At 39.3% G+C, this 144179-nt stretch overlaps 1 protein-coding gene across 1 annotated transcript; it reads right to left on the reverse strand.

Moving 5' to 3' along the window:
* Window positions 1–305: 305 nt before the first annotated feature.
* On the reverse strand, window positions 306–109696 carry CALCR (calcitonin receptor). Its single transcript, XM_052638566.1, has 13 exons — window positions 109615–109696; window positions 43301–43381; window positions 37587–37743; window positions 36712–36822; window positions 32243–32355; window positions 29937–30028; window positions 21714–21840; window positions 12239–12392; window positions 10295–10355; window positions 10152–10218; window positions 7592–7807; window positions 6450–6491; window positions 306–647 (listed from the first exon to the last, which is right to left on the reverse strand). The coding sequence occupies exons 1-13, from the start codon at window positions 109642–109644 to the stop codon at window positions 306–308; spliced, it is 1593 nt and encodes a 530-aa protein (XP_052494526.1). The 5' UTR covers window positions 109645–109696.
* Window positions 109697–144179: the final 34483 nt, after the last annotated feature.

Raw genomic sequence — 144179 nt, forward strand, 5'->3', positions numbered from 1 at the left:
TTTGCTTACCTTACTCTGACATTTGTACATCTCAGTCCTGGATGAAAGATGGTAGTCACAGGAGTTCACAGGCGTTGCAGAGTTCACAGGTGGTGGAGAGGGAGACTCCATTCCTCGACTGTCTCCCAGTAGCAATAGTACCAAGTAAAACTGTCTTCGGATTCACTATGGACAAATGCACTTGATACTTCTCACAAATGAGATGTGTGCTCCCGGGAGGATGGAGATCACTTGCGATGCAGGGTCGGTCTTGCTCCCAGGAAATGAGGGCACAGGGATCACAAGGTGGTTGTTGGCGTCACATTTCAAGCGGATGACTCTTGCTCAATGATCTCCATAGCGACGACCTCAGCACCCCCCACGGCGATGACCTCAGCAGCAGCCTCCACGGCGATGACCTCAGCACCCTTCATGGAGATGACCTCCCCTCCCTCCATAGGGATGACCTCAGCACCCTCCTCGCCCAGGTTGTCGGCGGGCTCGTTCTGCGGCTCCTGGTGGCAGATGTAGATGGGCGGAGCGTCAGCCAGGGCGGCCGCGGCGGCGGCAGTGGCGGCGGCGGCGTTGGCCGCACGGTGGGCCCGGCGGCGGCCATTCCAGCGCTGAGCTTGGTACTGGTTCCACTGACGCTTCAGGGCGGCCTGGACCTGGAAGACGAAAGGGAACCTTCTGTTCATATCACTTCCGGGAATGCCCTGAGCATAATTCTCGGCGCTCATCAGAGGCTGTGTGTGTGTGTGTGTGTGTGTGTGTGTGTGTGTGTGTGTGTGTGTGTGTGTGTGTTGCTCAGTCGTGTCCAACTCTGTGAACCACGAACTGGAGCCCACCAGGCTCCTCTGTCCATGGGATTCTCCAGGCAAGAATACTGGAATGGGTAGCCATTCCCTTCTCCAGGGCATTTTCCCCACCCAGGGATGGAATCCAGGTCTCTCCCACATTGCAGGCAGATTCTTTACCCTTTGAGCCGCTAGGAAAGCCCCCATCAGAGGTTTGGGGAGGTTGAATTTTTAATTCTCATCTAACAGGGCTGTCTGGGAAAGGCTCTGGCTGTGAAATACCATCTTGGCGGAAGAATCTGCAGACCGGAGGACTGAGTAATTTGCCTCAGGTGCCCCTGGCAAGGTTATTTGCTCTTTTGAGCAAAAGTTTCTTCATTAGAGCTTTTATACCATGAATGAAATTTGATTTGGTTTCATATTCAATATGGCATATACATCATATTAGGAAGGGAGAGTCTGAAAACTTTTTATCTACTACAACTTCTGATACAGCAGAAGCTTTTATCTAAATCTACACATTATTGGTCATGAAAAAATATCTGGAAGCCATTTCACAGCTCTGGATTTTATGATAATGGCCTTATACTGTTGATTTTCCTTTATCCAGCATGGCTTGAAATGAGGTGTGCCCAATAAAACTCTGGTTAGTGGTTAACAAACCATGTCTTATTCGTTTTTTGTAATGCTAGATGTCATGGTGTTTGGGAAGGAGCAGTTATTCAATAAATGTTTTCTGAATGGTTGTCAACATCCATTCTAGAGTGAGTTTCTAACGCCAAGAAAATGACCATCCATGACTGTACTGTAATTAGTGTATTGACATCCAGTGGTATTAGGGTGAGGGTGCTAAAAATGTCTAGACTGAATCTGAGGAAGAAATGGAAGTTTCATTTCATGCAAATATGAAAGCTTGAGTTTTGATATAAGACTTAGAAACACAGGTTTTGGAGAACTTTAATTCCTCCCTGAGGTGAGTTACAAAGCACCGGGTCATCTACGTTTATTGTTAGGTATTCTCTCTCATGCCACGGTGTATGATTTGGAGAACTGTTCGGGAGCCGCAGTGGGTTGCTGATTTTGGAATTACCAGAAGCAAACACTCGTAATAGTAACATCACATCATCTTTCAATGCCTGTTCCACTGACAAGGCCATTTCACTGTGTCTCATTTGATGCCATGAACAAGTATTGAACTTTGGGTCAAGAAACCAGCTCTGCCCACATTAGCCATGAAATCTTGGGCAGGATAGTTAACCCCTCTGAGATTACTTTCTTCAATACAACTTTTCTATCTCACCTAGCTGCCTGATGGATTACATGGCTACAGTATGAATCGAGTGGCTTCTAAGATGTAAGTATAATACCAAACAAGGAGGCTACAGGTATTCCTACTGTTATACCCTTATTATGGCAGGATGGTGGTCTTTAGACTGAAGGAAACTCTTCTGTTATGTGTGTGCATGTATATCTTTGGAGGGTGGTGTTGCCAAGGATATAAAAAGAGGTCTTAATGACATAGTTTCTGATCTCAGGTTCAGTTATTTCTCATATTCTAAGCTAGGTCTCCACGGAGAGTCCTCAACAGCCTGGAAAATATTGGATGTTAATGTGAATGAAAGTTTTCTTCACATTGTGATTTGTGCTGGGAAAAGTGTGTTCAATTTTTGGGGGAAAAGGAAAGGTAATACTCTTGGTGGGAAGATTACCCTAGGAATGTATTTTCAAATACGAATGCACTTATTAAAGGTGTTGATGAATGAATAGTTCAGACTCTTCTCTTGAATCACCCACTTTGTCTTCTACTTCACTTCTGAAAAAGCTACCATGTTTCCCTGTCAGTTTGTGAGCTTTTGCTTTGCAGTCTATGCAGTACGGAGAGTTACAGAATTGAAGAGACTTGATTGATTATATAAGAAAGGGCTGATATGAAACCATAGCTGAATACATTTGGGAAAGAACATCCCTCCTGAGTTATACTTTCAGCTAAATACCTGTGGCCATGGCATTTTTCCTTTAGCACCTCTTCAAGAACCTAGTAAATATTTCAATTGCTTTCCAGTTTTTGGGCTGTACTGTCTATTAAACATAGGTCCTTAAATGCCGAGTTTATTATCTAGGAACTGTCAAATGCCCTGTTGAATTAGGAAATATACAGCTCAGAGAAGCACTGTCCCCAAAGGGAACTGATAGTTTCTGTGGATTCAAAATCTCCTAAATACCAACGTTGTCTTTATAGCTAAAACGTAACACAGATATTTAAAGGTGTCTGAGGCAGACAGTGCCCAGCAGGGAAAAAGAAAAGGAAGTCCTTTGTTTTGCCTCATCTGTCTTTTTAAAATAATTGCCACTGGAGTATCCATGCATACTAATGAAGTACCCAGCATGAGGCCAAAGGGTTTGAAGTCTATTTTAATTTTTAAAAATTATGACAGAAATGTTTATCGCCTCCTGTAATTGTATTCCAGAATTATAAGCTATCCTTTTGTGTGGAGATGGCAATCTGCTTCCATTTGTAAACCACACATGTAAGAATAGGCCCTTAGCAGCATGTGAAAGACACTTCAATAATTTCAGTTTAATAAGGGCAATTATCTCCTACAATACCTCAGGTTGAGCCTAACAGTGCTTTGATCACAAGAATATGGGCATTGAATCTATTTGAAAAAAACAGAGGAGACTTTGGTTGCTTCTGAAAGGCATCAGAAATATAAGGAGTTGCCCATGGGGAAAGTAGAATACACAAAGTTTTGAATTATATAAATTCATTGCTAGTTATAAAAGCAATTAACACAGATCATGTCACATTTTCCCGATTATGCCAATTTATTTATTGTCAACTGTAAAAAAATATGAGTCCTGATGGCTTGAAGGAATAATGATTATACCTGGTTCTATTAGTAACTAACAGTATAGGGTGGGTAACATTTTGAGGTCTCTATTTCTATATTTGTAAAAAAGAAAATCAGGTTGGAATCTTTGTGGTTGTTTGGATGTTTTTGTCTTTGGCCTTTGTTTTCCTGTTAAGTTCATTGTAAGAACTTGCAGTAATGTGCTGTTGAATTGAGCTTTATCTCAGGAGTTCTGATCATTTTTTGTCTAGGACAAAGAAATCATAGCTTAGCTTTTGGTCCTGAAGCTGACTTTCTTGAGTTTTCTAGAAAGGCAGTATTTTTGAAAACCACGTTTTATTGAAAGAATTTTTAAATAGAAAAATTTATCTTTGCATATGAAGTGATAACATTACTGATCTGGAAATAGCACATAGGGACATAAGGAGAATCCCTTACAAACAGGAAAGGGAAGTGGTGAGTACAGAGCTAGGAAAAATTGGGCATCTTGATAGCTGTAATCTGGAGAAGGAAATGGCTACCCACTCCCGTATTCTTGCCTGGAGAATCCCATGGACAAAAGAGCTTGGCAGGCCCCAGTCCATGGAGTCTCAAAGAGTTGGATGCAACTAAGCACATAGCTGTAGTCATCTTTTTAAGGTCTCTTAGTTCCTTAGTAACTGACTGAAATGATTGGATGGTCAATGTCCACTGTCTTGGAAGAGGTGTGGGAAATGTTTTTTACATAAGCGTGCTCTCACAGTCACCTCCTGACACCTAGTACTGGAATTCTCAAAAATCCTTTCCTCCACTGACTATCTTATCCATTTCCATGGCAGGAATCACTGACCACAAATGGATAATAAAGAAAAATTAAAACCTTTATCTTCATTGTAGAACTGACGTATCAGCCCCCTAGATTTCTGCTAAAATGTAACATTCAGTCAGGCAAAGCCTGATCACAGCCCTATCTCAGATGTGGCTGGAAATCACTTCCTGCATGAGTAACTGCCCTGCCCGTGTTCAGTGTTGTAAGACAATATGTTCACAGAAGGCCCAGCTGAGGCCCAGATGCCTACAATTCATGGGACTGTGATATTACATTTGGCACAGTACATGATTTCTATATTATTAGAAATGTCACACTTGTACATTCCCCCAGTAACATGATACTAATTAAAATGGAGATGTTTCTTTACTTCTAAAAGGAGAGATAACACACTTGAACTAGAGACTTTCAACTGTCAGGCGCACCTCTGGGCCCACTTTCTATGCCTGCCACTTCAGAGACAGCATCATGGTTAAGACACAATCAATATTGAGGTATTTTTATAAATGTATGCAGTTCTCTCGTGTTTTCAAAGTATACTCTGCCTGAACCTGATTTTTATATTAGCCCTATACTGATATTATTTTAGATGAAAATATTTATTTTGTATGCCACCTGAGCCAATTCAAGAGGCAGGGATATACATTCACAGGAACTGATATAAAGATGGGGTGACCTAAGTCCTATTTATTTATTAGTTTTTACTATTCTTAAAGAGATACTTTGCTGCTAACAGAAAGATGCTTTACATTTCTATTTCAGGCTTTCAGGATAGTCCTTAGCAATAATGAATGTACAGTATATTTTTGTTGGATTAAGGAAGGAGTTGATGGATGAATGAAGGAATAAAATGTATCAGTTAAAACAGAACAGAAGGAACAATCTTGCAATTTGAGGGTTGGAGATGAGCAAGAGGTTGCAGAGCTGCAAAATATCATAGGTGCCCACTGAATGTTGTTTAACTGAAGAAATAAAGACTAGAAAATTCATTAAATATCAATTGATAATGGTTAGACAATGGTTCTCATTACCAACTTGGAAATAATATGTAGATCTCTTAACAAAATGTGATATGCTTTGGTATAAAATTATTAATTAAGATTGATTTAAAATGATACTTTAACATTAAAAGTTATGAGGTGTATAACTCGAGGAAGTATACTAATGAAGCTTTAGGAAGGAGACATATATATAATGCTGTGCAGTGGAGGATTTAGTCCATTTAGCTAGGAATCAGGAAATCTGGGTTCTAGTCCTGGATATAAGCTATGATTGTGACATTGTGCAAGTCATGTGATCTTTCTGGAGTTTCGATTTCTCACCTGACAAATGAGGGAGCTTTCAAATCATGTTCATTGTAGCCCTGGAAGTTCTTTGGTACAAATTTAAGCAGCTCCACTTATGTTTTACAAATTGGGCTTCCATGTAGAATATCATTGGAAGAGAGGGAACTCTGGCTAAAAAAAACCCCCTTAAAACCCTGGCCATGTGGATCTCTAGGTTTTCCTGATCTAAATATTCAGGTAACAAATTACTTACTCCCTTTTGAATCTTAACTCCAGGGTGATTTCCCAAGAGTTGAATAGGTGTTGTGACACTGGCACCAAACAAATGGAAAAGAAGGCAGTGACTCAAGATAGACTGGCTAGATACTGGCTCTGCCCTAGTGATGGGTTGGTCCTTCCCAAGGGAGTGGGGATGTGACTTGGATTCTATGGGAACCCAGAATAGCTTTCACTGTTGCTACTCAGGGTTCCAACCAGCTTAAGGTACAATGCCAGGAAATGTGAATTTAGCTACCTGTCTGGATAATATCTGCAATTGTACCACACAAAAACATAGATAAGATTCAACTTGTAGTAGTGGAAAAAATAAGATTGGGCTAGTCAGGAAATCCTGTAAGGTCAACTGTAGAAGTGAGAGATAGCGCAAAGTGCACAGAGGCCCTTGGGAGGTGGTAAAGTGCTGGCTTCATATAAAGAGGTGACACTATTACATGAAATGCACACTTACCTCGTGGTTGCAGAAGCAGTAGATGACGGCCACGAAGAATCCCTAAAAAGAGGAGGAAAAATGGAGCTGAAGTTATTTTTGTGTGCGTTGTGTTGTTTAGTAATCAATACAAATAGACAACCTGGAGAGGAATATTTCACTACAGCAATAGCAAGTCAAAGTTCGATGGAAAAACAGTTACTACCACTCATGTCCAGGGCTTAGCTCCAAGAATATTCCATCAGGAATGACTTTTTCTCATAAGGATTCTATTGTTTGGCTACAAGGACTGTTCTCATTAATCTGGTTAATATATTGCTTCCCTTAACATGGAGATTTATAGCAGAATATGCTGATTATAGGGGATATGAAAAGAATTTTTGTACCCAAAAATCTTAAAAGCGAGGATCTTGTAGAGTTTAGTAGAGAGAACTTTTGCAAGCACATGTTACAATGCATGGCTGTAGGCCTGACTCTGACCTGTGTCCTTGTGGTGAACTAGCGCAGTACTGTACCCACAGCTAAGTCCACCTCGCCAAACAGGACATGGATTTAGTAACTACTCTGAAGTTCCTGTCACCACTCAAGATTCCTGTGTCCCCAAGCTTGTGTCGATAGAAATGGTCAAAATTGTTGATGATGATCCAGTTTGCAAAGCCAACTGACATCAATTACATTGATCTTCAACACTCTCCTCAATAAAGCAAAACCCACTGTGGCCCTCAGATATGGAGGAGGAGAAGGAGAGGTCAACGACTGTGGGAGTAACTCTGTCCTCAGCACTAGGCAAGTGGGTCAATTTCTGGACAAATATTTCAGTTGTTTGTTGTTAGTCACTCAGTCACATCTGAGCTTGTGTGACCCCATGGATGATTGCCCGCCCCGCTCCTCTGTCCATGGGATTTCCAGATGTATTCTCAAAGTTCAGCCCTCCCATTTCCTGTTTCCTTGCTCAGTTTTAAGAGTCAAAACGTGGGGAAGCAGGCAGTGAGGAAGACAGAGAGGTCCACCTCCCTTCCAGGTAATGTGAGTTCAAAAGGCTCATTCTCATCACAGAGAAGCCTCAGACAACTGTGGCCCCTGCTCCAAGTAGCTGGGAGAGTGGCTGCATCCATGGTTCCCCCCTCACCCGGAAGTGAATCTGAGAGCACATCACCCCTCACCTGGAAGTGAATCAGAGAGTGCATCACAAAGTCGTAGATCTTGCCAAGCACGGGGTGGGAAGGTCGCCAGGGAAGGATGACGAACTGGACCCCGAGAAGGGGCACCAGGATCAGAGTGGCCCTCACCGCCTTCAGGTACATGTACGAGTCCTCCTGCGATTCCTTTATTTTCTTCACAAGCACCCGGATGATGTTCAGCAGGAAGAAGAAGTTCAACTGCAAAGACAGACGGTGTTCTGAGCACATTCTCCCGGTGAACGCCCCTGAAGGACACCCCCTTGGCCCAGTTCTTAGCTACCCAGTGTGTGTCGGGGGGTGGGAAGGAGGGCTGGCACACACACTGGATGGAACACAAGAGACTGCCTGAGAATTGAGACCATCTGCTCCTTGTTATGACAACATGGAGCATCAGGGGAGCCAAATACTCTTTTGGAGCATGAATTAACATCCCTCCCCTTTTTTTCTAAATGAGAAAATAATATCCTGAATATGTAACTACATTAGGTTCAAATCTAAGGAAGATGTTTTATTCTTTATTTAGGTTTTTATAGTTTTTCCAAAGGGAAGTAAAAAATGATATTTTTAGATATCACCATCTTATCTTTTCATTAAGATTTCCCCCCTTATCTAGGACTAGTTAACTAAAAGTAAAATTGGATCTGAGAAATTTATCTGTAAAGCTTATGCAGTGGAGAAGGCTAAACCAGACTACTTCTTGTTTTCTAATAACACTGTTTAAAGGAAATCACTTCACAGATTCTAAGTTTACAATTGGGAAGTTCAGAGAAATGTATGTACGAGGGTAACAACCACTCCAAACAAGAAAAGAGCACTTCCACCACCCCAGAAAGCCCCCTCTTGCCCCTTCGCAGTCAACAACTCCATCCCCCCATCTCTAGTAGCCACTGATTTCTAGCATCACAGAAATGGGAGTGTGTGTATACATATACACACACATACTCTGTATTCTTTTGTGTTTGGTTACTTTGGTTTAACATACTGTCTGTGAGATTCATTTGTGTTGTGTATATTGGCATTTCATTCATTTTTAGTGCTGAGTAGTACTGCATTATATAAATAATACACACACATAATTTGTTTATTCATTCTCCTGTTTATGGAAATTGCGATGGTTTTCAAAATTTGATTGTTATGAATAAGCATGCAGTGAATACCTGTGTACAAGTCTTTGTGGGGGCATGTTTTCATTTGAAAAAGTTACCTAAGAGTGGAAGGAAAGGCCTGTTCATATGGTGAATGTATGTTTAACTTTATGAGAAGCTGTCAAACTGCTTTCCAAAGAGGTGGCTTCATGTTACACTCCCTCCAGCATTATGTGAGAATTCCAGTTGTTCTTCACGCTTGCCAGCACTTGGTATGGTCACTCTTTAATATCTGCCATTCTTGTAGATCACAAAAAACTACTTTTGGCTGTGAAAGTTAGTTTTGAAACCAAGCTTGTTTTAAAATTTTAATTGATCATTTATTTAAAAATAATCAGAGTGGTTTTTCTACCTGGAGTAGAAATAAATGTTGTTACCCCCAAAATTCAAGAAGGAAAGAGATCTTTAATAAAGATAAAATTCTTATGCAGTGGTGATAAATATTCAAGACCTACCGTTAGTAGGTCCTCGTGAGCACAGTTGAACTAGTAAGTACATCACTACTCTGAAAAATGGCAAAAGAACTTGAATCTGCATTGGAAAGGCCAGGAAAGTTAGGAGACAGTCTGGGTGTGACCCAGTTTGATCAGTTCCTAATGGATGATTCTTCAGTACAGGAGAGGAGTATGGTCTATGACTACAACTGTTTTTATTTTTCTAATTCTTACCTGAAGAAAACAGTATTTGAGATTAATGGGGGAAATAATGTCTAAATATTAAATTTGATGGCTCTGATGATGGCCAACATATTGCAAACTGTGGGTAGAAATAAAGAACTTGAATATAGATTCAGATAACCATATTCTCTCCCTGCCCAGCTTCTTACTTGTCATGGGATTCTAAATGACTTTCCTTGAGCCTTTGAGTCTAGTTTTCCTAATGGGTGAACCATCTTGATGTGTCCACTCTGAAGGACTGCTGTTAGCAAATAGCATGGCAATGTATGTGAAGTGCCGGATACACTTCAAGTCCATGTTCAGTGGTGGTCATGATGATGGCCCATGGACCAACGCTGAAATGGAAGATGGTTTAGTTTGGCAGAGCCCAGTGGAAAATGCTGCAAGGGGACTTTGTGGTCTCTCTCATTCTTATCAGCAACATCTTCACCTTTGGTCTTTATCTTTAATTAGGAGAATTTATCGAATTGTCTAAAAAAAAAGAAACCCACTGTATTGTTGCTGTGGCTTGTATAGAAATGAGCTTATTGCCCCTCCACTCAATTGTATTAAATAAAAATCATTTTTTAAGAAAAGATTCTTGGATCAAATTATTATTACAGATTATCATTAAATTAACTTCATTTTGGAGTTGTAATACACATACTACATAAAACCATCTTGACAGAACACCCCACAGAGATAACACTGTTAATAATGGATTTAAAAAGCAATTCTCACCACCAGGGCCCCCATGACTGGACCGTGGATGATGTACAGCAGGTTGGTGTCCACACTCAGCCAGCAGCTGAATAACAGAAGGGGGAATACATTAATATCACCTTTTATTTACAAGTAAGTTGACTAAAAACCACAATACTTACTTGTCGTTGTATAACAGAGCCCGAGCAATAGCATGAGCAGTGCTTGGCAGCAGCGGGAGTCCTAAAACGGAAAAAAAAAGAAAAAAAGTGCAAAAGCTACAACTACAGCTGGATGGAAAGAACAGTGACAAATTCAACACCTTGTCAAGATGTTGTCCTGATGTTCTTGTGCAAATTACCTTTGGTCAAAGCAGATAAAACACTCTTAGAACGTCACAAATTGTAAGAGAGTTTGGTTAGCAGCATCCAGTTACTTAAAAGCCTTTCACAAATTATCCAGTGAGGTAGGTTCGACGATGAGCAGTAATAGACCAGAATGCTTTTCATTGTGTGTGAACTGGGCTCTCTCACACAGGGGAGCAGGGCTGTCCTGAAGGGATGTGGCCTTCAGGGCATACGCTGACCTGCCCTCAGGATTTCTTCTAGGCTTTTTGTTCTTCTGTTTACAACATGTGTGTTGATCCTATTTTCGTTCAATAAGAACACTTCAGAGTAGCTACCCTCTGTAAGTTCTGGCTGCAGGACCTTCAGTAAAGTAGCTCAGAATCTACTTCCCTGTGTAAACCTTGAAGTAGCTGTCAAAAACAACTTTGAATTTACAAATGGAATGAAGGACGTAGCTGCTGGCAGTGCACCCTGTCGTATCTTTTACAAATTAACCTTCATTCTATAAAAGTAATCTAGAGTAAAGTAATTTTTGTAAAACAACAACAACAACAACAAAACATTCTCTGTTTCTCAGGTGTACCCATGCCCAATAAAATATTGTTTCATGTGGTTGAGATTTGTAGACAGTTTTAAAAACTATCCTCAGATTAAGAAATGTGTCTCAGGTGAATTAGACTGCCACACTTTTATTTTCTGTGAATTATGTGCAAAAGGATATTCAGAATATTGAGTTTTCATCTAAGAACCACCTCAGCTTCTTAACCCACGAAGCATATAATTCAAAATGGGACCATCGATTAAATGTTTGACTTGAAAGAATTCTGAGTTGACTATTTACACAAGACGTAACTGTGTTTTATTCACAGAAGTTCTAACATCCACTCAGGTTTAGAATCAGAAGTTCATTCTCTGGATTGATTTTGAAATGCACATTTTAGTGTTAGAGAGGCAACATGGAGATTTCACTTCTACCTTGTCATTTTGTAGAAAGGAAATATGTTTCATTCTTTAGAGAAGAGTGTAGACTCTGTATCTGCTAATTCCTAGGACTCTTCACCTTCCCCTAATCATGATGTCACTTTTTACACAGTTTAGTTTTTCTTTCCTTTTCCTCTTCTCCCTCTAGGCTTCCAGAGCCATAACAACCTTTCCCTTCCACTAAAGATGGTGAGAGAAAGAATAATCCTTCTCTCCCTAGGATTCATCTCCTGGAGCACTAGAAATGTTTTATTTGTTCACTATAAAAGTTCATGGAGGGTAGGGAATTTCATTCTTTGGATTACAACAACAGGAGGGCCAGCAAGGCAAAGAATTAATCTGAAGAGGTAAAATAAATGATTTTTCTGAGAACTAAACTCCAGCAGTTGAAGTTGCTTCGATTTGGGAGAAAATGACCAGTAAGTGGTCCCATGCAGACTTGTAAGGAAGTAACTACTGAAAGAAGCATTCTTTCGTTTTCTTTGGGGAGAATGGGGTCCTCTCTCCATCAGGGCATGCTTTCTGCCCATCTGTCAGCTGGGTTTGTTTCCTGAAGACATTCTCATCACCACAGCCCTCTTCTGTGGCACTCATCCCCATGCCTATCACAGTCTGTCTGAACTTGTTAAGAGCGTCTATCAAGTTCTCTTGGAGACTAGACTGTGGCCAGGACCTGTGTTCCATCTCTCCTCACAGAACCTGAGCCCTTGACTCTCTTCTGATCAAGACTAGCAGAAGACTGCAAACAATCAGGCAGAGGCAACAGCGGATCAAAACCCAGCAGCAGAAGATACCTACCCCAGCCCAGTAGGTAGTACCACCACATGCGCTGTCCCTCAGCAAACACAGACACCACGATGAGAGTGTGCAGGTAGAGGCCTTCACAGAGCATCCAGAAATAGTTGCACGACATCATGTACTGGTGGAAAAAGTGCAGAATCTTGCACATCGGCTGTCGGAAAGAAATGAAGATACTCAGAGGATGACATCTGCGACAATTTGGCCGTGAACAGAGGATGAACGTGGAAATGAGCCAAAGTATCTGCATTCAGCCAGAGAGACAGTTTCCCTGAGCATCTCTTAATACGTGCCACCTACTAGATGCGGAGATCAGGGTACTAGCTCATAGGTGATTAGTATCACATGTACACAGCCAACTAGGGCAATGGAATTCCAGTGCCCTAAGTGTTCTTTTCTTATTACCTTCTGGTGGGTTGAGTTGTATAGAGTTGTTGTTGTTTAGTCCACGATAAGGCGTGTCTGACTCTTTGTGACCCCACGCACTGTAGCCCGCCAGGCTCGTCTGTTTATGGAATTCTCCAGGCAAGAATACTGGAGTGAGTTGCCATTTCCTTCTGCAGGGGATCTTCCCGACCCAGGGATGGAAGCCACATCTCGTGCATTGGCAGGTGGATTCTTTACCACTGAGCCGCCAGGGACTTGCAGACCAGACACGTTTATTTTCCTATAATGTGTCTAGGAACCATAATTTCTGACAGCATCCAAGGATTCATCACATGACTTTTATGGCCCCTTTTCTACGGCCAACGAGAATAACACAGAAATTGTTAATGCTCTCCTGAAGTTTACTGATCTGTTAGTGATACCTACTTAACATTAAAAAAAAAAAGTAAAAAGGAGAGAACTGGACGATCCATTTCTCATACATGAGCCAAGAGCTATGTTGAGCCCATCTGACCCTAGGGATTTTGTTTTTATAAGGGAGCCTTAGTTTCCACACTGGGGTCCAAATGTTTGGGACACAGAGATAAGGATGGCATCCTTACTTGGTACTGAATAATCCCTCCAAAAATATCCAATTCAAATATAAATAATAAAAGAGTTCATAGTGGTGCTTTTCAAATGTTAGCATGCATCAGAATCACTGGGAGAGCCTGTTAAAACACAGATTTTGGGGGGCCCCAGTAGTAGAGATTCTGATTCAGAAGATCTAGGGTGGGCCATGAGATTTTCATTTCTGGTAAGTATCCAAGTGATGCTTAAGCTATTGGTCTAAGGGCCACACTTGGGATAGATTTCGGGTATATAAGGAGTTTCCCTGGCACCTGACTCCTGTTTTTGTTACTTGCTAGCCTTCTAGTAATAATAACCCTAACCATTGAAGAGCACAGGCTTGTTCTTCCAGCAGATTCACAATGCAACGGGGCAACACCCTGGCTTTGAGTCACGTGCAAAATAAAGCCACCTGAGGAGGAGTTAGAGAACTTTTTGTCAAGCTGCCAGAACAGTTGACGAACTGGAAGGCAAAATGTGCGCCTGTCAACTTGAAAACTGTCAATGGGTCCAGTATTTAGTGCTAGCTGAATGAAGGGGAAGATCCCCCAGTCAGAAAGTCAGCATTAACTTTGAAGGAAACCACTGCAGCCTTTCTCTCTAGAGAAATTTAGAAGATCCAGTGTTTTCACTTAAATGTGAATCTGTCATGCAGTGTTGGACTGATTTTTGATAATACCTCAGAGAAAATGAGCTTGAATCTGTGTGACTGTATCACAACTGGGCGTGTTTAGCAAAAAGAAAAAACAAAACAAAACAAAAAACACTGGAGAAAAAGTCCCATATGAGATAAATACGTTGGAAAATGATCCAGAAATTGGCAAAGGTAACACTCTGGAAGTGATTGGGAAACAAAGCCAGAGCAAACAGGAACATCCTTTGAAGGGGGGCGCCTGTTAGACATGTGGCAGGGGAATAAAAATTAACAGCTTGCTACACTCAAGGGTCTTTGCTCTCTACAGTGTAATGAGGGTATTAGCACTTTTCACTGGGGATTTTCAAAGCCATGACTGAATGAGTTTTATATTCTCTTGCCACAGCCCTTTTGGTTATTTGAGATTTAAAAAACTCTGATTATGTGCATTCTGCTTTCACACTTAGTCCTTTAAGATTTGAGCAGTTAAGGAAATAGCAACCCACTCCAATATTCTTGCCTGGAGAATCCCATGGACAGAGGAGCCTGACAGGCTACAGTCCATGGGGTCGCAAAGAGTCGGACACGACTGAGCGACTTTCACTTACACATGCTCTGAGTTTCCGTATCTCCCATGCTGTGTAACACAGAAATGAAACTTGGTACCAGGGTTAGAAGATGATGAGTGCTTAAGGCCAGGACAATGGTAACAACTATAATATAAATAATAATAGCTAACATTTGAGAGTTCCTGCATGGCAGACTCAATTTTACGGATTTTAGATGTATTGGTTCATTTCATCCTCACAAGCAACACTTTGAGAACGGCACTACTGTTATCATTATCAGGAAAGTGAAGCACAGTGAGATTAAGTAACTGGCTCAAGAGTAATCTGTAAGTAGATGAGTTGGGATTTGCGATCCTGGGCTTTAGCAAGAACAATGCTATGGTATTTGAAGCAAGCCACCTAAACACAGCAAATATCAAATTGACTATTGCTCCACAGCTTTCTGACAGTTAACCAACATATCCCAAGGGAGTGCACAAAGCTTCTAGTATTTACATGTGGTACATATTATAATGAAATATTACTGAGCCGTTAAAAAGAATGAAATAATGCTATTTGCAGCGGCATGGATGGACCTAGAGAGTGTCATGCTGAGGGAAGTAAGTCAGACAGAGAAGGCAAATATCATATGACATCCCTTATATTCAGGATCTAAAAAGAAACGATACAAAAGAACCTATCTGCAAAGCAGAGACAGACTCACAGACTTGGAGAGCTAACTTAGGGTAGCAGATGTAGGGAGGAGGAAGGATGGGAGGAAAGGATAGCTAGGAAGTTTGGGATGGACGTGTAAAAACTGCTGTGTTTAAAATGGATAACCAACAAGGTCCTACTGTACAGTACAGGGAACTCTGCTCAATGTCATGTGGCAGCCTGGATGGGAGGGGAGTTTGGGGGAGAATGGTTACATGTATATGCATGGGTGAGTCCCTTCGCTGTTCATCTGAAACTATCATAACATTGTTAATCAGCTATACTCCAATAAAAAATTAAAAGTTTTAAAAAATAGATCAAGAGGGGAAAGAAAACTTCTGGTATCTCAGCTGAAAGCTTCTTTTGAAGAATGAAAACCATCTAGAAGAAGTGCTGCTCTAAATTCATAACAGCCTTCTCAAAGCAGGGAAAACAAGGGCAAACACTGAGATGAAGACTCACTACCAAAACCATGCCGCAAGATACCGTTTGTAGGTCACTAATTTCTTGTGCAGAGGTATCACCCAGAGGGGTCAGATGAGAGAAACTGGGTTGATGTTTATAGCCATCTTAAGAATAAATTCTTTACAGCCATATGGGAATGTGGTTGATTATAATTAATACATTTTAAAAAGAATAAGGATATCCTCTATACTTTTCTGTACCATATGGTCTTGGTTAAAAGACCATTTATTGGTGTTTTTATATAAGTCAAGTGAAATCTCATAAGTAACCAGGGTAAGATACCTCACTTCATTACTACGTCTTGGCATCATTCTCTCTGCACTGTTCCTCAAATCCATAATACTTATTCTTTCTCAATCAAATATCTTTCATAGGCACCAAAATGGATAATTCCAACACAGTTTTATTGGCCATTGATCTCTCATCCCCCAAGCTTTGCCGTCACTTCCCTCGTGTAGAAGCTCACCCTCCCACCAGGCTCCTCTAGGTTGGGCAGGAGAAGTCAGTTTGCACCCTTGGTTTCACTTCTGAGCATCCATTCCAAGCTGAGCTTCCTGGGACTAGGATGAAATTCTGACCTAGTCCATTGTCCCAACTGTCCTGAACAAGTGAGACTTAGAAGAAATCCACTTTGTTTTTCAGAACTTGGGGCTCATTTAACTTTGATTATATAAGAGGCTATAGAAAGTGTGACCCAATTGTTTCGGCATTTGAGGTACAAAATGCTCAGGTTCCTAGCAAAAACTAATCTTGCTGTATTGTCCCCTTTCAGACTCAGACAAAAAGTTCAGAGAGACATTTCTTTCCAGAAAATGATGAGGGTGCTGCCAGCTTCCTTTAGATGCAGCAAGAACAATGCTTTTAATTCTGCCTCCTGACTCCCTACATGAAGATCACTGAACAAGCAGATAGAACAAGAAAATGAAATTTTAGATATTATGGAAATGAAATGTTCAAATGACACAAGTGACAATGGGCAATTTTCATATCACTCAATAAACTGAGGATCTATTCAGCCCTTATTTATTCCATGAGTAATTTTGTTAACTTAAAAAAAAAGAAAGTTGTGTGAAGGAAGAAGATTCTCACTCTTGGTTTTACTGGAAAGAATCTGCCCAACCAAAAAACTTCCACAGGAATAGACTGACTACTTTGATGCAAAAGAGACCAGAAGCCCACTGGGATTCCCTGCTGAGGACTGAGAACACAGTTTCTTTGGCCCCCAACTAAATACACCCTCACAGAAGTAGTATAAAAGCATTTGGGGTGATTTAGCCTCCTTTCACAAGATATAACTTTCTTTTTAATATGTCCCCATGGGCACTGGGAAGGAAAATATTTTTGCCTCTTAACTGCTGATTCTGTGACCTGAGAATTGGGTCAAAATTAAGAAAAAAAAAAAACAAATCCATAATTCTGCCTTTAGTTTGCTTAAAAAAGAAAGTCTTTAAAAAGTATATATTCTTTTCTATATAGAAAATTATATATTTTTTTATAGGAAAGAGACATATGTTTGAATCACAGACAGATGGAGTCTAATGGATGTGCTTTTCTCTAGTTTATGACTTTGGTTGTGTTTTTCATGTTAATTTCAATTTTTAATAAATATTTATAGATTGACAATATCTAATAACATCCCTTTTTCAAAAGTTTCTTCTGTTAGTTTCTTTGTTTGTCTCTCCTTTCTTGGGTTTTTGTTTATTATCTCCACTTTTCTCAGCTAGGGAGGACCTGGGTCTAACGTTTTCTGGAATGTCAGTTTTTCAAGAAAAATGCAATGTTTCACATAATTTAGAGTAATTTAAAATTACACATGACTTAATAATATGCTGATGATACGATGCTCAGTGTTTGGATATTATTTTCTCTGTCTTTTTAGAGGTGGGGAATTTACTGCTGGGAGAGATGGGGATTTTCTAGTTAAATCGAATTAAACCTTTCCTTGTTCTGGTTTATGATCTGTATGTTCAAATATGTTACAACAGCAAAATCTTCTTTATTCCTAATGCCTGCATGTGCAGTTTCAACTGCAATTTACTTTAATAGTCTTTTGGATGGGAAAAGATCCCCAAGAAATTGAACTTCTGTGATAGCATTTATGATAGAATATGCATTTTCAAGGTGAGATTCAACACAAAGTTTCAGACCTGTGTCTCTCTTGGAACTAGTAAATAAGCAGTTTCGAGGATGAATAACATCCAAGCTATATCCACTGGAGAGTTCTTTCCTGCCCTTTCTTGAACTAATTATGCCAGCCTGAGAGAGCAGTCTTGTGTTGTTTGTTAGATAAGAGATGGATCAAAATCTCACTGGAAAACAAAAGCTGTGTTCAAATAGAGAAAGTACTGAAAACAAATGTCCTTGGGTTTTTTTCCCCACTTTGGGCCAAGTGTATGCTTCACAATTTACAAACATAGGTTGACTTTTGTCTTTGTGGTCATTTGTTTTTAGCCTATGCTATTTATTTGGTGAAAGACACATGCTTTCAGAGTTTGTCCCTTGGAAAGACCAGACACTTGGACACGTGAAAGAGGGCAGCGTGTGCTCACACACGATAATATGCCCCATCTACCACTGTAAGCGGGCTGTGATTGGTGGCTCTGCTTCTCTGGTGGCTCAGAGGGTAAAGAATCTGCCTGCAGTGCAGGAGACCTGGATTCGATCCCTGGGTTGGGAAGATTCCCCTGGAAAAGGGAATGGCTATCCACTCCAGCATTTTTGCCTGGAGAATTCCATGGACAGGGGAGCCTGGTGGGCTACAGCTCGTGGGGTCGTGGAGTTGGACATGACTGAGCAACTAACTCTTTCACTTGTTCTCATTTGAACCTCAGAGGAAAGGAGATTTCTCATTCAGGCATACCAAGTAAAATAGTCAGATGTTTTGCTCCTTTGTTTTCTACCAAAAAAGACACATATGCACACACACACTGAAACAGGTAAATAAATGGCAGAGCCTCACACCCGCAGCTCTAAGACACAGAACGCTGTTTCCCTGTGAGGCTGGGTGTATTTCCAGGGATTGTGAAGAGAATGTCCTCAGTAGGTATTTCCCCCAAATGATATAAATGTAGTTCAACCTGAAGACTAAAATTTGAGTTTGGGGCACTCAATCAATATTTGACTAATTGGATGAAATTCTACCTTTCAAGAATTTTACAGCTTTTTCCTAGGAAGTTTGCTCTTGCATAGCTACAAAAAGACAACAAAAACCAAGCCTGTTAGGTTAAAAATGTATTGATTAGGAGAACTAGGTCCTACTATAAAGATGAACTTCTTTCCTGTTTTTCAAACTCACATCACTTTGAGAATGCCTACTGTGTGTGAAAGGACCACCCCTCACTCCTCCACACGCAGAAGAAGGCTTTCTATTAATTTTCCACTCCTCTATGCTCACATTCACACTCTCCCAGGGAATCAGCTGTGTCGTGGCTAAGCCAGGTCCCTAGGTACCTGCTTCCAGGCATTATTAAAAGGTTCTAGGCAATAGTGGAGTTGCAAGGCAGGGCTGAGCTGGCTTGGTGGTGGTTAGGCGGCAGCTGTGCATGTCGACTGGCAGAGTATCTAGGCTTGTCTGTCCCTAAAGTATACTATGAAAGTGAAAACATCCACCAATGATAACTTAGGATACTGAGACAATGAATAGAGTAACAGATTGGTCGAGAAAGCCGTGTGCAGAGACTTAAGGCACTAGCCACAGGGACGGGGTTAGCAGTTACCTTGGGAGCAATTGCTTGCAATAGCACACCTGGAGAATTTTTAAAAGCGTTATGGGTCTTTGGGACTCTGGAACAACCCCTTAGAAGTGAACAGCGCAGTTTTTATTGTTCTCATTTGAAGGGTAAGGTGAAATGGCTTCTACAATTTATTAGGGAACTCAGAAAAGTTCTGAATTTATACTATTTCAGGAAGATAACAGGTTAAGTATCATCTCATCATGGATGAGAGGCCCCATTTATTCTAACATCCAGAGAGTGGGGTGGAGGCATGACAAGTGGGTGTGAGACCCCCACAGGAGAGGTGGGAGAGAGTCTACTTAAAAATCGGCACTATCTCATCATTTGACTGAGCACTGCTCCCAGGTTGATGTGCTGATTATTCAATAACCAAAGTGCCATGCCCTGGCCTACTTTGAACAGATGGTAACTTTCTCAGCTTTTTGTTTTCCCCCAATTGTAAACATTTTACTTTGTATTAGGGAATTGCCAATCAACAGGGATTTCATCCTTCATAGAGAATTCCAAATTTGAGTCTTCTTTGCTGAGATAGTCTTAGTTAATGGCTTCTACACCTATTTTTCTATTTTGTAAACATTTATTTATTATGTATTTATTAGCTGCATCAGATCTTAGTTGCAGCACGTGGGATCTTTCATTACAGCATGCAGGCTCTCTAGTTGTGGGCTTGCTCAGCTGCCCTGTGGCATGTGAGATCTTAGTTCTCCGACTAGGGATGGAACCTGCATCACCTACATTGGAAGGCACTAGGGAATTTCCTCTACACCTGTTTTAATCTTAGTGGGGGTGAGCTTCCTTAATGAAATACAGTGTGCATCTTTAATTACAGACAGCCGTCCCTTTGAAATGGCTGAGTCTGTATCTTTAAGAACAATCTTCCTAAGGAAAGAAATCAAGATAAACAAGAGCTCCATGCGGCACAGAGGATACAGGCTGGGCTTCAGTGTGAGACAGGTCTGGGTTCAAACCCCACCTCTAATGATCCATAGTGTGGAGGACACGTGCTTTCACTGAACCTCCATTTATTCAGTTAATAATGGGGATAATATCCACTCTTCACTGGGGTCTTGTGAGGATTAAGTGACATGAGATTACTGTTATTAAAATCAGTTGACATGAAAAAAAGGAAACTCATTAAGATAAAACCCATTCTGCACCTAAGTCAGGACTCTGTCCCAATCACAGATGCCATGGTTTGAAAAGATAGATCATAATGCCTTCCTGGATGTATTCACACTGCAAAGGTTATGAACACTGTGATCCATCAGAAGCCAGATTAAGCTGCTTTCCCATGCCGCACCACTGTCACACAGGATGCACGCTCTGGGCAGATTTCACGCATTTTTGTCATTGGGTTGGCAAAGCCATCAAGTGCCAGTTCTGAAAGATGAGGCTATCTACAGATGCTTGCATAACACAGTTAGGCAGGGAAACAAAAACAGAAAAAGAAAGAAAGAAGGAAAATATCCCATGGCCATTCATTGTGTGCTGGATAACTTCGGTTTGTGCTTTCAGATGCACTCTCTACTCTGCCCCAGGACCCAGAGAAACCGCTGGGTGCATATCCTTCGGGGCTTCCTCATCCTCTGGTTTCTGGCTAGGCTCAGTTCAAAGCGGCCACCAGCAGAGACTGGGAGGTGAGAGCGTGTGAACTAGGGACATGCAAACCTGTTTTAAAGTCATGTAGACATAAGCCATGATAAAATTTCTAAGAACCACTAGAGTAAATGCATTACAGCTGAAGTGACTGGCCCAAGGCCATTCAGGCCCCAGAATGATGAGCAATTAATAGCTACACACACCTGTAACCCATGAGTGACACACTGGGGCCACCGCAAAGCACTACTTTATAACACCTAGTGTGTGTGCTCAGCGAACTTCCCTGAGATGTTAGTAAATTCTTGATTAGTCATGACAACTCATGGTTGATGGTATAAATCTTATTTGGCTTTAACTTAATTATTTCCAGCCCTTTACTACAGCATGTAACTGATACCTCCAAAAATGACACAGGGATGATATGCCTTAATGCAAAACTCAACTGTAAAAGTAAATATTATTATATATGTAAACAGCTGCATATATAAGACAATCACACCATGTTCACTAGTTACAGAGGTTGTTGTTTAGTTGCCAAGTCATGTCCGAATCAAGCAACTCCATGGCCTGTAGCCCGCCCGGTTCCTCTGTTAGTGGACTTCTCCAGGCAAGAATACTGAAGTGAGTTGCCATTTCCTTCTCCAGGGGATCTTCCCAACCCAGGGATTGAACCTGTGTCTCCTGCATTGGCAGACGGATTCTTTACCACTGAACCACCTGAGAAGCCCAGTTACAGATACTGTGTCTTTAAAAATAAAATTAAAAACAAGTCATGCGGCGCCTACCGGATCCCTTTTCACGAGCTCTCCGTTGGGCACAACCTCAACCAGGTGGATAATAATGATGATAGAGTTCAGAATGTAGGTCAGAAACATGTTCTTATGCAGAGTCACCCGCTGGCAGCTAAGGCTCCTGGAAGGAAAAAGGAAGAGAAAGCATTGACCAGTGCCAAAATATCGATGCTCCTGGAAAATAAACCTTATATAGTAATATTTTAAATCTTCTCTTTAGCAATAGATGAAAGAACATATAAATGAGGCTGGTCCCATCTTTTAAGGTTCATTAGTACCTTTCTGCCTGATTTTTAGACAGTCTCCTGGTCATAGTAACACGGTTTTCAGTTTTCAGGGTGACTTCCTACAGTAACTAAAAGAGTGAGGGATAAAAATCAATTTTAATTGTAACAAAAGTCATAAAATTAATTGAGAAGAACTTTTCTAAGAGAAACTGTTAGGGTTTAGGGTGGTGCTTCAGAGGGAAAACCAACTCTCCACTGATGTAGTGTGCCAGAAGTTGAGTGGCAAATGGGGAAGAAGAGCTGAAAGTCAGCACCAAGGCGGCCTGCCAGCCTGACTGAATCCATGTCCTTGGCCCCTCACACAGGCTAATTTTCTCGTCTCCCGTCATCCTTCTCTTTCACCATTTCTTTTTTCTCTTCTGGATGTGGGCCATTTTAAAAATCTTTACTGAGTTTGTTACAACATGGCTTCTGTTTATGTTCTGGTGTCCTGGTAATGAGACAAGCGGAATCTTAGTTCCTTGACCAGGGATTGAACCTGCAACTCCCTGCATTGGAAAGTGCAGTCCAAATCCCTAGATTGCCAGGGAAGTCCCCTCACCATTTGTTTTGATACCTTCTAATTTCTCATATTCCAACTGGAATCAACTCTACGGCTCCTCTTTCCCATGTCCTCCTGACGGTGGAGCTCAGACACAGACAGAGAATTGTAACTAGGCTCAAATTTGATGTCGTGCTGGGGCACAGTGTGGTTTGGACCTGGGCCTGCTCCAAGCGCTCTGCTCATTGGCACAGTTCTGCCCCACCTCTGGGGTACTAAACATTTGCTCTATTTTCTATTCTCCTCTCCTCCACTTCCTAAATTTGTACATATGTATTTGTGTGAATGTTCACATAAAGGAACATTAGTTTAAATATCCTATTTCACTTTTTGAAGCAAATGGAGAGAGCCTGCAGGAGGGCTGTACAAAATTGGAGTGATTATCCTAGATGAATTAAAATCTCGTGTTTACCATATTTGATCCAGTCAAAGAACATTTAACATAATGTGAGGACTTTAACATTAATGTTCGGTTAATGATGCCAATGATTGATCATAGTAACTACTCCTAAAAATTCTTCACAGAATAAAGCTAGAATTCCAGGCATTTGACAAGAAAATTCTGGGGAAAAATGACAATGGAAATGCTTTCCTATATTTTCAAATCAAGGGAAAATGAGTTGTCAATTATCTGTAATGAAAAGTAAGTTTAATCCATGAGGGATCTGTGAGAAGAGCATATTTTGATTATTGTGGCTACACTTTTCCTATAGGAAGTACTGCTGCTGCTGCTGCTAAGTCGCTTCAGTCGTGTCCGACTCTGTGCGACCCCAGAGACAGCAGCCCACCAGGCTCCCCGTCCCTGGGATACTCCAGGCAAGAACACTGGAGTGGGTTGCCATTGCCTACTCCAATGCATGAAAGTGAAGTCGCTCAGTTGTGTCCGACTCCTAGCGACCCCATGGACTGCAGCCCACCAGGCTCCTCCGTCCATGGGATTTGCCAGGCAAGAGTACTGGAGTGGGTTGCCATTGCCTTCTCCGATAGGAAGTACAGGCATCAGTAAACAGTTAACACAGAATATTCTTAAATTCTCAACTTTTTGAGCACGGGTAAAATGCAGGAGGTAGCCAATGGTAAAGATGGGGTTTAGAGAAGAACTTTCTTTCGCTCACACACACACATACTACCATGAGCTATTTTATGGAGCAGCAGAAAATTTTGTTAAATAAACTGAACCTAATTGGTTTTATAATAGTACTTTAAAAGTAGGCTGCAAATTTTAGATTAAATAGAAATTTATCATGCCCATTTATACTGCATAAGCTCTTCCATAAAGCAAGTGTTAAATCTGTGACCTGCCATTTTTCATGTAGTCATAATAGCACTTTCTAATTCTTCTCCCTGGGAGGCAAATGTCTGTGGTCTCATTATTGGATTCAGTCTGGCTTAAACCAACGACAGTCAACATTATGCAGAACTAAGGAGTAGGGATGAATGAATCCTTCGGCGCTGTTACTCTCATGCCTAATTTTCTTTGGACTGAGCAGAGTTCAATAATCTGTCGATGGACATTAGCTTACAGAACTGGTTAATGTTCAATCTCCTGTGTAAACTAGAACTTCCCTGAACAAAATATGCTTCCTCTACTTCCAGCTTATGGGGCCACCTGTACCCCCATTTTATTTTTCTTCTTAACACTTACTATCCTCTGCCATATATTTGCTTAAGTGAAAGTCACTCAGTAGTGTCTGACTCTTTGCAACCCCAGGGACTACACAGCCCATGGAATTCTCCAGGCCAGAATACTGGAGTGGGTAGCCTTTCCCTTCTCCAGGGGATCTTCCCAACCCAGGGACTGAACCCAGGTCTCCCAGATTGCAGGCGGATTCTTTACCAGCTGAGCCACCAGGGAAGCCCAAGAATCCTGGAGCTGTAGCCTATCCCTTCCCAGGGCACCTACTGATAAAGATATTTGTTTTGTATACCTAGGAGGAGAGGGTCTGGCATGTGGTAGGGCTTACTACTCTTTTTTTTTTGCACTAAAAATCTTTACAAAATGGCACTTTTCTTCTGTGAGCCATGACCACTGAACAGGTTCCCAGTACTTCAAAGAATTAACATCAAATGTCAGATGATTTCATATTTCACACTTTGTATCATACTGAACATTTGCTAGATTCTTAAATTGACTAATATTGGACATTATCCTGTTGTTCACATTATGTAAATGTATTATTTACACTAGGCACACAATGAGAAAATGATGGCTTAAAGCTGGATAAACTGTTAGGTTCCAAAGTAAGAATATGACTTACTTTGAAACAAGTTCTTCAAGAAACAAGTCTCTGTTTCTTGAAGATTTCAATATAATTTCTGCTCATTGAGTCTTAAAAATTTTATTACACTTATTTGACATTTACGATCTGCTTTCTGAAGTGAGTTGAAGGTGCTTTAAATTTACTAAAATTCTTTTAATAATCTAACATGTATTACTATGCATCCACTCTGCTTCAAACCTTCTTGAAGATGCCTGGGATATATGGGTGGAGAAAACAGCTGCTGCCTTCAGGGACCTTATATATTACGTAATTATTTACTATTATAATAAATGTTCTGAAAGAGAGGTATAGGATATTCAAGAGGATTACTTGAACTTAAGGAATGATGTGTTTAATTGTTCTCAATACAAATATCCTGTTGCCTGAACGAACACGAGAGAAGTGGTCATTTTCCTGTCCGACCTGTAATGGCTTTAGTGGAAATAGCATGAACCAGATGTTAGCTCTATTTTATTCCTCTTGATAAAAAAAAAAATAAGTATTCAGATGGACAGGACATTGCTTACTCTTGAGTGACAGGGAACCGTAAGTACTATAACTTCTCCAAGAGCGAGAGGACAAGACAACATCATCTACTCCTGTCTTGTCCCAGCCAAGGTGTCATTCACATCTGATGATGAGATACTGATTTAGTTTCATACGAATCTCAAGATGCCACACTTTAAAGCTGAAGCCACAGGTCACTTTCATACTTTTGATTTACCTGGTATAACTCTTTCACATTAGAAGCTGTTCCAAGTTACTGGTATCTTGTGTATGTGTTTGTGTGCTTGGGGGGATCTTGAAGCTGTATGAGAAGGTATTTAATATTTGCCTTGAGTCTTACAGATTGTATAAATCAGTTTGATATCACAGGGACAAGGGTCAATTTTAAAAGTTTTCATTTACTTAGGTATCATACCTTGTTAATGATGAACAAGAGGAATGTGGGAAGAAGGGCATGGGAAACAGACTGGAGGAGAATGTTAAAACTCTTAGAAAAATTCAAAACATTATACATCTTTCGGGACTTAGTTATCTTTGAATTTAGCACAAAATCTTTTCCCTTAAGGAACTCCCTTTCGATTGTGATTCCTGCCTCTTTTCCTTATTACTACTGGTCTATGAGTGAACATGTGCCAAGACATGACCAACAGTTATCTTTGGAGTGAGTTGGGAGAAAGGACGCTATTTTTGCAGCCATCGATTTAATGGTTTCTCTGGAGGAATAGCCAGAGATGATAATAAGATACTATACAAGACAAAGAGCTATCTATCCATCCTCTATGAAGATGTGAAATAGAATAACAGGGAATACTGAGTAATAGAGGAATCAATATTCCTTTTGGAGCTCCCAGTGGAAACCACCCCCCGCCTTTTTTTTTCGCCAATGTAGCCAATGTAATATAGAGAATGGAATGCCACAAAGACACTCCTCTTTCAACATATACCTCTATATACCAATATATAATGGTATATACCTCTATATAATTATATAATTGGTATATAGAGGTATATGTAATTGATATTCACAACATTTAGCAATCAGCAATGCATGGATACTACGCAGTCAAAATGGAGGTTAATGAATGTTCTATTATTGGACCTTCCTTAAGAGAAATCAGTGAGATGTTTCAGTGTTTAGAATGGTTCTGCAGAGATGTAAGTTGATAAATTAGAAATGGTACTAAAGAGATAAGTGAATTTATTGCAAACTTGCTTGAAATAATCAGAAAACAACCACAAATGTCCACTTGCGTGACTGTCATAAGCCAGTCTTCTCCAAGGGTATTTTTACTTTAACTCTCTTACGGACTTTTACTCTTGGCATCTAGTAGTAAGGAGTCTTGATTAACTAATTTGATGTTTCTATTTAATTCTTCTCCCTGGTATTGCTCCTATTTTTCCCAGTGAATGTCCTAAAACAAATGTCAAGCTAACGGGGCTATCTTCAACCTTAAACTGGTGGATCAGAGGTAACCAGCATATCATCCTGAAATTCTTTTAACTCTGCCATTTTTATTCAGTTAAGATCTTCAGTGTTGCCTTTTCTATGATTTAAATCACTGAAAAGATGTTCCTTTATCTTGAAGAGGGCATAGAAGCTCAATTTTGTTCTTTTAAAATAACAAAGACTTTATATACATTTATACATTCACTCCCAACAGCACAGGGAACATAATTCTTGTTTGTCTCAGAGTTACATAGTCCTGCCTTTTTTCTTCTGCACGCTCAGAATAAAATCACATTAAGATTAGTGGCATGCCTTAATGATCTCATTCTGAGTAATGTCTCAGGATTTTTCACCAAGTGTTGGCTGTTCTACAGGCTCCCATATACTCAGTAAGTTTAAATTCTTGGCCTTCCTGGCCTGCTGGTTTGAGTAGGACACCTGCAGAGTTATTCCTTGTTATAGACCCTAGAAAGCACATTTTCCGAAATTAGAGTGAGATTTCAATGGGATGACTGTAAATAGGGCATTAGGTCTCAGAAGTGGAGCTGGGTGTAACTTCTCATTTTGGTTTCACGAAAGTTTTATGAAATGGATTATTTGGATTTTGCTAAATAACTCAACCCTGGGCATGCAGAATTAAGCAGGGGAGTGATGATTAGATCTTGCTCAAGTTTCACACTGATGATGCCATTAAAGTACATAAATTGTAAAGCCTCCCGTTATAATGTCCAGTTAACATCACAAGGGTGATGTTGAGTGTTTGAAAAAAATCTAGGCAAATATTTCTAAAAGAGAAAAATGTTGTTATAGATCAGTTACCTTTTATTTTCACAATCATTTTGAATTTCTGAAATCCAAATGTAAGAAAAAATGTGAAGAATCAGAAACGTACTTTACTTATTTTTAGCCATGCTGCATGACTTGTGGGGATCTTAGTTCCCCAACCGGGGATCAAACCCATGCCCCTGGCAGTGGAAGCATGGACTTCTAACCACCAGGGAATTCCCAGAAATGTACTTTAAGGAAAACAGATAGCCTTGATATTTTTAGTTTGGGGAAATTTAAGGTAAGATTAAGGACAGGTATAAACTCAGACGTGACTGCTTTTGGACTTGAACATGGTGTTCTTCATACCCTAGTCGCCTCTGACTGTGTGTGTCCTGGAGAACATGGTATTGCAGTTTTTCTTCCCATCACTGCATCCAGATTCTGCCTCAATAAGATATGTTTTTTCTCCCAAGACTTGCTCTTTGGTAGGTTCTTGAAAGAAGAGCTGGTAAGGGCAAAACTTGGTGCTTCCTAGACAGTCTGCCCTCACACTCTCTCAAAGAATTTACCAGATTAATTTTGCTTTGGGACTAACTGGAATTGAGAAACATTTCACTTTGCTTATGTGCTGCACTTTTAAACACCCATCTTTAGTGGTTTAACAGAGAAATAATTACTGAAAGAACATCCTTACTTTCTTTGCTGATTTGGTTCTCATACCTCATCACTCATTTACGTGACAGGAGGAAAATGTTCCCTTGACATTGTTTTTTTCATCTTGAAAGTCCTGCATACATTTAGTCGCACAGTTGCAAATGTGGGGCCTTTTCTTTGAATTTTCTTATGGTTATATTAAGAAAAATGAAAGAAGAGACTTTCAGTGATAGACTTTTTAATCAATGTAATATGAGAGCCATGGTGATGTATTTTTTGCATTGTGGTCAAGCGTAGTTGAAAAATGAAGACATTCAAAGATGAATCACGCCATGAGTTTACTCCGCTGTATTCTGAATCATTATAATTGAAAAAATTATTTGAGTAATTAATCCCTCATGTCTTGTTGCTTTATCAGTCTTCCTCCTGTTCAACTATATGAGGAAGAAACTCATTTTCTGCTTATTTATACTATTATTTGCTATTTAATTAACAAAAAGTTGCTATTCAGTTATATTGCTTAGTCAACATAAATTTTGATGATATAAGATGTAGACATATATAGTATGCGATTATGATGTAAGTTATAGACAAAGATTAAAAACAGGATCAAGGAAAAATAATACTTATATTAAGGGTGTATTTTACAAGTGAGCCTTTGGTTTAATTTTGTCTAGCATTATTATGGCAATATGTGAACAAAAGTCAATTTCAGATTCTGCTATTCTGTATACAAATCACTCTACATTTAATTATATCTCACATCTTTTAAGTGTGGAGAATTATTTGTAGTCTGTGTCTATGAGGTTTTCTTAGTCATTTGTATGATACCACTGGAAGGAAATACCATGATAGTGTAGAAGTTAGAATTCTCATGAAAGAGTACCATAGTGCCTCCTGAGCGTGACCTATAGAAATGACACTAAATTTAGGACGTTTTTAGGACCAAATTTATGTTTGAGATACGTTACTATCTCACATACATTGTGGTCATTTCAAAAAATATACAATCAGTGTTTTAAATTCTCTATTAGTGTAAAATCAGTGTCTAAATGAACTTAACCATTTTGCAATAGATAATGCAATCATGTGTAGGGACACAATCTCCGGATAGAGACCCTCATTGGAATTTTGTTTCTTACAGTTCTTAGAAGAGAATTTCAGTTAACAATGGTAGGGGTGCAGGGGCAAAAACCTGACACTTGACAACAGGCCATGCTCTTCCAGAAACTGCCCTTGACTCTGGCCGAGTGAGTCAAGGCCAAAGAGACTTCCTTTCATGGGTGCACACGACTGGAGCCTTCCCAGCCCCACTTCTCCTGTGGCCCAACCCACTTACAACACAACTCCCAGTTAAGCAGGCTGTGTTTGAACTTGTGGCCATGGCCTCCATATTTCAGAGTGGGGGGAAAAAAAAAGGAGGAAGATTCTTTCCTCAATGCTTCGTGGCAGCTTAGCCGGTAAGTGGAACTTGACCATGTTAATGTAGTGTATCTGCAGGCTCACAGGATTATTTCATTTTGGGAAGGAGGTGTATTGCTTTTGAAAATTATATGAATTCATCCTATTTTTCCTCAAGGATAGGGTTTAAAAGCATATTTTTAATTAATTTCATTTTTCTTGCTACTCCAAGACTCCCAGTGTCACGTGTCATGTCATCTGCAGACTTTCTCGTGCCCAACACTCTTGCAGTATACCACTTATTTTAGCACCTAAGAGAAAATACAAGGCGGATGCTGTAAGTGTACATACCTAACCAGCATGAAAATCACCAGGGAAATCACCAAGGTGACCATCGACATCGAATGACCCACAATAGCCAGGTAGTACAGAATGTATGCGCTCTGCAACCACAGGGAGAAAAGCAACGCAGTTACAAAGACAGATACATGAATGAATTATTATAGAAGAGGGGAAATAGTTTCTATTGTTAAGTAATGTAAATTGACACCTGTTTTTCTCCTTTTAAAAAAACTACTATAATTATAACTATTTCAGAGAATTAAATTATGTTGAATTATAAACTGGATCAATGGATTAACTATCATAACTGATATCATAAGAATATGTTAAACCAGAATATGCATGACATGGTGGGAAGAATATAAGACTGGGTTCATCAGAGTGTTCTTTACTCAGAGTATCGTCATTAAGTATTTGTGTGACTCTCAGGTCCAGTCACTTTACTTTCCCAGACTGCAGAAGTCCTCATCTTTAAAATGATGTGGTTGGACTAGACAATTTTTAAAGCAATTATATGCTGCTGTAAGAAACATCATTTAGCCCAGGCATACAGAAATATTGGATCTGAAAGGTTGTGAAAAGATGACCCAGGTAAACACTAACCACAAGAAAACCAGTGTGAAATTATAAAACTCTAGATATTAAGTCAGGATGACCCAGCAATACTAAATTTCTGTGCAGTTAATAATATGAATGTAAGCCACAGAGAGCATAAGCAAAAACTGACAACTCCTAGTCATCAATAGAATGAACCCAGGGAGGAAAAATCAATCTATAGATTTGAAGATTTGAACAACATGATCAACAGATTTTACTAATTCACATACAATAAACATTTCACACAACATCTACGGAATACCCATTCTTTTCAAAAGCACAAAGGATATCCAAATTGACATATACTAGTCAGTAAAGCAAATGAATATATTTCAATTCAAATCTTAAGTTGGATATTCACTGACCATCATACTCTAGAAATCATTAATAAAAAGATAACTTAAAAAATACCCTCATATTGTTAAAAAGTAAAAATGTATTTCTAAATGACCATTGGATCAAAGAAGAACTCACAATGACATACCAAAACTTTCTGGATACAGATGAAGTTGTACACAGAGGGAAGTTTACAGACTATGCATATATGAGAAGATCGAAAGTCAATGACCTAAATTTCTATCTAAAGAAAATTAAACTTAAATGACAAAGAGAACTTGAATAAATACTGAGTGGCTCAAAGACAAAACCTAGTTCTTAAAAATAATGTCAATACCTCTTAGCAAGACTAATCAAGGGGGAAAAACAGACCCAAGATACATGAAAAACTTTTACACAAAATGCTATAACTGGTTTTGGTGTCCTTGGCCTGTGCCGAGATGTCCCTCTAGTCATATGGTCTTTAAGCTATCTATTCATCTTGTTTAATTGTTTTTTATTCTGTTTTAACAACAGGAAAGTTTTCTATACTTGAAAGCTTTATAGAAAATAAAAGCACTGATGGTTCTGTACCTTCCGAATTAGTAATTATTTAGCATACAGGCCTATCCTTGAAGGAAAGAATAGGTTTCCTCTTCAGCCACCAGGGCTGCCCAGAGGAGCCCTGTGTTATGGGTCGCTGACCCGTGGTGTCCCCAGCCCATGGGGACAGGAGGCTGGTGGCAGATATGGTGATCTTTTCAGATTTCTGAAGAACCTGAAGAAGGGGCTAGTTACCTACTCGCCACTTCCCACCACCTGCCCCACTGGCTTCAGTGTTTCTAAGCAGAGATAATAAAGCCATTTAATGTAAGACACAAGAAGTAACAAATTAGAATGGGTTTCCACAAAAATAAACAGCTGCACTCATATCAGTGGGCTGATGAGAAGCTCCATCCTCAAGAGTCTGTTCAAGGCTTGATAGCAAAACTGTCATGGACCTCTCAGGACAGAGGGTGGTCAATTGTTAGCTGGTGACTTGCAGAGAAATCTGTAGTTCTGGAACCCTTCCCGAAGAGAACTGCTCAGGGGGTTCTTGAAAATGTTGCCTAATGTCTGGTATTGCAGGGAACCCCATCATTTGCTCCATGGACACATTCCCCTTGCCATAAATGGCCTATTCCACACACTCAGGGAACCATCACTGAGTGCCAACCAAGAAGTAAAGCATCGTTTTCTCCAGTGCCACTCTCTAAACTCCTCAGAATTGACAGGTCATTATCTGATTTCCTTCTACAAAACAGGCTGGCTTCTTGGTAGCAGGTGTTTTACCATGAGGCATGCATTTCCATGTACAGATAATGGCATTTTCCTCCAATACTGAAATGTGCAGTAGAACCTACCTGCATTTTCTCAGGGGTGAAAGCGTTGCACATGGTATAGTTGGACCAGGAAATGTTGCTCTCAGGATGCATGTACCAAACCCCATCTTCCTCACAATACTTGGTCACTTTTTCTGTTAGTGAAACAGAACTTATTACTATCTCAAAATCGCAAGATGGGAAAACAATAAATGAAAGCTTAAGAGCCATTGCAAAGGGTTAATCACTTTATAGAACCTGAACGTGAGTAGAAGTCAATAAAAACAACCAGGAACCATGCACCACACACGATGCTTTAATATGCATTGCTTAAATTTAGCTTCAGCAAAGCGAGGTGAAGCATTGCTATCTCCGTTTTACATTGCCAAACTTATTCTGAGTTATTCACCTTTTTCTAGCTCTCCAAAGTGCCTCTGCAACATGTTTATTGCCTTAGAGATCACAGAGCAACCCTGAATGGTAAATTGGTAAAATATGAAAGAAGATTTTATCAGTGTGTTTGCAACCCTGACATAGTTTTGATTTTTGATAATTTCATAGCAGTAATATTTTTGTAGCATTGTTTTTCATTGTAAAGCTTATGGAAAACCGTTTACATATGACTTCTTGTGTTTTTTTAAAACACAGGAATATGGAAATCAGAATTGTATACTAATATTTGTTACTGTTTTAAAGGTTAAGGAAACAATTCACGGTAAAAAAATGTATTTGGTGAATTATTATCAAGATCTGATAACATTTAAAATAATTTTCTATTAGAAGTTTTGGTTAGTCAAATCAACCTGCTATGAGCTAGTATGAAAATTATTTTATCTTTGGCAGTTTTTCAGGTAAAATTCACAATTTTTCATTGTATGACTGAAACACATACTACCAAATTCAGCACAAGTTTTAAACTGAAAACTGTAGACTTGTTTGTATGTCTACTCCAACAATGATTTAAAATGGACCAAAACCCCAATTTTTTTCCCCAACAAAGGAGTTTTAAAGCACCTATTAGAATCATCTGTTTCAATATTAAGAAACATTTTAAATTGTGAATTTGCTGTGACCGTCATTGGACAAAAACTATTTAAAGGACCACCCCTGGAAACCAACAGTTTCCAAAAGGGTCAGCACTAATCAGCAGAGAAAAATTGATGTTGAAAACTGGTCAATGATTTAGTTAATGATTTGCAAATTTTAAAAAGGGGTTGGTAATGCAGCATTTTATCTTTAACATCTTGTTAGGAAGTAGTTTTGTTTTCTTGAATGAATATAATTTGGTTTTTACAAAGTTACATAGCTACATGGGGCAATGTGTTCTATGGAGGAGGGTGGTTGCCCTGAGAACCTTCCAATCACGGGCAGCACTGAAGTAAATATGTTTTATTTGGATTTAACTCAAGTCTGTGTGCGTGCACGGTTCAGTCATGTCCGACTCTTTTGCAACCCCTTGGATTATACTCTGCCCAACTCCTCTGTTCATGGGATTTCGCCGGCAAGAATACTGGAGTGGGTTGTCATTTCCTCCTCCAGGGGATCTTCCTGACCCAGGGATCGAACCCATGTCTTTCACGTCTCCTGCATTAGCAGGCAGATTTTTTACTACTGTGCTACATGGATCTAGGCATTTCCTAGTCCTAACTGTTGCAGCTATCAAGAATTTGTCCTCTTCTGGGAGAGGGTGAGATAAATGGAGAGAGTAGCATGGATGTATATACACTAACATATGTAAATAGACAGCCAATGGGTATTTGCTGTATGACTCAGGGAATTCAAAGTGGGACTCTGTAATCACCTAGATGGGTGGGAATGGTGGGAGGTGGAGGGAGTTCAAGAGGGAAGGGACATATGTATATTATGGTTAATTCATGTGGAGGTATGACAGAAATGAAACCAATATAGCAAAACAATCATCAATCAATCAAAACTAAATAATTATTTTTTTAAAAAAGAAATTGTCCTCTTCTACCTGGCCAGTCTTTCAATATTTGACAGAAGGCTATGTCTCCTCTGACTTCCCTTTCTAAACCAAACACCCCCATTCACACCACACCTGCTGTGTCCCCCCAAGCCTGGAGCCTCTCAGCATGTGCTCGAAGGTTGGCATTTCCTCTGAAATAGTCCAAGTCTGGACTGCTCCATGAAGAGGGGAGCATGCTTCCTTCCTTCACACTGGGGAACTCTCTCCTGATTCTCATACCCAGTCCTCAGAGATTCATGTGCCATTAGTCTCAAGAGATGCCAGACACCTGCCCTTTTAAAGGCTCACTGATTCCCAAGGATCTCAGGGTTGAGAATCATCGTCCTCAACCATATGCTGGCCACCTTGGCTCTGTCCCTTTTCTGTTGATTGAGTGTTTGATTCTTGCCCTTACATCCCTCCTAACAGGGATTTACTTTTTATACTCTAGCACTTTCCTTCAGCCTATTAAGCCTCATTCTGGAGAAGGACGTGGCAACCCACTCTGGTACTCTTGCCTGGAAAATCCTGTGGACAGAGAAGCCTAGTAGGCTACAATCCATGGGATCGCAATGAGTCGGACATGACTGAGTGGCTTCACTTTTTTTTCTTTCTTTCTATCAGCCTCATTGGAATCTTAACACTGGTATTCACTCTGTCATTATCTACCTACCTTTTAACCAAGCATTTTGTTTAAAAGGAAATCTCTGTCATTTCATTAAACTGTTGAGCAGATCATCGAGATACAGCTTGGGTCAATGGTAAAGTACTAAAGAATTTAAGTTTGTTGAATACAGATGTATTTAAGAATTGCCTTTCTTTTGAAGTGGATTTGTTCCCCCGCTGAGAGGGTTCTATCTAAAAATCTGGCTGAAAAGATGGATCTATGCCTGGAAATCACTGTTTGGCTAACCCTAAAGTTGCCTTTTAGTTAATAATTGTGGCCACTTCAGCAACAGCCCATTGCTGCTTTGGAACTGGCCTTGCATCCTCAATTACAGAACAACTCTTTTTGCCAATCAGGTTCCTCTAAGGCAGTCATCAGATCAAGATTAATGAAGCATCATTTATTGGGAAGAGTCAGTAAAGACCTGGGGACCACCATCAAATAGCACTGAGTTAGGGTTTACAGGAAGGTAGTGATGAGCGATGGCAACCCACTCCAGTACTCTTGCCTGGAAAATCCCATGGACGGGCGAGCCTGGTGGGCTGCAGCCCATGGGGGTGTGAAGAGTCGGACATGACTGAGTGACTTCACTTTCACTTCTCACTTTCATGCACTGGAGAAGGAAATGGCAACCCCCTCCAGTGTTCTTGCCTGGAGAATCCCAGGGACGGGGGAGCCTGGTGGGCTGCTGTCTATGGGGTCACACAGTTGGACACAACTGAAGCGACTTAGCAGCAGCAGCAGTGATGAGCAGGGAAGAGCGATATGCTCTTTCTCTCTTCACATTCCAACTCTTAAATCAAAATGAGAATTCCTAGAAGTGGCTGGCCTGAACTGGTTTTAAAAGTGCCCCACTGTAATTCCACTCCCACGGGGGTCAAACTTTGTAACTCATTCTCAGAGGAAGCAGGAAAGCAAGTCCCCCACCAGTGTGGCTAGACTGAAGGCTGAAGAAAAACCATGTTCTGGCTTGAAAGTTCTGAATACCACTTCAACCTACGTAAGTTTGTACAATGATTTAGAAATATTGTTTCTCAAATGCTTTTTTCATTTGCTTAGAAAAGGGTTAGGTAGGAGTTCAGAGGACTTGGGTTGAGTTCTGATTTTATATAAAATATTGTGTGAGTATAAAAGGAGATAATATGTATGAAACTGTTTTGGAAAGTAAAAAAAATATTCAATGAAAACACTCCTATGTTACTTTTATAATTACAGTGACTTTGATGTTACTAATGAACTTAACACATTTGTTGGCTGTTCATGTGGGGCAGGGTGGAGAGCTGGGTTAGTCTGATCCATGTTAACAGTACCAGTCTTCTTTACTGAGCATATGTCAATCATCAGCTGTTGGAACAGAAATCTAGTCAATGTTTGGAGTTACTACCTTCTCATTTCTCTTCCCTACACATGAGAGTTTTACATCACTTTCAACATTACAATCAAATTCCCATTATGCTTCTTCCACCAGCCCAGTACACATAAACTCTAGATCAAGGATTTGCATAAGTCATCATATGGAAAACAATGGAAAATTTTACAAAAACTTCAGCTGTAAATAAAAATGGTTCAGTTTTAGAAAAAGTAATTGCAATGTTTATTAAAATTCAATATTAAATGTTTAAAATATATACATGGTTCCTTTTAATTGAATATTTAATAGAATTTATGACCAACATGCACAACTGGTCATTGACTTAAACAATAAGGGCAGCTCACAATCTTTGTACAACTGGATATTTCATTTGTGGAAATGTTTCAGACATGCTAAACCATAGAGATTATCATTTGGTAGTATATTTTGCATCTGATTTTCTTTTTGGAACTGGAAAAATGCTTAAAGATTCATAGCAAAACATAAACCAAAAAGAAATACTCTACCTTCCACATCAAAGTCCGGAAAATAATCTGGGCAGTGCTGTTCAGCGAGCGTTCCAGCGGGTGTATCGTCCCAGCAGGCCCAGCCATCCCAGGTGCGGTTGCAGTACAGACCTGGCCAGTTAGAGAGAAATTACAATGCAGTTATCAAAAACCAGAGTCCTCAGTGAGATTTAATAGGGCATAGACGGTTACTCAGGGGTTCTCCACTCGGGTATGGAAATATTAAAACAGCAGTAGCAACAAAATAAAAGTACTAACTTTTCCAACTACTAAGGGAATTTCCTTTTTTTTTTTTTTTGTAGGATATTCTCCATTTATTCCTCAAAAGGCTTCCTTGTCATCTATGTCGAATCTTTCCTCCAAAATTTCTCCTTTGTGATATCTCCAGAAATGTTATGAAAGAAACCTCGTGAAAGTATATGCTCTATCGTGGGTGCATGCTCAGCTGCAAAGTCATGTCCGACTCTTTATGACCCCATGGACTGTGGCCCACCAGGCTCCTCTGTCCATGGGCGTCTCCAGGCAAGAATACTGGAGTGGGTTGCCAAGCCCTCCTCCAGGGGATCTTCCCTACCCAGGGATCGAACCTGGGTCTCCTGCATTGGCAGGCAGATTCTTTACTGCTGAGCCACTACTGGGCTACTCTACTTAATTTCGTCTTAAGGGCAGATGTTAACCAAAAGCAGTCAGATGAACCTGAGCAAATAAACTAGGCATGTCTGTGGCATAAAATACACAAACATACCACAGTATGAAAGCCACTGTTAAAAACATTGGCATATTAAATTAATTGAGTTAACACATATTTACCCCCAGAAGAAAATAAGCCTTTACTAATGTTTGAAACACACATTCACATACAGCCTTCTTTTTACCTTCTCCTTGGTAGGGGGGTAACTTCTGCATTCGGTCAAAGCATTTGTGCTGTGCCTGCAACAGTCGCTGTTTTCCTAAAAGGAAGAGAAATGGCTCCGGCTCCAGTGTCGGAGAGTAGGTGGAATCTGAACTGGCAGGAAGGACCGGAAGTGGGCGCTGTATTAGACAGGAAATGGAGTTACTTATGGAGAGTAGAGAGAGGGGAATACATAATGAAATGATCAAAAAGTATGAAAACATTTATTTTCCTTCTATAAGCAACAATCATGCACGATCTCCACGAGGATTATTTTTTCTTTATAATTTAAGTGTATTTATATTTCATCTATAAATTCTACCTAAAATTTTCATATTTTGCATTCATTCCATCCACACTGAAAATGTATAGCACCCACACAGACCCATGCACCTCATTACAAGATTTTTAAAATTTTATTATCAATGTAAAGTTTAGAAATAAATAACCTGATTTCCAAAAAAATATGAATATTAAATCAACTTTGTTTTCTTTGGAGCTCCTAAGAATCATGAATCATGTTATTCAAAGTAGATATATTAGTGCAATAAATAAGTTTTAATTGGATTCTTTCAACTGATTTGTTTGTACTTAGATTGCACACACTGCCAAAAAACTTACCCCATTTATTCCACAGAACAAACATAATATGTTCTTTTGAAATATTCTGCTTTGGATAATTGCCTTAATCTCTTTAAACTGGTTTCATCAGCAGATGACCTATACAAGGTAATTCATTTTCACTGCTGAAAATTAAGGTAAATCTTAAATATTTTCCTAGTGCTTCTAAATTTTCAGTGCAGGCTGACATTATTTTGTCAGTCCGTTAGTTTTCATTACCATCATAGGTCCTATTAATCAAAGTTGTGTGTCTGGGTATCTGAAAAGATGGATGTCTGACAAATTGTCTTAAGTTGTGTTTAGATAGATTTCAATTTCTTTCGTGGCTCTGATGTTTTGATTGTGCTTGAATTGGAATTTTTTTATATCCATGTTCTGCATGGGGAGTTTTTTGGAGAAGACTTGCAAGTGTCAACCTACATTGACTTCTGCTTTTCTGAAGTTAGAAATACTCCTGGCTTTCTATCACACCTGCTGAAACACTTTTAATTGGCCTTATTCTGTTTAAATTATTCTAAGATGGAAGTTTCCCCACTGTACTGATGGCAGAGATAGCATTATATACTTTTCTCTATTCTTGCAAAAATAAATATCCTTATACCCCATATACCCCAGGACATTCATGGTAGAGCTTCACTGTTTTCCAGCATATCTCACTGTGTAGACAGTGCATCCTGTCCCATGAGATAGTCTATCACTAAAGGCTAACCAATAAAGATTCATAGTGGAGACAGAGCATGGAGCAAGAAAAGATGGGAATGACTACAGATCCAAGGTAGAATTGGACCTTGAATATATGTACTGTCTGCACAGGCAGAGAGGAGAGGGAAGGCTTTCTGGATGGAAGGTAAGGCACACAGGTAAGCCCAGAGGAAGGAAAGGGCATGTGTGAAATTGTACAGAAATCAAACTGGAGGGGAGCATGTTTGAGGGTAAGAACTGAAATCAAGGAAAATCAGATAATACAGAGCCCTATGAAAACAAATACAAAACTTTTGGGACATGAAAGGCTCAAGATATTTTAGCCAATATGTTAAAAGCATGATGAGGTAAAGATGTCTTGCAGTTTTTTGACCAGTGAAGGTTGTGAAAAGAGAGTTAGGCATCAGATTAGAGCTGGGAAGCCCAGTCAGGCAGCTCAAGGCAAGGACTACATCACCTTAAGATGGAACAAGAAACAGCACCTCAGCACTTTTTCAAATAATAAAAGCACTAAGTATACCTGATAAGGAATGGAGAATAATAAGAGTCAAATGGCCTAGATATTTTAGCCAATACAGCTGGGAAAAAAAAAAAAAAGTAGTATCTTGAGGAGAAAGAAAAGACATTAAGAAAGGAAAGCCTTTCTTGGGGGAGAAGATAGTTCTCTTTTGGACTGGATGTGGAAGTATCAGCAAGTCATCTGAGTAGAAATCTCTTGCAAACAAAAGAGGATGAATATTTATTATTGTTGTAACATTATGGTTACAACTCTATATGAATATTACTGCAAATATAGTTGACACCACTCTAAGTATTAGGATTATTTCTAATTTTAATGCCTCTAGAATCTGTGACAGAAGAAATGAACACACCGACAATGATGATTAAAGGTGTACACATCCTTTATCAATGTGGCTGAAAATCATTATGTTGTAATACAATATGATGTCATATATAATTTTTTTCTGTCACTTATATTAGATATGCTAGACACTAGGAACTATTTTGCTTAAGCTTGACCAAAGTAATATTCTGAATTCTATTTTTAAACAGACTGAACAACCCATTAAATGCTCCTGTGTTAGCTGGATATTCATGGAGGCCATGGGGAGGCAGTATGTGCAAGAATAGCAAGTGGAAACCTGTATTTTCAATGACAACATTATTTGGTTCAATGCAGTCTTAAACACGAGCGATCATGGCGACATGACCATCTGAAAGAGTAGCTGTAGTTCATGTAGACGACAGTAGCATCTTATCATTCCTCCAATGTTGAAACAAAACTCCAGTGAACTTCCTGTAACATGGTTCAACGGAGATTGTTTCAACACTGAGGGAATGAGCAATTAGAACTTCTGTCCTCAGAGGGGCCATAATAACCTGAATCCGCTCCTGGTCTGGTTCATGTTTGAGCACTGACAATGCAGTTTTTCCAGTGGTAGCTGAATGTTTCAGTGATTTTCTTCTGAAAATAACATACAAGTTGAGGCGTCTGTTATATATGTATACATGACATATATACATGTATAACCATTGCTGCTGCTGCTGCTGCTGCTAAGTCGCTTCAGTCATGTCCGACTCTGTGCGACCCCATAGACGGCAGCCCACCAGGCTCCCCCGTCCCTGGGATTCTCCAGGCATCTATGTAATTCCAACCATGGAATTACTACTGCTGAAAAATAACATAAATGTCATCAGGTTCATTGAACATATTAAACTGTTTGCTGATGATTTCAGAGATAAAAATTGCTAGTGAGGTGGTACAATTTTCAGCAGTAAGGAGGGAAAATATAAACAGTAGCGATTAAACCACCAAGTGGTGTGAAAACAATATTCCACTTATATGTGTTATGTTTATTCTATATGTTTTTGGAATGTAAATATATAATTTTATGTTCACATGAAGATAGAAATGAGACATGAAGGACATGTTTTTCTGAATAAAGACTGACATTCGAAGTTTTGCATTCAAGCCATCTTGCATGATGCTTCCAAAATCAAACAGAAAAACACCTCTTAATTGTTGTCCTATGCAGCAGTTTAGTCGCCATATATGTGATGTCACTCCTAAAGGTTCCAGTAGATGGCGCCACACATACGACCACCAAGCTGCCACTGACAGCTGTATTCCGCAGAGGAAACACCAGTGTTCTTTCACTTTGAATGCCTTCCATATGTCAGGCACTGTCCTAGGTTCTGAAGAGTCAGCAGCAAGAACAAAACCGGCAAGGTCCCTGCCCTCATGGAGCTTACATTCTAGGAGGTTCCATTCACACTAGTCATGGGTTCTAGAAGTAAAGCAATCTGATTTGAATGGCTGTGTGTTTAAGCAATTCCTACTTTGACGTAAGACAATCAGCTTCCTTGTTTGTTACAGGTGGTTTCCAGAAGAACAGAGAGAGAACAAGAAGAGAGCAGTTCTGTGTAGAACTTTAGAAATGGTCCAAAACTACTGACTGTGGGGATCCACGCTACTGGCCTGAAGGACGCTTCTACAGATTGTCACAGACAGACCTGTTCTAACGGGAATATGCATCCAGAATTCACAAGTTGATATGACCAACTTTCCATGTCACTGTTCTTAATAATGATAATGTCTATGTTAGGATGATTTGTAGTTTTCAGTTACTTATACTTTTCAAAGTAAAGGATAAAATAGAGGTCTGTCAAGTGTTAGCTCTGCTTCTTCCAGATGGGATCAGATGCCTGACTATGTACTTTCTTCCTGAGCATTATACGAAACTCCTGTATGTATCATAAGGGGCTTCCCAGGGGGCGCTAGTGGTAAATAACCCACCTGCCAATGCAGGAGACTAAGAGACCTGGGTTGGATCCCTGAGTTGGGAAGATCCCCTGGAGCAGGAAATGGCAACCCACCCCAGTATTCTTGCCTGGAGAATCCCATGGACAGAGGAGCCTGGCGGGCTACAGTCCATGGTGTCATAAATTCAACACAAATTGGGGAACACAGTTAAGTGAACAACAAATGCTTCTCAGAAGAGCCTACTTTCTCTCTGTCTTCCTCGTTGTTGGTGTAGCCATTGTCATCGTCCTCACTAGCATCTTTGGGGCACACTGTGCCAAGCACTGCTCTAAGCCTATTGTGCACTGCACAAGAAGAGGAAGTGATAAGACGAGAAAGTGAGTGCCTTCGGTAAATGTAGATGAGGCTAAGGGAATGTGGTGAACCAAACTGATAATTTTTAAAGACCATTTGGAAATCAGGTTGGTAGAATTCAGTAAATAAATTGGTAGTGGTTTTTCATAATGATGTATCTAAGAAGTGACATTTTAGAGTAATTAATGTCATGAAAAATTTTCCTTTTCTCTGAAGAATATTAATGTGGAACATAATGAGTGTTTTAGAAGAAAACTGATATATCAAAAACTTTATGGACAAATCCTCCAGATCAAATATATAATCCAAACAGAAGCAAAATTTCTGTTTGTCACAATGAAGACCTCATAAAGCCATTTAAGTGCCCTGTGCAATCATGCTTGCTAGTAAAAAGATGCCTACAAACCACAAGGCACCTGTCATGCTCATGCAAATATATGAAATTCTTTCAATCTTTGAATTTTAAAATGTACTAGGTAAGAGTTTTTAAAAGGTGAGCTTTTTTTAAAAAAAAAAAAAAACACCAAAAGTTTTGTAGTCTTTGTTAAAAGACTTTGTTTAGTCTTTCCTAAAAAAAAAGATGATTGGATAATATTCAAACTATCTTATTATCTAGTAGTTACTTTATCATTTCTTCTATCAATGTCTAGTTGCATGATTTGTGAAGCAAAATTCAGGAATATTCACATATAGTTGATCACATAGGATTTCATTTGAGATATTAATAGCAATATCAATATGAATAAAATATATCAATCTCTCTGCATCTATAGAATATGATATAAGGTTTAGACATTTACAGACAAAAGAAAATATCCCAATAGTTTCTACAATATTCTTGTTTAAAATTTCTTTCCAATGGCATGAAGATACATGCATTTCCAAGTACTGGATTACTTTTAGCAAATTATATTATACTTTATCTGGAGATTAAAATAGCACGGCTATCTTACATAATAAAATAAACTATCCTCATTCAGACAGGTACAGAAGGAAGGACTATATTAGCAATTATTCCCATAAACTTTGATGTATAACATTATAAAATGTAAATCCCCTTAAAATTAAATTGACAGGCATGGAATGTTAGTAATAGTCTTCCTTGAATAATGTAAAGAGGAGATTGTTAACAAAATATTAACAAAAATTATAGTCTGTCTTCTGGAGAACAATGTCTACCCTTGCTCAATTATACTCAACCTTACTGTTTCAGCATTGTTGATTAACATAGCTTAAAATAACTCTGTTCCACTTACATTCAGGAAGATGAAGAGGGTCAAGCACCAGCGTGTAAGTGTGAACTTCGTTTTGGGCCTTTGAAAACGGTCTTTTAAGACCTAAAAAATATAAAAGTAACAAAGACATTTAAATTAATGTAGCTCTAATATTGCCTGCGGCCTTTTTCTCCCCTGTTGATCTGACTTGAGGATCAGTGTCCCAAGACACCCTAAATAAAATCCATATAAAGTAAGAATAGTATGCTTGACACACATACATACACACACACATACACACACTATAATGTGTAAAAGAGATAACTAGCAGGAAGCTGCTGTATAACACAGGTAGCCCAGCCTGGCGTGCTGTGACGACCTAGAGGGGTGGAATGGGCAGGGGGGCTCTACGGGGAGGGGATATATATATATATATATATAATTATGATTATGACTGATTCACATTGATGTAAGGCAGAGACCACCACAACATTGTAAAGCAATTATTCTCCAATTAAAAAAAAAGGTACAAAAAAAAGAGAACAGTATTTTTAGAGGGAAATGCAACTGCATGTTTCACTGCCCCTCCTCTCAACCTGGAGAGATTGTTGTCTGGTTGTTGTCTAAAGTTCTCCCATTAAGAAATTCTTGAGCCCCCTTTACATGTCAGGACCACAATAAAAGATTCTGAGAAATCAAGAACAATCAATGTGGACTTCACTTAACACACGGCATCAAAAGAACTGCTGAAAATTTCACTGGAAACATCCACAAAAAGTCACTTCCATGGGCATGAATAAATAAAATGTGTGCTTTGTAAAGGACTAATAGCCATGCCTTCTGGGTAGTCAAAAGCCAACTTTTATTCAAATAGTTTATTTAGAGCCTTGAGTATTTTTCTTTCCTACAAATTCTTCAAGTTTCAAGTTGCTATTAAGAATAAATTTCTTCCACAGTAAGACTTGTGTTTGTCACCTAACAACTCACCAGTCCTACTCAGGAGCACAATAGTCAGAAATAGGCTGCTTTGTCACAAATAAACAGTTTTTCATTTCCCTGCAGATAATTTTATACATGGAAAAATAAAGGGGTGAAAAAAATTTTAAACACAAACATTTCCTTTCTTCAGGGGGATTTGTGTGAAAACTGTTTCAAATACGGGTGAGTGGTTATAATTGCATCTAACACTATATTGATTGTACTGCTCTCATATTTTACATATTCTGGTTTGACTTAGTATCCACACTGTGTGCCTGTTGGGCTGTATCCTGTAGGCCTGTAAGACTTCAGACCGAAGAAAGGGCCTGGAGTCGACGGTGGAAACATCAACTGTTCATTGGAGAGGGGATCTTAAGCCAGAGGTCCTGGAACAAATCCCACCATTGTCAGCAAATGGCAGGCAGGACATGGCAGCGATCTTTGCTACTCGTGGGAGAAGGAGGCTACCACTTATGGGGGGAATTTACATTAGGTTGTCTCAGTTGCCAGGGAAATGAGCAGCTGGGGCATGGAGCAAGCACGTGGGCAGTTACTAATTAGGGCTATAATTAAGAGTGGATGGTCACTTGAGAGAAACAAAGCCTGGTCCGGCAGGGATGTATAGAGAGCAAGAGAGCAGCCATCTTGAGTGGCCTGACCATATGCTCCATCCCTACATACCCTGCAGGATCCCTACAATCTTGGCCTTACCCCTTTTCTGTGATATCGCTGGGGTCAGGCCTACAGAGGCATGCTGCAACCAAACACCACCCATGCAATACAGGTAACAGCAGCCAAGAGGCGGGCAAGCTTTGGAGGCAGGGGCTTTTCAGGTCAACCTTCATCTGGAAGCCCAGATGCGGATAACAGTGTCATCTCACTACAGCAATGCACGCACAGTCGCTCAGTCATGTCCGACTCTTTGCAACCCGTGGACTATAGCCCACCAGAGGGACCCAGTAATCAAACTCGCTTCACAGTGAGGTCACTACTGTCGCCCAGTCCATGAACAGACTCCCTCCACTTAGACTAAGGAGAGAATGTAAGATGTTCAGCAGGCCCAGTACAGGGGAGATATGACCATTAAGCAAAATACAAGCAGTAAGAACATTCTGAGATAATACCACCCTGCTGTGGTTTTTGTCTTGGCCTGTAGTATGACCCCACCTGTCCAGCCCTAGTTCCCAGAGCTGGTGCTGAATACTGGAGAGACAGTATAATGGACCGAGCGTTAAGATGATGGTGCCCTAATTAATTCCTTTAGTAGTTTCAGGTGGGGCTGAGTAGAAGACAGGTGAAGCCTTTTAACTCCTTTCTAATATTATTCCCCACGAGGAAGCAAACCCAAACTACCGGGGCCGTACCTGCCAGCCCCAGGGTGATTCTAATGTGTTCTTCTGGGGGCAGATCCCATGGCAAGACCAAAAGCAAGCTATTGTCCTGACCGACCACTGGCAGCAGTCCTCAGATGGTCAACAGTTGAACTTGGATGGTGTTGACCAGTTGCCTCTGGGTTAACATGGTGTAAATATGGGAGTGGGTGCTCCTGGGACGTGTTCACATGTAGAGAGAGAGTTTTCCCATCTCAATTGTTATTACGTAGTCCCTTCATCCTTTTAATTAGCCTGTGGGGCAGGTGGCAATGCTAGTGCTTAGTTCAGGCCCCTTCCTGAACTTGGTGCCCATTTAGCATTGCTCTACAGCTCCAGTAGGCCTTTGTAACACCTGGCACCTGTTGTGGGGCTTCCCTGATAGCTCAGTTGGTAAAGAATCTGGCTGCAATGCAGGAGACCCCAGTTTTGGTCACCATGTTGGTTTGGTTACCAGGGAAACCAGGAGCTAGGGCAGAGGGCAGTCATGTGGACAGTTACTAATTAGGTCCTATCATGAGGGGACTGGACATTCATGTGACAGAAGCAGGCTCTGGTCAAGCAGGAGATGTACAGAAAGCAAGAAAATAACCATCCTGAGTAGCCTGACCATACAATGCTCAATATACTTGTCCCGCCCCAAAGTAAAAATATATTCAATTTACATATTAGTATGCCAGGAAACTCAGGATGTAAACTGCGATTTTCAGGTGTCATACACCGATCATGACGCGTTGATTTGATTGACTTCAAGCCCACTCGTAAGTTAGAAGCATATATATATGTATCAAGGCTTCCCTGGTGGCTCAGTGGTAAAGAATTCACTGGAATATGAAAGTCCTATGATTTCACCCCTGAGAGAAGCAGGATGTATGTATTTAAGTCAAACTTTAAAATATTTAGGTAGAATTCAATGGCATACAAGCATTAAAACCGTCTATAAATACCCACAGGAATTTAAAACTGTAGGGTTACAATTTTAGTCTTCTTATACATGTTCTCATGTCCTTTCACACACTATTGAAAAAATTCTCTTTCAGAAAAAAATATGCCTGATTTGATTAGATGATGGAACTGGAAGGGATTCTAGAATTCAAGTTTTCTGAATTTTTCACTGAAAACCTACTGAAATGATTTCCCTTAAATTGATTAGAAAGTTAGTGAAAGAGCTCTGGTGACCCCCAAACTGGTACACACTCTAACTTACTATCCTGTCCTATATCAAAATTTTCCCTAGTTGGGTTCTTCTGCCAGTGAAATCTCTAAGGCTGGGCCTAGTTGGAATAGATGTAACCCACGACCATAGTCCATTCTCTTGCTCAGTTCAATTTCTCTTAATTACCTTTAGGAATTCTGTTTGGCTCTGATCTCAAGGATATCTTAAGGTAGAAGGTGCTTAGCCCCAGAACAAATGGGTTAAATAAAGAAATGACCTGTGGTTTTATTCAAAATATTTAACAATTGTTCCTTCTTAAACATCCATCAATCAGAACCATTGCTGGCTGTTAACCACAGGTGCTGTTAGACTAACGCTCACCAGCTGTAAAGCAGCCCAGGCTTCTCTCCTTTCCTTTCTTCCATAACTCTGCTATTCATTGTATATATACCTCCAAATTTGTGGTTGCAGAAATGGAGTTGCGGTGGGAAAAGGCAGAAAGCACTACATTTTTTAATAAAAGAATTAAAAAATGTTAATCTCTCTGACTCTAGTGATTAAGAATATTTTCTTTTATTAAAAAAATTATACAATTTTAAAGCTTACTTTCCATTTACAGTTATTACAAAATATTGGCTATATTCTTCATGTTGTACGATACAAGAAAGCACTTCTTGTATTTATAAATTCACTCATTAAACATTACTGAGTCAGATGCATTTCTTGCTCTTATGAGCCATTACACACTACAGAGAATGTCTGAGTGGGACATACCCTTATGCACCCACAATTCTGAGATTCCACACAAAGATATTCAACTTTACAGGGGACAAGTTTGCCCTTGTACTTCCAATTCCAGTAGCATATATTTACTAAATACTGAAAAGTGCCATCAAATGTAATTTAATTATTACAAAGCTTCCCTTTTCTTATTAAATTATTTAAGGAGCCATTTCCCTGAAATTTGAGCACCTTGGAAATGATTCTTTTTTCATGGCTGTGTGAGCAGTTCAAAAGGTTCTATAAAGTTAGCTCGATTCCCAAGGCGGGGTGTGTGTGTGTGGTGGGAAACAGGGAGATTAAGCAGGATTAATGATATCAGGGATGGTCAGCCTAGTTGGATGGCTAAATGTAAGCCATGATGATGTAAATAGTTTCCATCATAGCAGTTGTTTCCCACCATGACCCTAATATGATCTAAAGGACATTTATCTTAATTGATGGTGTCCAAGTCAATTTCAGTGTGGCAACCTAATATCTCAAGTGAAGAGAACATTTTGCCACCTGCTTTATTACAGAAAGCTTGGTATTTGTGAAGAACTTGCTCATGACTCACTTTGCCAGTTTGCTTTAAAAAAAAACTCAGTATATAAAGAAGTTATGGTACATAAATAAGACTTCTCCAATCATTTAACTAATTTAATTAAGAACACCAAGGAAGCAATCTTAATGAATGTTATTTGGTTTGGGGATGGACTGTAGCCCATCAGGCTCCTCTGTTCACGAGATTTTCCAGGCAAGAATTCTGGAGTGGGTTGCCGTTCTCTTCTCCAGGGGAATCTTCCCCAAACAGGGACTGAACACAGGTCTCCTGCAATGTAGGCAGATTCTTTACTGTCTGAGCTACCAGTGCCAAATCTGTTTAATAATACTGTTTAAAGAGGGGAAGATTTTTTCTTTCTCTGGATAATTTCTTGGAAAGGAGTCATTGAGGACATCCATTCCTGCATATCTCCAGAGTGTTTCCAAAGAAATAGACATTACATCAAGGGATATTAGGTATTTTAATAGGTCTTCTCTTTTCCTTGTGGACATTGTCTGCACAATTTCTTGTGAAAAAGCACTGAGAACAAGCTGCCTTGAGCTACCATCAAAAATAGAGTGCTGTGTCATTAAAATGCTTCACTAGGGTGATTTTGCCCAGATAATACATATATCCACCTGAGTACTGAACTGATCATAAAAACAGAAAAAAAAAAAAGCATAAAGCAAAATTGAATCATAAACTAAGACAAAACAAGGGCTTCCCTGGTGGCTCAATGGTAAGAATCTGCCCACCTGAAAGAAGACAGGGGTTTGATCCCCGGGTTGGGAAGATCTCCTGGAGAAGGAAATGGCAACACACCCCAATATTCTTGCCTGGAAGATTCTATGGACAGAGGAGCCTGGCGGATTATAGTCCATGGGGTCGCAAAGAGTTGGACATGACTTAGCAACTCAACAACCAAAGACAGAGCAAACATAATAAAATTTTCAATGGAAATAAGTTAAATGGCCAGAGGTCATGAATGAACTGCTCACAGTTATTACAGATGTGTTACCTGGGTGGGAACCAAATAGTGATGAAATATATACCATTATGCAGCAGACAGTAGATTTTGGTCCCAACTAAAGATTTCTATATTAAATAATTGTTTGATCACTTAGGACTGTGTAAGATCTGGAGGGTCTCTGCTTTCTAGCTTACTTTTCTAAGCAAGAACTTCTCCTCCTGAAAGTGACTAATAATCAGAAAGGAATAAAGTCCCAAAGAGCCGAATTAGGGTTAGTTTAGTGGAAATGAAGTGTGAGCAGCCTTAATGTAATTATAAGGCAGCAGAACACTCCCTGTTGAACAGGCACCCTCCAATGACCTGAGGAGGTGGTAAAAGGGGGACCCATTAAGCTGTTATGTCAGTTAACAGCTGACTGAGAAAACCTTGGTGTAACAGCAGCATTTCAAAAGGGCGACCAGCTGGGAGGGTAAGGAAAAGCAGGGAGAGCAGTGAGCCCAGACTGAAAAGAGGCAGAGGGGATGACCAGGTAAGGCAGGCCAACTGTGCTCTTAATGTTGAGGTTCTTGAGACAGCCTGGAAGTTAAATCAGGCCCCAGGGAGAGACAGAATTACTGAGAAAGAAAGCAGAAGGAAGCACACCTATATCATTGTGTGTGCAGGACTGGAATTAGGCTGATAAAATTTGCATTCCCTTGTGCAATTGTCCACATGGACAAGATGAAGATGGCTACGTCTCCATTTGTATCTGTAAGAATCAATGGTCCAAATTTCACAAAACCCTGAATCTCTGATTAACTAAAGGATCAAGTCTATAATATGTCATTGGATACCCCTGAAGAATCTTACAGAAGCATAGGTATTAAGTACAATGAAAACTTCTATTGCCATTTGGTATACACCCCGAGGAATTTATTTAGTCAACAGAATCATTGAAATAATTTCATTTTTTATAGGATATACCATAGAATTGCCACAATTGGGAAATGTATAAATCTTTTAACATTGCCTTTGTAGTGTTATAATATCAAGAAACATTTTATACATGTATTTATTTCTTTAGGAATGAAATTCAAGTTAGAATTCAAGTTAGTTTTAAAGGACTCTCCAGTTGGGGTTTGACTTAAGGTCATTCAATTACTAATACTTGAATCGAGGACTCTGTTCCAGCTACATCTTTAATTCAATGACTATATTTAAAATTCTAAAAATATTTAGAAAGTAACTCCCAGGTAAATTGATAGAGCTTTGAAAACTAGAAGAATAAGGACTTAGACCATCTACATGGTTAGTGGTTAGAAAGGATGAATTAATGAGGCTGGCCTTCCTCTGGGACCTAAGCAGCAAATTAGCTTTGCCATTAAATTGAGAGGCTTAAAGAGAGTTTTTCATCTTACCTTTTAGTGCTATCTTCATGCATTCATTTAAGTTATTACATGCAGTATGATAGATGGCTGCTAAATATGATAATAACAGTGGGCCCCCGTGTCAGTCGCTAAATTGGTAATTGCAAGTCAAAGCAGTTTAAATTTGCTAAATTATGTTGATATGTGCTTAATTATATCAGCGACAGAAAGGGTGATAAAAAATATTCTCCCAAACAAGATGCCAGTGTAATAAGTCTTAAAAACAAAAAGTAAAACTAAGATTTTCCCTCATGAAATCGAATTAGTGGAATGATTTAAATTTCTTAATCACTCTGGTTATTTTGTGTTAATCACAACAGAAAATAAGATCCTATTAGGTTTAACTTTGTCAATGATTCCTGTCTCTTAACAGTTAGATAAAGATTCCTTAATATTCTAAAAGAATGAGAGGCTTTCTAATATGACTTTATATAGTAAATCTCCACATATATTGTAATTTTTTTTCTGATTTCTTGAGGATCCATATGAGGAGAATAAAATTTCTTTCACTTTCCAGTGTGGAAAATAACAGTTATTGTTCATTTTTTCAGGGGTCTTACTACTATCATTCATGTAGAATTAATAAGCATGAAGATATGGTAAAAACTCAGCATATTAAATGTGGAATATATATATATATATTCCACACGTGTGTGTGTGTGTGTGTGTGTGTGTGTGTGTGTATGTTTGAGCTATGCTGTTAAAGCAACATTGGCTTTAGGCTTTCCAGGGATGTATTCCTGACGGAGTTGTGCTGTCTTGCTCCTTTACATGAAAAAGTGATGGACATCGTTTTCAAATTGTACCAGGCTCCCATAAATAACGTTTGACTTGTTACAGATGGTTTTCTCCCAAATATGGCAGCTTCAATATACATCTCATCTCACGTCAGCTTATGATGCGGTGTGGACTCTCCTTCAAGAGGTGGTGTCTATATCCATGCCTCTTCAATTTGGGGATACTTTAGTGATTGACTTGACTTACAGAGTGTGGCAGAAGAGACTCTTCATGACCTCATAGGTTCAGCTATAAAAGCCTATTTACTGGTTTGTCTTTGGCGCTCTCTTTTTGTTGAGACACTTGCCCTTGGAACCCAGCCACAATGTTGTAAAGAAGCTCATGTTATAACATGTAGAAGGGCCAAGTTCGGGTGTTCTGATTGACAGCCCAAGTGTCAACTGCTATGCACGTGATTATAGAGCCTTTAAATGATTCTAGTACCTCACCTATAAGACTTCAGGCTGAAGCCCCAGACATCAAGGTACAAAGTCAAATTGTTTCCCCTGTGTCCTAAATTTCTGACTTAGAAACAGCCGGAGATGATAAATGCTGATTATTGTTTTAAGTTATTGAATATTGGGGTAATACTTTATGCAACAATAGGTAACTGTAATAAAATACAGCTTAAGGGCTCCCGAAAAGATTAAGGAAGAGTATTTGCCAAGTTTCAGTTCTACCACTAAGTAGATGTGTTAGTCTAATGTAACTAATCATAAGTAAAAGATGCAATGCTCCAGGTATCAGTTTTTTCATCTTTAGTTCGAAAAATTGGACTAGGTCCCTTCCAGCCATAGGATTCATTATTCTCTGATGGACCATTCTACATAAGAGTATATCATAAGGTATATTCGATAGATATTTGTTGAATGAATGAACAAAATTTTAAAAAATAAAATAATGACCATTAACTAAATATTTTGGGAGCTTTAGTTCTAACAGAGTGAATGGGATGAAGTGATGTATTTACCCCAAATACCTTAAATTGTTTCCAACAATATTCCTGTTTTTAGACAGGAAATGATGAAGTCTTATCTTGCACATCACTGAAAAGGTAATTTGGGGAGTCATTCTCTCAAGAGTTGCTGGCAACTCTTAGACTCAAGTTATTTGAAATATGATATTGTTATCTGAGAAAGAGAAGACCCTAACAGGGTATTTAAGAACTAATAGGCTTCCTAACCTTATATAATATAAATAAACAGATGCCCTAGGTTTTTTTGGACCTTCTAGTACATCTGACAAAAGCAAAACAAAATGAAAAAACTTTCAAGATAACTCAGCAAAAAATTCCAATTTAGAATCAATCTAAAACTTTTGAGGTCAACTGCTTTCAAAGCAGAAACTAGTTTTATTTTCTTTCTAAAGACTTTGTCCAAAGCAACATTTGGAATACCTAGAGATTAATTTTCTGGCAAATACAGAAATCTCCAGTTTATTTCCTCAATGGAAATCAATCTTATTCATTCTGGGGACAATGTTGCATTTATAGACTATGTCCTGATTAAGGACTCAGGATCAAGTAAATCATATATATATATATATATATATATATATATATATATGACATCAATATATCACTAAAGGATAAACACAGATTTGAAAAATATCTCTGGTAAAATTAGTAATAATTTAATTAGTAATCCTAATTCCAAAATGTGGATATTTATAGGCTGTATACAAAAAAATAATTTCCCTACATGGTAAGTTTGACCTAAAGCTTCCCTATTATCATGTTAGTTAGGCATTATTTTTATGTACTTTTACTAATCTTTTACTAATCTATAGAAGGGATTTTCAGAGATGATTTGAAATGACCTATGTCTTTAAAAAAGTTTTTTCTAAAGGTTTTTGAGATTTTTTCCTCCCTATAAATTAATTTCCCTGTCATGAGCAAAGGCATTCATTTATATTATTTCACTGTGGAAATCATATTGTCAAGTGGCACTCAGAGTAGTGAGTACTCTATAATTATTTACGTTGATGACATAAAAATGTATCATCCCCTAAAACTGTACTTTGAAGTCACAGTAGGTCAGCATTTCTCTGCTCCATGTTTTCTTGGTTCAGAGGAACATGAAGAGCTAAAGACCCTATGCAGTATGTGGCATCTTCACTTGATTGAGGCAGAAACTGCACCCAGAGAGATTAAGAGACTTACCTAAAGTCTTCCACTGAATAAGAGGTAGAGTCCAAATTCAAACCTAAGTTTTTCTGAATCTTTAGTCTACGTTTTCATTTGCCCCATGTTCATGATTTCTTCACTTTAGAAAAGCATATCTTTTGTTTGATGGTACCATAATTGGTAATTAAATCAATTCAGAATCTTAAAAACATACATAGGACCTTCATAAAATTTACATGGAACTGACAACCATTTGGTGAGTATAAACATGGGGGGATGCTCTTGCTTAATTAAATCCAGCTGGAGATCCTAAAATATTTATGGTGATTATATTTTTGATAGTGTGAATTACTATGACTTATATAGATGATCTGAGCAGTCTAATTAAAAGGCAACTCTTGTTCAAAAGTGGATGAGGCTCTTCAGGAAACCTTGAAGAGCTCCCATGCAGTTTGACGACATCAGTTCTGTACATACATAAGAGGACAATACGACTCCACAGAACACTTCTGGTTCTGAATGGCATTTGTATCATTTTTTTTCCCTCAATACATGGCAACAGTGACATCATTTATGATTATCACTTTCCTTCCATTGTATGATTACTGTACACGGGAAGTGGCACCTAGATATTAGAAGGCCGCAGAGACTGCTACGAGGAAAAACAAAACATTTAAGGCAAACCAAAAGCCCCATGAAGGCCAAGAGGGACCATGAACCCTCTTGCAGTACTGTTACATGTTCATTCTCAAATCCGGACACAGAGCTACTGCTCTCGCACAATGCTCTGTGCTCCCTGGAAAGTCCAGAGATGTGGTCTCCACCTGCACACGAACCCTGACTCTCTCTGGGCTTTCCGGGTGGTGCTAGTGGTAAAGAATCCCTGCCTGCCAATGTAGGAGACATAAGAGACACAGGTTCGATCCCTGGTTTGGGAAGATCCCCTGGAGGGGGGAATGGCTACTCACTCCAGTATTCTTGTCTGGTTCCACAGACCTAGGAACCTGGCAGGCTACAGTCCACGGGGTCAGAAAGAGTCGGACACGACTGAAGCGACTTACTACAAGTGCACGCTCCTCTCACCATGCTTCTAGAATGTTCCTAAAGTAAAGCTGGCTTTAAAGGAAACTGGGATACAAATAATCCCAAAGGACAATTAGAAGTCGCAAATGCTCTGCAAAAAGATATTTTAAAAATTTATTTTCAAAGACGATCAGGCTAATCATTCATGTTAATGAATGTTTAAAAAATCTAACAATATCTGTTGCTCGGAGTAAAAGTGCATACATGTATTTTTATTTGCTAGATCACTCTATTAAATACTGCAGTAGAGAATCGCTGGTTTCTTACAGGATATCTGATTTAAAAAGATATTTCTTCTTTTTCATATTTCTTCATATATAATATTTATTTGATTTTCTCTTAAATTTTATTTGTAATATTTCTGTATATGTTTTAAAAGGTAACCATTTCTAGAATGCTGTTTTTTTCAGTAAAGCGTCTTAATATTTCTCCATGGCAAATGACAAAGATAGGTTTGAAATCCTGTTATAGCATTTATGAGCTGGGTGACCTTGGGAAAGTCGGTCAGTCTCTCTGAGGCTCCATTTTCTCATTTAAAGGATGATAATGCCTGTCTTGCAGTATTAAAATAAACTTCAAGGAAGTTGGGTCCATAAAACATTTTAAGTATTCATTATATAGACACTTATTTTTATTGTAGCCTGGGCAAGTTCCATTTCTCTTTGAGAATAAACTGTAATTTAATAGTGAAGCCTCTAGAAAGTCCAAAAGGTCAGGGATAGGGCCCAGATACAGTCAGAGAAGTGAAAAGTCCTTAGAAAGTTTATAGAATAAAGGTATAACTTTTATCTCTGTGTGAAATAAGATTACTAGGACAGAGTCACAATTTATGGGATTGTTTTTTGCACATTGCTGGTAAACTTTTTCCTTTAATAACCTAATTTAAAATTTTACACATTGAAAGAACTTCATGTCATTATAAGGAAAAATCTTCAATGGGATCTGAAAATTATTCTGCACTTAAACTGGCTTTTAAAAACAATCTCAAATAATATATTGGGACTATCTGGCCAGATTTTTCCAGGTGCCATGTGAATAGCCTTATTACTTTAAAAAGTCACTGACCCTGTCTGAAGCAAAGATTGCGCAAATAACAGTAATAACGGTGGTCATATTAATAACAATTATAGCATTTACTATGTGTTAGCGTGGGCTTCCCTGGTGGCTCAGAGGTTAAAGCGTCCGCCTGGAATGTGGGAGACCTGGGTTCGATCCCTGGGTTGGGAAGATCCCCTGGAGAAGGAAATGGCAACCTACTCTAGTATTCTTGCCTGGAGAATCCCATGGAGGGAGGAGGCTGGTAGGCTATAGTCCATGGGGTCGCAAAGAGTCGGACACAACTGAGCGACTTCACTTCACTATGTGTTAGCAATGTTCGAATCGCTTTATATATGTTGCTCACTGAATTCTCACAGACAGGGTAGGTACTATTGTCACTGCCATTTTGCAGATGAAAAAATGAGGCATAGAGAGATTAAGAAGACAAGAAAGAGTAATAAACACAGCATGTCCCAAGAACATCAATATTAAGGCATGTTGCCTTAGTCATACTGGATGCAACTGAGCAAATATCTTTCAAATTACAGAAAAAGATGAAGGGGAGCATGACAATGAAAACAGTAGGTCACAGCATTCCCATCTCTGTTCTCTTTCTTCTCCATGGAAAACTTTCTCTGACTATGTAATCTATATGCTGAACCATTCTGTGTGTGAGGCAGATGGAGAAAGCATTTCAGGGAGTGCCCTAAGCACTTCCTGAAGGAAACTTAAAGAGTGTAAATAATTACTGAAGTTACAAATATTAATGTTCAAGTAATATTATTGATCCATTCTTTTGTCCTGATTTTACCACTCACCATACCCATATCATCTTAGGCTAATCAACTCAGCTGTAGTTTCCCATCTGTAAAATGAAACAGCTTTGTTAGGAGATAAGGTCTAAGGTCTCTTGAAACTTGATGTTTTCTGATTCTTAAAACAGCTCAGAAAACTTCATCCTAATTTTTTTATAAGATGTTCTGATTTTTAAATCAAGGTCCTTATCAAATTGCACTTGACCTCTACCCAGAAGGCCATCTTCTTGTCTTAGTCATTGAAATGAAGGCATGAGAGCTTTCATTTGCCTTGAAAACAGAGGAAATGATACTGACATCCTATAAATTTAATCTTCTCTGCTCTCTTTGCTGACTGGTTTAATTGTTTCTGATGTGATGCTGGCCTAATTAAAAAAAAAAAAGTTTCAGTCTTGGCCAAGACAAAGAAGTTCTGTTCTGGGGGCCTTCTGCCCACCTTTTACATAAGGAGAATAAACTGCTGGATAACTCATAGTGCGAGGGAAGAGATGGAAAGCTTCTTTGTTATTCTGTGTTTCAATAATGGAATTTTTCACTTTAAAGTCCCAATGCTCCTGCAGAATAATTAGCACATGTCTGTGTCAGTCTCCATTTCCCTACATGCCAAGAGCAGATCTCTCATACCAGCAGAGACTAGAAAAGTAGAAGTGGAGTTTCTACAAAGATTACCATCCTTAAGAGTGCACTGGTCAAAATCTTTCAATCCTATGCTTCGTTGTTTCTTTGCAATTGATTTTTATACACATGATCTCAGTTGTACCTCACGAGCCTTAGTGAGTACAGCAAATGTAAGCATATTCATTTTATACATAAAGAAATGAGGCTTAGATAAGTGGAACGTGACCATGTTTTACCATGTGTACACAGGCTAGATATAGAACTAGCAGCCGAAGAAATTTGCCATTATTACCCAAGTTATAAATGCTAAGGAGAGGATGAGCGCTCACATCTTTCCACTGTTTTATTTCTCCTTATATTGTATATATCTATGCTGCTGAGTCACTTCAGTCGTGTCCGACTCTGTGCGACTCCATAGATGGCAGCCTACCAGGCTCCCCCATCCCTGGGATTCTCCAGGCAAGAACACTGGAGTGGGTTGCCATTTCCTTCTCTAATTCGTGAAAGTGAAGTAGCTCAGTTGTGTCTGACCCTCAGCGACCCCATGGACTGCAGCCTACCAGGTTCCTCCGTCCAGGGGATTTTCCAGGCAAGAGTACTGGAGTGGGTGCCATTGCCTTCTCCAGTATATATCTATATCTATTTATACTTATCTAAGAAAATCCCATGGATGGAGGAACCTGGTGGGCTGCAGTCCATGGGGTCGCTAAGAATCGGACACGACTGAGTGACTTCACTTTCACTTTTCATTTTCATGCATTGGAGAAGGAAATGGCAACCCACTCCAGTGTTCTTGCCTGGAGAATCCCAGGGATGGGGGAACCTGGTGGGCTGCTGTCTCTGGGGTTGCACAGAGTTGGACATGACTGAAGCGATTTAGCAGCAGCAGCAGCAGCAACAGCAAGCAAAGATTAACATTACCATAAATTTTAGGATAACAGGTGAAGTTTCTCATAATGACATATTTCTTTAATAATAAAAAAGTAATAGTTACTAGAAGTCCTTCATAAAGTAAAAACGGCCAAGAAGAAAGGATTTTGGTGCATCACTCTTCAATTATTATGCAACTGGAGACTCCGTGAGGATACAGAGCTGTAAATTCACAGCCCTGAAAGTGAAAAGGAGCTGTGGTTCATAGCATGAGACTAAGTTCAAGGAAGACAGACTTGAATGGGACACTGATGTTTTGTGTGCTCATTAGAACCACGAGAGCATGAAACGGCTGGTGTTTGAACAAGAATACTATCAATGTGAAGGTGCCAAGCGAGTGACAAGAAAAACCACTCCTTCACAGTTTTGCCTCTGTTCAGTCTATTAGGGACTTTAGAGGTGATTCCACTGTTAACCTAGGGAGTCAGAACTGAAGATTTTTTTTCCTATCACACAACATTAATCGTAGTGCTAGGCACAAAGCCAAAACTCTGAAAATGCTTCCAACTCTACGAAATTTGAAGTATTAGAAAGAGCTTTGAATTACTGTCAGAAGATCTGTGTTAGATTTGAGATCTCTTTTTGTTATTTGTTAGCCATTTAGCCTTGAGCTAATGATCTGCATCTGAGAAAAATACTCATCCTAAAAAATTTAGATGGTATTGATAATTATAATACCTCTTCACATAGTTGGGAAGATTAAAAAATTATTATTATAAACCCTGAATGATTAGTACACATAAATGATTACTATTTCTATTTTTGAAAGAGGCCTTTTAAATATAACATTGTAATAATTCACAATATGAAACACACACACACACATTGGACTTCCTTGTGTCTATGAAGATAACCTGACTCACTGACCCCTCACTTTCTATCTTATAGCTTTAATGAGGATATATTTTCTATCCAAGATAAACAAATCTTGTTGAGCAAAACACTGACCAAAGGAGAAGTATAAAAGAAATTAGTTTTAATATATCTATATGGAAAATCCATAAGTAAGTCTAACTCCCTGTGAGAGTTTATTGTAGGGTAAAAGTGACATCCTATATTGGTAAGGAAAAGAGGGATTACTTAATAAATGGCGGGTAATAATTACAAAGGCATTTGGGAGAAATTTTGGTTTCTTCTTCCTTCCCAATATGTCAATAAGTTTCAGATGGGTTATTAATGTTAATATTTTAAATTAGAAATTATCAAAAATGTTGCTTTACAACACTCAACTCCTCGAAATGTCTAAGAGAACTTAGAATACAGTAATTTGAGAGTTATTTGTTAAATGAATATTTGAGAACACTTCATCCATGAGTGAGTCTCTGCATTAATCAGATTCTAAGATATTTAGAAAAGGCAGAGGAACCAGAGATCAAATTGCCAACATCCGCTAGATCATGGAAAAAGCAAGAGAGTTCCAGAAAAACATCTATTTCTGCTTTACTGACTATGCCAAAGCCTTTGACTGTGTGGATCACAATAAACTGCGGAAAATTCTGAAAGAGATGGGAATACCAGACCACCTGACTTCTTCAGAAACCTGTATGCAGGTCAGGAAGCAACAGTTGGAACTGGACATGGAACAATAGACTGGTTCCAAATAAGAAAAGGAGTACATCAAGGCTGTATATTGTCACCTTGCTTATTTAACTTATATGCAGAGTACATCATGAGAAACACTGGGCTGGAGGAAGGACAAGCTGGAATCAAGATTGCTGGGAGAAATATCAATAACCTCAGATATGCAGATGACACCACCCTTATGGCAGAAAGTGAAGAGGAGCTAAAAAGCCTCTTGATGCAAGTGAAAGAGGAGAGTGAAAAAGTTGGCTTAAAGCTCAACATTCAGAAAACTAAGATCATGGCATCCAGTCCCATCACTTCATGGCAAATAGATGGGGAAACAGTGGAAACAGTGGCTGACTTAATTTTTCTGGGCTCCAAAATCACTGCAGATGGTGATTGCAGCCATGAAATTAAAAGACGCTTGCTCCTTGGAAGGAAAGTTATGACCAACCTAGACAGCATATTAAAAAGCAGAGACATTACTTTGCCAACAAAGTCCGTCTAGTCAAGGCTATAGTTTCTCCAGTGGTCATGTATGGATGGGAGAGTTGGACTATAAAGAAAGCTAAGCGCCGAAGAATGGATGCTTTTGAACTGTGGTGTTGGAGAAGACTCTTGAGAGTCCCTTGGACTGCAAGGAGATCCAACCAGTCCATTCTAAAGGAGATCAACCCTGGGTGTTCATTGAAGGGACTGATGTTGAAGCTGAAACTCCAATACTTTGGCCACCTGCTGTGGAGAGCTGACTCATTTGAAAAGACCCTGATGCTGGGAAAGATTGAGGGCAGGAGGAGAAGGGGACAACAGAGGATGAGATGGTTGGATGGCATCACCGACTCAACGGACATGGGTTTGGGTGAACTCCAGGAGCTGGTGATGGACAGGGAGGCCTGGTGTGCTGTGGTTCATAGGGTTGCAGAGTTGGACATAACTGAGTGACTGAACTGAACTGAAGATATTTCCCTTCTTAAAAAAAACCTAGAAGAACTGAGTTAAAATTTCTCTCCAATAGTTTGAAACGAAAATAGTTGTCAACTTCATTCTACGTAATGAAGTGACTTTGTTCTCTCGGGAAAAAAATTACTGTGTTGGGGAGAAATTAGTTCTTAATCCTAGAAGAAATTAAGAGATTAAGGCGAGAGAGACAGTCTATGTTTTACAGTTTAAGATTCTGAACAAGTATAAAATACAAAAATTCTAGCTTTGAATCACTCCATTCCTAGAATACCTGGCCTTAGGTTAGCTATTCCTTGATACAAGATGACCAAAATTATTCCAAAGAGCATACAACTATGAATAAGAATAAAATAGTTTTTAGAGAAATCTACTTTTTCTTTATGATTGCTCTTTCTTCATATTTGGATTTGCATATGAAATGTATTTTTCTTTACAAGAAAGAATTGTATACAAAACCCTCTAACAATTAACAGAACTTCAAATTCACTTGATAAAATATCTTCTTCTTTCTCTGTCAAACAGGTGGTTGGGCCAATGAGTGAATTATAGAGGGATATATATATATACAGGCTTCCCAGGTGGTTCAGTGGTAAAGAATCTGCCTATCGGTGCAGGAGATCGGTTCCTGGGTCAGGACTATCCGCTGGAGAAGGAAATGGCAGCCCACTCCAGTATTCTTGCCTGGAAAATCTCATGGACAGAGGAGCCTGGTGGGCTACAGTCAATGAGATCACAAGCAGCTGAACACGACTTAGTGACTAAACAGCAACAACATATACATGTATATACATAATATTTGCCATATTTATATATACAAGTATAAACAAAAGTACACATTTACACAAATTTATATGTGTGACATATGGTTTATAAGTTAACATGTTTATTAAAAGGTATACATTTATATTTAAATATCATCTTTCTCCATTACACGTTATTTAAGTGTCGTATAGTTTTAAACTTTAAATGATTTCCAAAGTACACATGCTATGAACTTATAAAAATGTCATTCAAAATTTTCATTATGTTATATTTATTTAATTTTGTGATTTTTGAGTAACAACATTTTTTATTTAAAAAATTAAAAATATTGTCATCTGATTAAAGATGACAGGCAACTGACATAAGCAGACATCTTCAGAAAATGACTGAATGGTTCTCAAGGGAAAGTATCAAAAACAATCTTTGGCCACTTCAAACTATTGGCTAGGGTTAGCTAAACAGTGTCTATATGTAAGCTTCTGGGACAAAACAATAATGATCCACAGCTCTTATAAAAAATAAGCATAAACAACAGAAGCACTTCACTAAATCAAAGCTCTTTACATGAGGGCAGAATTCTGTGCTATTTCATGTGGGTTAGCCCTAGTGGGAGGGAAAATTTTATCTTCAGGGTTAAAATGATTAAAGCTGAGGCATCTTTGGAGAAAACAGACCTACTCAGTTTTAATTACAGAGATGAAGTTTCTGTTATTCATTGTGTGAACCATTAACATTAATTTAGTAAGCTTATTAAAGCAGCGAAGTAATCTAACAGTTTATTTTAGGTTCCAGAGTTTAAGATACCATTGTCTACTGCTCTGAAATACTAGCCTTTTTTGTTCCTCAGAGTCTAAAACCAATCAATAAATGCTCTGACACCTCTCAGTTCAGTTCAGTTCAGTTCAGTCGCTCAGTCGTGTCCGACTCTTTGCGACCCCATGAATCGCAGCACGCCAGGCCTCCCTGTCCATCACCAACTCCTGGAGTTCACTCAGACTCGCATTCATCGAGTCAGTGATGCCATCCAGCCATCTCATCCTCGGTCGTCCCCTTCTCCTCCTGCCCCCAATCCCTCCCAGCATCAGAGTCTTTTCCAGTGAGTCAACTCTTCACTTGAGGTGGCCAAAGTACTGAAGTTTCAGCTTCAGCATCATTCCTTCCAAAGAAATACCAGGGCTGATCTCCTTCAGAATGGACTGGTTGGATCTCCTTGCAGTCCAAGGGACTCTCAAGAGTCTTCTCCAACACCACAGTTCAACCTCTGAATAGTCCAAAATTAAGTTTATATTTACATAAATTCTGTACACTATCAACAAAGGCTAACACTCGCCTGATCAATTTCAGATCTACATCCAAACCCTACTCATTTCTGCAGAACCAGAGCCTTGCATGGAGTTTGGTCCAAAGTACACTTGCAATAATGTTTGGGAAACTGCTGTGAAATTTTAAAATTTATGATATAATATTTTAAAATGGGTGACTGTTGGCTCAGATGGTAAAGGATCTGCCCGCAATGCGGGAGACCTAAGTTCAATCTCTGGGCCGGGAAGACCCCTCTAGAGAAGGAAATGGCTACCCACTCCAGTATTCTTGCCTGGAAAATTGCATAAGCTCTAAAATATTATTCTCCATTTAAATTTATCAAAATTGGTTACTTTATTTGAAAATGTAATATAATTCAAAAGACTTTAAATGAAAAAACTAGAAATATATATTACTCAAATTTAGCCTTTAAGGAACAAATGAAGCACAAACAAAAAGCTACACTGAAATCTCCTAAGATCAGAGTGCATTAACACTAATGTTCTGTTTTACCCCCAAATACTTGGCCTGAAGAAGTTTTTACCCTCACTCAAGTTGCTAATTTAGGCTGAAATTGGCATATAGTATTTATCCAACTTAATTGGAGATTTTGTGAAAGAGGAATGCTTGGCTTTATTTCTGTAGGAAACCTTAGTCTCCAACGCCTCCTAGAGAAATGCTGGGTTTTATAACGATATATGCACTGGCCTGTAATATGATTATGGGATGATTAACTTATTCTAATGCCTGTTGCATACATGGATAGATTAATAAATAAAATTTGACAAGTGGACATACAGCAAGAGATGTGTGTATTTAATTTAGTTTCAAAGTAAAGTAACAATCTGAAGAGCCACCAAACTGCATATTTAGCAATATGATTTTTCATTTATTTTTAAATCACCCCATATATGCTGGTTATCTTTTCATGTATCTTTTTTATTTCTTTTAATTTCATGTTTGGAAATCTTGTATCTTGGTCTTACATAACTTTGATAGAATGTAAGGTCAAGGGACAGTTCCACCACAGTTCAAACAGAACACTAGGTATTAGTATTTGTTCAATGGGTGAATGAATCAATGAATGGAGAGATGATAAGGTCTGGGAAAAGTCAGTGATTACCAGTCGAAAACACTTCGTCACTGGAAAGATAGTACGATAAAATTGATGTTAATATATGTGAAGGTGAAATTTTCCTTGGAGTCTAGATTAACCGTTCAATTCATACTCCTCTTATAATAAAAAAAAATCCTCCAAACATCACTATTTCTACATTTTTATATGTAAAATAGAGTTCTCCCCCCCCCCCCCCACCCCGCTCTCTCTCAGTGTTCATCTTTTACAGCGTGAACTCTCAGGCAAATTGGTTAACCTAATTGAGCAAAGGTAGACCAATAAGTACTCTGACCATTATTTATAGTCTGGGAAGTTAAGTTTGAAAAGAGCTGTTTTCCATTAATGGTCTTCTCACATAATCATGTGGCAGGTCAATATAATTGTCCCTTGTAATGGAACTGAAGCAGTACAATGTTTGAGACATCAAGTGGTCCTCCTAGGAAGTCAGCAGCAGACACAGGTAGTAAATTTATAAATCAAAACATTCAGATTTTTGCTTCTGCTCTGCTAATTTTATGGGAACATTAGATTTGTGGCCTCCTGACAGTGGAGAATACTCCCTTACTCCTTGACTCCTTCCCCTATTTGGGGACTCAGCAGGTGGACTAGTTTTTACATTCTAGAAGCTGTATAGACTATGTAACTATAGACTTTATCCTCACCTTTTAATTGAACTTTAATGCCATAGCCCACAAAAGGGTTGGTTCTATTTCATTTATTTGGATTAATATATTAGACAGGAGGCCCATAATTTCCTTTATGTAAAAAAGTACTTAAGATTATACATAAGTGGTGTGTCTTAAAATTCATTAAAGATCCTTGCTGCTAAAAAAAAAAAAGATCCTTGCTGCTGCTGCTGCTAAGTCATTTGAGTCGTGTCCGACTCTGTGTGACCCCAAAGACGGCAGCCCACCTGGCTGCCCCGTTCCTGGGATTCTCCAGGTAAGAACACTGGAGTGGGTTGCCATTTCCTTCTCCAATGTAGGAAAGTGAAAAGTGAAAGTGAAGCTGTTAAGTCGTGTCCAACTCCTAGCGACCCCATGGACTGAAGCCTACCAGGCTCCTCCATCCATGGGATTTTCCAGGCAATAGTACTGGAGTGGGTTGCCATTGCCTTCTCCAAACGATCCTTGATATGTTCTTATTAGCAAGGCTCCAGGGAGCGCAGATGGCAATTAGTCACACAGGTGCTGGTGACTGAGGACACCAGCATTGTCTAGGAAAATAACTTCTGAATTTCCAGAAGGAAAAAGTGATATTAGATGCTATTACACATGTAAGAATTAAAGCTTTTAAAAAAAAAAAAAACAAAAAAAACAAAGTACCTCCTATCAATAATCTAACCGTCTTGGATCCTTACATAAATTCTTTGCTCATTAATTAACATATTACATGTCAATATATCTCAATAAAGCTGAGAAAAATATTATTATTTTTTGCTTATTTTAGAGTTTTTCAAATGGGCGAGTGATGGGAAATCTAAGCCTAGCTGGATGGATGGCCCTTTAAGCCAGTGGTCCTTCAAGTGTGGTCGCTGGACCAGCAGCATCTCCATTGCTTAGGAGCTTGATAGATATGCAAATTCTTTGGCTCCACCCCAGACCCACTGAGCCAAAAACTGGTGGTCAGGCCAAGCAATTGGTGTTTCTACAAACCTTCCAGATGATTCCCATGCAACCTAGATTTTGATAACCTCTGCTGTAAGCTAAATGGAGGCGCCTGGATAAAAGGCTCTCCAGAGAGAACACGGTGGAATATAACAATTAAAATATTATAATTTAAATTATACTTATAATTCAAAACATAGTTTGGTTATGGACAGGGCATTTCTTCATTTTCAACGTATTAAAATGTATTTAAATTAAAAATTCATCAACATAGCACTGTATGGATGCTAACTGTGACTTCGCTCTGTGAAGAACTTGCTTTAGGCAATAGTGGGGTGGAAATTGTTGAATGTGGTAACCTAGGCTGAGCTGGTGTGAAAGTCTTTGAATACTGGCAGGGACCTGAGATGCTAAATTATAGCCGTTGGTGTTCCATATGTCCATCTTGCATGCTCTGTGACTTCAGGAATATTTCCCTGAATCATATATTTCCTTTACGTATCAAAAAAGAGCTGAAAATTACAAACCATCTTGGAAGATGCAGAAATCAGCAAATTGCCAATCCAGGGAGTCAACAGGAAAAATAGTTCTTTTACTTGAATTCATTTTTATGTATTTTTCAAGGTAATTCCAGAATTTCATAGAAATGTGAATTATGTGGTCATTTGATTATATTTGCATTCTTTTAATCCCACTTCTTTTATTCTGTTCATTCTTTATACTGGTTTCCATGTCAACAGTGCCAATTGTAAAAGCCACTGCTAATGGAAGCTTAAAAGCAAACCAACAAAAGGAACTCTCTAGCATTAGATTAATTGAAACAACCCAAAGATTTGGTGGCCAAAGTCCTAATCAAAATTCCTTCCCCAGTGGGGAGACGGGAGGGGGATGGGGCAATATAGAGGTAGGGGATTAAGAGGTACAAACTGTTTTGTATAAAATAAGCTACACAGATACATTGTGCAACACAGGGAATACAGCCAATATTTCATAACAATTATAAATGGAGTATAACCTTTAAAAATGTGAATCACTATATTGTATAACTGTAACTTACACAGTATTGTACATCAACTATACTTCAATACAAATTCAATTTGGCTGAATTTTTAATATGATGAAGTGGTCATCAAGGAATTATCAAAAAAGTTTTAAAATTACAGCTGAAGAATATTTCATATACTGAATAAATAAACCAGCAAAACCAATAGTGTGGTTAACATTCACATTGACTTAAAAATATCCTTCTGAGGTTTTAGAAAAACAACTTATACAAACTGTAGAAAGAATATGAATTTTGTTAGTATGAACCCTATTGCATATGCTCAAATACTATCTAAAAATAGTCATGCAGAAATCATTCCCATAACTGTGTGATATGAATAAAAGTAGTGGAAAACTAATCAAAGTTCTCACTATTTCCCTCCTTATCAATTTTGGGAAGGACACTGCATGAGTAAGTCTCTCTAAAACAAGTGCAGGCTCTATAACGAATAGTTATACCCACAAGCCCCAAAGAGACGATACTCAGGGTTGGAAGAGTTTAGCTCCAAGGGTGGGACAGTGCTGAGAACAGAAAGCAAACCCTTTGCAGTCTCCTTCGCTCCCCACTCGTCACTACTGCGTGCTTGTAAGTGCTTCTGTTGTATGTGCCAACGTTTACTGCATCTCGTTTTACCTTAGGCAGATATTCGGGAGGTTAGGTTTAAAGAGACCCCAAGAGCAGAGAACATAGTTTATTGACAGGATGCTTTACAGATGGATAGCAACAGTAATGAGAAAGCGGCATAATTGCTCTTCATGGTGGGGCCAAACCTCAGTTAATGGCTGATACACATGGAACAGAATTATTAAGGCACTGTTTCAGAACTGGAATGGTTCCCAAATTAGAACAGACCCACTAACAGTCCATCTGGCTAGGTTTTGGACTGGTGGACAGCTTGTGGGCTATGGAAGCAATTCTTTAGAATAAAAAAGGAGAGGGTGCTCCCTTGCCAAAAAACCCAGAGGACTCTGCAGGAATTCAATACACATCTATATCACAGAGTCTTGACTGTTCACATCAAAGCAGAAAAGTCTCAAGAAAGATGTGAGTATTCAATGTCACTGGTGTGAAAGACAATTTCCCACTTCCTGGTCAATGCAGAGATGCTTGGCAAACTACATGTAAGATCAACTCATTTGGCTGATATTCTTTATAAAAGATCAATTTACTGCCAAACCAGTAGGGAAAATGGTGCTCTGGCTTCCCTTCATATGAACTTTGTATACATAGGAGCCAGAGAACCAAGGCTTCTTTGGGTCATGGTTCAAATTAGGGCTGGACTTAAATTTAGGACGAAAGCAATCATATGTTCCAGTTGGTTGACTCCAAACTCCCTTAGTTTAACCAATTTCAAATACTGCCCTTCTGCTCAAAGAATGATGGTCAAATAAAAGCCTTCAGGGGATTTAGTTCTAGGATCAAAGAGAAGAGCTTCGATTTTTTTTTTTCTTCTCCTTTCTTTTAGGCACATGCCATCTAACCCAGAGAACATAGCCAGGGGGATCACCCAGTATAGGCCAGGGCTTCTGGGCTTTGAGGTGTAATGCAAGGTGGAGGAGCCAAAGTCCTCTTTCTCCTTGGTCAGCTCACGGCATTAGAGTAATGAAGGGTTGCTTTGCTCTGCCAAACCAAGGACAAGCAGACGGGAAATCCGGCAATAATAGAGGAACGCCCAGCAGTGCTGGGCGGTTGGAGACCTAGCTCATGACAGTCACTCAGTAAATAGTCTACTGAATCGATAAATTAACCCTAAACTCAGCTCTGCAGATAACTACCTATTCAACCATAACTACTTTTCTTTCTTGACCTTTCACAAACCAAGTATGATAATGGTGCTTACCTCCTAGGCCTTGGCATTCTAGAAACACATCTTGTGAAGTCTCAGGGATTAAAGATGAAATTTCTCTAAAAAGTCACCTGGGGGCTGACATTTTTGAGCATAAAAAGGGTGGCAATTTTTTCATTTTTATTCTTGTTTTATTTAATAACATTTAGGGATTCTAAATTGAAGAAAATCAATACATGAGTTTCGTTTGAACAAGTTAAAAGCATGTCGGATGGACACTCATTTCTCCTGTATTAACTAAACTGCCCAAGAGATGACTCAGCAGTAATCATCTAGGATGATTTTATTTTCGCAGGAAGTTGTAACCACCTGCCTAATCTGGCATCCTTTCCTTCAGAAGCCTGACATGTTTTATAAAAGATGCTTCAAATTTTCAACTGAAATATTGGCCTTTGACTGCTGTTGAAATGCCAAGACCAATGGGAGGGATCAAACATTAAGTTGCTATTGGTTTTTATATTTTGTGTTAATAAAACGTCAAAGATGAGGTTTCAATGGGGGACGGTATTGAAGAAAGATCAAGAAGACTTGGTGTTGTTGGATGCTTAGACACAAACTGGAAAGTTAGGGTGGGGAAGTACACTTATATAAAAGGGTGTTCATCATGTTACTGTGGGGTTCACTCTGAATGAAGAAGAGCAGGAATTAGGGGCCTTTGCTTATGAGGTTTAATAGCTAAGTAGACCTAAAATTTACAGTTACACCACCATTTTACAGTCTTTCCCCCTGCTTGCCCAGTTAATTCTGAAAGTATTCAAATTTTTCAGCCGCAAATGTTATTTTTTGGGAAATAAATCTGAGGGTCATTGCTCACACATTTGATGGCAGTTTGCTTTTACCTTCTTAATGTCTCTTTAATAGCAGTTGATATTGGGCTTCCCAAGCTGATGCTAGCGGTAAAGAACCTGCCTGCCAATGCAGGAGACTCGGGTTCAACCCCTGGGTTGGGAAGATACCTTGCAGAAGGAAATGGCTGTTTGAAATGGTGTCTCAATCTACATAAAAACCAACAGAGAGACTGACTACTCCCTTCACCTTATACATGAGAAAAGTGAGATTCAGGGAATCTTACTAACATCATTAAATTGGCGATAGAGGCGTGATGCCAATCTCTCTAATGGCAAAGTTTGTTGCCTCTCAACATTATTTACACATTAGTTTATGGCTACTCACAGCAGTTCCCCCATAACTTCTCATGTGAATACACAGAAAAATGAGTGTAAGTTTCACTGTCATTGAATCTTGCTGACCTATGATTTTTAATTCTATGCTTATGCTCTATTTCTCCAAGTGTAATCAGCATTTCTTCTAATTATAAGACATAGCTTATATTCAGTTCAGTTCAGTTCAGTTCAGTTCAGTTTAGTCGCTCAGTCGTGTCCAACTCTATGCAACCCCATGAACTGCAGCATGCCAGGCCTCCCTGTCCATCACCAACACCCAGAGTTCACCCAAACCCATGTCCATTGAGTTGGTGATGCCATCCAACCATCTCCCCCTGTATCATCCCCTTCTCTTCCTGCCCTCAGTCTTTCCCAGCATCAGGGTCTTTTCAAATGAATCAGCTCTTTGCATCAGGTGGCCAGAGTATTGGAGTTTCAGCTTCAGCATCAGTCCTTCCAATGAACACCCAAGACTGATCTCCTTTAGAATGGACAGGTTGGATCTCCTTGCAGTCCAAGGGCTCTCAAGAGTCTTCTCCAACACCACAGTTCGAAAGCATCAATTCTTCAGGGCTCAGCTTTCTTCACAGTCCAACTGTCACATCCATACATGACCACTGAAAAACCACAGGCTTGACTAGATGGACCTTTGTTGGCAAAGTAATGTCTCTGTTTTTAAATATGCTATCTAGTTTGGTCATAACTCTTCTTCCAAGGAGTAAGTGTCTTTTAATTTCATGGCTGCAGTCACCATCTGCAGTGATTTTGGAGCCCCCCCAAATAAAGTCTGACACTGTTTCCACTCTTTCCCCATCTATTTGCCATGAAGTTATGGGACCGGATTCTATGATCCTAGTTTTCTGAATGTTGAGCTTTAAGCCAACTTTTTCACTGTCCTCTTTCACTTGCATCAAGAGGCTTTTTAGCTCCTCTTCACTTTCTGCCATAAGGGTGGTGTCATCTGCATATCTGAGGTTACTGATATTTCTCCCAGCAATCTTGATTCCAGCTTGTGCTTCTTCCAGCCCAGTGTTTCTCATGATGTACTCTGCATAGAAGTTAAATAAGCAGAGTGACAATTAATATATAGCCTTGTCGTACTCCTTTTCCTATTTGGAACCAGTCTATTGTTCCATGTCCAGTTCTAACTGTTGCTTCCTGGCCTGCATACAGATTTCTCAAGAGGCAAGTCAGGTGGTCTGGTATTCCCATCTCTTTCAGAATTTTCCACAGTTTATTGTGATCCACATAGTCAAAGGCTTTGGCATAGTCAATAAAGCAGAAATAGATGTTTTTCTGGAACTCTCTTGCTTTTTCCATGATCCAGTGGATGTTGGCAATTTGATCTCTGGTTCCTCTGCCTTTTCTAAAACCAGCTTGGACATCTGAAAGTTCATGGTTCACATATTGCTGAAGTCTGGCTTGGAGAATTTTGAGCATTACTTTACTAGCGTGTGAGATGAGTGCAATAGCTTATATTAAATCCTGGTAATTGCATAACTGAAATTTATTAGATAATTTATACCAAACAGGCTGAAATGCAAATTTTATTCCTCATATTTAAAAAAAAATTCCATCTAGCTGCATACTTCAGCTTGGAAGCTTAAATTTCTTAAGTGCAGAAGCCTGTCTTATTTAATAGAAACTCAAGTTCACAGTTTTTGAATGACTGAATAAGTGAACTAATGTTCTCACTGAGATTAAAATGTATCTTTCCTTGGCTTAGTAGTTTTCACTTGCGGCATACAGAAAATTGCCAAAGAATTTCAAAATGGAAAGAATCTCATATTGAAAACCAGAAGTAAATAAACCTGGTTTATCTACACAGGGATGGATATGATCTTTAAGCACTTTTCCTTGGCCTAAGGGGCAGTTTGATTATTTCTCTGACTTATGAAGTTAGGCCTAAGCTGAGCCTCTGTGGGACTTTTGAACTACCAAACCATACAGAGCTCTGCTAATGCCATGATATCAAAAGTTCTCTGATTAAGCACAGACTTTTTTTTTTTTTTTTTTTTACCTTTGGAATAGTTGTTTGCATCCTCTCAAATCTCTCAAGGTGTCTTCTTAACCTTTGTTGTATTAAATACTTTTACCTCTTTATTTAATACCACAGGTGTTTATATGCATCTACCAAGATAGAAAATGCACCCAGGGTAGTGTTTGTCTATTCTGAGAAAAGTAATTGGTGAGGCTGTCCAGAAGTTCTTTCTCACTAGTAGTCATTGATTTGAAGCTTCAAGTGTGTGGAAGAAGTATAAGAGCATTTTAGAAGTGCAAAATAAATCCTGCGAGCTGTTTTCTATGCTAAATGCTTTTTGCCCTCAGACAGTCACATGCTATTTCGTGGAAGCGAGTGGCACACTTTGTCACCAGTCCTGGGCATTAATTTTTTTCCTGCTCTACTGATCAGCTTAAAGGGATCATTCTTTTCTTACTGTGAAATGCACTTCTATTTAAGAAATGTTAATGTTTCCTGTGAACTGATTTTGGAAAGAAAACCTGGAGACCCCGAGAAAACTCTGAATTCCTCTGAGTAGGTATGGAAAAATTTCAATCTCTCAAAATTATACAGAATAGTAGAGAACACCATATTTTATTTTTTTCCCCAAGAGGAAAGCTTTTTGTTTCTTGTACATATGTTTCAGTTTAGTTCAATTCAGTTCAGTCGCTCAGTCGTGTCCAACTCTTTGAGATCCCATGGACTGCAGCACGCCAGGCCTCCCTGTCCATCACCAACTCCGGAGTTTACTCAAACTCATGCCCATAGAGTCAGCAATGCCATCCTACCATCTCATCCTCTGTCGTCCCCTTCTCCTCCTGCCCTCAATCTTTCCCAGCATCAGGGTCTTTTCAAATGAGTCAGTTCTTCACATCAGGTGGCCAAAGGATTGGAGTTTCAGCTTCAGCATCAGTCCTTCCAATGCATATTCAGGACTGATTTCCTTTATGACTGACTGGCTGGATCTCCTTGCAGTCCAAGGGACTCTCAAGAGTCTTCTCCAACAACACAGTTCAAAAGCATCATTCTTTGGTGTTCAGCTTTCTTTATAATCCAACTCTCACATCCATACATGACCACTGGAAAAACCATAGCCTACACTAGGTGGACCTTTGTTGGCAAAGTAATGTCTCTGTTTTTTAATATGCTGTCTAGTTTGGTCATAACTCTTCTTCCAAGGAGTAAGTGTCTTTTCATTTCATGGCTGCAGTCACCATCTGCAGTGATTTTGGAGCCCCCCAAAATAAAGTCTGACACTGTTTCCACTGTGCCCCCATCTATTTGCCATGAAGTGATGGGACCGGATGCCATCATCTTAGTTTTATGAATGTTGAGCTTTAAGTCAACTGTTTCACTCTCCTCTTTCACTTTCATCAAGAAGCTCTTTAGTTCTTCACTTTTTGCCATAAGGGTGGTGTCATCTGCATATCTGAGGTTATTGATATTCCTCCCAGCAATCTTGATTCCAGCTTGTGCTTCATCCAGCTCAGCATTTCGCATGATGTACTCTGCCTATAAGTTAAATAAACAGGGTAATGTACTCCCTTCCTAATTTGGATTATATGTTTATATGGATTAGCAACCTAGATGTCCATCAGCAGATGAATGGATAAGAAAGCTGTGGTACATATACACAGTGGAGTATTACTCAGCCATTAAAAAGAATACATTTGAATCAGTTCTAATGTTTAGTGATTTCTTAATTTTCTTGTATTTTTTCCTTTCAGTTCAGCAATTTGATAAAGAAAAGCATTTAATGTGTTTGGCTTTACTAAAGTATGTAAGAGTCTATTGAGGAGTACCTCCCCAGGGAACTTAATGTATATTTAAACTATAATGTAGGTGTCAATTTGGTTCCTTATTTTATTTTCTCCTGCCTTGTCAGATATTGAACATATTCGAAAACAAACGAGAATGTAAAAAATAACATTAAAGGAAAACTATGGAAGACCCAGTGAATTTCATTACCTCTTGAAGTCCTAATTGCTCAAGAAAAACACCCCCAAAGAGGGCATTTATGCCTTTTATATAGACTATTAAGCTAGAATTGTTTTTGTACAACTCTATTTGTGCTTCCAATTTAGCTCAGCTTTTATTTTGACAGTTATAAGTGTCTGAGTGGGTGTATTTCTTAATGTTTTCTTTTTGCAACTGACAATAGTCACTCAAGTTATTTTTCAAATATTTTTTCCTAGGATTTAATTTAATGTAGGATTTTTTAGTCATCAAGCATTTTTTTCCCCCCAAAAGTGTGATTGATAATTGATAGAAACTGATCATAAACAATTCCAGGTATCACTAGTCTCATGGAGGAACAGTTAAAGGTAAAATGATGGGAATGCCTTTGATGAAACATACTACATAGGGTGCATGTGCGTGCACGCACACACACACACACACACACATGAACTAGGAATAAAATGTCTGAAAAGAAAACAAAGACATAATTACCTACAACCCCTAAAGCAATATTATTTGTATTTAAGTGTTTTATAAGAAGATCATCACTTAGCCAAGATGTGTTAGACTTAAGTTTAAAAATTTGAGGGACACTGGTCCAGATAGGTATAAAATATATTATTTGGTCTAGATCAGATGCAAGGGCTAACATTGAGTTAGAATTTTACTATAAGCAGTGTAGGCAGCAAATGAAGCAAGTTATACTGACATGGAAACCTTGTATATAAAAAAGAAAAAAATAATCAATTCTGAGAGTATCTGTATAAGACTGAAAGATGTGAAACTTTTAAGAGCATTTCCTATAAGTTATATAGTCTTATATATAAATAATTTCAGAGCATTTACTATCCAGAGAAATAAAAAGGCCAGCCTATGACAAGGCTAAGAAGATGAGTTCAGTTCTCATGTCCATCTTGAGTAGGTTCCACCGTGGCTTCAGGATTCCACTCTTACCACTAAATAAGCAATCTCAAAGACTTTAAATATGGCATTATGTGTTTCCACAGATCTACAGAAACAGAATGCCTAACAGTCAGTCCAATTTGTTTCCCGTGCCTTTCAAATGGAATTCTGGGGACTGGCAAGAAGCATTAATGTCTGAATCTGACCTAACTGTGGAGTGTGGAGTACTGCCCTGCCTAATGTACTAATTTTTTTTTGAAGATAATTAAGATATTCTACCAGTCAAGCAAAATGTATCTGTACCCACATCTCGTGGGCAGATCCCTTATGCTTCACCTCTGCTCCACCGCCTTTTGGGGGGTGATCTCATTTTCTGTCATGGCCTCGCTCTAGCTCATGTTCTCAGTGTCCTGAGGGACACTGGCCTCCCTTCAGCTCTTCACACACACCATAGAGCCGGTGCATACGGTCATTCCTTTCTTTGGATCAGAACCCTGATTCGTCTGTCTTTCAGAGTTCTCAGCTGAAACATCACCTCTGCAGGCAGGCCTCCTCTGACCACCCTATTATTCTTTATCCTATTGCTCTCCGCTACTGTATTTATTATATGCTTAAATATTCCTTGCCCAGTAGCTCAGTGGTAAAGAATCGCAATGAAGGAGACGCCAGGTCAGTCCCTGGCTTGGGAAGATCTCCTGGAAAAGGGAATGGCTACCCACTGCAGTACTCTTGCCTGGGAAATCCCAAGGGCAGAGGAGCCTGGTGGGCTGCAGTCCATAGAGTTGGAAGAGTTGGACACGCCTGAGTGACTGAACACGCACACACACACACAGACCATAAGCTCCATGAAGACAGAGACCAGTGTTCTTCCAGTCCCAACACTGTGTGACCTAAAGTAGCTGCTCAGTAAATTTTTGTTGTGCAAATGGAGGGAGGCTCTAAGAATTAAGGGAAGGTCTCCGGGAGGAAATGACTTTTAAGTTGAGAGCCCAAAGATCTCTAAGTTAGTTAGGCAAAGGCATGCTGGGTGGCGAGCATTCCTTGGCAATAGTCGTGATGGCAACAGGGAAGAGCATGGTTTGCTCAGGGAACTGGAAGAAACTTTCCTATGACAAGCGTCTAGAGGATAAGAAGAAAGGGGAAGTCCAAGTCCTTGTATGGCCTGAACTGGAGGACCCACATTGAAAGTTTTCTGGGGCAGTTGTTCCCCGCCATGGACATCACGGGTCTGCAGCAGAAGAAAGCAAACAAGCAGAGAGCTGTAGAGTTGAGAGCTGGTAAGGACTGCCAGGCTTCTTGCAGGGTTTCAATGTCTAGTTCCAGTCCCAGAGGGTCGGGTGGGAGAGGATAGAGGGCAGCTGCTTTCAATTTCTATAAGCTGCACTAGGAGCCTCCCAACAAAATACTAGTTGCTAAGAAGATTGCAGATTAGTTTCTGTTGTGCACAATCAAAAATACTGATGAATTCAGCAGGATTTGAGGGGCTGGCAGGTCAGTTTTGGACTTGGTGAGTCTGGAGTACCTGTGAAACAGTCCATGAGTACATTAAGTAAGAAGACAGGGGTCATCAGTTAGGACAGGATTCTCTTGCACAGCGGGCAGGAAAATACGCTGTGCATTTAAATAGGGTCATTCTGTCTTTGGTAAACTGTGGTTGAAAGCACTTTGTGTTGACTCGCAACATTTTTCATAAATGGAACTATGAGATAAAATTTTGTTTGAATTGAGATCCAGTAAAAAGTTTATCTTTGCTGATATGTTTTCTATTTTGATCTTTAACCCAATGCATTCATTAACATGAAAACTGGAGGCAAATTTAGTGTCCAATGACAGCCAATTTATTTTAAAAGCCTAGTACAGTCTACTTTTTCTTGTTCCTTTAAAGCGATTTGTATTCTGTTTAATCCCCACTTTTCAAAACAACATATGCTCAAACTTTGAGACAACTCTAAAGAAAAGATATACGTTTTCTTTATATTTTAAGTGGTATAACACAGAATGGGAATATATAAACATTAGCATTCCTGTGTCAATCAACTTAATTCAACTTCTCTTTTCCTCATTTATCATTAATCAGGAAGGATTTAGTAGAAAACAATTCAATATCAGTAGCAAAAAATTCAATTTCATTAAGAAAAGTGACAAGCCACTTGGCATTAAAGCTTGCTGTAGCCTTATAAAGACTGCAAAACTTCAGATGTGTGTTGAGTTTATAATTTGTAACCTGTGATTGCCATGCAAATTCACTCCACTGGCCTGAACAACTTAATTCAACCTCTCTCTTTCCCCATTTATAATCAACCAAGAAGGATTCAATAGAAAATTAGTTCAATATCAGCAGTAAAAAGTCAATTTCATTAAGAAAAATGACAAGTGATTGGCATTAAAACTCACTGTAGTCTTATAAAGACTTCAAAACTTCATATGTGTTTTGCTTTTATAATTTGTAAGCTGTGATACCCATGCAAATTCACTCCCCTGGGCTGAACAATAGATACAAATTGGATTATAAATTCCCAACTAGCAAAATCAAATTATTGCTTTGTAAATGAAACATGAAACTGAGCACTGAATTCTCTTTGAGATAAAAAAGCAACCAAATTTAAATTAACTGATAGGAACTGGGGGAAGATACATTCGTTGCTGCATTTGCATTAAATATTGACTTCAGAACAATACATCAAATACTTTTGTAATTAAGAACTCAGCTGCTGGCGCGTTTTGTTTTATGTTCTCTTAGTATATGTCAGGTGATCTGGGCTAGAGGGCATCTCAAGCTTGGGACTTGTATGCTAACATATGAAAGCAGTTTGGCAAAGTGCAAGTCAAATTCCATTTCATTCGGTTTCTCTGTCTACAAATATGGAGTTTACTGTGTGACTGGGACTAGCAACTCTGCTGTGCCCATCCACCATAAATGGGATCTTTTAAATTCTAAATAAATCCCTATAGTCTTGTTACAAGGCATTTGTGACAATAAACATAGTTGGAATATATGTTCCCATTAAAAAACAATAATTTTTACTTCAGTTAAAAAATCCAACTGTAATCTGCTTATATTGATAAGAACCACACACAATAATGTGGATATGAATAAATAAAACAGACAAATAAATTTTGGTTTGATATCAAATAAAATGGGAGAAGCATTAAAATTGAAATCAGATGGTTTAGTCTCCCTTTTTCAAATCCTAAATAAGGCTGGATATTATAGTTTTAATAAAAGTCTTCCAGCTTTACAGGCAAATACAGTATATTTCTTACATTAATTCACATATTATTAGTGAATTTGAACATCTGCATATATTTTGCTGAGATTTCCCTTCATCCTTTTGATGAGTTGCTATTTTCTTTGCATATTTTCATATGTTAAATTCATAATTTAAAAACACTTTATATAGTTGCATTGTTAATAATCTCCCTGTCATAGAGCTTACAATTTTGCCTTTTTTTTTTTTTGTCTTTGTAAATCTTTTTTATTGAGATTTTATTTTTAACACACAGAAGAGTTTAACTGTTTGTGGTCAAACACACCAGGTTTGTACTTTATGGATTTTTTTTTTTTTTTTGCTTTTGCTTTTTTCTTTAGAATGACCAGAGAGAAGCAGTCACCTATATCTGTCTCTAATTCTTCTTCATGAGTCTTTTAACTGGAAGTTGGGATGAGACTCATGAAGCGCCCTGGCAACAATGCAGCTGAAATGACCATTTCTTTATAAAGGCAGACTTGGCCGGGAGGAGCTCGTGGCAAGTCTTCCCACAGCCTTCCTCCAACTGCTAAACAGCAAGGATATTTATGTCACTACAGATCTCTACACCTGTGGTCAGTGATTTCACGCTGCTCATGGTTCATTTCATGCCGAGCAGCAGGAAAGGCCGCTGTGCCGCTTTCCCAGGCTAGACATGAACTCATCTTTTCGCGGGCTGTGAGCTGGCCGCGCTTTTCCCTGACTGCCACAGCGGGGCCGAAAACACACTGCATGGTCTACCGCCAGGGCTTTCTCCTTAGGCTGCGTCGTGCAAGAGGTTGGACCTGACGCATGTTAAATTGGTGGAAACGAAAGAATAAAATACCCATGAGGTAATGTATCTTGGCTTGCTTTGTGAACCGGGAGGCCCTATACAAATGCTGTTCCTGTTGATGTTATCAGGAAGAAAGGCACCTATTAGACTTTTCGATAAAATGTGACTTTCTCAGATGCTGTTGTTTTTCACTCATAGATTAAAAATCCTGTCCTTTTGCTAAGCGTAGAGTGCCAGTTTTGTTAAAGTTAACCTCGAAGAGCAGGAGTTTTTGCTGGTAAACATGCAAAGAATTTGAACTATGCTGTGTCAATTCTGCTTCTAGGCGCACAGATCCAAACGAAGCAGATTTTGGTTAAAAGGTAAGTTTAACAGAAATGTGGTATCTCTTAGGATTGGGATTATATTCAATGGAGAAATCCAGGTCAGAAGATCTTATCTTCTGCACTTCAGTGATATTCTGCCAAAGAAATGATGGAAGCTCCATCTTTGGGGCAGCTGATGCTCGGCTGGCCAGGACCCTGAGAACATGTTTTAAAAAGACCCTATGCTGGCAAGAGGTATAGAGATGACTTCATGGGACTTCTGAGTCTGGAATGTCTTTGCTTTTATTACCAATTATTTTTGCTGGATTTTTGACACAGCATTTTAAATTTTTTTAAATCTAAACAAAAATAACTATCGACTTCCTGAAGTTAAACTTGAGTCCTGCCGCTACTGTGAGACTGACCTCATATCACCCCTTTCATCATCAGACAAGTGAGGGGATTGGAAAGAACACAAAGAGCCTCGTTGCTACCCTCCAGGCTTGTCTTCCCCTTGCACAAAGTGTAGGTAGGGGTTAAATGAGAGAAACATTGGCAATATGTAGTATGCTCAGAGGCTCAGTCATGTCTGACTCTTTGTGACCCCATGGACTGTAGTCCATCAGGTTCCTCTGTCCATGGGATTTCCCAAGCAAGAATGCTGGAGTGGGTGGTCATTTCCTTCTCCAGGGGATCTTTCCAGCTCAGGAACTGAACCTGTGTTTCTTGAGCTGGCTGGTGGATTCTTTACCACTAGCTTCACATGGGAAGCTCCAAAACAGTGGTAAGGGATCCTCTTAAACATACATTTGAGTACATTTTTCTTTAAAAAACAAAACAAAACAAAACTGCTACAAATTAACAAACTCTGAACATACTAATGTGGAATACCATACTCTCAGAAAAATTTTCACCATAATCCCTCAGGCAATATAATTGGATATTAATAGCTCACTCTAACAAGGTCCCAGGTATCATGCTAGGTGTTTTAAGACAAGGCAGCTCCATAATTCTGGATTTCCAAGGAAAGTGTTGGCTTATTCCTGTGGTCCTGATGTGATTATTAACAACCTCTTTGTTCACTCACAAAAGTGTACTTGAATAATAAGTCATATGGTCATATTACTTATGTGACCTATTACCTTTTATCTTAGTAAGAACTATGAAAAAGATACTATTATTATGAGTCTCAGTTTGCAGATGACTTTACAGAAAGGTTCAGTAATTTATCTGAAACCAGCCAGTTTGTAAATGGCAGAATCTGGAAGTCAAATTCAGGCAGTGCGGCTTCAGAGCTTGCCATGGGGGGTCTGCAAGATGTGCCCTATGGCTAGGTGGCTTCTAGCTTATAATATCCATAGACAAAGATTATGTATTGATAGAAGTATACAGAGTTCAGCATTCTATCCAGTTCTATTCCTATTTTTGGTCTTTTTGATCTAAGTGCTGAGAAAATTTTTTAACATTAAAAAGAAGATGAAATAGAAGGAGTTTTACTATAATCCTGTACCTCAGTTCTTTGAACTCATTGTTAGAACAGAGCAGAAACTAGATTCAGACTTGAGTTTCCTTCATTGGGATAAGCTGCTTTCTGTGCCCTCATGCTCCTCTCTCCTCTCTCACAGAGTGTTAAAAATTGAACAGGAGGACATACTCTCAGAAAGAGCAGAGAAGAAAGGGCAGAACATTCCCAGAAATGGGAATTCTCTCATCGACCCTAGCAACTTCCAGGAAGCCAGGGAAAAGCCCCTTGATCTCAAGGTACAGACCTCTCAAGGATGGACAAGAGGCTTGTGGGAATCCTACCCTTCAGGCATTAGCAGGTGGACGTGGGTTAAAAGCCAGAGTTTTCAGATTCTAGTTGGTAGCTAGAGCTCCCAGTTAGTGCGACATGAGGACATTATGTGTTCATGTATAGAGCACAATTTCCTTTGAAGTTTATGTTATACATAGTGTAAGAGATAGGCACTGAAGTTTGATCTCTAATTCCTAAATGGAGACATTTTTGGTGTAAGAAGAAATCAATGGAGAGTACTAAGTGAACTCAATGACTATGATGGTTGGCTAACAAATCTCTTTGCAAGTCAGGTGGAGTAAAATTCTTTTCTTTCCATAAATCTGTAGGAGGATCTCCATAAGCTGTTAAGATGGAAAGTGATTAGACATAATTCTTAATTTCATGGTCCGTCCTCATGTGATTTTGACCTCTAACTAGGGATGAGTTCAAAGAACTGAGGTATAGAATTATAGTAAAACTTCTATTTCATCTTCTTTTTAGTGTTAAAAAATTTTCTCAGCACTTAGATCAAAAAGACCAAAAATAGGAATAGAATTGGATAGAATGCTGAACTCTGTATACTTCTATCAGTATATAATCTTTGCCTATGGATATTATAAACTAATGAGAACAAGGAAAATAGAAAAATAAAATCCCACAAACAAAACATTTCATGTCTCATTAAGGGAAGCATTTTCAATAAAGCTTTACTTTAGATATTTAGTAATTTTTAAAATTCATGATATGTTATATTGTGAAATTGTTGATTGATGATACTGTAATACTAATTCAGTCTAGAAGAAATTATTTTTGGGTGTATTTAAATTATTATCCCCTGGGATTTTTACTAAGATTTACATCTGTACTTTTTTTTTCCTTCAAAGAATTGTAATGGGATGATTATCAAAATTTTCAAGTAAAAATTATTTTCAAGTAAAAAGGGTGTTACACTGAGTGTAAATTATTTCCTTATTTTCAGGAAGTTGGATGGAAATATGAGTTAAAAGCATATAACAAAAAAAAAATGATGTAGAATTTCCAATTGCTAAATTTCTAGTGATTATTCAAGGAAAGATGTCTGGCTGGCCATCTAGCCTTTTTGTGCCTGTTTTATCATGTTTACAATGAAAGGGTTGGATGGAATCCACTTAGTGTTTTAGCTGCTGAACTCTTTATTCAGAGCAATCTTAGGTGGCGAAGCGAGAGCGGAGTGGCTCTGGTAGAGCTTGGCTGTGCCCATGGCCAGGGCCTCTCCTTCATTGCCATGGCAACCTCAGAAGAGCAGCAAGAAGAATTCACATGAAAAATGACTCCACTTGGAGGCCAGGGGTTCAGTAAGACCTTTCTGACTCAAAAAACTGTAACTAAAAAGAAAAAAACATATGTCTAGCTTTCAACCTCACGTGATGGTGCAACCTTAAATCAAGAGCTTGTTTAGATGTTAATTTACGTTGTGATCAGCCCTTTTGCTTGATATGTAATAACAAGAAGCAGTAGATTTAGTAGAGTCTGAGGCAGGAAGTTTGCTTTAGGTAATGGCAGATGTTCTAAATGTTGACCACTCCAGAGTCCTCTACTTACTTCCAAGGAACACAGGCCTTGCTTCTGGTTAGCATTATTGGATTTGACAATGATTCATTATGCTGCTGCTGCTGCTGCTAAGTCGCTTCAGTCGTGTCCAACTCTGTGCGACCCCATAGACAGCAGCCCACCAGGCTCTCCCGTCCCTGGGATTCTCCAGGCAAGAACACTGGAGTGGGGTGCCATTTCCTTCTCCAATGCATGCAAGTGAAAAGTGAAAGTGAAGTCGCCCAGTCGTGTCCGACTCTTAGTGACTCCATGGACTGCAGCCTACCAGGCCCCTCCGTCCATGGGATTTTCCAGGCAAGAGTACTGGAGTGGGGTGCCATTGCCTTCTCTGGGTTCATTATGAGAAATATGCAATTAGCTGTAACCAATTTAATTTGTCTAAAACAGTTGAAATAATATGGTCCAGCCAAAAAGTTACTCTTAATGTTCTGTCTTTAAACTGATCTCTGCTCTGTGTGTCTCCAGTGTACAAAGAGGCAAGACCACACTGCACATGAGTGTTATGATTTGCCTGGAGGTTTACATCAGTGTTAGACACTAAGTGATGATTAAGTACTCTTAGATCTCTTTTGTTTTATATTTAAGAGCACTAACATTTTCCAAGTGATTCCCGTAATTCTCAATTTGATACCCCTTTCAGTAGGGAAGGTGAAGAGAGAAAAGGGGAAATCTGGTATAAAAGAAAGAATGAGATCTCAGCTGTGAAATTTTCTAGTTCACTTCTTGAGCATTCTCAACTTGTGGACCATTTAAAATACCTAACTTAGGAAACTGATATATGATAATATGAAGACCATTATTCTGGAGACTGAGAAACTTGGCTGTGGAAGTTTATGAAATGTTATGTTAAGATCTGTGGTTTGGGCATCAAGATGAGAAGATTGATGTAAAAAAATTAAAAGGTTGATCATAGAATATATTCAGATCATCTGACTAGATAAACCCTCTGCAGATCAAAAGCTTGCCAGAGACCTTATTAAGTAGAGCTAATGGGAAATGCAAAGCTAATACTGTTCTGTAACTTTTGTAACTGAGATGTAAAGACCATGAGCAGTGTCTAAATATTATTACAATGACAAGTACATTTAAGAAGGGCTATCCATGAACTAATCCCAAACCACCATATGGTGCTGAAGGAGCAGTGCTTTAAACAGTGCAAATAGGCAATTCAGTTTTAATCACTAAAAATCTTATCTTCTGGAGGGATCAGACTGGCAACATAATTAAACGCGACAATTTGCCTCAGAACACAATGAGGGAGTTCATCATTTGTTGCACGTTAGCTAAATGCAGCAATTTGTCAAAATGTGAGGTGGAATCTTTATTATTTTTCCCAGTAAGAACACTTGATCAGCTTTGTTTCTCAAAATAATGACTTGATTAAACAGCATATACTACACACTGTACATAGTATATCTTTTCATTTCCCCTTTAAAGACAAGTTAGTGGAGAGATTTGTCAATTTGATTAAGCTTGGCAGATTTTGAGTATATCTTTAGAATTTACATTGATTGTAACCAAGAATTTTCATTTGTACTAACACATACATACACACACAAGAAAATGAGATGTATAGACTGGGACAGTTATAAGAGTATTAAGCAAATACAGTAAATGAATGGATTAAAGATGGCAAAATAACTGCTTGAAATATTTAAAAAAAATCCACTTTCAATCTACATCTTCTACCTATTTCTAGAAAAAGCAATTGGAAGCATATAATATAAATATCTGGAGGAAGGAGGCACGACTGAGTATAAAGTTAATGAAAGAACTCCAAACAAGATATAAAAGCTCAAAAAATATTTAATTTTGAAATTATTTCCAAAAATGAAATAAATATGTTTGAAATATGCTTGAAATGAAGTAAATATACTCCAACACTATGCATATAAGGCAAGTCCTTCCTGAAATTGTTTTTTAACTGAATTTAAGAAAGTTCCTAACATGAAAAGCCATTAACAGAGTGTTAACACTCTGCCACCTGCTGGACGACTTGTTAGCTTCCAAGAAATGCACTCAGGTACCTGAACAGTAAGGCTTCTAACATCCTTTGGTAGAAAGGAAGCTCTGGAATGTGCTTGTGTGCGTACTCAGTGGTATCTGACACTTTGCTACCCCAGAATAGTCCATCAGGCTCCTTCGTTCATGGGATTTCCCAGGCAAAAATACTGGAGTGGGTTACCATTTTCTCCTGCCAGGGGTCTTCCCGACCCTGGGATCGAACCTGCATCTCCTCCACTAGACAGGCGGATTCTTTACCACTGAGTCATCTGGGAAACCCAAAGCTCTAAGATATAAGCAGGCAAACCTTTCCACTACGTCTGTCAATAAGTTATTTCCCCACTTATTATGGAAGGCTTTTTGCTAACATGATCCAAATGCTCAGAATCAATCCCTTAATTCCAGCAATAACAACACAATGACTTCCGTCAATAGGATTTTTTAGTGCCAGCTACGTTCGGGTCCATTCCCACATAGACAATAACAATGCTACTTTTAGGCATCAGGCCAGCGACAACAAAAACGAAGATGAGTATGGAAAAGGTCGTAGGTCCTTTTGTCTCCCCGCCCTTTGGGAAAGCAAATATGAGGACCACCCTTGCAGAGGTACCTCTCCTGGATGGAGGGGACAGAACATGCCAGAACCTCTGCTGTCAACAAGGGGAACCTGTACTTTAGAACTGCAGGGGTTAAATTCTGTAATATTTAACTTTACAGACAGAACAAATATAAGATTAAATCATGATGATAAGTTAAGCCAGCCCAGTTAGAAACTCTATAATTTGCTAAATCCAACTGAAATAAATGTTCAATAAAATAACTGAAATTAAGAAAAAGGACTTTCCTGGTGGTCCAGTTGTTAAGACTCCTCACTTCCATTGTGGGAGGCACAGGTTCAATCCTTGGTCGGGGAACCAGGATCCTGCATGCTGCATGGTGTGGCCAAAACATTAAAATGCTGGCCAGCAGTGAACTGAATAATAATAATAGAACTGGACATAGCATTTAAATATTTATACTAGAGTCAAAGGATGTCAAGATTCAAAATAGAGAGCGTGTGGACCCCCACTTCTACAAAGAAGTAAACAGATTCAGGAGGTTAAGTGATGGGAAGAGTTTAATGCAGAGAAAAAGCTGTATCAAAACCTAGTTTTGTCATTTCTTTTGAGAGATCGTCAGTTCAGTTCAGTTTAGTCGCTCAGTCGTGTCCGACTCTTTGTGACCCCATGAATCGCAGCACGCCAGGCCTCCCTGTCCATCACCAACTCCCAGAGTTCACTTAAACTCATGTCCATCGAGTTGGTGATGCCATCCAGCCATCTCATCCTCTGTCGTCCCCTTCTTCTCCTGCCCTCAATCCCTCCCAGCATCAGAGTCTTTTCCAATGAGTCAACTCTTTGCATGAGGTGGCCAAAGTATTGCAGTTTCAGCTTTAGCAGAGATCTTGGCCGTTGTTAATTAGCTTCTCAGAGTTTTCAGTTCCTCATCTGTACAAGGTAAATGTATGCTCTAGCTTAGAAAGTGGTTATGAAGATTAAAGAAATATTAAAATAAAATACCCAGCTCAATTTCTCAAAGTCTAATAAGTACTCAATGAATATGATCCTCTAAAACCCGGGTCTCCTGCATTGCAGGTAGATTCTTTACTATCTACTTACATTTAAGTAATTCTAAAACGAAGATTCAGTTCCATTGGTATGCATATTGATGTACGTATGCACATGAGTTTAACTAAGCCAAGTCAAAGCTTGAACTTTGTGAATCAACTGATTGTCTGCATTTTATTCAGCCCCGTCTTTAGAAAGTCACTTCCATGGCCTGAAGTAGGGGTGAATTAGGCTTGATATTAAACCTTTATACAAAACCACGTCTCTTTAATTCTCTCTCTTTGGCCTCCCTTTCCATCCTCTCTGGAGGACATAACTAGACTTATTTCAAAGTTAATCTTTGATAATTAGCACTATCTTTGTATAAGAAGCACAGCCCATTAATAGATTATTGAATCAAAGAGAATTTATGAATCTTAAGTAAAAAGCAGTTGAGGGACATCATAAGAGGAAATACTCATGCAGAGCTTCCCTCTTCTCTTAGACTTGCCCCATAAAGAAGGGATTACTTTTGTCTAGTTGCAAAGGGCGAACCATCTTCAGCAGAATAGTTCTGACAATCCTTGGGAAAAAAGAAGTTCTTCTTCATTGGGTGGGATAAACAGAGAATCTGTTTCTATGATATAAAAGTATACATCAAAAGTATACATCTTTTTAAATTAGCAAATGGAAATATGAACCCTTGACCACCTTCTTCTTTCAAACATATAGTGTTGATTTAGAGGGAGACAGTTTTAAAATAAAACGGTCTTTCACTCAACTATGGATTGTTTTTAAAATCTGCTGCCTCCTTGAGTATCAGATTTCAGTCATGGTGGAGAGACTTTACTGACAAAATGCTGACTGCCATCTTGTGGTGGAGGGTAGAGACTGGTTTGTTTGCTCCATAAAGGATGCAAATAGGATCAAAGATGTAACTCATAGAGAAGTATTTCTCTGGTGGCTCAGCTGGTAAAGAATCTGCGGAAGACCTGGGTTTGATCCCTGGGTTGGGAAGTTCCCCTGGAGGAGGAAATGGCAACCCACTGCAGTATTCTTGCCTAGAGAATTTGATGGACAGAGGAGCCTGGCAGGCTACAGTCCATGGGGTCACAAAGAGTTGGACATGACTGAGTGACTAACACACACACACATAGAGAAGTACATTTTGGCTCAATATATCAAAGAGTTTGGGTAACTGCTTAATCAGGTGAGAACCTGGAGATCCTGAGATGGGACAGGGTACTAGGGGCTCAATCATTTTACAGGTGGAAGTTTGGTCCAGATAACCAGCAAGATCCCTTCCCACACTAGGATTCTATAATACTGGGTTTACAAAATTTATACCGTAGAAAGATTTACTATCTCTTTTTTATTTTTTTTTTGTTTTGCACAAAAAGGCCTTGGAGGCATATTAGTACAGTGGTATGGACACAAGAGTGTGGAATCAGACTTCCTGACAGCTCTGCCAATGGGCTTTGCTCATTGTTAGCTGTATCACCTTGGGCAGTTAATAATGTTTTTCTGTGCCTCAAACTCCCCATGTATAAAATGTGGTTAATAGCAGTATGTACTTTTCGGTGGTATTACAGTGATTCAGTGAGTGAGTACATGTTCTTTGAAAATGCGTTCAAATACCCCTTGCACACTCCCTCCCAAAGAGTCCATGCACTCTTCTTTTCTATTAAATGCACACCCAACTTTGACTGCATAAAAGGAATGTATGTGTAATCCCCAGACAAGCAGGGGTGGTGACTGTGTGCTACAGATTCCATCACTTGCCACTCCTGTAACCATTGCAGATATTAATCTTCTGGCATGGCACTCAATGCCAATCCCACTGTGCCTAGATGTGACCTCAGCATCCTTCTCAACACAAGATTCTAGAGTAGATAAGTGAGAAGAAACTTACTGTCATTTCTGCTTTTGTTAATTTGTTCAAGACATTTAAATTGAAACTTTAACTGTGAAACCTGTCAGGATCAAGAGCTAGACCTCAGACTGACACTTCCACCCCACTTTTTGCTTTGGTGTGATGTTTTCATTGTGGCCTTTGTAAATTGCCACAAGATTTTGGTTTTATCTGTTTATTTTTTCCTATGAAGAGATGTGTATTTTTAATAAGCCATCGTGAAAATTGGTGTATAAAAATGTGCTTCTTAGAGGTGTGCTTCATTAGCGGTATTATGTCTATTAGAAGTCATCTGTTTGGCAGTATATGTATTTATTTTTCATGCTATTTCATTTTTTAGAGACTGCCAAGAAAGGTTTTCAACACGTGCTAGAAGATATCTGTTCCTATTCCTTATAGATTAAGAACCATTCTAGAAATGCAAGATTTCCTCAAAGAAAGGAAATCTACATGCAAAGAGATGAAAGGAGATAGAAGTTAGACAGCACAAATGATCTAAATTATTAAAGATGACCCTGTCATCATTTGTTTCTGAAAAGGGATTGATATTCATTTTCAGCCTTTTCTTGGAACAAGAAAGCTAACCCTTAGGTAAAATGAAGGACACAGGAAAACTATTAATATAAGGATACAAAGTCCAGCAATAGTCTGTCGGGAAGGGCATGAAGTTTATAACCAAATAGCAGCAGGCTATTTCTAGTCTGTTTCTCAAGCACTATGTTTCAGAGGGAAGTCTCAGCTGCAGAAATAAGACAAATGCAGAATTCTGAAGGCAGAGATAATGAAGAGTCCAATTGCCAGGCCATACATATTATAAGGATGTATCATTTTATAAAGTGTATAATATCAATAATATGTGAGCACTTATTCTATACTAGGCCCTGTGCCAAGAGCCTTACTCATTCAATCTTTATTAACACAATCACTTTGATGAGACTATGAGGGACTAATTTCCCTTTTGAATTGATGAGAAAACTGAGGCAATGGAAGGTTAAAATGTTTGCCCCAAGCCACGGTGCCAGTAACCAGCCAGGCCCGGGTAGGATCTCGGAATCTCTGACTCCAGAGTCTCTGTACTCAGCTACTACACTGAGGGTCCTTGTGGCTGTCTCAGAACTGCCAGATTCCATCTCCCTCCGGTCCCAGGGCCACTGGGAACTTCTAGGCAGGCAGGTCCCAGTCAGATGATGGAGAATGTCGAACAGAACTACTAGGTAGGTGGCAGTAGTAGTAGGTCAGTACTCTGCGTGGGGCTGGAGAAACTTCCAGATGAATAGACGGTCAGGAACTTGATGGTCAGGAACTTGATAGTCAGGGGGAATTTTGTTGTGATCAGGCTCCAGCAATGCCTCATTGCCCTCCATACTCCAAAGCAGTGCAGGCATAGTTAACTCAGGGTCCATGGGGACTATGACTAGGCTGGAGGAAGGCTTACTCATTCGTCTCAAACTGGTTGTGAGAAAGAAATGACAGGTCTGCAGCTGGGATGGGACTTTGGCTAGTAGCCCCAAATAAATCTGATAGTGGTTTCAACAGCAAAAAAGTCACTTACAGAGCAGATTAAATGCAAGCATTTAGAATGTCTCCTTTCAAGCTGTTTCGGAGGGATAGAGAGTTATCAAAGGGGAGACACTGAATTCAAAACTTGCTAAACAGATTTTTGATGCAGGTTAATGACTAAATCAAAGTGGGAGAGGTCAGGCACAGCACTGAGCTCACTGTAGTCTTATTAAAAGAGAAACATCAAGTGAAATCTAATCTGAAATCATATCTTTTGATTGGTGGACAGAGAAGATTTATCACATTTATGAAAGAATATTTCTGCTTAATTTAAAATCGAATTAAAATATCCCCTATCCACTGAGGTCCTTCTCACCAACTATGAAAAGAATAGCCAGGACATGGAAGCAACAAAGATGTCCATCAGCAGATGAATGGATACGAAAGCTGTGGTACTTATACACAATGAAATATTACTCAGCTATTAAAAAGAATGCATTTGAGTCAGTTCTAATGAGGTAGCTGAAACTGGAGCCTATTATACAGAGTGAAGTAAGTCAGAAAGAAAAACGCCAATACAGTATATTAACATATATATACGGAATTTAGGAAGATGGTAATGATGACCCTATATGTGAGATAGCAAAAGAGACACAGACGTAAAGAACAGACTTTTGGACTCTGTGGGGGAAGGCGAGGGTGGGATGATTTGAGAGAATAGCACTGAAACATGTGTATTATCATATGTGAAACAGATCGCCACTTCAGGTTCGACGCATGAGACAGGGCACTCAAAGCCGGTGCTCTGGGACAAACCTGAGGGATGGGATGGGGAGAGAGGTGGGAGGGGGGTTCAGGATGGGGGACACATGTACACCAGTGGCTGATTCATGGGAATGCATGGCAAAACCACTACAATATTGTAAAGTAATTAGCCTCCAATTTAAATAAATTAATTTTAAAGAAAGCATAGGAAAATATTGAGTAAAATAGTCTTCCCCCCAAGAGAACTAGCAAATTCTCTTTACTGACAGAAAACCAAGAATGTTTATAACTGAACTACAATAAGACTCTAAGTGAAACTAGTTAAAACTGATCATTAGATATTCTATAAATCGATGTTCGATCGAGGTGCTTGCTAAGTTATCTTCTCTGTTTATAGACTATATGGAAGAGCATTTGGACTTTCATAATTACAAAATACACTGAGAGAAAATTAATTGTTGTCGATAGCAAACAGTTTAGTTACTGTCATTTTTAAAATACAATTTCTTCAATAACTATACCAACATATTTTATGATTGTTCTCTAGTTCTAGCATTATATATGGACTCATTAGAATCTCAATGGAGAAGAGGTGCAGGTGATTAAAACCTTGAAAAATGAGCATGTAGTTTTTCAGAACTATATGAAGATGGCACATAATAAAGTCAAGATTCTGATAAAATACATATTTGCTTGTAATAAAACTTCAGGATAAATGTATCACTACAACTGCAACTGGTACTAATACAGATTTTGTTAACATCTAGTAAGTATATACGAGAATCTAAACCAACCAAAAAAAAATAGTGGGGGGCAGTTCATGCTGAACTTAAACTTTTGTGTAGAGGCACTCAACATTAGTGGACAAAGCAATACTCAGGAAAAGAAAATGTGCTCAGTGTCGTTCAATTAAAAATAAATATTTTCCAATATAGAAAAAAGAATAAAATTAATCTGTAATACTGAATTCAGTAAATTGGATGGTCAAGCACTTGGGACAGATATTTCACCATGCATGGCTTAACTTAAATACTATATCCTGCAAACAGTTCAAAAATGAACATAGGCATTTGCCCTCAAAGATCGTATTCAAGAAGAGTATGGTATATGCTGTTTGACATGGGACATCTTCAATATGTTCTCTAATTTTTAATTAAACTTTGTTTTAAAAACTTTCTACTGCTTTTTCTCTTATTGCCTTTAACAAAATACGTATTTTTAATCACTAAATCTAAACTGAAGGAAACATTTTTCTACTTTATTTTATATCACATAAGTTAAAGTTATCCTTCATACTCATCCCACTTCTCCAATATAACTGTTTAGAAGTGGACACCATGCATGATGTGAGGTTTACCATTCTAGATATTTTTATGTGCATATAGATATGTATAGCACACACAATTCTACAAGAAAATCTGTCTATCAAAATATAGTCCGCTGAAACTTTATCTTAGTATACGAACATTTTCCCATGGCAGTACATATAGATCTAGGGCTTTCCAGGTGGTGCTGGTGGTAAAGAATCCGCCTACCAATGCAGGAGACAGACGCAGGTTAGATCCCTGGGTTGGGAAGTGCCCCTGGAGAAGGGAATGGCTACCCGCCCCAGTGTTCTGGCCTAGAGAATTCCATGGACTATATAGTCCATGGGGTCGCAAAGAGTTGGATACGACTGAGCGACTTTCACTTTCACTTTCCTGGAGGAGGCTATGGCAGCCACTCCAGCATTCTTGCCTGAGAATCCCATGGACAGACTAGCCTGGCGGGTTACAGTCCATGGGGTCACAGAGAGTCAGACACACTGAAGCAACTTAGCACGCATGCAGGCACATATAGATCTTTCCACTCTTTTCAAATGACTGTCTTGTATTGCATAATACACATATGCCATAGACATTCAACAGTTCCCCTATGGATTGGTGTTTAGGGAGTATCCATCTTTGAAGAACTACAAATACTACTGCCAGGAACATTACAGAGGTATTGACGGAAAGACCTCACTTCTCTAGGGTAGATGATAAAGAGAAATGCTAGGCCACAGCAGGTGAGCATTTGTAATTTTGACAAGTCATACTAAAATTACCTGGTTTTCCTTGATCGTTAGTGTGGCTAAATGCCTTATTATAATAACTGTGGCCATATGGTTCATCTTCCATGATTTATAATCTTATTTTTTTTTAATTGGACTTTTTATTTCCTAACCTTTCGGGTGTTTTGTATTAAGCTCAGAATTATAACACCTAAGTAGCAACAAAGACATTTTATCCCTTCTAGTACATTTACAGTTATAATTTTCACACTTAGACCTGCAATACATCAGTATTTACGAGTATGGTACAATGCAGACATGCATTTTGAATTTCTCATCATTTCACCACTGATTTGAAATGCCAGTGTTATCATATGTTAAATTTCAAGGTGTTTCTGGCCTCTTTATCTAGTTCCATTTGTCTATTTATGCTTTTCTGTATCTATACCATGGTATATTAGCTATTTCCATTTCATGACATGTTTTGACCTTTGATAAGGCAAGACCCTGACTCCTTTTAGTCCTTTGGTTATATTTACTTGTTTACCACCCATCTTCTGCATTAGAATACTTCCTGGGAGGCACGGCCTTGTCTCTTTTATTACGTGTTTCAATTGTCAAAAACAATGCTTAGTCCAGAGTGAGCACTTAATACATGTGGTTTGAATAAACAAGTTTAAATCTAAGTCTCATTTACATCCATATTTTTTCTTTCTCTTAAAACTTTTTTATTGTTAAAACAAATATAGAAAACATAAAACAAAAAAACCACCCTTGTAACTACTGCCCTGTATCCAATGTTTAGAAAGAAATAAAGCAATTTCTGTCTTTTATATAATCATCATGCCAGTAGTCATAGTTTCCAAAGCTGTCGTGTTGGTAGGATCTTTATTTCTTTGTACACCAAGGTTTGACAACTGTTTAATTATCTGTACTAGTTAAAAGTACAGTATTCTGCCATTTGTTTCAGGAAGAAAAATAGCTACTTCCTGGGACTTTCACCTTTAGTGGTCAGCTCGATTATATGCTCTAAAGCATTTTTATTATCTGATATAAATCTATAAGGCCCGAAGCTAAATGCTGTGACCACCCCCCACCACTTCTCACCTTTAGGTGTAGTGAAGAGTTTCTGGCAAAAGACCTGGTACTTGTAAAAAACATTTTGAATATTTGTACTCTTTACTTTTCATGGAGCAAAGTTAATCTTTAAAAAATATGTTGGCCTTTGAATACAAATATTTTCAAGCCCTCTTCATAATCAGTGCATTTGATAACTGAGACTCCTAAATGTAATCTTTCTCTCTCTCATTCTCTCACTGGTGTCCCTGTCTCTTGAACAACTTTCCTTTGGAGGTCCAGCCTTGTTATCTTCCCTGTCACATGGCTGACAGACCATGTGACAAGCTCTCTGCTGCACAACTATACCCCACATCACAGGAAGATATGGAACTTAATATTTGTTAAAATTCTTTAAGTTCAAGATATTTATTCTCACAACACATTGCTATTCCTATACACTTGGCCCTGAATATATTAGAAGCAGCTGTTTAAGATCCCAGATCACTAATGAGCTCAAAGCAAGAGATGGAACTCTAAATTAGAGCCTGCTATATTAAGAGAAAACCCCTCTGAAAGAAAAGGAATTGGTTTTCCTTCCTCATTCACGTTCCTTGAGGACTGAAACATGTCATACTTCTCCTTTTTCTTAAAAAGACAGAAACTTCTTATTCTTTAGCATTATGATGGAAACAAAGCTTCTTTGTGAGCAATCATTGAAATGCCTACTTTTTCTAATCTGCCATTGGCAATCAAAGCCACGCTGTCTTCTAGGGAGATGAAGTTGCTCTTCAGGTGATTTAAATAGAAATAAACAACACACTGATGATCAGTGTTTGTGATTTAGAAAAATGGATCTGCTAGTTCTGGACTAGTCACACAATGAGGTCTTTTTTTTTTATAGACATAAAAGTCACGGATCCACTTTCAAATTTTATCTTCCCATGAACCTGATGACCTTCAGTGACTCCCTCCTTTATGTCCGGAAAGATCTTACTTTTTATTATCATCTGGTGATCTTTACAATTTCCATTCCCACTTGGCTTTGTTTTACTGTTTTTATTGGATGGATATATGCAATCAATCATTTTCATTTCATCTGATTTTCCTACTGATAAACTTATGTACTGTGCCCATATGGACACCATCGTCTAAAACATACATCTATAGAATAATGGAGGTACATTTAAATCAATGGGATCTCTCAGGGGTTTGCCATTAGTGGAATTGTGGTGTGGGATAGCAGAAAGAAGGTTTGGGGTTCACATAAAATTGTGGGTGAGGGGTAACCAAGGGAAGCTTTGGGCTGTGAACAGAACTAGGCTCAAGCCCCAACTTTGTTACTAAACTAAATGGACTCCTTTAGCACACATTTTAAGCTGAGTTTTCTTTTCTATAAAATGAGGATCAAAACAATTATAAAACAGATAGCAGTTACTGACTGCTGTTTATCTTGTGTCATTCTTGACACTTTTCCTACTTTATAGTAAATCTGTAAATAATTCTTTAAGATAGAAATAATTCCTTCTTTAAAAGAAGCGGAGTTAGCTAAGCGAGGCCAAAAAATGTTAATAAGCAGTACATTCTGCAGTATCCTTTAACGCATGTAGTGCATTATAGAGTGTTGAGTGGGAATCAAAAGAGATACTGAATGTGAATTTACTTCCTAGATGCTGTGTGCTTCACTCAGCCAAGGCTTAGGTGTTTTGTATATGAAGAGGGCTATACTGTAAAGATATGTGTATTCACTGATACCATTTCCTTTCAAGTATAACCTGTTTCCTTGAAAAATTTTTAAAAACTCTAAAGTGGTACTTACTAGCATAAGAGTTAATCTTGGGAAATTTTACAGAGTTTGCTTTCTGTACCACTCTTCATCCCTAGCAGCCTTCTTTTTCAGAAAAGCCTTGATTTCAAAATTTATTAATAAGTACAAATCCTCTCCCATTGTCTCCAATGTGAGGTAGGGGACATAGGGTTGATGAATTCATAATTTTTAAATAAAGAGTCTTTTAAAAACCTGTCATCAACTGTTATCATCCTTAGATTAAAAAGAATGGATTTTTTTTTTTTTTTTTTTGCTCCAGAAAGGGATGAATATATCTCAGAACAAAGCACAATCCTTTAAACTGAACACACTTAGTGGTAGGACAAACTCTTGACATGCTCTTTGAGCTTTTCAATTTTGCTGCCAGACAGTGAAACCTCATCATGGATCCACACGGGTCATCAGATGAAATCTGAGAACTCCTATTTTAAAGACCATGTGGGACTGTGAGAAATCATGACTGAGCAGCAGACAGACCTGGGTGAGAAAGTATGTTCTGGTTTTCATAGCACAGGATGGCACGCCGCTCTACCATGGGCTCTGCAGTTTGGCTGTTTGCATTGAAATCTTGCCTCTGCTTCCAGTTTCATCATCTTTCCTTATGTCTCTAAGGCTCATTATTCCCGGGAAGTAAAAGGAGTATAATAATTACGCCGTGATTATTATGAGTATTAAATGGGATAATTCACTTAAGAACATAGTAAGCCCTCCAAAATGTTAGTTTTTAAATTTATCTATTATTAACATATTATTCATAATTAAAATTATCTTTATTTCTTTTCTTATTATTCATTTATTTAGCTTCTTTGATTTTCAGTTTACCTATCTGTTAAATGGAAATAAACATAGCTAGCTTGCGGGATTATTGTGGAGCCTAAATGAGACAATACGTGTTGGTGCATAGAATGGCATTTATCAAAAGCCCAATACATGGTAAGTCCTTACAATTTTTTGTGGCATCTCTCTTCCACATTCCCCTAGTGCATGCACAGTTGGCAGGCAGTCCTTGACATCTCCAAGCCCCTCTTTGGTGTTGTACTTGAAACTCTGTCCCAGCCAATCCCTCCATCATCTGCCTAAAAACTCACCTGTCCCATCTATTTGTCCCTTAAGGTCCTGAATGCACCTGAAAGCAATTCCATCAGCAAACTGCCTTGGGAAAGTTTCGAATGTTATTTAAACAAGCACACTGAAAAATCCTAAAAGCAAAACACATTCGTGATTATCACTTAAAAACTCAGCAATACCTATTTCGGAGCTCAGCTTAAAAGTATTGTGAAGATGAAAGAAAAAAAGACAAGAGACTCAAAAAAATTTTTTTTTCCGGCTTGGAAACAATGAATAATGGTAAGACCAGATACGATTGTTTTCTCTTCTGCCTAAATCTGTGTTCATGTCCATCAGCCTGGACAAATCAAGGGGTCCCCCAAGGTGCCATCTAGCTCCCCACATTTCTACCTGCTAGTTATTACAGGGGTTATGTCTGGATCTCGACCCTTTCTTTTCTTTATTGTGGGGTGGCATGTGGCAGTTGTAGATTCTGGACAGTGATGAGATCAAAAGGAAGGGTAAATTCAGCTTATACTGCTATGATCTGATGGAGAATTCTCCTTGATAGAAAATGTCCTATTTTCTTTCTAATACATACCTCCAAGTCTAAAAACTGTTCAATGCACCATGGTATGAAACTAGAACAGCTATTCTTTCCTGTTCCCCCAAAACATCTGACTAAGGGGATAAAGGGAAATATCTATGTGATACCGGAGGTGTCATATTTCCTTTATTTCTTCATCTGTATGATGAAGGGGTTGGATTAGGACCGCTAAGATCTTCTCTAATTACCTGTAAGAAGATGCATACTAAGGAGCGGGGAAAAAGGTAGTTTTAGAAGATTGATAAGTGGCTGAGAAGAGGGAGCATGAGAGAAAGGTGTTACGTTCTTTTACAAATTCATCAAACACACAAGCAGGTCATGGACTAACTTAAAGGAATGTAACTAGGTGTTAAGAATCTGAATGAAATTTGGGGACAGGCACACATGACAAATGGATGGTGAGAGACAACTCTTATTGTCAAAACCTGGTGTTATTAAAACTGGGTTTTATTCTGAATCATTTAGCTGGGCATTTAAATAAATATGAAGAAGGACTTGAAAGTATTGTCCTTGTTATGCTAAGAGGTGGTACAGACTGGAAGGGGGCTGGAAAAAAATCGTTGTATCAACAAAGAAAGGTTCCATCTCTCCTTTCCAGCTCCAAACTGTTACATCAGACTCAGTCCGCTCTTCTTCAGTTTGTGAGCCAGACTGCTCTTTGACTTTCTGGCAAAGAAGAACTTAGGCTAGGATTAAATAAATTCTACAAGGCAGTGTCTACGAAACTTTGGACTTCTGCTAAATTGATTAGGCTAATTTACCTATCTGAAGGTTCACTAAACAGAATAGGATGATAAGTGCTCTGTTCTGCTACAGACACTGATCAATCTTTAAAAGTATTCAAGACAAGTTTCTGTGTTAAAGACCAAGTGATTTCTTTCTTTTTCTTTTTCTTTCTGTTCTCAGAGGATATTTTGTGTTAACTGAGGGTAATATAAATATTTCTCTGTAATATTTTGAGATTGATAAAGGGCAAAGATGATCCTGAGCCCTTTTATTTTTCTTGAGTACTTAGAATGTAGTCTGGAGAAGGAAACAACAACCCACTCCAGTATTCTTGCCTGGAGAATCCCATGGACGGTGAAGCCTAGTAGGCTACAGTTCACGGGGTTGCAAAGAGTCGGACACGACTGAGCGACTTCACCTTCACCTAGAATGCAGTATCATATCAAATTGACACAATAACTATTAAGAGTAGATTTTCTTTTCCAACTAGATTGAAATAAAATAAAACTCCTTCTCCTTGTGCTGTATACACATTTCCACCCCATTCATGAAGGTGATTACACTTCATACAACTTTGGAGGATTAAACCTTCTTCCTTTATAGTACATTCATTTCCCTTGCCTCTAAAATGATAACCTACTGCTGGAAAAATGACCTGATTCACAGTAAAATTGGATAGGCTAATGTGAAGCAGTTAGGTTCTAGATCAATATTCTGTGAAATACCCCAGAAACACATGTTTTCCATTCTTTCTTTCATTATTCTTAAAATGAGCCGTAACAATGGAGGGGGGAAAAAAGCTTTAGACTGAAACATACCACAAAATAGAATATGTGAAAAATTAAAAAATAGTAAACAAAAGAGCTAAAATGGATATTAGAAAGGAAAATAACTGCAGATATGGTAAATAAACTAAAACCATATCAGAGATGGTAAATAAAAATCACTTGCAAAAGGCTGAGCAGCTTGAACACGGAAACACACACAGATTTTCCTTTGACTATCTGAACAGATTCCCCACCCCCTCCCCCACCCCCTGCACAAGTACACAGAGTGCCAAAGCGGTCATCTCACAGGGAAATAAGGCCATTCACAACACGTGGAAAAGTGCTGCCATGCTCCAAAATAGATCTTGGAAAGTTTATCATCTTCAAGTGAGTGAATAGGAAACTTGACCATTTTTAGACTGATTAAAATTCAATGTATTTGTACTCGCCATTTTTAGAGCAATTTTTTTTTCCCTCCACATCATTAAAACCCTATATATCATGGGTTTCTGACTAATTTTCACGTAAGTAATCAAGATAAAGTTTTGAAATTCTATTTAAAACTATATTTTGCTAAGACAAAATTTTGCTTTTGTTTTTAAGTAGAAATTGCACCTTTACAATAATAGAACAAAGTTTTTGCATTTGACTCTGCTTCTTATGAATGAGGTGTCAACTTGGCAAAGCGTAATTTCCCCTTCTTATAAACCACAGTGGAATACTATCACCTCGGGGGCATCCTATGACAGCTAGAGACATTAAGATTTAGAACAAATAAGGAAAACCACTTCAATTTCTTTAATTTTCTAAAAAGAGAGAAATCCATGGATCCTCTGTTGAAAAAAACTTTAAAGTGAAAGACATTTTACATTATTTATTTATCAAATTTTATTTTATTGAAGTATAGTTGTTTATAATGTTGTGTTGACATTTTACATCATGATAACAACACTTTGACTGTTAAGCTTTTAACATAAATGTACAATAAACACATTTTTCTTTTAGGATTTACTTACTCTCTGAAGCCAGACCTCCTTCATTTTCCAATTCTGTCCTGGGTTGGCTGTGTGTTCTTCCATAAGTAACTTACCTGCATGTGCTTCTGTTTCCTTATTGTGCAAAGGGGATAATAACTGTACCTACCTGAGAGTGTTGCTATGAAGATTAAATATATTAATATCTATAAAAGGCTTAGAACATTACTGGCTCATAGTAGGTGCTATGTAATTATTAGATCATTATTGAAATATTTCAATAAATCTATTATAACCAAGCTTCCTTGAAAAATTTTAATACATACTTTCCCTGAAAATGAAAAATTACACACTTTGTTGTGAATCAGATATTGGTCAAAGTTTCACATTGGACTTTGTTCCTGTCAGTCACAACACCAAAACTTAATTCCTAAGAACCTACCATGTATAAGTTGGTTATTGTGACAGAATGCCTTTTTTTCAGCTAGTTTTGCATATTGCAACTTGAAATACTTAGTGAAAAATCCTATTTGAACCAAAGAATTCATGGAAAGTTCTTCAGCATTTTACTTAGAAAAGCCTGTCTTTATATATAGGCAGCAAAACAGGTAGGTGATAATCTTGGTTGGTAAAAATTACAGATTCAACCAAGGCTGTGAACAGAAGATATAATTAGGAATATTTATAAAAATGATTAGATTTTTTTAAGAAAACACATATCCTCCAAAGCGATACAGACTAAAATTAGCTCTTACAAGCCTGGATATGGTTCTGTCTCAGCAGGTACCAGACCAGTTTAGACTCATGAATATGACATCATATGGTCAATCCCACTGTGAACAGCTGCCTCTAAGAGGAAATTTGAAAATGATCAAAAAGGCCCACCTGCCCCAAGCCACCCTTGCATCAGTACTTAAAGTTCCTGTTCTCTTAACTTTCTGAAAAGGCAGATTTCCCAAAGATTTTCAGCAGGGTATTAAGAACTGCTGTATCACAAAAGGGTCTTGTGGCTACGTAAATTGAGAAATGCTGTGAGGACAAGATTAAATGAATATATACCTTCATTTGTTAAATAGATATTAATCGAGTGCAGGAAATAAAAAGAATCAACAGGGCAGACCCGATGGGCTTTATATTCTAATGCAGGTGATAGAAAAGAGACAAGAACGGGAAATAAAATGATTATGAACTGTTCTAACTGTTAGGAAATAATCACGGAGCTGAGAGAGAGAGATGAACAGGGCAACACAGACTTTAGAAAGCGTGATTGACTGTGGTGGGCCTCTTTGAGGGGGTGACATTTAAGCTAAGGTTTGAAGTAAGGGAAGCAGCTAGAGACGTGAAAATGAGTGAAAGAGCATCTCGGACGGAGGGAAGAGCTCCTGTGGAGGGTGTGAGGAGGAAAAAGATGTGTTGTGCTCTGGTGAATGGATCGAGCGGAGTGCGGTGGACTGAGGGGTCCCAGAAAATGAGACGGGAGCAACGAGGCTGCGAGAGCCAGGTCACAGAGCTCTAGAGGCCACGACAAAGAGTCGGGCAGCAAGGGCACAGGTGTGGTGGAAAGCCCTTAACGACGCTGCACGTGGGGGGGGGGGGGTACCTGCTCTGATCTACATGCTGGGAGTTTACTTCAGGCGCTGAGCAGAGACTATGTAAGGGAGGGGTGCAAGGCCTAGTGAGCAGGCCAGCCAGGAGCCAGCGGAGCAGTCCCTGCAAGGGATGACCCTGGCTGGTTACACTGCCCGTGGAGGATACAGGGCAAATAGGACTTCGGAGCTTTTAATATGCTCCAGGGTAGCATCAAGCTTCAAATTTGACACTAAAGATCCAAACTGATTTGGCCAGATAACACATGTCAGTGAATGCCAGGTTCAAGAATTACCTCCTGAATCATTGATAACGCAATTGTTTTTTTCTTGAAGAGAGTAAGGGTTTATGCCATACTAGGTCATCTGCAGATGGCAGGGTTTGTAGGAATAGGGTAAAGGAAAAGCAATTGATTTGAGGGTGGGGGCAAAAGGGAGTTGAGGGGAAGACTGTGGAAAGACAAGCAGTGGGGCTTTTTCTTAGGAGAACAGGTTTCTGGAATAAAGGGGAACACCTCGAGCCATAGGGCTGTGGGAAAGTAAGGGAAGGGAGGGGGCTCCAGAGACAGGCTGCACCTCTTATGGAATGTAGCCCAGGGCCATTCTTATTCATGTGTTTAACGCTCCATGTGGTCATCTCTAAGTACATTCATGCAAATATTTGCCTGCGAATGTTCTTGACTCCCCGCCCTTTTGCAGACTCTTCAGGGAGAGCACTGGGCTTGGAGTCAAAAGGCTGGAGTTTACAGGGCAGCACTGTCATCTACTGGTGGGGAACTATGTCATCTCTGCCTCGGTCTTCTCTTTAGCGAAAGCGTTCGACCCCACATCAAAAATACAGATAAAATATTAGCTACCGAGAAAGCGTATGGCATCACCTCAAATACTAGGAGTGCCTTTTCACAAATTAAAATGCAGCTCAGAGAGACAACTTCCAGCGTTGATATATGCTGACTCCAAGTTGCCACTACTCAAATCTGCCCCAATTATTAACATTCCAGCAGCTAAGAAGAAAGGCCAAGTTTCTCATTGACCTTCTATTCACTAAAATGATATATCTAATTTGCAAGAATATACGTTTTCCTCATTGGGGGCAATAAAATCATTCTTGTTTTGAATGAGGAAAAGAAGCAAGCCTGTAAAGTCTCGTTGTTCTTGCATTGGCCCTCGAGCAACAGTGATCACTCACCACTTTGCTGGGATTTTTTTCTTTTGCCTTAATGCCATCTTTGCAGTCTATATGATGTTAGGGATGAAAAAGTGTTCTAATATTGTTCTGACCTTTTAGCCCTGTGGTGGGTCCAGGGAATGAGGTGTTAAAGCAATTTGCATTATTGTGCTGTCTGTGCCAGGCGGGAACTTCTCTGAATCTTGGCCTAAAGAGATCCCACCTCAATGTCCATAAACACTGACATTTTCTACACTCTTCTGCTTGTAAGAATTCTGTCTGTCAGACTTAAGGTTAGCAACAAATAATTATGCTGAAGTTTGGGTTAATTAATGTATGAGTTGAGTCCATTTGAAATTTAAATTTGGCAGCAGTACACTTCACCTGTTCTTTTTCCCCTTGTTGCCCAAGTTGACTTTATGAAAATCCCACCAGAGAGGAAATTTCTAAAAAATGGCAGAACTTTCCTTTAAAACTTATCATCAAAGTGATAATTTTTTCCTAGTCTAGTCCTGGGGTAAGTGCTATTACTTTTGGGCTCCAGAAAGGGATAAATACAGTTTTCATAGTCAGCTGACACCAAATTCATATTTGTTTACAACATTAATTTGCTGAGTTCATAGAAATAGGCTGGGTCAGACATAAAAGCCTAAAGTCCTAGAAGAACTAATGTCACATTTCACTGCTGTGCAGGAAATTCTTACATATATACATAGCTACCTAGAATGCCCACTTGGCATATGGCGTGAACCAGGGGAGGCTCAGGAACGCAGGTGAATGCGTCCAAATTCCTGGGCATTGGTTACTGAGACAGGCTTAGTTCCTAAAACCCTAGTGGGTGTGAAAACTGAGCTTGACACCTCCAGAGAGACTGACTTATTGTCCATGGAGAGGCGCTCCCCATTCCATTCGTTATTAAAGGCTCTGATCATTCAAGACAATTCATATATACAATTCTAATAAAAGATATCTAAGTTGTCATCAAAATTTCATTTGACTGCAGTTGTGAAATAAACCAACCTTTTGGCATTAGGCAAACAGGCATGAGTTCCAGCTCTGCTGCTTCCAAGAAGCTTGGTGAGCCTCATTGGCTTTCTGTGTCTCTGCTTCCTCACCTATGGAGTGGGATCGATAATCTTCCATAGGACTGTCCTGAGAAGTGACGGCGCATCACTCTCTCCAGCGCAGTAGGACTTCAATGAATTATACGTAATTATTTTATTTATATTCCTAACGTGAGAATTAATTGCTCCCAGGATGTCAGTCCATATTGGTAATATGAGAGAGGTCAGTTCTATTTTTTCCCTTTTCTACAGAAAATAAATACTACTTAAGTAGCTTCTGCCTAGTGCAAAAAGCACGGGTGAAGTAGAAGAATCCACTCTGTGATTAAGAAAGTGTAAAGAGGCTGGTGGGAAATGCTTCTGCATGCCTAAACAAAATGTTATGCTCTGAATAGGTAAATTCTCTTTTAAATGCTCAATGAAGAAAACAGAGTTGGCTCTTCCGATCAACACCAACTCAATCCGGAAATAAGAGTGTGGATGTAAGAAGCTCTGAGATGTGAATGGATTATTGATTTGAGAGAGAAGGGGCTAAAATCTGTAGCAATATTGAGCTGATACCATAAAGGTGGAAAAACTTACGCCTCAATGTAACAAAAATAATTACAGGGGAAAAAAAAAAACATGGCCATGTTTAGGTAAATTTAACCCATTTCACAAAGAGAAGAGATGGTCTCTTGTGTGTGCTGGATATGGGATAAATACGTGACTGTCCTTTTTAGTATAGTAGGGAAAAAAACCAACAGATATTCCACAACAGAAAATGGAGAATAAAATGCCATTAAACAAATATAAAATGGTATACTTTGTGATCCAAAATTGGCACCTTTCACTTGTATAATTCACTTGTGCAGCTTCTAAGTACACACATATTCTGGGAGACATTTGGGTGCTGAAAGGGGATATTTCTAGATTGCAATCTTTGCAGGGAGGGAAGTTATAAAACTCATATTTGCCCCCAATACACTGTTATATCAAAGAGATTAAGCATTTGTTTCAATGAATGAATGACAAAAGGGAAGAATACTTTATATACACAGAGGCACACACACACAGGTGTGCATGCACGCTACCTCTGGAAGCCCCAAGGAAAGAGATATCACAGGGTGTGATATCTTGCTTGAAAGCAGGGGAATTGATCACTGGAAAGACTTTAAAAAGAAGCAGTATTTCAGTTAAACTATAGGGAATTGTAAGACTTCAAAAAGGGGAGATAAAGTAATGAGTATATATCAAACTGACTGAAATTGTCCTGTACACTCAATGCTTGCATTTCCTCACTTCTCGTTCTTAGTTAAATCCAGTTGCAGTCTCTCAATCCTTATCCCATTTGACTTCTTCGCAACATTGAGTCTAGGTGCCTGCCCACTTTACCCTCTCTGGTTTCCCTAATACACATTTTCTTGTGTTTCTTCCTTTCATCTAACCTTTCATCTCTATCTTTATTACAGGCTCATTTTCCACTGACCCTTAAAAAATTGGCTTTCTCGAATAGATGTTCTGATTTTTCTGCTTGCTTTTGTCCCTTCATTTTTGACTCTTTTTTTTTTAAAAACTTCTCTATAGGCTATACCCTCCATTCCTACACCATCAGCTGAAATACATATATGATTGTCTCCCAAACCTGTACCTTTAGTACAATTCTCTCTTTTGAAACGCATTTCTGTATCTACTTCTATTGGACATTGCCACTTGGATAAGCCAAATGCATCACATTTCTAATTAAATTCTTTATCTGCCTTTCCCAAAATATTATTTGTCCTATGTGAAGGACGTCCATCTCTCCTGTAATCTGTATAATCTCCTATAATCTGAAAGAAACTTGAAATTGATCACACCATCGTTTCTTTCCCTCACTTTTCCTAGTTCACATTTCTATCATTCATTAACTACCCTTGCAGACCCCTGTAAGCTCCTGCTTTTGTTTTTTGTTTTTCCCTTTTTCTTTTCTATCTCCACCAAGGTGACTCGAATTGTTTCTCCTCTCTGTTACTGCAGAAGGTATTTTGATTAGTCCTGGCAAGGTCCGCAGGGTCACAAGAGGCTTCCATGCCGCTGTGCTAAAGGGTTTGCACTTCATCATGAAGGCAATGGGGATCCTTGGAAGAGCTAAAAGAGGACATTTAAATAATCAGATCTGCCATTTTGGCACATCAGTCTGGCTGAAAGATGGGACGCGTATTAGAATGGAAGGCAGATTCCGTACTGCTCTAATACCAGGTTGGCTCGGCAAGACTGGATCTTGTCGGAGCTGTAGGTGCTTCTCCCCCCACCCCGGCTTTCAACTCCGTGTCCTGCATTGCAGAATACCTCCTGGGTGCCTCTGGATACCTGTGGCTTCTCGCAAATCACCATGTTGGTTCAAGCCTCCAGGGCTTTTTACTGTCTGCTGTCATGCCTATAACACAGCTCATCTCTTCCCCTGCTTATCTGGCTCATTGTTTTGTCATTTAAATGCTGAATCATATCCCCATTTAGGGTCACCTCCCTTGGAACGCTTCCACGGTGTCCAGCTCGGGGTTGTTCCTCCCTGGGCAGCGCTCACTGGCATTTGTCTGTTGGAGTACTTACCCCACGGGTCCGTGATTATCTGTTGGGTTGTCTGACTCTTCCAGTCTCCTGTGAAGCCAGGAACTGTAATTTGTCACAGTATGCCCGGACTAGGACGGCAATGGGCATTTAGTAAATATTTATTGAGTTTTTAAATATGAACAAAGCTATGAGGATGGTAATTTGTTAGACGTGTTACTGGGGAATGTTGAATATGTTTTGAAGGACGGGGAAGGTGATATTTGAAACGCCAAATCCTGAACTACCAGACAAATAAAAGGCAAGAATTGGGGATGGGGCTGCCGGAAAAAAACTAAAACCAGAGTCAAGCAGCTCTGCAACTAAACCATTAATGTAAACGGGCCCCCTCCCACCCACACCCCAATTCTGAGGCAACAGAATATCAATTCAAATTGCCCACTGAAAATTTTCATAAGGGCTGAAAATGAAGGAGAGACTGGATTCAATTTTTGTGGCATCACTATGGCTTTGGAACTGGAATTAGGAAGCTGTTGAGGTTTTCTACTTGGCTTAGATAGGAAAGATAAAATGAGATCACATCATGAAAGCTCTTCCATGCTAGGCTGAAGAGTGGTTCTAAGTCTTAGGCTCCCAGGGCAATCACTGAATAATTACGAATACAGGGGGACAAAATGGGAGCTTAGTAAACAAGTCTGACCGTGTGTGTAACACTGAATGCATTACAGAGAGACTAAACGTGGCTGAATATTTGGGGAACATTTAAGTATTTTGTTAAAGGTAATAAGCTTAAATGAGAGGGGTGGCAGTGAAACTACGCAGAAGAAAAATGCAGCCTCCATGAGAAAAATCTGGAGTAGCCTTGAGATTTGATAAGACAGAAGCAAGATACACATTTGCAAACAGAAATTTTAATGAAATAGAATGGTTAAATACTGATTACAAAAGCAGAAAATATTTCATGGAGCTAGATACTTTATTTCTTTGACAAACAGCTCCTTGGGTTTAGAGTATTTGTATTATTCCTCTACAGAGAATACCAATTCATATGCTACTTTTAATAAAGAGAGGTTTTTCATTTGAACAAAGACATAATCTTATACTTCAGGTACCCAGAGGAACCCTGGGGTATCCTGCAGTGCAGGTCAAGGGCATGGAGCCGAAGGCACAGTGGGAGAAGCACAGTCAGCTTCCATGAGAAATGGTCTTGCAGAGCCGGCTGGCTAGCTGGGTATTAGACACCTTTAACTGCACTCCTTGATCCACGCTTCTGACAATAAAAATTTTCTTAAAAAAAAAAAAGCACTAAACTACATTCCAAACAGACAACACCCTTTTTGGAAAAACAATTCAAGAAAACCGCACTTGCAAATATTGAGAAATAGATTCTGATGACATTTTCTATCAATTCTTCCCCCTCTCAATTCTTCATTGCTAAAATAAAATTATAAAAACTTAACACCTTTCCATATTACTAGTTTTCTACACTCATAAAGTGAAGGCAGAAACATAAGTTAATATTATTTTCTGTGTTTTGATAGAAAACAAGTTAATACCATGGTGACAACACAAAATATTATCACTTGGTTTGTAATACTCATTTGTAATTTGTTTTGTAATACTCATTATATAGACCTCTATAAGATCATATCAATATTGAAAAGCACAGAGTGGTCACATAAAATAATGCTTTTAATTATAATTAAAAAGTTGAATAAAATCTCATAGCTGAGTGGAATATTACTTATGTATTGGTCATTCTCTACTGACCTTGAGGACAGGTCATTATTTGTTTAGGTACCTTCAGGCTTAATGGAATGCTTGGCATATCATAAATAATCACAATACTTTTTGAATAAATGACATTTAAAAAATATACCACTTACATAGAACCTACTATGTACCAGGCACCTAATCAAAGTGATTTACAAACATTAATTCATTTAATTCTCATTAGAAAAACCTGATTTCATGAAGAGAATTAAGATACGCAAAGGTTATATAATTTGCCCCAAACCATACAGCTTCTTCTAGAAGATGGTAGAGTCAGGCATGAAACTCAAGGAGAGCCCTGTCAGAATCTGTGTTCTTAATTAATACTGCTTTGTAAAAAATGCTGTCTTTAAATTAAACAGATGTACATATATAAATATGTGTATTAACTATATTTTATAACAGCATTGAACTTAGAAGACCAGGGTTCAAACACACATTAGATTTACTCAGTTTGTGGCAACTTTGAACAAGTTTGAACAAGTTCATCAACCTAATGGGTTAATTTCCTTATAGGTAAAATCAAAAGAAAAGCTGGTACCTCATAAGGCTTCTGTAAGCTTTAAAGAAAATAATTTACGTGAAAATACTAGACTATAGTCAGCACCGGGTTATGCTATTTGGTGTGCCGAGAAACATGGTACTATTTTCTTCTTTTCTGCCTTCAAAAGGGTACATATTTGCATATTACACATCATATAGATCTTAGCAAAAAGGAGATCAAATTGTGTATTTGGTAAAACATTGTTTCCAGTAGCTCTTAAAGCTAGAGTTAATTTATTAAACCATTTTCTGGACAGTCAGATAAGCTTCAGACTCAATAGCTTGTTTTGTAGAAAAAAAAAATATATATATATACATATATATATACACACCAGAAACCATTATGGTTTAAACATCTACGATCAATGGGGGAAAAATATATATTTCTTCTATTTGGGATATAAGGTTATAAATATTAAAAATCAAATTAGACCCACAATAGAACATAAGGCATTTATGTTCCAAGACTCTCCGACATCACCCGACTCTACCAAACCCGATGGGAACCGCCTCGGTCAGTGGTTCCCAACCATGGCTGCAGATTACAATCACATTAAAGAAGCCATCACAATGTAAACCCCCTCATCAGATAATCTGATTTAATTGGTTTGAGGTAGGGTCTGGGCATCTTTTTTTTTTTTTTAAAGCTCTCCCATTGATTCTAATTTGCAGCCTGAGTTGAGAACACTGGTTTAGGTTATCATTGAAAACATCACCAGTCTCTTATTTCCATTTCATTTTTACTCTAATAAAAACCAGCAGTAGATAATATTTTCATTCATGTCAACATTGAAAGAATCTGAGAAGTTCACTAAGAATAAGAGTTTTCTTCGACTTCGAGCATCATGAAACAAAACAACTCTAAGATTATTTATGTGTTCTTGTGAATACGTTATAATAAGGATTTCATGTTTACCATATTGGGTATGTCGGTATGGTCAATAAATAAACTTAGAGTACTTTACAAGGATTGACTATTATTCTTGTGGCTATAGTTTCCGAAATTAACTGTAGATTAGAGGCATGGGATCAAAGCAAATCCCGACCAATGGATGTTTTGACCCATGTTAAAATACTGAGTAGAAATGAGTGCGCACTGAGAATACTGACTTCAACTGCAAAGCTGTTTTGCAAAGCTAATCACCTTAGACCATCTCATAATGCCAGCATAGAAAACCAGCAGTTTTGACCTTTTAAAGCTGGGTTGCAACTGGCCACAGACTAGGCTACCAACATGCTATTACAAATGATACTTTATACATCCCACAACACCAAAGCCATTCCTACAACACTAAAACCACTAAAATCCCACAACACTGAAACCATTCCTACCATTGTCTCTAATGGTAAGTGAAGGTTGCCCAAATATATGGACTATTTGTTTTTCTATTACCATTTAAGACACACTCAAACTTGGACACTCTGCTTTCTAAAGATTAGTTTCAGAAACTACGTGGCCACACTTTGGTTTATTTTGAACATTTCACTTTCCATCACCCAATAATGCAACAAATAACCTCGAACAGACGATTTGGTTCAGGTTAACTACGGCAGTCAGGGTCTCCTCAAGATCGGCGATGGAACCCTGCCTTCTAGTCTTGCATGTACAATGTAATATTAGGTTAAAGCTTTCAGACAGAAATTTTATTAGACAGTTCTGCAAAATATAGCCTGAATCATGGGTTAAAAAGCTAACTGGATTGTTAATTTTTGACTTTGACCGGATTTCCTTGGACTACAAGGAAAATGAATGTTTCGGGAAGATAGAACTAATATGTTAGAACTTTTCTTGAAGTCTTTCACCCGGCTTTGGAAAGAGCATCATGAAAGAGTACTCTTTTGGAAGCTATGCACACAACATATTTTTCCTAATAGGTGTGAAGAATGGCTGCTATGCATAAATGATTGTTGAAAATAATTCTCTGTAAAACATGACTTAACAAGTAACTCCATTGACCACTGGGCTCATTACCAATATCAAGAACAACCAAGACCCATCATGTAGATGCCAGTATCATCTGTTTGTTAATAAACACTTCTTAGAAAAAATCCACAGCGTTCAGCCCCTCATCGGGTAATTTTTCAGACTCAGGAAGCTGAAGAATGAAACTTTTAAGGGAAATTGACATTAACAGCAGAGTAAAACTCACACACAGTCAGAGGACTCCTCAACATGACACCCTGAGTTTCAGCACCTTCCTAGGACAGCTAGCTTTCCTTTAATCAGGGGTAAGGAGAGGCGACTGAGAATAAGCCGACCCCTAATCAGACTCTCAAACATCGCAATCAAACTGCAGTTTTGCAATCAAAACCCAAGGTACCCAGTGCATCTCCACCATACCCCAGAACATCCCAGAGCTTGGAGTAAATCCCTGTCATTCCAAGACCCTCCTTACCTGGAGTATTTTCTCTGAATTGTCCTCCATGGTGGCTCAGTAGAAGCCAAGGGCGTTCGCAGGTGGTGGCTCCAGAGGTTCAGGCTCCAGCGGGCATCTCCTGAGCAGGAGACGGCCGGCCGCCGCTGGGTGCGGTGTGAACGGTGCGTGCGCACCGCTCCAATCCAGGAAGGTCCGAGAGCGGCGCGGCGCAGCCCACCCAGAGCCTGGGGGGCTGGCCGTCCTAGCGGAGAGAAAACTACGTTAGTCCGGAGCGCTCTCTGTCTCGTCCCTCTCCCGATTTCCTGACACTTTAATTCTGCTTTAAGTGAGAGTTTATCCCTAACCCCAGTTTGTATTATAGGCTAAGAGGCAAACTGCCTTATCCCCGTGCTTGAGTCCAACCTCCCCAAAGTCCAGGAGGCTCACCTTCCCGGCGCCTTCCCTTCCAGCAGTGAGCTGGGCGCAAACTTCTCCCGACTTAAGTCTTCTCCTGCCCGCTCCCCCGCCCTACCCGGCCCGCCTCCACGTCCGCCTCCACCCCCCCGTGGAAGCAGAGGAGGTGGCAGCGGAATTGATGAGCGCCAGCCCCCCCCCGTCCCCGAACCCTCCCGCCCCCGTCAGCCCGCTCCTGTCCCCGGAGAGGGAGGGGGAGCAGGAGAGCTCCGAGCGCCTCCGCAACAGCCCCCTGCCCCCCTGGTCCGCGAGTGGGGCTGGGCCCGCCGCCGCTGCCTGGCTGGAGTCCCGGCGGGGGGCTCACTCCACGAGCCCCCCGGAGTGAAAGGCGGCGTAAACACGAGGAGCCTGAGAGGGACCCGAGTTAGACCTTGGGGAGGGGGCAACAGTCTGGGCTGGGGACGGAGGTAGCTTTTGGGGAGCCTTGTCCCCCTCCCCCAGAGGATGCCAATTCTGCAGGGACGAGTTTCCAAAAGAACCCACCCCTAGAGATCGTGCCACCCCAGCTCCTTCAGCCACTGCTCGGGGGACAGCAGCAGAGCCTGCGGAGAGAGGGTCCCTAGTGGGCGAGGTGGCGAAAGTGAGATGGAGGTGGGTGGGGAGACTGTGGGCTAGGCACTGGGGTCCTGAGAGGAAGCCGGGGAAGGAGCTGGGCTAAGGAGAGAGGCCGTGGGGGTCCGGAAAGTGCGGGCAGAGCGTTCAGACTGGGGCAGCTGTGCGGAGCTGAAAGCGCAGACTGGATTCGAGGAAAAGCGCCCTTCATACGGGGGGCTGCTGGTGGGCACAGTGGCTTACCCGGAGTGAGAAAGTGAGGAAGACCGGGGTCTCGAGTGCCTCTATCCCCCCTACCTCCCGCCACTCCCAAAGCCTCTGATGCCAGGAAGAGCCTAGGACAACCCGATTCCAGGCTGGGCACTACTCCGGCTGGCGGGCGCGCTCTGGGAGGTGGGCAAGTTGGTTCCAAGGACGCACAGCCCTCAGCATCCTTTTGCCCACCGCTGGATAGAGCAAGGGAGCCGTGGATGCTTTTTTTTTTTTTTTTTTTTTTCGTCTCCTAACTCTGTTCAAGGGACTTTGGGCTAAGAAAGCAACATCCCGCCGTGTCCCGGGACATCGAAGTGGCCGTGGACCGTCCAGGTTACCATCACCGCACTCATCTAAAGAACTAAAGGCAACAGCAGCCAAACAGGACGGGAAGAAAGCCAGACAGCAACACAGCACACTTTCCGGAACAGTCCGAGTTGCTCCTAAGCACTCAGACGTCAGAGGTACCCTGTGAACGGGACTGCAACCTGCACCCATCTGTTCTCTCATCCCTTCCCTGGAGAGATTACACTATAGGCAAAAGGTGCGTGTGTTTCTGTCCTATTTTGAACTCCCATTTCCCACCCTCCGGGGGGACTTCGGGCACCCCAAATTCATTTGATTGGGGGTTTGCAGCGGGAAGAGAGAGTCCAGGGACAGATTTATTAGGGGTTCATTAGGGGTAAGGCAGACCTTATCAGGGGTTTTGTTTTTCCAGGCTCCTTCTCCCCTCCATAACCCACCCCCCTTCGCTGCCACCTCCAGTCTGGGGACCCAGAGGGCTGTGTGTGACTCACCACGCATTCAAACCCTGCAGCACCACCCCAGTGCCGGGGACTATCTCACAGTCCCTTCATTCTGAGGACCTAAGTGGGAATGATGTATTTAACAGTAAAATATATGACTAGAAAAGGTAGCTGGACCATTGGGAGAGGAATCTTGCAAAGGAACACACACACACACACACACACACACACACAATAATACAAACAAGACCTGTACAAGAAATCTGAATTCTGGACGTAGATATGAATATTCCCTCTGTGCTTGGACTTTTTCCTGGGTTCAGTAGCCCCCTGCTAACCATCTGGGGCTGACCAGCCAGCACCTACCTGACCATGCCCTCCTTTGACACGTCTCTGACATAACATTCATTATCCTTTGCCAGTGCAAACAAGCAGACAATTATTAAAGTTGTCTGAGCATCCCCTATGGTCAACTTCTGGGTGCCAAGCACTGAGCATTTCCCTATTGTAGCCCAAATCATGGCATCAACATTGAATCAGGAAGAATTTTTGCCAAGTGGAGGGTGTCGTTATCCTCAGCATAGTGTTATCAAGCAAACACAGGGAGATTCTTCTGTTGTAGGTTTATCCTCGGGCATCCATTATCACCGATTGGCAACTGGTATTCTGAGCAGGATGTGGCTTGGTTCTGTAAAGCTACCAAAGGTGTGTAAGACCCTTAACTGTAACTTAGAGAGACAAAACAGAAGTCTAAGAATTAGTGAGAAAATGGCATGAGTGTTTTATAAAGTAAGTCCAACTGTGTGTGGTATAAGCATAAGGGACCCAGATGAATTCAGGTGCTGATTGTAATTAGAGAATATTGGAGGAAAATGAGAGAGTTTTATGTAGGTAAATTTCAGGGAAGCCGAAATAGGAGAAGTGGGATCAAAGATGAGGCTCTCTGGCCTCTCAAGAGGATAAAATTGACCATCGGACACAGCCAAAGGGGGTTGCACCTGTTAGAAGCACTTGGCGATTACAGAGATTTAACTCTATTGCTGTCTGAACACTGTCAAAATATTTTCTAAAGTAGATACAATGTTGTAGACCCTTGGAGGGTGGGTGTTCACCTGGGGATGGTCTGATAAGGGGACTCGGGCTGTATTTTTAGAAATACCATGAGGCGGTTATAGGGTTCTGAAACCAATTTAGGAGGCACAAGCTACATTTTAAAAATGAAGTAGAATAGAAAATACAGAGTTCATCTCCTGTGGCAGGTGTGGGCAAGAAACTTGTGTCTGCATGTGTGTACTGAGACACAAAGTAAATTATATTTTTTCTCACAATCAAAATTATCTTAAGATACTTGTTTATAATAAGCCACACTTCAAATGGAACATCTTATATTTGCAAATAAGCCTTCAAAAAAAATTAATCAAAAGGGCATTCAAGAAATACACATCTTAAAGTGTGATAAACATTTCTGAAGTTTTCTCCGATTGCTTGTGACTTTTAAATTCTCTGTCTTTACGAGACTTTGCCCCTTTGCTTCTGTCCCCTTTCCTCTTTTTTAAAAAAAGATAGAGAGCTGAGTGACCTCTCAACCTTGTGTCTTCAGAACAAGGTTTCTCTTCCGCAAAACCAGGATTCTGGCTCTATCACTTTAATGCCATTTATGGTTTTAGACTCCACTGACTTTTCCATAAAATCATGAAATTTTTGAATTACTGTGAGTGAAAGAAAGATCGCCTTTTATTAAAAACTAACTCTACTAAAGCTTGTTCTTGTTAAATATGATTATGTAAGGGAAGGTCACATTTTGGAGGGACTGAGAAAAGTCATGCATATTAAAATGTATGCGTTTTGTTATATTTGGAAGAAAAATCACTTATCAGGATAGCTGCATTTGAGTTTATTCTCTTTTGAAAAGAAATTTAGAGAAAAGATTTCTGGCCCCTCTCAGGAACCCAATTCCTAGTTTAACACCCCAAACAACACATTTTTCCTTACCTTGGAATACAACCCAATCCCTCAACACAGAATTCACTGCATATTCAATATTACCTTATGTCATGACACACTGGCCTATCTTCCCATAGGGGAACCCCAAAATACTGTATGTAGCCCTTACCCTCAAGGAACCCACAATCTATTTGAGGATGTCTGTTTCTTCCTCTTTTAGTCTCCTTCCAAAGAGACAACAGCTGGCAATTATCCTTTATATAATTACCCTTCACAGCTTTATAGACCTCATCATGACAGAGAAAAGAATAATTCACCTTAATGAAAAAGAAATATTTTCTTTTTAAAACAATTTGAATTTCCACCCAATAGATTAAGCTCTCTCTCGGGTAGGGTAGTCTCCGGCTTCGATTTTCTGCGTCTTTTCCAGAAATAGGAGACAATGCACTTGTGTCTCTTCCCTTTTCATCTTTCAAAGGGTCTAACACAGTTGTGTTGCTCTGCAGACACAGTTGTGTCTCCTGGCAGAGAAACAAATTTCACTTACCTAGGAAGTGTCTTTCCAGATTGTAGTTACACAAACCTTACTTGGGTTACCTGTTAACTTTATGAATGAAGAGCTCCCGTTAGGAGGAGATGGTAGGGACATACACCATTAAGTGGCAGTGGAAACTTCTTGCCCCTTGTCTGCTAAAGTTGGGAAATATCCAGCTATTTCCTAGTTTCTAGTGAGAATTCTGCAGAGAAATTCAGAATCCAGGAGGAAAACTGTAGAGGCAAATGGTGCATGCATTTATTAATTCATTTGATAAATAATGAATAATTGAGCTCAAAATGTTTACATTCTTACGGGAGGATGGAGATATATAATCAACAAAATAAGAAGTAGGCTGTTGATTCCAGATACTGGCAATACTAGGAAGATCAGAGGCAGAGTACCGACAGGCAGGCACGGGGTGCCTTGAGCTGCGATGTGAGCGAGATGCAGCTGGCCACGTAGAGCTCCCCGGTAAAGTCCTCGTGCAGTGTTGCTTCAGTTCTTGCTAAATGAAAATAAGGAGCACTACGATCTGGAATATGTTCTTTTTGTGATTGTGTGTGTGTGTGTGTGTGTGTATACATGTAAAGGACTCTGTGTAATTCAATTGTATTTAATTTGTGATCAGGAACCTGGCAAATGGGAAGTATTTGACTTGCCCTAAGTGGGACAGGGAGCAGTAATTTTTGGTATCTTGGGGCTGGTCCATATGAAGTTAAATTATGAGTGAACCCTAACATGGTGCTAGACTTGTGGCTTGGATTGTCTCTGGATATGTTGACAGAGTGCCAAAATGCAAGAGAATATACAACTTCCCTCACAACTAAAGCAAAGTTTACCTTTAATATCTATGATTCTTGGTTTTATATTTTGTGATGAAAAATCAATAGCTGTATTGCGTTTGCTTTAATGAGCACCAATCACCTACTGTCTGCTAAGCTCTCAGTGCCTTCTCATTTTAACTCTGGGAAGCGTGTGTGATTATTATTCTCACTGTAGAGAGATGCAGATACCGATATTTAATGGTTTGACCATGGAGCCTGGGTTCTAACATAGGCAGTCTAATATGTTAGACTGGCTTATATATGCATTTGACTGGCTTAATATATATTTGACTGGCCTTAATTCAGTAACTGTTCAGCACAGATATAGATATATATTTTAGATAAATATATATATAATATATTTGGAAGAGTATCTTAATACGCAATTCTGTACAGATTCACATATTTTTAAATGACAGAATTTTTTTTCCCAAAAATAATGTTTCAGCCAACTCCAAACTGAATACCTAGCCATCTGAATTAGACTAGATTTTTGCCTTCTAGGCACAGGATACAGTCCTGTGATGCCCTCTAATAGAGGGGTCAGACCATTTAAACAATTAATCATAATTCAAAGATCTGTAGCAAAAGTATGTTCCGCTGCCCTGGGAGCTCAGAAAAAAGGGGATTAATTCTGTCTGAGAAGAGATTTGTTTTTACTAGTTATCATCACCCTGAAATCTAATACTCTGGCACTAACAGACTCTGATGTGGGTGGGTGAGTGTTGCAAACACAAAGCCTATATGTGCCCCCAGAAATAGTTTTCCTTTTTTTTTTATTAAATAAGAGATGACATTTTAAATTACATGGTAAACATACAGAAATAAAATCATGTTACAATAGACTATGTTGTCCCGGACAACTTTTCTTTGGCTATTGTGTTTAGGCATTTACAACAGATTCTTTCCAGTTCGTAGCTTAAGCAAAAATGTTATTTTGATGATAATTTTCATGACTGGGCACTTAAAGGATAGAAAAAAATGGAATCAGCATAAAACACTGAGAAGAGATATCCTTAAAACAAAATAAAAATAGAGAAATAGTGGACCCTGTTGCTAAAATTGAGACTTTAAATGTATGAAAATATTTTGATAAAATTTGGAATTTGCTGTTCCACTTGCATCTACCCTGGCTGGCCAGAGGAGATGGAGAAAGAGAACAGAGGCATTAGTTCCTAAGGGACACAGTTTATAAGGGAAACAGGACTCCTTTGCATCAGGTGGGTCTCTCCAATATCCTAAAATACTGTGATTTTAAATGATGGGAGAATGGGTCCCTGGTAGGCATCTATAAATACTTCCGAAATTGTTTTTAATCGAGTATGTTACTCAGAGAGGAAGATGACGACAAGGGGGCACACATGTTTCAAAGGTGGAAACTGAAAAGAGAAAGGAACTTTTTAGTATAAAGAGACGGCACCATGAGGAAGAACAAGGATGCAAAGAGGGAAAGGACCATGAAATATCAGGTGCTTCATCTCTGGGGTGTTTCTTAAACTACCCCCGTCACCAAGGCTATCTTTTGTAAGAATTGACTGCAGAGTACTAAACTGGTTACTATATACATATATATTGGCCGGGGGAGTGAAAATCACATCTTCAGAACCTCATTAAACCTGTCACTTTAGCACCACCATTTACCGGCCCTGTCTTTTCTACTTCAAAGGGGGGCAGCATTTTTCCACGTCCTCTTTATTCCTGTTCTGTTTACAGGATGCTTTCTCTCTGTTATTGTTTCTTTCTGCTCATATTTTACTTTGTTTTTTAGCCCTTTTCTGATATTCTTTTTTTCCATAACTCAAAATTTCTCCTACGTATTGAAGCATGCCTTCCTCTAAGAAAGAATATCAGTTTTTATTTTCATCACTCAGTGATCAGCCAACTAGATTCTTAGCTACTTGAAAACAGCTCTATACTATTACTTATTTTTTTTAATTTTATTTTTTTTAATTTTAAAATCTTTAATTCTTACATGTGTTCCCAAACATGAACCCCCTCCCACCTCCCTCCCCATAACATCTCTGTGGGTCATCCCCATGCACCAGCCCCAAGCATGCTGTATCCTGCGTCAGACATAGACTGATGATTCAATTCTTACATGATAGTATACATGATAGAATGCCATTACTTATTTTTTATACTATTATTTAAAAATAAATATTTTTATGTTTCTAATAAGGCTGTGTTGAGCTCTTAAAAAAATGGACAAAAGTCACCCGCTGTTTTATGCAGAGGGGCAGAATTATGAAATTTAGGGTAGTGATTCTCAAATTTTAAGGTGGCACAGATCACCTGGGGATCTTGTTAAAATGCAGATTCTGATTTATCACATGGGGTGGGGCCTGAGATTCTGAATTTCTAACAAGTTTCCATGCCCACATGCTGGTTTATGGATTATCCTGTAAGTTACAAGCTTTAGAAACATTCCCTTCAAATATGCACGTCATTTTATGAACTTTACTCTTTTAAAACTTAGAAATATCTTTATGCTATAAAATACATTACTGCATGACCATGGAGAATAGAACTAATTCTGGTTTTCTTGATCTTAAACATATCTTAGCAACTATCTGTAGTAGAAGCACTGAGGACAGTGTTCTGGGAGAGGGGTGTTTTTGCTGAAGACATGACTCTTGTGTAGGAGGAAGCTGGGAAAGAAAGTTTACTCTTGGGAGATATTATGGACATCAGTCATTTTTCCTTGGGAGGATATTTGGTTTTAAAGCAGCTAGTCTCCCTTAGAGGCAGAAGGGAGTGTTGGTGGTGGAGATGTTTGGAGTTGGTGTTGGTGATGTGGCTTCTGATGCTGGTGACCGGGGGTGTAGCGGTGTTGAGGAGGCAGGGGTGGTGGGAGCAGAGATGGTGATGCTGGTGACGGTGGGAGTGATGCTGGTCGTGATGATGGCGGTGGTGATTAACTGTGCTGGCGTCGCCCACGATGGTTGTGGCAGTGGTGGTAAGGCTGGTGGCGGTGCGAGTGACTGTGATGGTGGTTGCAGGGATGATGGGGATGGTGTTGGTGCTTGTGGTGATTTGGTGGTGGTGGTTATAGCTGTGATAGTGGTAACAGTGGTAGAGGAAGTGTTGTGGCAGTCATAATGGTCATAGTGGGAGTGTCAGCGCTGTAATGGTGCCACGGTGCTCGAGATGTGGGTAAAAGTGTTAGTGAAGGTGCTGGTATCAGCTGCACTAAATACAAGAGCAGCAAATCTCAGTTTTCAGTTCAGGTTCAAGCCATTTAATATCTCTGCGTACTTTTGCAAATTAATGTCTCTGAATCTCAGTTTTCTTACTTAAAAATGGCGATAATAAAATACTTAACTGTGAGTATGCTTTAGGGATAAACACATGAAACCTTTAGCAAAGTGTAAGGTATATAATCTATTTTCAGTAAATGCATGGATTAGTTTTTGGTGAAATTGACCGACTCCACAGTCCTTCTTTCTTTTTTTAACGTGAACCATTTTCAAAGTCTTTATTGAATTTGTTACACTGTTGCTTCTGGTAGCAGTGTTTTATGTTTTTTTGGCTTTTTTGGCCAAAAAAGATCCCATGAGGCAAGTGGGATCTTAAGTCCTCGACCAGGGATCAAGCCTGCATCCCCTGCATTGGGAGGCGAGATCTTAACCACTGGATCACCAGGGAAGTCCCCACATTTGTTTTTAATTTGAAACTGTCCAAGTAGCTTGAATTCAGACTTCTTTCTTTTTATTTAGTTTATGTTTTCTTTCTGTCACAGATTCATTTGCTCAAAGTGAGAAGTCACTAGATTGGACATTGAACTTTGGATGATAAATGAATAAAGGCAGTTCAGGTATTTTCTATTTAATAATATCTTTCTATACTTTTAGCCCTTAAGAAATTGACACTTCTAAAATATAGTAATATATTTCTACCCTGAAAATTCAACAATCCCATACACTGGGAAGTCAGAGCCAGTATCCTTGTAAATGGATGTAGATTATTTTCCATATATCTTTATTATTTAGCCCAGGACCCTCCTCAGTATCATATCCCTCCTACCATCAAGTGAATGCTTAGGAAAATCAAGTTTAAAATCGGCTGTCAACATACAAAAATTCCCTCCTTGCAAACTTTGTGTGACTCAATTAAAAAATCTAAACTTGTTCAGGCATTCAAAATCTTCCGAAGTTGTACCTTTGTAGCCAATTATTGTCCGGTTCTCACCTTATCCTGACCTGCTTTGCCCAAACTAGGCTATTCATTTGTAGTAATAGCTCCCATGTATTAGGCCCCATTGTGTGCCTGTCACTGTGTTTAGCGTTTTACATGTATTATCTTATAGGGAACATATTATTATCCTTATTTTACAGATAATTAAACCTTAGAGCATCTATGTAATTTTATCACTGTCACAAAATGAATAAATATTCCAACTCTAGTATTTAGATACAAAGGTCACCCTTTCCAGGACTGCATGCTGCTTCCCTAAATCTCTCTTTTTCCCCCACTTCTCTGCCTTTGTTCACGGTGAGTTTCCATGAAACTCATTTCTTTTTTATTATTAAAAAAATAACCCTAAAAATCTTTCAAGGCTTCACTCAAACAGTACTGCCTCAAGACTACCTAGATTTGAATTCCGGTTATGTGACTTTAGGATTTAGGCAATTTACTTTCATTATCTGTGCTTCAGTTCCTCAGCTGAAAAATGGGAACAATAATCATTCTATTTGTATCCTCATGTTTATGAGGATTAAACATACGTATACCCTTATACTGTATCACACATGCACAATTTTTATCTGTAGTTATGAAGGTCAGTTCTCACATAAAACACTATATAAGTGTTTGTTATAAAAGCAGAAGTTATCTTAGAGATCATCTGGGAAAATCCTTCTAATTGGAAAAATGATGAATCCGAAACTTAGGGCTTGTAACCCTGTCCTGTGCCACATTGCTACTGGCACAGGCAACTCTAGAATCCAGCGTTTTCACTCCCCTTGCCAGAGTGTTTCTTTACATCTTTACACTGGAATACTCTGTCCTGTAAAACTTTTCTTAATCTGCCTCTGAACTCCATTGTACTCCGTTCCTCTGTGATGAGGAACACTGCATGGAAGCAATTCAGGTATATTTCTAATCCTCCCAACTCAGTTGTGACATCCTTGGGTGCAAGGGAGACTTTCCCACTCATCTCTGTTTCCCACTCAACATGAGTGCTCAGTGGCCACATTGCATTTCATGAATTAATTGAAATCTGCTACTGTAATGACTGGAACTGATTATTCATTTGTTAGAAATGGAAATCCAGGTACTTTCACATCAACTTTCTGTACTGAGGGATGGGTGCAATTTCATAGAAGAGAAAACTGAGATTCAAAGGCTCAGAGAATAAGAAACTGGAAGGTTAATTGGATTGGAGCTCTAAAACAAACCAAAGAAAAATCATTTGCTCTTTGGGTAGCCACATCTTTGTTGCCTTCCTTTCTTGCAGATAAAAGAAAATTGTCGGTCTGTTATTTGCTTTTATTTCTGTGCCATGTTGATTTTTCTCATATTTTTCATTCTCCTACTTGTTTTCTTTATTAAATCGAGTTTTTTCAGGAACTTGAAATATACATTTTTTTCCATTTTCAAAAGTAATAAATGTTTGTTGGAGAATATTTAGAAAATAAAAAGGAAGAAATAAACCACCTGTAAGTTCACCAGTCAGAGATAAGCAATATTAACGTTCTGGATCCTTTCCCCCCATAGTTTTTCCACGTTGGGAACGCATGTACACCCATGGTGGATTCATGTCAATGTATAGCAAAACCAATACAGTATTGTAAAGTAAGATAAAGTAAAAATAAAAATTAAAAAAAGAAATATTAGTTGTATATGCTTATCTTTTTCTTATTTTCAGTTGCATTTAAATTGAGATTGTAATTCTCTTGCAACTTACTTCCTCCAGTCTTTATTTAGGATCTGATGAGGAGAAGTGGTTTATAAATGTGACTTTTTATTTTTCCTGTGGTATACCATAGGTTCTCATTAATTATCTATTTTATACACAGTAGTGTATATATTTATAGGACATACATTAAGTTAACCTTAAAAATGCATTCCAATTTACATTAGGTACAGACAAATAGTGTTTGATTCTACTTATATGAGATACCTAGAAGAGTCAAATTCATAGAGTCAGAAAGTACACTGGTAGATGCCAGTGGCCCTGGAAGGTGGGTGGGGGACTGGGGAGAAGGAATAGAGACTTAATGTTTAATGGGGATAGAGTTTCAGTTTAGGGAGGTGAAAAATTCAGGAGATGGATGATGGCAGGAGCTGCACAATGTGAATGTACTTAGTGTCACTGAATTGTGCAGTTAAATATGCTTGAAAGAGCATGCTTTATATTATGTGACTTCTACCACAATTAAAAAGAAAAAACATTAAAAAAGAAAACAGAGGTGAAATAAACTATTTCAAACCCAGGGTGTCATAGCTAGGAGAGAGTATAAGTTCAAAGTGTGGATGACCTGGTTTTCATGCACTGAGATAACTGTTTCCAGGTTTTCCCGTCTAGAATCTATGTTCTTCCAGAGTCTCTACTATGGAAGCACGAATAACATCAACCACGATTATAGTGGCTCCCGTGTAGAAACACTTGGCAGTGTAGCTAAGAGAGTCTGTTCTCTAGGGTAATAGGCACAAAACGTTTAGAACAAAGCACATTGAAATTTTTAGCATTTGCATGAATCTGCTATAGGTATTATATTAATCAGAATTAGGGCAGTAAAAGAAAGGCTCTGCTACCACTTTAGGTCTATGCCTTCCAGAGTTGTAGAGAGGAGATTCATGTTCTTTACATTTTGTATCATTTTGTATACCTTTCTTTTTTCTCTGATTTTTCTTTTTGATGTGGACCATTTTGTAAGTCTTTATTGAATTTGTTACAATATTACTTCTGTTTATGTTTCTTTCTTTCTTTCTTTTTTTAACCACAAGGCATGTGGGATCTTACCTCCCTGACCAGGGACTGAACCCACACCTCCTGCAATGGAACCGGGAGTCTTAACCACTAGGGAGAAGCCTCCTTCCCTTAACCAGGGAAGCCTCCTTGTTTAACTTCCTAATATAAGTAAACATGAACTCCCCTAGCGGTTTCCATGATGAACAGAGGCGAGCCATGCAGAGTTTGGATAAGGAGAGGACATTCTGTTAGACAAGAATATTGATGTTAGGTGGATCTGAAGGTTCTGCCCAGTACCTACCGAGTAGGCCTGAAAGCTGTATCAGTAGGAGTTAGGTGTGGCTGCAAGAATCCCCGCTTGCCAGTGCATGAGACATAAGAGACATGGGTTCGATCCCTGGCTCAGGAAGATCCCTTGGAGGGGGCCATGGCAACCCACTCCAGTATTCTTGCCTGGAGAATCCCATGGAGAGAGGAAGCCGCTGGGCTATAGTCCATAGGGTCGCACAGAGTCAGACATAACTGAAGTGACTTATAACGCATGCACAAGAATCCCACATAACTCTGGATTAATATTATTAAAGTTTGTTGAGATGGGCAATAAGAAGATCTCCTTCTGCCAAGTCACCAGAGATCTGGGTTTGTTTGGACTCATTGCTCTTCCATGTCCTCATGAGCTAAAACAGAATCCCAATGACTGCAACCACATTTCCATCAGCAGGATCCAGGAAGTAAAAGAAAAAAGCACCAAAAGGCGTGTGCCAACTTTCTTTTAAGGAAAGTTCACAGAAGCTGCCATGTGACCTTGTACTTACAGCTCATTGGGCACAACTTAGTCATATGGCCACAAACAATATATGAGTCTGGAAAAATCATACGGGAAAATCTATCAGTTATTCTAGTCCACCATTTGCTAAAAATGGTATCACTATAAAAAGAAGGAGAGAATGGATCCTGGGAACAGTTTTGATTTCTTTTAGAGAAGTTATTACAAGAACCGTAGTGAATATTATTAATAACTCACTCTCTAGCTAATTGTATTTCAGCTAACTGTTTAATACAATTCAAAAGCCCATGGGCCAAATCCAGCTTGCCCTCTGTTTTTGTCAATAAAGTTATATGGGAGCACATTCAGGCTCATTCATTTGTGTATTTTCTGTGGCCGCTTGCACACTGCAAAAACAGAATTGAGTAGGTGAAACAGAGACCTAAAATATTTACTATCTTGCCTTTTACCTAAAAATTTTGCCAAGTTCCATTCTAGACTCTAGAGTATAGCTTCACAAATTCTGAATGAACCCATTCTTTTTTTGTTGTTATTGTCTTTAGTTAAAAGAAGTCTTTTACATTTTTATTATTTAGGTACATCCATAAATAAGATATGCTACTATTTAGTGTATTATCGCTTAATGAGAGAGAGGGAGAAAGGATGGGGAGTGGGACTTGGGATGTATCAGTATAGTTTTATTTCTTAAAAAAAAAAGTAAATTTGTGATAAAATATTGTTGCTGTTCAGTCGCCAAGTCTTGTCTGATTCTTCGCAACCCTATGGAGCAGCACGCCAGGCTTCCCCATCTCTCACCATCTCTTGGAGTTTGCCCAAGAATTTTAACACCTGTCAAATCTAGGTGGTAGGTATATGGAAGGCTGTTAAATTAATTTTTTTGGTATTTCTTTGGTATGTTTAAAATATTCTATTATTAAATACTTAAATAAGGTTTTAAAAAATTACAGCCTCTCCCCCATTAAAAAAAATATATATTATAATCAAATTTTGGTGCCAATCCAATCTGAATGTCCCCTTACAAGAGTGGTGCCTTGAGTAGACTGATGCCTGTTGGAGTGTGGCATTTTTGTGACCAAAGCTCCAGAATCATATCAGCCGTTCCAGAGACTCTGTACATCATCTATAAAGACGTGTCAGCCTCTGCTGGTGTACTCCAAAAATAGCACTTGCATCCCAAAACAGAGGGGAAGACAAATGTCTCCTAGAAAATGAACGTCTTGTCTTGGTATTGATACATTCTGAGATGAGGGTGTTTGAAGTAATAAGGGTTCTGCATTTCTTAGTTGGCATAACATCCAGATCACTTACTCATAGTAGGATAAATTATTTAGCAAGACCAAACATCACGCTATAGACTCTTTTAATATTTATGTTTTTGTATTTTAAAAGAGGGGTACTTTTAATCTATAAGTATGTGGATATTAAAGCAAAAAATAACGAGTCTCTAAATTGTTTAAGATTTGCCCCTTCAGAGGCAATAGACTAAGTCTCCTTGTTTCTTGGGGAGAGCCTTCCTGTGCTAAAGGGGCAATACTGCCATGTATTTAAGTAGGTAGAGAAATTTAAACTGCTGCTGCAAATGTTGTATCCAGTCAGCTTTTAACACACATACATACTCATAAAAAAGCTGCTTATCTGCCAAAATTGGATAGCTCTACCAAATTCAAATTTAGTTAACTGGAAAAGAGAGTTAAATTTTAATAAATAAGTAGGGTGGTTATTAAGCACTAGATGCACTTAAAATGTGCTGTGTACATGTAATAGCAGTACAAGTGTCTCCCAGGGTTGGTTCCCTCGTTATTTCAAGTCATTACCTTTTGAGAAAAAAAAAAAAAACCTAAAGTGATCGGTAATTTTCAGAGAGAAAGAAAAATGTATAAAACAAAAACCTTTGAGTTAATGTGACAGTATGTACATTTTGTATCAACTCGGAAGAACCGAGCACCTACCACGTACAAGGTAAGGTGCTATATTAAGGATATAAAAACGGGTAAAATATGGTGTCTTCTTTCAAAGAACTCACAGTCTAGAGGTGAAACGGAAAGTAAAAAATTAAGTGCCATACAAATATAAGTGTTTGAATAGCGGTGTGTACTAAATGCTTTTAGAGTACGAAGCAGAACAATTCATCCCGACAGAGAACATGAAAAAGACACACACAGACAGGTAATGGGAACCACACGGCGGGGACATAAGGAGAGCGTCTCATGCAGGGCCAAGAGCAGCAGGCAAGCCGTACACGCCTGGCTCCAGTGGGTATCTCGTTTGAAGAAACGTGAATTGTTTCATGTTGCTGGAGTGAAGGTCGTGGGAAATAAATGACAGGAAGTGGAAATATAAAGGTGGTTAGGGACAGACTGTCACTGAAGGCTTCTAAGGAGAGGTTAAGTCAGATCTAGGTGTTAGGGAAGCACTTGTCTTCAGTGGAAGGGGAAAGGGACAGGAGGAATGTAGACTGATTAGAAGAATGTCCGGTGCTTTCGTCAGAGATGGGGGGATGCTGGCTGATTTTGATCATTAGCAGAGACAATTGAAAGGAGGGGATAAAGAAAAGGAATCTTGCAGAAGTAAGTCCGTGAGGGGTAAGAGAGAGTAGATAGAAATGGACAGGAAAGATGATGACGTAGCCATGGTAGAGAACGCGTGAGCTGGGAGAAGAGTAGGAGAAAATATTTATTTTTCATTTTTAATGTCTTTGGGTTGCAGAGATCTTTTCGGCATCCAAGTGATAATAAATTATTCAGACCTAGAATACAGGGCAGGAATGGGACCTGGAGAGGGACCTTTGGGATTCATCTATAAACAAGTGAGGATTGAGATGGTGGGGTTAGAGAAATCACTCCATAATAGAGCATAATGCAAGATAAAGTGAGGAAGCCAATGACACTTTCCATTTAGAGGGACAGTTTAAATGGATTTGTTCCTTTTTGGAGCCAAGGAGGTTACTATTTGGAGCTTCCTTCTTCATTCACTGACATGAGATGGGGCTTGGTTATCTACAATAATAAGTAATTATTATTTTTTCATTCTTCCAATTAACACACATATTTTTAAGTATGCAGGGCACCCCACTTAGCATTATGGCCTTTCCCACGACCCTTACTCCTTTCTTCTGGGAGTACCCTACCCTGTGATCAGGGTATCTGAGATCTTCCCTCTGTTCTTCCCTCTGAAGAACCCCACGTAGATGATAAAACAGAAAATCAGAGCCTAACCGCAGCAAAATTTGGGGGCAAAATTTAAGCAAGGATATTCATGACTCTTCCATAATTTTCTATTTATTTTATTATTAATTTAATGGATACTAAGTTATCATAAGAATCATATTCAAGAATCATATTACCTTTAGACATAACACATTTTCTTCAATAATTTGACAAAAAAGAATAGATACATCAATGAATACTGGACATTAAAATGAATTCGTGCATTTCTGTTGCATTTGAACTTTTTTTTTTAATCGTAAGAACATTAATTAGTAAGGAAATAGTCCAAACATTCTGTTGTCTTTATTGCTTGTGTTCTGTGTGGGAAGTACTTAAAATGTGAAAGAAATTCAGGACAATTTTTATCTATTATTACCTAATTTTGACTCATCCTTTTCAGATCAGCTTTCAAATCATTATTATATGTGCTACTCTTGGATCAAACTCAGTTACAAACTCTATTTATAAATTTTAAATTACTCGAATCGTCTATTTATCATTTACTACAATTTTAATTGAAGATTATCTAGCATTTAACAACAGCTCAAGTCAATGATGATTTAATCTAATTAGTTCTATATTGGTCAGGATCAGAGCTGGCCGAATAAAACGAGAAAACCTAAAGTAATAGAAGCTTACACAAGGAGAATGAATGAGTGAAGTCGCTCAGTCGTGTCCGACTCCTTGCGACCCTGTGGACTGTAGCCTATCAGGCTCCTCTGTCCATGGGATTCTCCAGGCAATAGTGCTGGAGTGGACTGCCACTAGAGGAGTGTACAGGGAGCCAGCTGCTGGCCCTGTGATGACTCCAGTGATTGTCAAGGATCCAGTCTCCCTCTATTTTGCTGCTCTGCCATACTTAGGAGGCAGAGACAATCTAGACTTTCTAAGAAGGCTCACACGTTCTCTACTTTCATTTTATGGACTTGAGCTGTCCGTTTTCATAAAAAATTACACAAAATATAGTCCTTTGAATAGTAACTTGGTTGCCCAAATGCAACTGGATTCTGTAGTCATTTCTTGATGTATATAATCATTATGCTGTACACCTTAAACTTCTGAAGTATGTCAATTATATCTTGGTAAAACTGGAAGATAAAAAACTATATATATATGTAATATATATAACTATATAATTGAGTTCTATTACTAAAGGTGAATGCAGAGACTGGGTCTTGGGAAAGGAAATTAACAGCCCTGTCATAGTATACCATTGTGTATTCTGTTATATTAATATACTGTTATTTTAATATAAAATGTAAGAAACTTACCAAGTTAATATCCAAGACAGCAATGGGAATTTAAAGTATCTTGTTCTCTAACTTAGTGCTTTGAGATTTTAATTTACAAAAGAATATAGATTCTTATTTCCCATGGTATAAAATCAGTGCAGTAAAATCTATAAGGTTATTTAATTCATAAAAAGGCATTGATTAAACGTAATATGGCAATAAATCCTTAAATCTTTCAGTTCAGTTCAGTTGCTCAGTCATGTTTGATTCTTTGTGACCCCATGAATTGCAGCACGCCAGGCCTCCCTGTCCATCACCAACCCCCGGAGTTCACTCAAACTCATGTCCATTGAGTCGGTGATGCCATCCAGCCATCTCATCCTCGGTCGTCCCCTTCTCCTCCTGCCCCCAATCCCTCCCAGCATCAGAGTCTTTTCCAATGAGTCAACTCTTCGCATGAGGTGGCCAAAGTATTGGAGTTTCAGCTTTAGCATCAGTCCTTCCAAAGAACACCCAGGACTGGTCTCCTTTAGAATAGACTGGTTGGATCTCCTTGCAGTCCAAGAGACTCTCAAAAGTCTTCTCCAGCACCACAGTTCAAAAGCATCAATTCTTTGGCACTCAGCCTTCTTCACAGTCCAACTCTCACATTCATACATGACTACTGGAAAAACCATAGCCTTGACTAGACGGATCTTTGTTGGCAAAGTAATGTCTCTGCTTTTCAATATGCTACCTAGGTTAGTCATAACTTTCCTTCCAAGGAGTAAGCATCTTAAATCTTTAGGAAGTTATTATTCTACCATCAAGAAAAAAATAATTCCTCTTCAAACTGCACTGTCCACTTATAAAATCCTCTGCCAAACCTGTCTACCTTTATCTGTTAATTCATTCTAATTGCATACCCCACTTGCTCTCACACAGACCCTGCCCTTATGTTTTCAGTAACCAATACTTGACCCACCTAAGCTGACTTGTATGATACTGTCTCCCTTTATCCTCTGAAGTCTCATCATCTACTTTCATCAGTTTCTGGTAGCTTCAGTTCCAAAGTTATCAACTCACTTTGGTTTGTATTCATCTGAATACATCTTGAGAATTTGTGATCTCCAGAAAGCACCACATCTCTAAGACCTCAAACTCTGAAAAAGTATGAGATTTAGCATCATGCAGGTCAAAGTCCAAATCTCAGCTTCATCGTTTGCTCCTATGATTACAGATTAATTTCTCTTTGCCTAGATTTCCTCATCTGGGAAATAATGAGGAATACGTCAATCTTACTGAGTTGAGAGAACTAACCAAAATACCACAAGAAACTGCTAGTGTCTGATATTCCCCCTTTCCAATCATCACTGTGATAATCTTCAGAGGAGGTACAATGTCTTGTAAAAAGACTAGTAACAGAGTGGCTCCTTATAAATGGCTTTTGTATGAAAGAACTCCCATCTTCACATCCTCTACTTCACATATGCTTGTTGGGTCCCAAAGGGCTTCCAGTTCCAATTCTCAGCCATTGCTGATGAACCCTGAGGTTCCATGTCAACAGGACAAACTTCCCTTTCCCACTTGTTTCATTTCTCCTGGGGGCCTTTAGAGTTCATTTCTGCCAGTGAACCTCAGTGAGGGGAACCCAGTTTATTCTGCCAGGTTTCCTTAATTTATAGTCATAGAAAGCAGAGGTTCGGTTCTCAAGGTCTTTCCCAAAAGGTGTCAGATGTTTTCTGCTTATTGTCTATTCTTTCCACTGATGAGCTTTGCCTACTAGAACTGTCAGACAAAAAACCCTGAACTGATTTTAAAAAAATGTCACTTTACACCCTTTCTGCACAAACTTGCCCTGTAAATATATGCCTAATTACTACTTTTTATTTGCATAACAAGGAAGAATTGTTCTAGTGGCTTCTTTCTGAACCAAGATCTCATGAAGATGTTCTCAGTGCTCCCTGTATGATTAGACATGTCCTCAATTGGCATGGTATTTATGCTTTGATTGATAAATATATGGATAATATTATACTCTCCATACTATTTTAATACTGCGATGAAATTGGAAGGTTTCCTAAATATACAGATTGTAACTTAGAATTGCTAGACTTGTTCAGCTTTTAGTTTAATCATAAACAAAACAGTTAACAATATTTGCACATCCTATTTGATCCAAGCTAGAGCATACATTTAAAAAAAAATGGAGATTTGAGTAGGTTATAATATATGGGCTGTCCTGCAGTTGACTGGTGATGGGCTTCTGACATTGCATCCAGAATGCTGGAATAATAAGCTAACTCTGTTTCTTGCAGATTCATGTGCATCTGGGCATGTTCTGAGGGTTGCTCAGTGGACCTGCCAGGGAATATTTTCATGAGGAACCAAGAGCCTGGTAGAGAGAAAGCAATACCTGTTCTGGGGGCTGACAGCCAGCCTTGTTCCACTCTCCTCGATTATCACAAAGCCTGGGGGAGAACTATCTTCATGATATTTCATTCGTGACACTTCTGTTTCATCATGGTGAAGTGATGCTCAGATTGTCTGGCTAGCTCCCTTAGGCTCCATGCCAGAGTTCTAAGTCAGGGGGAATTAATACAGAGAGTCAAACAGTAGATGTCGCTGATATTCCTGTCCAAAGCTGAGGGCTTGGCACAATGCTATCTTTGTGGATTTCACACCAGAACAGTTGAAGTGGACAGCAAAACCATCTGTTCAGTGATGCAGGTAAAAGGAAAGCATTTTACAAGGCTTCACTGGGCAACAATGATGGGTGCAGCATACAGATTTTCTCCAGGCTGTTGAGAGCTGTTGGTCAGGGCATTGTGCTTTTGACCCGAGGCTGTGTTTTGAATGTGGAAGAAGGCGACAGTTTTGAGCTACACAGAGAATATCTCCTAGATACACAGCTTTGAATCAGAGAGAAAGAATTGACATTTCCAAAACCCATAAGGTGAGAATAAGAGGGAGGAAGACAGACAGACAGACACACAGATAGACTTTAAGATTATAATACTACCAAGCTGGTAGCCAAGGAAAGACATAATAAATAAAATTCTCCATTTCTCTCCTTTGAAATAATCAGATCTTAAATATCTCTAGGAGTGAAAGCTCATAAACTTTTAGCAGAATTTGCTGGTGGTATTTAATAGTACTTCAGTATTTTCAGGGTTCTTTCCTATTAGAGACACTGGAGTGAGCTGTTTAGGAATGAATATTCTGGGGTCAGCCTGTCTAGATTTGTCTCCCGACCCTCTGTTGGTGATCATGACCAACACATTTAAATTCTTTAAGCCTTCTTCTCCTTGTCTGTAAGATAGGAATGATAATAGTGTTGCCCTCCCAGGCATATTAAATGAAAATTAAATGAGATAATTACTTAATGAATTTGGCATTTACCAGACGCTCCATGCACACTTTCAATATATATAGTCAGTTCTTTAGACTGCCCAGAATTTTGCTTTTTAAAGTTCTTTACACAGCAAACAGAAGACTTTGTTAACCTGTCATGACAGTGATAACTTTTGGGTCTTTTTAAAATTCTTTTTTTTCCAAGTGGTTAAGTTATTTCACAGCTTATCAGCTGCGATCCAGTTCCACAGTTCATACCGAGGCAAAACTGCCTCTTCACGTATGGGAGCTGGGTAAGAAACTACAAAATCAGGACAAAGGACATGAAATTGCTATTTCCCATGTGCCTTATTTTGAACTCGACACTATGAAATTTTGCCTGATCTTATGGTGCCAGATTCCTGTCTGGAATATTGTGCATTTTCTCACATTTTACAGAGCATTAGCTCGACCGACAATTTGACAGATAGCCCAGGCTAATGACTTTGAGTCCATTTCTTAACTTGATTCACCACTTTAGTCAAGCAAATGATTCCTGCATTTCACTAAATAATTGTATAGTACAACAACAACAACCAAAAAGTGGTCACTTAGAACCTACATTGAAATCCTGCTTCTGCCTCCTTTTCTGAAAGCCTCTTGCTTAGTCTCTCAGTCATATCTGACTCTTTGTGACCCCATGAACTGTAGCCTGCCAGGCTCTGCTTTCCATGGAGATTCTCCAGGCAAGACTATTGGAGTGGGTTGCCATGGCCTCCTCCAGGGAATCTTCCCAACGCAGGAATCAAACCCAGGTCTCCCACATTGTAGGTGGATTCTTTACCATCTGAGCCACCAGGGAAGCTCAAGAATACTGGAGTGGGTATCCTATCCGTTTGCCAGGGAAACTTCCTGACTCAGGAATCGAACTGGGGTCTCCCGCATTGCAGCCGGATTCTTTACCAGCTAAGCTACCAGGGTAGCATATATATATATGCACAGAAAAGCAAAGAAGTCAAAGAGCTATTTTATTCTTGTCTGGGGCTTTTGCTCTGAAATCCAGGTAAAGTAGAAATAGAGAAGTCGGGCTTTATGAAGAGATAGCTAGCATTTTTTTGGTGTGTGTTATTTTTAAACTTTAAAAAAATTTTAAATTTATTTTTAATTGGAGGATAATTGCTTTACAATGTTGCATTGGTTTCTGCCAAACAACATGAATCAGCCATAAGTCTCCCTTTTGAGCCTCGCTGGCCCGCTCCATCCCAGCCCTCTAGGTCATCACAGGGCACCGGGGCTGAGGTGTTGAGCGCCCAGTGCTATATAAGCAGCTTCCCACTAGCCATCTGTTTTACATATGGTAATGTATATTTCAATGTTACTCTCTTTAATTTGTTCCTCACCCCCTTCCTCCATTGTGTGTGGTTTTGTTTTTGTGCTTTTTTTTGTTTGAAGGCAAACAAGTTCTGAGCTTCTCTCAGACTTGTGGACAAAAGACAAGAAAGTTGAAAGAGTGAAAGGTGTGTGGCCCTACTCTATGATAGTAACCCTGGGCTTACCGCCCTGTAGACTTCATGGGGACTGTCTGCACCTGGCCTTACCTGTCCACGACAGATCTGTTCACTAGTGGTTTCTCCCTCCGAAATTCAGTAGTACATGCTCTGTTTTGGTGGTAGAGTATTTTTCATTAGATTCAGATTCCTCCTTGAGATGAAGTAAGGAGGAGAGGTGTTGAATAGAAGTTTTTGTTTCTTTCCCCAGAAGACAAAATTGTTGCCTTTGCATTCATTCTCATGTTAATTTTATGGAGTTAAAGGTCAAGTCTATGATGAGTTAAGGGGGAGGCTATTTCTCTTTGTGGGAAAGAGGTCATTAAACATCAGCAAGTTCTACATGCATCAGTTCAGTTCAGTCGCTCAGTCGTGTCAGACTCTTTGTGACCCCGTGAACCGCAGCACGCCAGGCCTCCCTGTCCATCACCAACGCCCAGAGTTTACCCAAACCCATGTCCATTGAGCGGTGATGCCATCCAACCATTTCATCCTCTGTTGTCCCCTTCTCCTCATGCCCTCAATCTTTCCCAGCATCAGGGTCTTTTCAAATGAGTCAGCTCTTTGCATCAGGTGGCCAAAGTATTGGAGTTTCAGCTTCAGCATCAGTCCTTCCAGTGAACACCCAGGACTGATCTCTTTTAGGATGGATTGGTTGGATCTCCTTGCAGTCCAAGGGACTCTCGAGTCTTCTCCAACACCACAGTTCAAAAGCATCAATTTTTTGGCGCTCAGCTTTCTTCACAGTCCAACTCTCACATCCATACATGACTACTGGAAAAACCATAGCCTTGACTAGATGGACCTTTGTTTGCAAAGTAATGTCTCTGCTTTTCAATATGCTATCTAGGTTGGTCATAACTTTCCTTCCAAGGAGTAAGCGTCTTTTAATTTCATGGCTGCAGTCACCATCTGCAGTGATTTTGGAGCCCAGAAAAATAAAGTCAGCCACTGTTACACTATTTCCCCATCTATTTCCCATGAAGTGATGGGACCGGGTGCCATGATCTTTGTTTTCTGAATGTTGAGCTTTAAGCCAACTTTTTCACTCTCCTCTTTCACTTGCATCAAGAGGCTTTTTAGTTCCTCTTCACTTTCTGCCATAAGGATGTTGTCATCTGCATATCTGAGGTTATTGATATTTCTTCCAGCAATCTTGATTCCAGCTTGTGCTTTTTCCAGCCCAGTGATTCTCATGATGTACTCTGCATATAAGTTAAATAAGCAGGGTGACAATATACAGCCTTGACGTACTCCTTTTCTTATTTGGAACCAGTCTGTTGTTCCATGTCCAGTTCTAACTGTTGCTTCCTGACCTGCATATAGGTTTCTCAAGAGGCAGGTCAGGTGGTCTGGTATTCCCATCTCTTTCAGAATTTTCCACAGTTTATTGTGATCCACATGCATCACTGGGGTTATTTTCAATTTTTTTAAGGTAAAAAATTTTTTTGCTACATCACACAGCATGTGGGATCTTAGTTCCCCAACCAGGGATCACACCCTCACCCCGCACTGCATGGGAAGCCTGGAGTCCCAACCACTGGACCACCTGGGAAAACCAAATTCTCCTGAGCATGTTCAGTGCACTATTTTGTGACTCTAGGATTAAAGATAGAGGTGGTTCAGCTCCTCTGAACTCTATCGTTGTATAACAAAGTGTTAGTCGCTCAGTCGTGTCCCGACTCTTTGCGACCCATGGACGGTAGCCCGCCAGGCTCCTCTGTGCATGGAATTCTCCAGGCAAGACTAGTTGCCATTTCCTCCTCCAGGGGATCTTCCTGACCAGGGATTGAACCCAGGTCTCCCAAATGCAGGCAGACTCTTTACCATCTGAGCCACCAAAGTATCTCCAAATTTAGCATCTTAAAACAACAAACATTTATACCTCATACAGTTTCTCAGAGACAGGAATCTGGGAATGGCTAAGCTGGGGAGTTTTGGTTCAGAGTTTCTCATAGTGTTGCACTCAAGATATCAGAGGATGCTGGAGTCATCTGAAGGCACAGGTGAGCTTGGGGAGTCTGCCTCCAGGAGGGTCACTCACACAACTGTCAGCTGGATGCTACAGTCTCTCACCACACAGACCTTTTATAGTTTCCTGAGTGTCCTGTTGACTTGGCTGCTGCTTCCTGCAGAACGTGTGATTCAAGAGGAGAGATCGAAGAGAAAGTCAAAATATATTTCACGTCTTAATCTTGTCTGTCACAAACCATCATTTCTGCCACACACTGCTTGTCACAAGTGAGTCACTACACTGAGTCCAAACTCGAGAAAGAAAATAAAACTATCACTTGAAGGAAGGGCTGTCAAAGAATTTGTGGACAGATTTCAAAACCACCACCCCCTCAAATCTTTTATAATCCCTCCAGAAAGTTTCTGCCGTTGATCAAGATGAAATATTAAGTTAACCCTTAGGCCATAGCAAGTCAAGAATTCACCATCTCTTCTATTTTCTACTTTGAATAAGTCTTCTTGCTGTCTAGTTGCACTCACCAGACAGTATTAAACATTGTGAAATGGATACTATAAGTCAAAGAATGCAATCAAAATCCTTTAATTATCAAGATAATTCCTATTTCCATAGAAAAGGACAAAAGAACTTCCTTCTCTCAGCTAAGGAGAACTTTTTACCCCTCAATAATTCAAAGATTTGAGATTTCTTCTTTAAGATTTCTTCTTATTCTATTTGGCCCTACCTAAAAGAATCTCCGGAGAAGGCAATGGCACCCCATTCCAGTACTCTTGCCTGGAAAATCCCATGGATGGAGAAGCCTGGTAAGCTGCAGTCCATGGGGTCGCTAAGAGTCAGACATGACTGAGTGACTTCACTTTCACTTTTCACTTTCATGCCTTGGAGAAGGAAATGGCAACCCACTCCAGTGTTCTTGCCTGGAGAATCCCAGGGACGGGGGAGACTAGTGGGCTGCCGTCTATGGGGTCGCATAGAGTCGGACACGACTGAAGTGACTTAGCAGCAGCAGCAGCAAAAGAATCTCAGTCAAGTAAATGTGAATGAGTGCGTGTGACTGTGTTTAGCCCGTATCATTTGGCACAGAACTAATATGGATACTTGGTTACCACTAAAGAGCGTTTATCCTCACCAGAACTGTGGAATTTGTTCTTGTTTAGTTGCTCGGTCGTGTCCAACTCTTTGCGACCCCGTGGACTGTAGCCCGCCAGGCTCCCCTGTCCATGGGATTTCCCAGGCAAGAATACTGGAGTGGGTTGCCATTTCCTTCTCCAGGGGATCTTTCTGACCCAGGGATGGAACCCGAATCTCCTGCATTGGCAGGCGGGTTCTTTAGCGCCAAGCCAATGGGGAAGCCGTAACTGGCACATAGTTATACTAATGGCCCCCAATGAGTCATGTCTCTAATCATACGTGCCCTTGTGTGTTCTTTCCCATATTGGCTCTGGGGTTGTCCTCATGACTTATTCTGCCCCATTAAACATCAACAGATGTGCTGTAAGCAGAGGCTTGATGAGCATTTGTACATTGGGCCATGACATCTTGAAATCTGTCCACTGGGTTAGAAGTCTGGATTAACTATATGAAGAGGTCACATGGGAAAATTACAGCACCTCTGCTGAAAGCCCAAACCACTGCTAACCTTGTGAGTGAGGCCATCGGGAGCAGGCAGACTCTGAAGCCCCTGCAACTGGCGGAGAACACAGGAGTGAGCCCAGCTGCCCCCGCATGGAACAGAAACTAGCCATCCCACATGGCCTGCTTAATTTGTCACCCCCATGGAGTTGTGAGCAGATACATTTCTTTGGGGGTTGTCTGTTGTGTAGCACTCGTTAAATAATATGACCAGCTTCTCATATATTCTTTTTTTTTTTTTTTGAGATTCCAGAATATCAATAACCCAGGCCACCCATGTGATTTAATTATACATATTCCCAGAATCCAACAAAACTCCTATATGTAAAGGCAGTAACGTACCCTCTAAACACTGATTCTCTTATATAACAATGATTCAAAAGTGAAGCAACTTCCCCAAATCAGTGCATGTTAAACTCTAGGTCCAGTCTGAAATTGAGAGTAAAGAAAGAGCATTAGCATAATTTGAGGGAATAAAGTAGACAGGAGAAGAATAGAAAAAATATTATACAGAGAGAGTTTCCAGGTTTCAGCTTTTCTAGGCTGCCACTCAAATCTTCCAGACCTTTAAGAGAAGTCTCATAGGAAGAGGTTAATTGTTCTATTGTCTGCCCTTCCCTACAATCTTTCTGGAAGCCTGAAGGAGCTGGTCAAGACTCTGCTGCAGAAAGCTGTTCTTCCAGATGCTTCCTTCAGGAGACTGCTTTCTTGGGGCCAAATCAGAAGCAATCTATACTCTGCAGGCCTCATGCTGTGACCTGGCTCCTTCTCATATGCTGAGCTTGGATCTGATCATTTCCTGAGCTCATCTCAACTCTCTTGCATTGTGAACTCCACTACTTTAGCATATACTAGGTGCTCCATAAATGTTTTTCAATGAAGAATGAAATGTTTTTATTTAACATAATATTTTTCAACTATGCGTTTTTTCTAATTAGGACACAACCTGACTTCCCATGTAGAAAAATGAAAGTTCTCAGTGCTGATTAAGAAAAAAAATCAATAAAGAGGAAAAACCAAAGCAAAATAAGTGAGATCAGCAAAACTACCAACACCAACCAATGTCTGTGTCCCTGGTTTAGATCGATGCTTCCTTGACCTTAAAAACAAATACCAGCCTTTGGTACCCACTGAGGGTTAAGTAAGAGCTCTGCTGACTTCCTGTAGGGTTCAGGCTGCAAGGACAGCAGCTTCTCCTTCGGTCTGAAGCTTAAGAAAAAGTTCTCTGTATTTGCCTGAGGCTTCTCTGGTGGCTCAGTGGTAAAGAATCCACCTGCCAATGCAGGAGACACACAAGATATAGGTTTGATCCCTGGGTTGGCAAGATCCCTTGGAAAAGGAAATGGCAACTCACTTCAGTGTTCTTGCCTGTTAAAAATTCCACGGACAGAGGAGCCTACGGTTCATGGGGTCGCAAAGAGTCAGACACAACTGAGAGACTAAGCATACACATACCTATTCTGGATCCCAGGACACTTTCATTTTGAGGTTTAACAGGAAAATGTGACTTTCAATCCAGGAATCTGTCCACGTTGTACTTTATTCTCCAAATATCCATTCCTAGGCATGTACTTGCTGGAAATTTACTGAAATTTACTGAAATTACATCAGAGGCATAATGCTTGAATGGAATGCCAAACAAATACCCCTAGAGCTCTTTCCGCTCCTAAAAGGAACCCATGCACAGAAGAGACAAAGTAGGTGATGCAATCTTTTATATTAACTGGAGTTTTGTCTCAAAATGCAAGAATTCTAGGCTGGGCTGTGTGAAGGAGTCCTTTTTTTCTAATCCAGTGGGCCCAAGTAGCTTTTAGCCAAAGCAGGCTATGAGCTGTAATTTTGCTCATTTCCTATCATCTTCCCAGAATTTTCCAATCAGTTGTATCGAGGTGCCACTTGCACTGCACCAAAGAAAGGCAAACCAAAAGCAAATTTTAGATTTTACTTTAATACCTACTGACTTGGTCTTGCCTAAATTTCAAATAGGTCTTCTTAGAGGCCACAGGGAACTATGAACAGAGCTCCTCAACCATGAGTCCTTTGTGGCAAATGGCACACATATATTAATGTTTGCTGTCCACTCAGTGGATGCCTTTTCATGATGCTAATTAGTAGTATACTCTATGCAGTCTAAGAAACTGAGAAAACTTATATAATTGAAAAACTGTTTTAACAAGAAGTATCAAACTCAGATATTCTATCAAGCTTATATCGTACATATTTGCTAATGATTAAAGCTGAAGGTTTGCAGTTGGGAGGTTTTTAATTCTAATTTTTGGCCTGGCATTCAAAGATTAATAATATAGACCTATAGTATTTGAAACTAAGTCACACATGACTTGCAATGTCTTTGTGAGAAATGATGTAGGGTCTCTTTTAAGACTAAAGTAATTAAATTTGTTTTCAATATCCAGTTAACTCTAAGACTCTCAATATTACTACTGAGAAGATTTAACCTCAACAATATTACAATTGCTAATGCTGTCTTTAACAAGAGATTGCTTATCTTATGCTAAAAAGAAAACCAACAAAGAGAAAAACGTCTAGTTAAAGCTCTGGTTTTTCCAGTAGTCACGTATGGATGCGGAGAAGGCAATGGCGACCCACTCCAGTACTCTTGCCTGGAAAATCCCATGGGCGGAGGAGCCTGGTGGGCTGCAGTCCATGGGGTGGCTAAGAGTCAGACACGACTGAGCAACTTCACTTTCACTCTTCACTTTCATGCATTGGAGAAGGACATGGCAACCCACTCCAGTGTTCTTGCCTGGAGAATCCCAGGGACAGAGGAGCCTGGTGGGCTGCCGTCTATGGGGTTGCACAGAGTCGGACAAGACTGAAGCGACTTAGCAGCATGTACGGATGTGTGAGCACGGTGGCTCAGACGGTAAAAACGTTAGCCTACAATGCGGGAGACCCGGGTTCCATTCCTGGGTCAGGAAGATGTCCTGGAGACGGAAATGGCAACCCACTCCAGTGTTCTTGCCTGGAAAATCCCCTGGACTGAGGAGCCTGGTTATGGTCTACAGACTACAGTCCATGGGGTCGCAAAGAGTCAGACACAACTGAGCGACTTCACTTCACTTTGTATGGATATGAGAGTTGGACTCTGAAGAAAGCTGAGGTCCGAAGAATTGATGCTTTTGAGCTGTGGTGTTGGAGAAGACTCTTGTGAGTCCCTTGGACTTCAAGGAGATCCAACTCGTCCATCCTAAAGGAGATCAGTCCTGGGTGTTCACTGGAAGGACTGATGCTGAAGCTGAAACTCCAGTACTTTGGCCACCTGATGCGAAGACTCATTGGAAAAGACTCTGATGCTGGGAAAGATTGAAGGCAGGAGAAGGGGACGACAGAGGATAAGATGGTTGGATGGCATCACTGACGCAATGGACATGAGTTTGAGTATGCTCTGGGAGTTGGTGATGGACAGGGAGGCCTGGTGTGCTGCAGTCATGGGGTCACAAAGAGTTGGACACGACTGAGAACTGAACTGAACTGATCCTTCTAAAAGATTTTTATGTTATTATAATAACAAGTAGCTTTCATTCAAATGCACAATAAAAATTTGGATATAAGAGGATATAATATTTATCTTATATCCTCTTATATATTGATATTTGTAATGATATTTATCAAGTTACTTGTTAAATAAGTATTTAAAATGTGCTTTGAGTTGACTTGACAGAATTATATCTCATTCTGTGTAAACATTTTAATTGTAAATAAGCTATATTTCTCACTGAAGTAGTCTACTGAAAGACTTAAACAAACATCAAAATTATCTAGTGTGTTTCTGTATCTTATTGAGAGATGAGGGCACATTTATACTTCATCTGTGTACATGCATTTTCTTTATTTTCCCATTTTATGCCAAGGAGAACACAAACATAAGATTTTGCGGAGCCAGACGATTCTGGTGTTCACGTGTCTGTTTTCAGCTGATTAGAATTTTAAGGTGTATCAGAATGTATTTGTTTGGAATGATTGGACATGTTCCTGTTAAATTCATTGTAGCTTGTGTTATTGAATTTTCTTGTCTCATGATCTTCTTCTCTCTCCACATTAAGCCTACTAGGAAGAAAAGCTTCTCTTCTTTATTTAATATGGGTGCATTAAACCTTTGGGAATCCAAAGCTCTCTCTTCAATATGCATGAATACTTCAAAAGCCTGAATAAGATAATGTGGTTCTAAAAAGTGATCCCTTTACTCCCTTTTCAGGAGCATATAATCCATAGTCAGATAATGCATAATGCCAGATAATGGACCACACTGAGTAAGCCATGTTTCTAAATCCTTTGCTGACCTTAAGAACAGTGTTTTTCTTAGAAAAAGTATTTCAAATGAGGAAACATCTTCTAGCCATGCTGTTTTGTTGCCTTTTCTTTAGGAGGAGAAGAAAACTGTTGTCTGCTGTGCATGTTTTTTCCTCTTAAAGGGCTTTAGGGGGCATAAAACTTTAATTTGTATATATTCTTTACATATGGTTAAAACAGAGAAAGCATCCCGGGGAACTTGTGACATAAGGGTATGGTGGAATGTTAGAAAAAGCAAAGGCAAATTCAAGTGAAAGAAAATGCTATCCAATTTTGGACACCCGGAAAATGCTCTAAATTACAAATATGTCTTTTCGGCATAACATAAAGATCGTACTAAGTATGTCTGGGTAGACTTAAAGAAACACATGATCATTTAGTGTGGCTTTGACATCCTTGAGCTACTTACAGTAACATCCTGTTTAACACTGACATTGATAGCACGATGCTGATAATGATGTCACAGTGTCAGGACAGCAGCATCCCACAGCCTGTAAGATGGCCTTTGTTCTTCCTCAAGGCCGTATTCTAGGCATTTGGCCTCCTTTGGTCCTTCTACATCTAAATGCATAGTTTCATCTCTGGAAGCAATTTGAAGGGGAACTGCATGGTGAATTTAAGAGCAGTATTATTGTGTTCCTGCAATGCTGTGAGGTTCTGGGCTTTAACCATCAAGCTTTAGAAATAATTTAAAGGCATTTCATTAGACATGGCCTTGTGCCTGAAACAGATTCCTACTCACTGGACTTGGTAGATTACCTTAGAAAAAAGAGAGTTTTTGTCTACAGAACTCATTTCTAGGAAAGAACCCCTTTTTAGGATTTCTTCTCATTTGAAACAAAAGTCAAGACAGGATCTTAAGATCTTTACAGCATTGTTTTCCAACTGAAGAACACAAGCCATAGATGGGGGGCTTCCCACGTGGTGCCAGTGGTACAAAACCCGCCTGCCAATGCAGGAGACATGAGACGTGGATTTGATCCCTGGGTTGGGAAGATCCCCTGGAGGAGGGCATGGCAACCCATTTCAGTGTCCTTGCCTGGAGAATCCCACGGACAGAAGAGCCTGGCAGGCTATAGTCCATGTGGTCACAAAGAGTCAGACACAACTGAAGCGACTTAGCACACACAAGATCAATTTAGTAAGTTTAATAGGCAGTGACAGGCAATTAAAATTAAAACATAAAGTATAGTAGCATAAGAGTTTCCCAGCTACCACAGAGAATATTAGCTAATTCTAATTAGCTAATAAGGGTTTTGTTTCAATATGCATAAGCATATGAATATGTTTAGTGGGTTGTGTGAAAAACATGTCTTTTACTGAGTTACGGTGAAAAACAGTCTTTAAAAACAAAACAGTGATTTATGATAATATGATTCTATAAATGTTTTGCTTTATGAAAGTTCAATGATTCAACTCCAGAAGATGGTCATCCTAATTGGATAGACATACACCTAAGTGGCAAGAGAGTTATAAATGTTGGTTTCCTGTTTGTAGAGAGTTTGATAACATAAAGAGTGCTATCAAAGTTAACAAGTAGGAAAGAAAATGAAATGCATTTTCTCAGAATGCACATTCTGTCTCCTGCAGACCTATAGAGTATGGCATTGGTTGTCTAGGATCTCACGAAGAGAAATGATCTTTCGGACAAAGTTCATTCTCTTCTCATTGAGGCATCTAGAGACTAACTGGGAGTGATGAAAGGTTGAATGAAAAATTTTTACCTGCTCAAACAAGAATTTAAATGGCCCAGGGTTCACTGAGTGATCGTTTTCATTTATTGTTCATTTTTCTTTGCAATCTCAAGACCTGTTTTCATCCAAAGTAAAACTTAAAAATGTTATAGATTCTTTTTGAGTACTGGGAAGCGTAGGGCATTTACTCTTCTGAAATAACTTTAAAGTGGATCTTATTCCTCCTTGGTCACCCTGTTTTTTTCCATTTTGAAATTTGGATGGTTTCTTTGAATTACTGAGCATTCTGTGCACAGTTCTGGGGACATAAATGAGTCCTTTTCATCGTGGGTGGTCCCTCTGCATAGCTGGAGACTTCACTGAATTATCTATTGCTAGCAATAAACTAAAATCAGTTTTCATAGGCAACTCATCTTTATGTAAATCCTGTTATCTGATGGAGAAATGATTACTGACATGGGACATGAATTCACTGGCTTATGCATTGCATACCAAGCAAAATCTTACAACAAATTTAGAGAACTAGAAATGGTGACCATTATTTCATGGTAGCAATTATAAGACATTTTTCTACATTCAAATCAGTCAGGTATCTTATTATCCCAAGGTTCTTTCACTGTTTTCTTTTTCCTTTATAGTCACAGAATGAGGATTACAGTATTTCTTACTATACTTTACAATCCTACATGGTATCAGCTTTGTTGAGATGTTAAAAAAGTACACACATGTCTTCATCATTATTCTTACATTCTAACAATTTATCCTGTTGACCCTCATTTTCAAATTGCATAATGAGATAGTTGGTACAGACACTGATGCACTAATTGTGGCCAGGGATCTTATTAGTTGGAACATCCATTTGGATTGGCAGAGCCCAGGCTGTGTCCTTTATGATATATTTTCAGTATCTCCCATTTCTCTGCTCTCATTCTCACTGCAAACTTCTTGAAAAATCAGCTGACCCGTACAAGGAATCTTTACAATACTTTCAACAGGGGCTTTAGAAACACATCATCAAATAATAAAAGATTTTCAGGAAACAGAGAAAAGAGATAGCCTATCAGTATAACATAAATAATAGAAATTTAATGACATATGAAAGCAAAGTCCATATTAAGCAAAGTTAATATCACATCTTCACACTCTCTTTACCTCCTCTGTCTATACTATTTGTCATAAACTAGAACACAGAATTACCATTCCTGAATACGATTAATAACACTGAGAAGTGAAATAAAATAGTGTGTAGAATCACCAAGGGAGAGGTGGGACTGATCCGGACTCTGCTTCTACTTTTGAAGTGAAGTGAAGTCGCTCAGTCGTGTCTGACTCTTTGCAACCCCATGGACTGTAGCCCACCAAGCTCCTCCATCTATGGAATTTTCTAGGCAAGAGTACTGGAGTGGGGTGCCATTTCCTTCTCCAGGGGATCTTCCCAACCTGGGGATTGAACCTGGTTCTCCCTCATTGTGGGCAGACGCTTTACTTTCTGAGCAACTGGGGAATCCCTGCTTCTACTTTTAGGCGAACAAAACCTAAAAACTCTGAGGTAAGTCAAGGAGTAGTAAGTTAAAAATCCTCTGTTTTCTGCCAGACCCCACTGCTTTGTTTCAAAGATTTACCTCTTTTTCGATTACAGAAAAATCTGCCTTGGGCCTGCCAGATCTCTGGCTAATATTCCCACTTTCCCATTTTAGAGAAACATGCTCTCTTTCACTGTATTTTGGTGGTTATGTCTATGGTAATGTGAAAACTAGTAATATCCATCTTGTCCCATGAAAACCCAATGCTCACTATGTTGGTGTAATTTGGCAACACTGCTAATAAGTGGTTTTTAAACCATTTATTCCTCCTATATTTTTTTGGTTGAAAACTGCTATGTGAAACTTGAAGTGATTGACAAACTAAGGAATTCTCTAAAAACTCATGAAATCATGTGTGGGGAAAAAAGAGATCGTCTTCCCTTTGAGATAATAATTTCAAAAAGGTGACTGAGACAAAATAAAATTTCTTTCATTTGAATTAAATAAGGTGCTGGGATTAGCAACGTCAATATCATGGAAAGTGTTAACAAAATGTCTAATGATCACAGTAAGTCTAGATTTTCATTTAAAGATACTCAACCAGTAGTGATGGAAATGAATGGGATTCTTAAAAGCTTGATACATTTATTTCTTTGATATAATACATTTTCAGATACCGAGCATGGTGTGGGAAATGGAGAATGTCATTAACCAGTGATTAGCAGAAAGGTTGCGAATAACAGAGAAGGTTTTCATCCCTATCTGGTCCTTTCTAAGTACAATGACTGGGAAGCCTCACTTCTTTATATGATGTCACTGCCTCTGTAGCTATCAAGGATGCACCTTTGGTTATAGACAAGAGGCATCCTCATGGGGGTGGTTCAGATGACACTGAGCAGAGCTTAGGGCATTGCTTCTTTTGTAGGCAATGTGAAGGCAGCTATGGATTAAGGGCCCTATCGGTCAGTGGTATGAATAGATAATGTGGCTGGCTAATCAGATAGAAAATGTGTAGTGAGCCCTAGGATGACAATAATCAATCTCTAGGTGTTGGATCAGCCTTCCCTGACTCACTGGTAAAGGTAACAGAGAGACAGGGAAACCCCCTTGTCTGATGTCTTCCCTGCAGGCTCTGTGACCTCAAA

This window comes from Budorcas taxicolor, chromosome 4 (genome assembly GCF_023091745.1).
Source record: "Budorcas taxicolor isolate Tak-1 chromosome 4, Takin1.1, whole genome shotgun sequence".
Lineage (NCBI taxonomy): Eukaryota > Metazoa > Chordata > Mammalia > Artiodactyla > Bovidae > Budorcas > Budorcas taxicolor.

What these genes read in the sequence shown, in the direction of transcription:
- CALCR (XM_052638566.1), bottom strand. Translation starts at nt 109,644, where the DNA reads ATGGAGGACAATTCAGAGAAAATACTCCAG. An exon ending in GTGATTTTCATGCTGGTTAG is followed by an intron (nt 21,841 to 29,936) that starts GTATGTACACTT and finishes TTTTCCTTCCAG; the next exon opens with GAGCCTTAGCTGCCAGCGGG. An exon ending in ACTCTCTGATTCACTTCCAG is followed by an intron (nt 6,492 to 7,591) that starts GTGAGGGGTGAT and finishes TCCTCTTTTTAG; the next exon opens with GGATTCTTCGTGGCCGTCAT.